The following is a 144,179-nucleotide window of genomic DNA, read 5'->3' on the forward strand; positions in this document are numbered from 1 at the left end:
TCATGCTCTAACGGAGCCTGCTGTTATTTTTGTATTTCTGTGCCACTTGTTTTGCTGCCTTGCAGGTCTCGTTGGGGGGAGTTGATGAGTGTCTGGGACTATCTGGCCAGTTCTTCCAGAGGCTATTAAATCAGCTCTTTCAGTGTGCCCTCGCCCTTCTTCCCTCCTAATCGATGGCACCATGTTTTTTTTAGTTGGCATAGGGCCAAGATAGTTTTGGTTTTATACTTTATGATACCCTACCAACTCCATTTGACATTAATCTTTCAGCTGAAAAACTGAAAATACTGATTTACACATACCATAACTCTTGGTATATTGTTTTGCAAGTTTTTTTTTCAGTTTTGTAAAAACATTTAAAAAAAAAATTCTCCTTTTAATTTTTCTTTCCCATTTTTGTCACAGCTTTTGAGTTGGGTTGTGACACCATCAAGCCCTCAAGCAGCTCCGCATCTGAAACTGTCATGCTACCGGGATCAGTATAGCCACATGGGCTCCACAATATCAAGGAAAACTATTGTCATTTCACACAGTCTGCTGCTGCACCCAGAAATGTAAACTAAAACTATTACACAATAATGAAGCCATGCATACACTATGGGCTGACATATCAGTGAGTTATCTGGGTTCGAGCTCATCTCAGATGGACAGAAAGTCAGTGGACTCTTCCAAGAGCATGGCTTCATGGACAGTGTGTGCGCTTCCTTTTCTAATTAAAAATGTATGATACATTATTGGGAGGAGAGTCAAACTAGGACAACCACGGGCTGTTGAGCAGCTGAAATCCTGTTTGAAGCAAGTAAGTACACAGATTGCTCTGAAAACTGAAAAAATAGTATCTTGAATTCCCCCAAACATTTAAAAATATAAAAAGGCAGGCTGATGTAACACAATGATAAACCTATGTTGTGTTGCTGGCTTGAAATTTTAAATTTGTTTATCCTTTATAAATATGGTGGAGTTCGGTGTCAGTAAAGACACTGAAAATCAAATCCATTTGTATTTTTCTTACTGTACATGTTCTATGCTTAAAGACTAGGGCCAGACCTTAACAATTCCAGCAAGATTTGAGAACCTGGAACGTCTTGAAACACGCATGCTCATACAGTTTAGTGTCATCTTCTAACTCATAATGAAAAGATAAAGACAGAGATAGAAACGTGTGAAGTCGTGATAAGCCAGCTTCACTTCTCACAGCCGGCACAGGCAAACACAGCCAACTATTCTTTTCTCTGCCAGCCTTTTGTGCTCCTTTTAACTATAACCTTTTATGCCAGTGACTGGAAAGACAATGATTTGGATACTCTTTAAAAATAGACCCTATTAAAGAGTACTAAAAATCTTTTTCAGTTATAATCACATAACTAATCTGTTGTAGTAATCTCCAGTTGGAAATTGTAAAATTCTTTCAGATCATTAACTCCACAACCCATGCTGCCCCGGTCACTTTGCTGGCACTGAATTCTATCCTATCCACGTATGATAAGATTATCCAAATTAGGAAACCATCTGGTGGTCAGTGCTGTGTTGCTGATTCCAAAAATACCAAAGGAAAAAACATATCAGTTAGTTTAAATAAAAAGATGGAATGTTTTCTAACTAAAGTATGGCCAATGTATTATGTGTTTGACATTAAAGTAGTGCTTTGGGAGCTCAATTGCAATCAATATCTGCAAGTCAGTAAGAGAGAAGCCAACTGCTTAAGTGTTCAAATAGTCTGATTGCAGTCCCTGGTGACCGGTGCTGTCAGTAATGAGATATAATAAGTGCAACCCTGGGAGACTTCTATTCACATAATGCCTGGGGAGACAGGAGTTGAGATGGCATTTGAAATCTAATTGGAGATACTTTTGTACTGTATAAAAGGCAGGGGGTGGGGTGGGGGAGGGGTGCACTTGGCACTATTGCCATGTGTGACACAATGAAGTGTAATATCGCTATTTATAGCAGTCACGGTATTTTAGTGTTTCAGATATAAGTCATCACTGTGGCACAATAAAAGCAGCTGGTTGAAAACAAGTAAGTATTTGTCATGAGAAGCGGCACCCGTTGGAAGGCTTCAGACAGTCTGAATAATTTTACTCTTAATGTATGCCTCCCTTGTGAGCTGTCACCTTAACGTGGTGGGGGAGTTTGCGTGCTCCAATGAGTCTGGAAGCTATTTTGCCCACGGCTTTAAGCCCCTGGTAGGGTCACCCAAGGCAAACAGATCCTAGATGAGGGACCAGACAAAGAACAACTCACAAGATCCTCATGATGGAATATAAATTTGGATGGTGTTGTTCCTTGCCCGGATGCGGGTCACCGGGGCCTCCCCCTGGAGTCAGGCCCGGGGGTGGGGCCCAGCAGCGAGTGCCTGGTGGCCGGGCCTGTGCCGATGGGGCTCGTTCGGGCACAGCCCAAACACACGACGTGGGTCCCCCTTCCAACGGGCTCACCACCCGTTTTTGAATGGAACACATCTTCCGTTCTGAGTTAAACTAACCTGGGTGCCTTTTATTTTTGAGGTGGTCATTGCAATAGTTTCTAATCACTTTTTAATTAAGTAATATTCCCTGGGTGTAATTCCTAGGGTGGCTTTGTTGGTTTTTTAACTTTGACCCACCTCACTGGAGTAGCTGGGCTCGCTGCAGAAGCATTGTCAGTTCAACGTTCCAGCAGAAACTTAAATGGGTCATAAAAAATGTAAACAACAAATGCTGACTATTTTCAAATGATTAAAAAGTATGTAATTGTGTATTGTGCATTTATTTCCTTACAGCAGTATATTCTGTATTTTCTGTATGCAATGTTTGGGGAAATATAAATATGTTTTTAAATACTCAACCAAAGGATAATGCATTGTGAACTTAGATACAACTATAGTCTTCTCTTAAGTCAAATATATTTTTATAGGATTAAACATGTTCAGGCTGAAATTACATGCTACATTTAAATGATCTTAGAACATGTTTGTATCATACAGTACCAGTCAATGCTAAAGAATAGAGAAAAATAGTTGAGAAAACTCAAAGATGATGTTTCCAAGTTCTCAGCACACACTCACATTTATGTATAGTATTTAACATTTACATTTAGATTTAGACCAAATATTTAGATTTAGATATACTATTTGATTTTAAGATTTGGGTTGCCAAATGTAAAAATGTACTTAAGTAGTTATAGCTTACAATTTCCTCATATTTAGCTCTTTTTCCTCACATTTAAGATGAAAATTAACCTAAAATGTAATAATGTATAGAGCTGAAATATAAAGCGTATATCTAAATGTTAAATCTCATTTAGATGTTAGAGTTAACATTTAGATGGACGCTTTATATTTCAGCTTTAAGTTAAGTAAGGCTTTGCGTTCATTTTCATCTCAAATGTGAGGAAAATGTGCTAAATATGAATAAATTGAGATAAATGTTAAAAATCTGTTTTTTTTTAAACAACATTTTTACATTTGGCTCCCCGTAAAAACATGTCCTCTGATGTTCACTGTCACTGCGTAGAGGATCTCTCTTCTCTTAAGCCCACAGCAACTCACTTTGCATTTCCACCTGGCTATAGACGCTATAGCACATTGCAAAGCTGAAGTTCACTTCCAATCAATTTATACATACCGTCCTCTGTTGAGTTACGAGCAGACACAGCTCAGATGTTGCATCTCCAGCAGCATTTCTATAACCAGCCTTTTTATTTTAACCATGGCTCCGTTTTTTTTTCCTTTTCTAGGAGCCTTGCTCGCAGCATTTATATTCATAGCATGTATATACGCACAACTGTCACATACCTGATTTGAATGTATCTCAGTGGGAATGAAAGCCCAGAAAGTACTTTAGTTCTACTCTGTGGGATGGACTGAGTGCACGTTTGGGGCTTGTGGCTGTGGGGGAGGCAGAGCTGCTCAGAATGGTGAGACTGGAGGTGGTGACTCACAAGATTAGGCGATGTCAGCGATCAGCCTGAGCATTAAGAGTCCCACTCCAGATGAAGAATTATCCAAAGAGAGCATAAATCGGTTGTCCAAAGGCCTTGACATCCAATTAACTCACAGACAAAGTCATGAGTGCCCAGGCTTTGGACATCTTTATTTTGATTCTATTTATTTATTTATTTTTCTTCTAAGCTAAGGTCATGCTGCTACACAGCAAGCCTGTCATTTTTACAGCATGCCATGCTCCAGTTTTTCAAAAACACCTCCTGTGAGAGCAAATTTATACTTTATATTCTGCTGTCGTACAGCATGCATTAACCAAATTTTGCATCTAAGATTACCTGAAAAAGCATTATTTCCTGAATTTGCAAAGCACGCAAAATAGAAAAAACCAGCCCTAAAAAGAATGACAATAACAAAGCATGAATTTTCATATCCTTAATGCTTCAATTTATGCAGGGGAGATACGTTTGTGTGAACACTTCCAAGACAGCAAGGCTCAGCTCGCTTTATGAATGCATTGTCCACTTTTTCTTTATTTTAAGTGGACTGAGGTCATAGCACTGTTTAGAAACCTTGATTCAGAAAATGACCCTTGACAGAGATTTATTTTTTTCTGAGTAGTGCACTTTGCATGAGGACTATTTAATACAATAATGCATGTTTGGCAAATGCAAACGTTTGCTTAAGAGGAGGTACACAGATCCTTGAGAGTGCCGTCTGGCAGGATTTCATATCTAAAATGCATCTCTTGGTGGAAATACCATCCAACAGTCTCCACTGATCATATAGTGTGACATCTACAAAATGAGATGCTTTATATGAGAGCACTGCGAATGCCATTATTCCCAACAAATCCGCACTTTAAGATCTGATGTTTTGTCCCGCTCAGTGCCACAGAACAGATAGCACTGTCCTTGGTTATCACATCATATTTTCTCTTTCATACATCACAAATGGTGAAACGCCACATCACATCATTTAGACAGCCCACTCAAGCATTTATAAACCTATTCATACCAGCTGCTTGCAACATACAGCATTCTCTGCAAGCCTTGAATTTACTACAGTGCTCTGGCCCATTGGCGCCACGCTCCCATTCAGTCATTGTTATTTCTATGACTTACAGAACATCCCCTTGGACAGTCAGTTGCCTCAACATCAATAGCTGGAAATAACAGTAATGCCACTGTTGACTGGACAAGATGAGCCGCTGGTCTGGTAAGCTTTGTCGTGACATGATTTTACATGACTGGTGTAAAATAAAAATAGAAAATACCGATCTTTAGTTTATTTAATCTGCATCTGCATTTCAACGTATAGATAAGTGGGTTGAGATGTTCTTCACTCACTGGCATTTACATCAGTCTACAGTAAAACATTAAAGACTAAGAATCAGCATCACTTCTTGCAGTTTTGTGAGACCAATAGAAAGGCAAACTGGTATTTAACTACAATGCATTTTTACTTTTGCAGGTGTTTGGATCATATTGTTTATGTGGTCAGTGTTACAACTGATGGTATAAAAACCGCATATATATATACACACACATGTGTATTGTAAAGACAAAAGAAAGGCTAGCCTGTTTTCATTCCCAGGGCCACAATTACAATGTTCAGTCAAAACTCTTTTGGATGGCAAGAGCGAACACAGCTAACATCATCCTGGACTGTTAGTTATTAGAAGCAAAGGCCTCAGGGGGTATTGGATGTGAAGTGGGGAAAAGTCACAGGACTTATATAAGCTTGCACAGGACTTGGTAACATGAAATGCTAGATTGAAATATCCACGGGACAGCTCTTTTCTTACACTTCATAATCTTGTTTTTTATTTAACTTTGTGTGCTTTGTGTGTGTGTTGTTGCTCTAGGGCCTGGTTATGGTATCTGTCTGTGTTGTTCTCAGCCCCCACAGGTATTCTTTTCAACACTGACAGATGGACATGCAGTCCTCCAAAAAGCTAACAGCACAGAGGCTTCAGAGATTACTGTAGGCATTGATCGAATGTTGATTGGCTGAAAGTTAGCTAAAGGTGGTGTGGTGGTGGTGGTGGGGGGTGGGGGGGTGGGGGGGGGGGGCACCCATAAACCAATAAACCAATTTAATAACTAAAGAGGACGACGAGCCTAAGAACGCTAAAAAGCAAATAAGCGCAGGTGATTAGCGTAGACAACAGCTGGATTGAACAAACTTATGTTATTTTAACACCGATTCCCTTCATCACAAATAAGATCAGCAGGCTTCTGTCCTTTCCAAATGAGAGCACCAACAAGAGCATCAACACAACCAAGAGCAGCCCACAACTCAAATTGTTCCACATATTTATAAATGATGAATGAAAAATGATGATGATAAATTATAAATGATGAACCAACTCCTTGCATATGAAAATCTGCTTTTGTGCCTTTAATAAAAGTAGGTGACCTTGCTGAACTCAACAATTCTAGGCTGATCTCCAAGTTGTCTGTTCTTGTTAACGTTTTTCAATCCCTTGTCAGTGAACAACTGAAAGCATTTCTGTCAATCAATAATAAGTTAGCAGACTTTAAAATCAGGCTTTAGAGAGGACACAATATGATAACTGCAGCTATAAAAGAAATAAATGATAATATTGAATTTTTTCAGAACAAGCAGCATTGTACAGCCCCTTATTATCAATACATTTAAGGCTTTTGACATCGTAGATCAATGAATAATAAAGCAAAAAGACTTAGTCGATCATATGATTGGATGGTTTGAGAATTATCTGTCTTGCAAATCTCAGTGTGTGAAGGTATTGAAGGTAAGACATTCCGACCCTATCTTGATTGAAACATCTTGCATACTAATTTTCACTTTTATCCTGATGAAACAGTGATTTACCACTCTACCCCCACACCTTGCACTTTCTGTCTTGCATACTTATTGTGAATTAAAACTTCTCAATGCCAAAAGAACCAAAGTCACGATGCTCTCAAACTGAAAAACTAAACCTCAGAATTCTTTTTCTAAAATGTATTATTTTTCAATGCTGTGAGATTGCGTCTCAGTACAAATACCTTGGAATTATAATCGGTAATCTATTGTCTTTTGTGCCTCATATATAGCAACTTATGCAAACACTTTTATGTCTATGGTAGATGATGGAGATGTTGTCTATGTGCATGGATCTTTGCAATATTTGCCTCTCCTATGGGTCGCTGAAGTTCATCACAAACCTTAAAAACTCTTACTCATCTTTGTACATTGTATGCTCAGGTTGGGTTGTCTGATTCGTTGTACTTCTGTATTTTCTAAAACTACTACATTTATAAATAGAAAGCTATTTTTGGAATGACTACACCCTGTTTTCTGAGCTATGTCACTCAAAAACATATAGGTTATTGTCTTTTCTCTCAAGACTAATTCCTTCAAACCATCCTTGAAGCCTGTGCTGAACTGGGAAAAGGTGCATTTGAATAATAATTTAAAGTTTCTTTTGGCTGTATGTTCTTTAGTTTTCATGTATACTTTTTGTTTTTGTCTCTGTAGCTTATTCATACTATAGAAGCATTTTGTATGCATATTGTTAGGTATAAATTCTGTGTATGCTGTTGTATAATAACTTATAGAGCTGCTGCCTGTCTGACTTGGTCAGGACACACTTGAAAAAGAGATTTCAAGAGTTAAATTTTCCTGGTAAAATAAATGTAATGAAATATATTTCATGCTACCCCCGAGTGGCAGCAGAATACCATGACATTGAGACATGATTTGAGAAACATCAAGACAGGCAGCGTGCAAAAGTATGTGTGGGCCCTTACTTTCTGTTTGGTCAGGTACAGCAACTAACTAGTTAGGTTTATCTTGGTAGGTTGAAGAGTCTAGCATTGGAAAAGACTGTGGTTGGATTATAAATGGACCACTTCATAAAATTGACCTGTTGTATTTGATAATGAGGTGGAAATACACAATTTTACTATGCGTAACAGCATTTCACAGTTTGCAGAAGCCTGTATGATGTCAGGTTTGTCAGTCTTACCAGTCCGCAAGGGTCTACTGGGTCCCTTTTAAGATCAACCGCATGCAGCCCAAGTATATGTAATTGTGCCTTGTACACCGGCAATGCATGCACCTAGGTACCTCAATTACCTCAATTTAGAAAAAACACATGCCAGACTAGAAGAAGATATGGATGCTTGTTTGGGGGAGACAGTTTTGGGGAGACCAATTACAAGTCCATGCATGGGAAGCATGGGCATGTAGTGGACCGTAATGGAGTATCTATCAGTTTGCTCAGCTCATGCTGAAGGCTACAATAAGAGTTGCTCTACCATGCCAGGGGATCCTGACAAAGTCCTAATATTTGTATCTATCAAAGTTAGGACTGTCTGAATTGTTGTGATACATTATGAGAAATGCATTTATTTTAATTCATGAAGACTTTCAAAACAGTCAATGGTAATAACTCTTCACTGTTAAAATCTGTAGACTATCCAACTTCCAACGCTCAATACAGGTCCAAAGGTCCAAATTTTTGAAAAACGTTTTTGGAACTTTCAGCACAGAATTTGCTTTCTGCGAAAACAAATATGTCAACACAACAACCATTCCACGAATGGTTCAAGATATGGCAAATTAAAAGTAAAAACTATTGGAAAAAAACCGTCAGCTCACTTTGGTACATTCTAAGATCTCAGAGCAAAGACACACAGATGCTGTTGCTTGGAGGCTTGGAGGAAAAAAAAAGAAATGCCAACAAAATTGGCACTGTATGTTTTCCTTGAGTTAAAAAAAACAACAAAAAAAACATCTTGTTTCTGATGGAAATGTCATCCAAAGTGTATCTAAAATACTGTGGCAGGCAGTCATGTAGAATATATATGTTCTACAGTGAGGGAAAGTTCAAACAGTGCCAAAGGTCGTTCTAACAAGTCTGTAAGCCAGTTGGATGACTTCAGACAGTATGCTTATTATGCTCTCTCTGCAGCTACGGCTGCACATCAGAATTTAATTCATATAATTTATGTAGTTTTGTAAAAAATTTTATTGCAGGGAGTTTCATTACCTTTAGACATCATGATTTGTTCACTCGGAGTGTGAAAACCAATAAACTAAACTGTGTGAACTGTGAGTTTTTTTGTGAAATCTTCTTTCTTGTGAAATTAGAAAGACCATGTCACCAATAATAAAGTGGACCTGCTCTTGAATTAAATTGCAATGTGGTCTTTGTTGCATAAGGGACTAAAGGTCAGTGTACATGAATTTTAACCTTTTGTTATTATCCTCATTTTCATCATTCCATCAATAAAGACGAGCAGTCTAAGACTGCAATTTTTCACACAGCTGAATGAAATTTCTTTAATCCAGATTGACCTAAAAAGTTTATTACAATACTTTCCAACTTACTAAATTGGGTTGTTCCCTAAGGCTGCTAACATTTTCGTGCAAATCCATCTTTTTTGGCTATTAGATAGAGCATTTAAATATCTTGATGATCCATCGATGTCTGTGGGGACAATAAAGGTTTGTAGAGAAATAATCTACTGTTGATACCCTAAATTTTCCACAACATGACCTCAGGTTGCAGTTTTTACTTTTTAGTGGCATACTGTTTCTGAGGTATTGCCAGAAACTTCTGTCAGATGAGAATGTCTCTGGGGGAGCCACCTTTGTAACCCCGAGGTCCTTTGAGAGCGGCTGATTTGCTGTGTTCTCCAGGCTCAAGTCAAAATGAGATTGTCCTCCTGAGATTGTTGCTCCTAAACTTTTGAACACTCTCCCAATAGACCTAACATCTGTGGAAACTGTCAGCTTCTTTCAGAAGCGGCTCAAGATCCACTTGTTCCACTTGGCAACCGTGACTCAGGCACAGACAGCATCTTCTTGCGGCTGTTGATGTTTTTCTGACTCTTTACCCGAACCGACACTTTGTGTGTCCTTATACATAAACGAAAACAAATGGGATCTTAAATGGTATGAAATTGTGTACTTTTTCTTTATTTAGAATGACAGAGATAATGGTTATCATGATTTTCCCCACACAGCATGCACTTGTTTATTGTCTAATAAATCTGGCAGATTGCATCTCTGAATTTTCCAAGGTAACGCAATCGAGCCAACTTGTCACACATAGTTGCAATATACCTTGTGGATAGAGAGTAAACTTGTTGAGAGTTTTGGCAGAGGAGATCAAGGCAGGATCGGTGTGGCAATCTGCCACAAAGTCTCTGCTAATTTTCTTGCAGGCTGATGCCTCAGGGGTAGAACAACATTTGCAAAGCCTTCCCCGGAAGTGTGACCTTGTGCTGTGGCCTAATACTTAGGCAGGAAAGGCTAAACAGGTTTTGCATACCAATAGAGCTGTCTCCTTGTTTTCAGTCCGGCAGGGTGCCTCATAATAGCAGGCTGCAGGAGCTCGAAAGATACCTCCCTCCAACTTCCCCTCTGTTTACTTTGTCCTGAACACCTGCTGTCTCTCAGCCTGTAAATTAGAGGGTGCAACACAGGAGCAGTGTACTGTATTTGAGGGAGTGCGGCACACAAGGATTAATTGCCAGCACAGTTCTAAAAGCCTTCCTCCTCTCTACCATCTCTCATCAGACACTCCACAGCTCCTGCTTATAGAGCCATGCAAGCACCATAATACCCCTGCAAGCCATATCCCCACGAGTAAATGAGGATACATACTTTGGTAACCAGTTTTTCTGCCTCCATTATTTATATATTTATCTATCAGCTGGACATCTGTTGGTGTACTTCAGAAATAAGTCAATGGACAGAAGTGGATGCACACAGAAAAATACTCCACTGAGATGGCTCTTTGGACTGACTTCACCCCCAGCTTGACCTCAGCTTTTCCACCACTTATTTCAAATACAATGTGAGTTTTTACAAACAAAAAAACAAGTGTGCCCTAGGTTCTGCAGCCACTGATTCAGATATGTGGATGTCACCTGGGTCAGCATGGACACCCAAGCAGGAGAGACCTTCACTGAACGTGTTAACTCAGTGGACAGCAGCATCAAGTTCACAAGGGAGGATGTGAAAGAAAACAAGCTGCATGTGCAGAACAATGCAGTGCTCACTGAAGAGAAGAGAAGTCCATATTCCCTCAAATAGAGGTTGTAGCCTTTGTTTACTTCAACAGCTTAAATCACCAGGCCTGTATCAGAAATATAGGCAGGCCATTATTTCTGATTCTCATTGTCATTAAAATGAATTTTCATATTTATTTTCACAATGCCTTAATTTAATGTCTCAAAACATATGCCACCATATCGTATGCAACAGCTAATAGGACTGATCCAAAGTGGTTTAGGATGGCAACTTTGACAAACCCTTTATCCAGCATGTTTAAAACAGAATGACCATTTAATTGATTGGATCAGATAAAAGTGTCAAAGTTTTATGTTAACCTCAGTTCCTATTTCAGGGAAATACACCATATGTCGACTTGAAACCAACACACACAAACCAGTATCTGCTCCTCAGCGTGCACTGTCCATCAGAACAGAGGGGTTATTAGAACTTTACATCACCATCAGGCTGCACTATGAAGCAAGTTCAATACCGCCAGACTCTCTTTGTGTTAGCTGGCTCAACAAAAACCTAAAACTCCAAACAGAGATAACAGGTAAAGGTGCCTCTGAACCTTTTCTGTTAACTCAGGCTTTCTTTCTCAGGCTCAGTGCGCACTCACATAAAAGGGGCCATTTGATGTGAAAGATGTATCAAACGATGCATTAGATACACCATCTTATAAAAAGGCACAGTTATTGCACACCAAGTAACACGGTGTGTAATTAGTACACGGTTTTGTAGTTTTGCTTGTCATTTCATGCTGTATACAGTCAGGATGACACCCTGTCATACAGTTTTACCCCATAACCAACCATTTTGGGTTATTTTAATGGTGTAAAATGTCACACTATAATCCTTAAAGTGCCTGAAGTGGTTTGCTATGAATACACGTTTCCCTGAGATCATGTTAAATGCACAGAAAACCTAATCCTTCTTATTAAGTTTCAGACCAAATCAAAGTGAAATAATTCTTATTAACTGAATATTCTTGATAGACTTGTTTTTTTTAGACAGTCAGATCCAATATTAGCTGTACAGGATTTACTTTTTGGCAAACTGGAACAAGATGTAAACACATAAAGCTAATTCTGACTAAGCAGTGAATCTTGACACCTCTCATCATTTGAACGGCTGCTATCAATTTACTGAAAAAGCCACACGTTGAAAAAAACTTTCTGGGTGCAAAGAAAAGAGTAAACAAACCGGTTACTCTTTTCTTAACCTTTGGTTCCACACAACTCATGACACACATTAATAATCCACCATCTATTTAGTTGCATTCATCTGGGGTCCCAGGTGCACAATAGCTGCTGATTGGATGGTGCCAATTAAAACCTACATGGCTCACAGTGTGGAGGATCATAGTTGTACTCCACATAGTCTATTTGAGTTCTGTTTTTTTTCCTTTTACTCAAAATAATGAAATTAATCTCTGAAATCTCACTTAAGATTCTTCCCCAATAAGGAGTGGTGTCTGAGGGAGAAAAAAGGGATTCATTTCACTCTTTAGATTGTTTTAGCTGTAGATATTCTGATGTGTCACAGCAGGGAAAGCAAGAATAATGAATAGAATTTCCAGCTTGCAATATAGATAAATATCAGAGGAGGCTGGTCCCCATAGGCAGGCGAAGTTGTTTCCTGCCTACTTTTAAGAGGCTTCTCATCTCATTACCATTCAGAAAATCTTTCCCTCCATTTTGAAATTCAGTAAAATACTTAAGCAGTGACACCTGAAGACTGCAAAGTGTGTGAATACCAAATGTGGCCAGAAAAATGCTAATTATTATCTGTCGAAACATAAAATGATGATCCAAAGTCCAATGTCAACTTCCCTTTCCTGTCAACAAATAGAACACAGAAATGACAGCTGAGTTGACCCAGTGAAACATTTTCCAGTTTCATCATGGACTTGTTAATGGAGAAAATTCATTTGAGATAGGCGTGGCAACACCCTGCAGGGGACTTAATGGAGAGATCTGTTGTGCTAGTCGGGGGCTGAATTCCGAGAGACCTGTAGAATCCAACTTTTTTCATATACATGTCGTCCTCCTCAAAGTTTGCACGTTGGTGATATGTTTATACAGGCAGATATGACCAAGAATCACAATCGAAGACTATACAACATCTTGTGGTCCTTAGAACAAATTAGTTATCTTTCAGGGATTTCTGTTGCAGCCTGCGTCCTGCAACTTCTATCCCAGTCCTGGGAATTTCATTCAAATTCCTTGATTTGATGTCATGAGTAAGTTCAACCCTAAAAACACAAAGCTCAAATTTACTGAACATAGTCATCCTTTTACACAAATCCAGCCTCTCTGTCTGAACACTTTTATTTTTACTATCGTGTCTGTTTCCATTCCCTTCAAACCTGCTAATTTCTTCAGTCCCGTTCTCCTAAATACATCAAACAAGCATTTGGTTTGGTCATACTTTCCAATTCTTCCGCATTAAACTTTATGCTTCAATACCAGCGCTCACAGCTTGGATAGAATTCTGCAACCAGGACACTGGCTAAAACATTTTTCTTAGTCACATATCTCTCCAGATTAGCTTTGAAATGACATACTGAACTTTTCATGGCTTGGCAATGGATCTTTTCTGTGAACTTGTGACCCCCTCCTGTCCCAAAAGCCCTCCAGGGTGTGGTCCTCTAAGTCTTTTTGCTGCCACAGGTTAAAGTCGAGGGGTGATAGACTGTCGAGATCAATACTTTTAGAATCCAGTCTGCTGGCACAGTGTTAAACTGACCCAGACAACAAATTTTTAATAGATCTGTCTTTCTGCCTAATGGCTGTTTTGTTGTTGAACAATAGTGTCTGGTGATGTTATCACTCCTGAATGTTCCTGATAGTCTTTTAATTGCCTTGTTATTTTGTCTGAAGATGTTTTCACTTCTTTTGTGCAACATGTGTTCTTATAGCACTTTGAAATTGTATTTAATTTCCTTTGCTTCGTGCTCAAAAGGTAAACCCTGTTGTTATTGTTATTATTGAATAGTCTGTTTATCATCGTAGTTCTTAAAGTCAGCGTCCTTAACAATGCAAAAAATCAAGTGCAACATCATACAGATACTCCTGCTACAGCAATTTTGAATAGCTGGTTGAGGGAAATGGAATTTAGATTATCCGTCACAGCTTGCTTAACTTTGATAATAAACAGCCTATTGAAAAATATAAATTCTTTTATTCAGATGAACAAAGAAGAAAAGATGGAGCCGCATCAGTCTGCATTTGCTTATATTAAATTTGATGAAGGGATTGTTTGGAGTAGGCAGCATTATTACCTCTTCTGCCTGTTAAGTCTGCATCTTTTTGTGGCTCGCACATCGCATCTGTTTGTCACCTCTCAGTATGTGCAGAGTCACTCAAGCTGAAAATGTGTTGCAAGACTAATAATTTACGGAATACGAGTTATTCTAATGCATGCCAGAGTTAGCAACATAATGCCTGAACACTGGGCTGATGGTGCAGCGTGCATGACAAATGCAAAAATGATTAGAAAAGGCAGTCCCCAGAGCATTACACAGTCCTAATGAAGATGCATAGTTAGGGTGGGAGAAAAAAAAACAACAAAAAATTAGGCTTGACCGTGTTTAACAGGTCGTTTAAATGATGTGATGAAAAGAATTGCTTTAATATGGACAGTCAGTTCTAGTGTCTAATGTCATTTGTCGGGTCATGGCCACATATTAGCGAGACTTAACGTCCTGAAAATATTAACCCCGTCACTGCTTTGAATTTGATCCCAGCATCTCACTCTGTTTATCAAGCAATGACAGAGGCATGCTCAAGCTGCGAAACAATCAAACTTGTATGCAAAGTCTATGAAATGTCCGTCTTAAGGTAGAAAAAATTATTCTTATTGACATTTTAGAGAGATTTTAAATGCATGCTTTTCAAACAACACCAGACATATGTGCAGAAATGTAATACCAAACAATTAGGGTAGCACATATCCCCCTACAATAACTAACTGTCTGACCAAATGGGAAAAAAGGTCACCTCCTGGATTTAAATAGGTAAATAGGTAAGAAGCTTTCATTGGAAAACTACTGCAGTGATTAATTTGTTTCAGCAGGCAGCGAGTCATTTAACCCTAAGTGATGCAGTGAGAAGGTTCTGATTCCTTGAACAACCATGTCAAAAGACACATTGTGGAAAATATTTTTCTCTGTTTCAATTTATTAGTCCATATAAAGCATACAAATCACAAAGGACATTTCTAAAACTATTGAAATTTGGTTAAGAACTATCCCAACGCCTCATTAAAACCAGGGGGGATAGTGCTGAAACCATCATCTTTAAAGAAGAAATGTGAGGAAATTGTGGAAGATTGGTTGAGAGTACGAGACATCCTTTTCATACATGGACTGGCCACCACAGTGTCCAGGCCTTAACCCCATTCAGAATCTGTAGGATAGACTGGAGAGGACTTGACACTGTGATCCCATCATGAATTCAAAATCTTGAAAAAAAAAAACGAATGCAACTATGGTCGGAAAAAAATGTTGTGACATTGCATGAGCTTGTTGAAGTGACAGTGAGGCTACAGTAAATACATGCCATACCATAGTGAGGCCTCAACTACACCACTTTGGATATTTTTTTAACCAGAATTTTCCTCTTTATTTGAAAAAATATGTCTGTCCAGATTGAGAACGCAGGAATTCCCACAGATGCTGAAATAATCATGACAGGTCAGTGGGTGGCGATAACTTCTACATAAACGACACATCTAAATAAAAGGAATCTTATGTGTTTTTGTGAACAGACGATAAAGTAGAGCTGCTGCTCAACGGGATATCACCATATGGGTTAAGCAAACATAGCCAAAACAATAACATTGCTGTTATGGTTTCCAATTCATGCTTGTTAGAGAAAGCTATAAGTAGACTGAGACGCATGAAACCCTCATTTGTTTTGTTCACGTGGGTTTTTAAAAAGTTTTGGAAAGGTTTTCTTTCCTTAAACACTTTCAGTTTTTCTGAATGAAAATTCCATTTGCATTTGAGGTGCAAACACGAGAGAAAAAGTTTGTTTTGCAAAAACCCTTCTTGCTGTGGACAGAGCCATATCTATTACATTCTGAAAGGCATGCTCATTATTATCCGCTCAGATATGAAGGGGTGAAACAGCTCTTCAAACACCATCCCAACACATAGTCAAATTATCTCAAGTGTCACGGTCCATATTAAACTTTAAACTGTTGGCATGGATCGGTGGATTACATTGTCTAAACAGTGCTCCTGCTGGACAAAGACGTAATCTTATCAATGTTTGGATTGAAAACCAAATAAGCCAAAGGAAAAGTATTTATCTAAACTGAGCACAGTGCAGAAAGACATATTTCACCTTTATCTCTGCTCCTCAAAAGGTAACAATGCGTCATTCTCAACTACTATAATTGTAACATTTCTGAAATATGTTGCTGTGGCTTTTTTTTAAAAGTATTGCACACGATCTTCATAAAAAAACCTTTAATTTTTCTTTCTAGGAGGGTTAAAATAACAGCATAATGCTAAAACAACTTTGGTACGTTGCTATCTACATTTCTATGGCTTCTCTGTCATTGCTGTACACCTAAACTAAGGCATAATCATCATTGACTTCCAAATAATACAAATAAAAGATGATAAAGAGTGATGATTTTAACACTCTTTTATTTTGTTTTTATTCCAAACTTGCAATGTTCTTGCAATCTAACCAAGCATTTTAATGTCATGGTCATGAGAGGCTGGGATAGTGTCATACTGCACAGGGCCAAATGGAGCCTTTCAGAAGGCTGATAATGAGACCTGACAGAGGCAAACTTCAGCCCCACAAGGTCTTCTCATGTTGAATTATTTACAAATGAAAAGAAATAAGTCAATAGGTTTCCAATGTAGCTGCAAATCTCTTCTTTTTCCCTCTATAGAGCCCTATCTCATGTTTTTGGCACACAGAACCTTTAGCAACATTTTAAAATCATACTAATAAAAATCAAACATGTTTTTCTACTTGGGAGTTATTTGTATGCAGAGATCTGAGACAATAATAAAAAACTACTGTGCTTGGACAATGTCAGAACATTTTCAAGACTGCATAAATATACATGAGTGTCCTATAACTAAGAGAATATGGATGCTGATGATGCTCTTTTCCCCCTCTGGTAATGCTAACAAGATATTAGGATATATTGTGTACAGATATATTATAGTATTTACTTCATTCTGCTTTGATCAAGCGAGCATATCCAGTTTATTCAAACAAAGTCGGCACACGGCTTCAGCTAAGGTCAAGTGAAGGAATAAAAGTTTCTGAAAGACTTAGAAACTGCAGGAAAATACATTTGTACAACTGGAAACTGTTTCCCAAGACTGTGAGTTCTCATGCATCCCATCAGTGATGAAAGCCTCCAATGCACTTGAGATTAACCATGTTAAAAAAAAATAAAAAAATCAGCATTGTGTATTTCAAAGTGCCATATTTAATTCTGCAATGTTTGTTATGTACACTTTTGTTTCAAATGTACCCAGTTTCTGTTTCGATTGAAGAGGGCTTCTGCCTGTTCAGTTTTTCACTTTCCTGTGGCATGTTAAAATGTGAATGTAAAGTCACAAAGGCCAAAATCTACTCTCAAGGGAGAAAACACTTATTCTGAACTGACAGAAAGAACTGTTGTGTTGTCCAACCCTTTTAGTTATTATTCTTATCATCTGCCTGAATAGTGCATAGTTGGAGATGCTACGCTACATCAAAGCTACTTAAAATGAACAGTTGCTTCACAGTTGGTCATTATTCCCTTGCTACTGCTGCTTCTTCGAACTCAAAGATTTCTTAGCCATGAGCCAAATGCTATGTTGTTGGCTGCAAAAGAAAGCACAAGTATTCATGTAGTTCTGCTGTCTGTGGAAGTGAGGACCCAGTGGATTAGTTCATTTGTACAATCCAAAACACTTAAGAAAAGTCATAGCAAGTCCTAGCGGCTAATGCAGTTGAATTTACCGCTGCGACATGATGCCTTTTCAGTGTGGTATTCTGCCATTTCAGACAGGATTGGAGACTGGATCCCACTTCTTATCTGATAGGACAATAACTGCAACCAATTCTATTATGATCCATTGAACTCCAGTCTAACATAAATGGATGGAAAGTGTTGTTCATTCCCATTCCTCTCTAAGTTTCAAATTTTATTTGACCTAATTTTGAGGAGTTTGGGCTGCTTCTCTGTAAATTGTGTGAGGGGCATAGGCGCAGATGGCACTGGAGACAGGGAGGACATGACACCCCCAGATTCATAGTGACCCTGATCTGTCCCCCCATCCTGTCCGTACATCGACATCATCCCCCCAGTTCAAAAATATATTTGCAAATGATCTCATCGTTCTTCTCTGTTCCTGGTAAAAAACAAACACACCTCATATCTTGCTGAGATCATTTTGCGAATTCTGTTAACATTACTCTCCCTAGCATCATTTTGGCAATATTTTTTCCACTAAAAGTTCAGCTGAATTGATTTTCAATGTGCTTTGTAAGGAGTTCTGTAAGACTAGGGCATAAAAGCTAAAATGCAGATTTTATCTGTGTTAACAACTGCTTTCCTTACCCAAATAATATCTGCAAACAAAGGTGTATATGGACCAGAGTTAAAAAAAGAAAAAAGATGTAATTTTCCCATCTAGATCTCCATGTTATGCAGATTTGTCAAACTTTAATCAATCCTTTGCAGGCTGGTTCTCCACGTGACTTATTTAACTTGACAAATTCAAATGCGCTGCATTCTATGACTCTACATCTCGTCAGACTGAATGTTATCACTGTGGGGACAAGTGGGAAATTTTTCACTTTTGTCTTTGAATTATAAATGGAGATATGTGCTGCAGATTTTATCTACAGCACATGTGAGGAATCTGAGCATTAATTAATTCAACAGCCCTGTCTCTTTACTTGGTTCCTTAATTACGAGTGAATAAAACAATGCCCACTGTGAATTATGTCTAATCAGAGGAATAGATTTCACCAATTAAAGTGCCCTCCAGTCAGGAGGTGAGAGCAAAAATATGTCACAGACTTCCGCGTAAATCCAAGTATTGATTTGAGTACAGAGGCAGGGTGATTGAATGAATATACAATGGCTCTCTCTGTACATTTTTAATGTCTGCGCCTGTACACAGACAGCAGCCACTGGGAATAGTGGAGTGATAAGGCAGACTGCCTACATGCTGTATATTGCTGTATAGGTCGAAACAGTTGTTGCACTTTTACTCTATTGTTTGTATTTTATTCTCTTTTTTTTGTGACAACATTTTAATGAGAGACCTTGGATGACGGGTATACATTTGCAATGAAAACAATGTTTAGTTGTTTGAACAGCAGGCAATAAAATTAATTTTTTTCAAATGTCTTGGGTTAGAAGTAAATATAGGAATGAAGAGTAGTTATTAATTTCTTTTTTTTAACTAAGTGAATTTAAAAATAAACGTCAGAGACCTTCCTTGTAACTGAAGAATAGAAAACAAGTGAACAAATATCTGAGTTTAAAGTTGTTCTATAGTTTCAAAAATATGCACTTATATTTTGCATTTAACAACAGATTAAACTATAACTGCATTCAGTTTTGTAGGCCATGATCTGATTATCGAAGTACCTTGAGATGACATTTGTTGTGATTTGGCGCTATATGAATAAACTGAATTGAATTGAATTGATCCCAAAATAAAAGAGCTGCAGTTTGGTCTGGGTTCTTTTGAAGATTGTTTCTTTTCATTGCCGTCTAAGTCTCACCTGAGAACATGGAACATGAACATTTGTTCACTTCTCGAATGCATAGCTGTAAATTGTGAGATGGTAATGCATCCCATGTGTGTTGTTTGCTGTCTGACAGCATACATGTGATGTGAATCATGACATGTGACAGCCCAGTCTCGCCAGAAACTGGGAAACAGAAATTTGCTAGTCTAATAGGTGGCGATTTCACAGTCCAGGCTTAAGAATTTTGAGACGACAAGTTTTGTCAAACAGTTGTTTTGGTGAAATCAGCGAGTATTAAACCAGTGACCAGTGGCAACAGCTGACATCAATATGTTGCGCACCAACATTGTCACATCTTGAAATTGGTCAAAACATGGCTAGCTGTATCACAACAGAGGACGGAAGGAGGAAAATTGAGGTATTTTGCAATTCTTTTAACCATTTTACCCATATTTTACATTCTGTCATGAGATTGCATTGTGTATGGATACAAGTCGATATATAACCTAGTAGCTATAACCATGAAGACCTTTGTAACTGTCCAACCATATATTTTGTACAACATGTAGGACCTAACCATGTACAGCTAATTCTAGCCAGTTCTGATGAGTGCAAGAGAAAAGAAGGGAATTGCAAGTGGAAGGGAAGTAGAAAAGTACAATGATAGCTGAAACAATTTCATGATGCGTCCTGAAGCAGCAACCTCTTGCACAAGGGTGTGCAGAGCGTCATGCAGGTCCCTGGATGAGTGCTTCCCGCCAAGCCCTCATTCCTCCTTATAACCATTAGTGGCTGAGTAAACACTAGCAAGGGATGGAAAACAGAGAGACGCCAGACAGCAACACACTGACAAATCAAAACTTATTCTGTATCTGTGTAGGGAACCAAGCAAAGAAAATATATAACATTTTTAGCCTTGTGTGTTTGTGCTGTGGACCAATGTAGCTATTTCACATTTTGTCATGAGCTCTGGCTGATGTTGTTCAGAGCAGAGGTGTGGTGGTTAGCACCGTCGCCTCACAGCGAGAGGTTCAACTCCCTGCTGGGGCCTTTCCATGGGGAGTTTGCATGTTCTCTCCGTGTATGCGTGGGTTCTCTCCGGGTGCTCCAGCTTAACTGCCACTGTCCAAAAACATGCATGTTAGGTAATTCTAAAATTGTCCTTAGGAGTGAGTGTGAGCGTGGTTATTTGTCTTGTTTGTCTCTGTGTGGCCCTGTGATGGACTGGCGACCTGTCCACGGTGTACCCCGCCTCTCGCCTGATGACTGCTGGGATAGGCTCCAGACCCCCCGAGACCTGACCGACGCATTAAGCGGGTATAGAAAATGGATAGATGTTTCTTACAAGTCATTACATGTCCAATAATTAACGTGCAACAACATTAAAATAAATACGATTTAAATTGTATTTATTTGGGAAGTCTTGTTGTTCACAGAGACCTGAGAACAAATTAAAGTAACCTACACACATACACAAAAAATTAAATCACTTGATGAGACACACACACTAAATAAAACAGACACCTATTAAATTATAAGACAATTAATCTAAGTCTCTAAGAGGAATTAATGAGTCGAAGCTACAATGCCATCATTGGTTAGCTACTGTTAGTAACACTAGGAACCAGTCTTCCCTCAGTTAACGTTTACTACAATGACTCTTAAAAGCTACTAAGACCTGTGATCTGTAATATGTCAATAATTAGCTCCAAACATCCAGCCTCCTCTTCCAACTCACAGTGGTAAATCCCACAGCTTCCCCGTGTATGTTCAGAATTGACATTGAGGGAAAACACTGAATGAATGGATAATAAAGAAGATTAAAAGGTAGCAGTTTTTATCTTAGCTAAATTTTCAATCCACAGGAAGACCTGATGGTGAACATACTTTATTACATGTTTCAAGGCAGTTTAACTTACACACAAATACAACTTGTGAGTGTTTTAGTATAACACTGTCCGTATACACTTCTGCTGTCTCTGAGCATGTTATCTAAAGTAAGTGGAGTATATATCGGGAAACTAACTGAACCTAGGATGGACCTATGGAGGAAACCGCAGAGATGACCTGAACTCTTCAACAACATCAGATAAAGTGTGTGAAGCTTTGAAAAGCAGCCTAAAGCAGTGGCACTGATGCCAGCCCAGAGTGTAGGAGTGAATGATCATCTGTGTCAAAACCTGCACTAAGATCTAGGGGAACTAAAACAGGATTTTCCACCTTAGTTACCAGAAGCAAGTCATTCATCACCTTGAGCAGAGCTGTCTCGCTGCTATAAGGTGCAAGAAAGGCAGATTGTAATTTCTTTAGAGACTATTACTGCTCAAAAAATGATTAATCAGTGACTGTTTTCCAAAAGAATATGGTGCAGCAATGTGCGTTTGGAGATTATTCAGTGGGTATTTAAGAAATAATGTCCAAGATCTCTATGGAGACTGAGCAGATGTTACAAAAAATAAAAATAAGGTATAAATCATTTGAAATCCAGACTGTGTAGTGATAATTCACCAGTCTTAAACTTGATCAGTTACAAAAGCCATTATGGTATTTCATGAGAGGGTGAGAGGAGACGGTCATGTGTGAAAGAAAGAAAAGAAATTACACCTTTTTTCTTCACCAAACCTTAAAATTATGTAAAGAAAAAACTAAGACAAAATGTAGAATCAGTGTGTGCAAAACTAAATACACCCCATGATTCAACTGCTTGTAGAACCATCTTTAGCAGCAATAAGTTAAAGTTAATCATTTTCTGTATGATGTTATCAGTCTCTCACATCGTGGAGGAATGTTGGTCCACTCTTCTTTACAATGTAGCTTCAGTTCATTGCAGCATGTGTTTCTGCACAGCTCTCTTAAGGTCCCACCACAGCATTTCAGTCAGGTTGAGGTCTGGACTTTGACTGGACCTTTGCAACACCTTGATTCTTTCTTTTTCAGACATTCTGTTGTAGAGTTGCTGCTGTGTTTGGGATCATTGTCCTGCTGATGAATGAGTTTCAGCTGAGCTTTATCTGTCAGACAGATGGCCTCACATCTGACTCTAGAATACTTTGGTATACAGAGGAGTTCATGGTGGACTCAATGACTGTAAGGTGCCCAGCTCCTGTAGCTGCAGAACAAGCCCACATCATCAGCCCTCCACCACCGTGCTTGACAGTTGGTGTGAGGTGTTTGTGCTGATATGCTGTGTTTGGTTTTCTCCAAACGTGCTGCTGTGCATTATGACCAAACATCTCCACTTTGGTCTCATCTGTTCCTGAAGACTTGTGGTTTGTTCAGATGTAACTTTACAAACCTAAGCTGTGCTGCCATGTTCTTTTTAGAGAGAAGAGATTTTCTCCTGCAACCCTTCCAAACCAGCCATACTTGTTCAGTCTTTTTCTAACTGTGCTGTCATGAACTTTAACATTTATCATGCTAACTGAGGCCTTTAGAGTCTGAGATGTAGCTCAGACTCACTGATGTTTTCCACTTGTGAATAATCTTTCTCACTGTAGAATCATTTGATCACCAACAATTGCTTCTCTAAGATCATCGCTAAAGTCTTTCCTCCTTGGCATTTTTAAATGACACTGTAATATGTCATGTTGTTCAGTAAAGGTTGTATTTACCTAATCTAAGACCTTGTAATGACTAGATTATTATTATTATTATTATTACATTTACGTTTGCTGTTACAACCTTAGAATTTAAAGATAACTGTAAATGCTATGTAGCCCCTGATAAAATCCCCTAATACCTGCAAATCCAGTATACTAAATGTAGATGAGGTCGCATATGTCCACAGTATGCTGCAAAATAAATTAATTCATGAACAGCGGCAAAAATGGATGTCAAGTTTGCAAAGAATTTTCTTTTTAAAAAAAGCTAAACTGCAATGATTTACTTACTGAAAGTGTGAAAAGAGAGAAAAAAAGATGTGCTTTTCTTTTCTCCCTCTTACAGCATTGTCAGGCTCCATTACAGTGGAAGACAACCTTCTAGCCTCACCTCTTGTAGAATTCTTGCTGCTCTACATCACACTAGTCACCAGCCATGCCTTTTCTATCTAATGCATAATTTGGTGCCTAATTTGACAGTCTTCACTTCAGCCTGTTGTGCCTGCAGCTTTACAGTTAGCAGAATGCGTGCTGTGTGTATCAATAGCTATTTTTATCGGAGTGCCAATCTCTTGCTGAATTAATTGTAAGAAGTGTTTGTTTTTCACTGTCAGAGTCTTGGATCCTTAAATCGGCATTTGCAATGAAATTATTTAAGAGAAAAGTGATGATTTAATTTACTTTTATTATTTAATAACTTTAAACACTATAAGACTTAAAGAGATTGAAAAGCATTTTATGAGCCAGTGCAGTTATTAAATGGGGGATCATCCAACCATTCTATCATAGTCATGAACCAAAATCCTCTTCAGTCATTTTTGTTGACACCCCCTGCCTGTGCAGTCTTAAGAAGTATCCAGTGAAACCTGGGAGACAGTATCTTTTAAAGCTGCCATTGTCTGCAGAACAGACAATGTTATTATATTTTCCTGTAATGAAATCGAACAGCATAGGCCATGCGGTCTCATCTGCAGTCATTGCTTGCACTCCGGAGACAGAGTCCCTGTATACATTTACAGTGTTGAGTGTTTAATCAGCAAACAATGGTTCAATGCTTTGTGGTCTACCACAAGCTGTGCTTCTCACACATCAAGTGGAGAGCTATTAGAGAATACTTGGGGCGAGGCGCAGTGGGGGTTAGTGCCTGAGGACAAAGTCTCTTAGCGCTGCAAGAATTGTGCTGACTGGGGCATTCTGATACACAAACCATGTCTGTATAAAGAACCCGGCGAAGTTCAGGAGTCCTCCGTGAAAAGGGCAGGAAGCCAGGACAAAATAAATATGTTGCTTTGGTTCAGTCAGCATGTCTTGGAACGGTCCCTGTTCGCTGTAATGCTCAGTTTGATCTCAAAAACTTTAGGCATTTCTGGAAGTACACAGTATAGGTGTTTAGTGTAATTATTTCATAATCTGAGATGTCTGCAAGCTCCAAGACTGACTTTTGACTCATACATCTGAGCATTACATATGGCACAAATATGAGTGCAGCCAAGTCACTCAGGCAGCAGTACGATGCAGTAGAGAACAATCTTTAGTGTCTGCAGTTGCCATTTCAGTCGACCTTGAAAATGCTTCTTGTTGAACAGATAATTGGGAGTGTGGAATCCAAAACTATCTCCAAATTTAGTTATACATATTGATCTGTCAACAAACTTTTTACTTTTCTTCTTTTTTTCTCCCACATAATAAAATGTGAAATAGTTTACAAAGTGCGGACATGCCAGTGAGTGTTTTTCACAAAAAGTTATTCATGCCGTCTGTGGGGGGGTATCTACCAGCAGTTCAAAGAGAAAGGTAAGTTTCCTGTCTACAGGTTTTGTAAAGTCTGTGATATACAGATTTCATGTTGTGCTCAGAGAGGGAGGATAGTCTTAGCCTGAACGAAACTTGATATTCAAGCTAAAATTGAGAGTCTGTACTGTCATGATCTGTGTGTTGTGATTTTCTGTCTGGTCTCAGTTTTTCCATTTCCTCCCCTCTTTTCTCAGTTCCCTCCTTTATCAGCTCCACTCCCTTCACCTGTGTTCAGTTATCCTCAGCTGCATTTACTCGCTAATCACTCTCCCCACTGTATTTAGTGTCCTGGTTTGTTCTCAGCATTTGTCAGATCCTCACTGTCCTCATCCTGGCCATAGTTCTAGTTTAAATGGCTTTTGTTGGCATATGATCAGCTGTTCAGATGAATATGATAGATTGCGTTATCAAATAAATGGATATCACCTTTGTCCCAACTTTCCTAGTCCATGGTCTCACAACAGTGATTAGCTGCACTGTCTAGTTAGTGTTCTTCTAAAACTAGGACAGAGAGAGAAAGCTGTTCTCTGTCTGACTCCATAGCAACACTTCCAACTGCTCCCATAGACCTTTCATTTGTTCAAGAAAATGCAGCATGCTTCTCTCATCTCACAGCAATGATCTCAAAAAGATCACATTTTTCTCAAGTTGATAACAAGTACTGTGTGTGTCACAGTAGAGCAATTCATTTTCCCCAAGAGTACCCCAGATTTTTTTTTAATAAAACAACTGCTTACTTGGCCCGCTCATATGAATAGTAAAGGCATTCTCATATGTTGTAGTCTTTTGTGATATGCTCCATTTGATGTACCGTCCAATCTCGTGTAAAAGCCAAATATTGCGTGCACTATGACTCTATCAGTCACTTTCATGGCCATGTCTGAAGGAAGCCGTGAGAAGCATTAACATAAAAGTGACAAACGCCTAAATGAGTGACTGACATCACTTTAACAGATTGATGAAATCATTAATGTTACGTATGACTTGTCTGATAAAGGCTTGATATATTTAAATCTATGCAAAATAGCCTTTATATCATACGTTATCATCCTGTAAATGTTTATTTGCAGTTCATTTACTGGTGTCAAATAAGATTTTACAAAGAACCACGTTACAGATAAAATATTAACATAATTATTCCACTGAATTTAAATAATTGCTTTGAAAGTCTGTAAATTAGACTAACTCAGCAATTATTAATCACATAAAAGCCCTGATTTTAAATAAGTTCCATACGTCTCCCATCTTTAGAGTTAGAGTCTCCCTGATATCTCTGTATAGATCTTTATATAGCAGGTCTCCTTGATACGTCGTCTCTGGATCGTTAAAGCTGCACTCTTAAAAACAGCGAAGGGACTGCCATTTTTGAACACGTAACCCAGTTGTTCTTAATAAATCTCATGAATAATAATGAATGATAATCCAAAACACTTGATTCCCAGTCTGCTACTGTAAATGCAGCTGCCTCTCTCCATAAAATCCTACAACTAATTAAAGAAAATTGTAATAAAAGTTTAAAATACTGTGTTTGTACTTCAGCAACCTTAGCAAACAACTTGGACATTTATTAGGAATACCTCTGTGTTAGTATCAGACAGCCAACAATAGAGATTAAAAAGTCATTTCCACTGCTGCATAAATGATCACACTTAATTCTAATTTCATTATATGTCTTCACTGAAGACTGGGCTTTTAACACGAGAAACTAAAAGAGCGGTAACTTGAATAGCATCAGATAGTGTCAGATTTACTAACCCCCGCAAATTAGCTCATGGATGCAATCCAAAAGCAGCATTAATGGGAGTAACCATATTGTCAGGTTGCGGTGGTGCGAGGAAGGGAGGACCCAGATGCAGACTTTCAAAAAGCAAAAGGTTTATTCCAACAAAAAAAAGCACAAAGGCAAGAACAAAGGTCGCGGCTGAGCCGGATATCAAAAATACTAAAACTATGACGAAATAAAACAAGACTATGGCATAGAACAAAAACAAGACTATGATTAACAAGACTATGATTTAACTGTGGCTATGAGGCGCAACAGGACTTCATTCATGGAAAGGGTAAGTGAAGTGAGGAATTCGCAATGAGTGAGAGGAACCAGGAAACGATATACCGTGGGGAGGTGATTGGTGATGACGTGCAGCTGTGAAACAGAAAACAGGTGATGAGAGTGAAACTAAGTGGCAGGGAAAGAACATGACAAGAACTGAATCCAAAAACCTGAAAACAAGAATATTGAAACATAAACCGTGACACATATTTGCCAATTACTCACTGATAGTGGTCTATTAAAACAAGTACACCGTTTTGGTCATTCATGACCAAAGCGATCCGCAGTGCAAATGATCAAGTCACAAACCAGTAGAAGTATTGTTATTCGACAGTGATTTGTTTCTTGTTCAACTATAATTGGGCATATAAACACCATAATGACAATGCTTAGGTGTGTTAAATCTACTCTGTTACAAAAACTTAAACCAGCAGTCCGGTTTAACTTGCTTTGGTGAACAGACCTGTAATTCAGTCTTCAGCTGAATTACATTATGATTTAATTTATGATCGGCTCATGGCAATGAGGTGATAGTTAATTCATAAGTACCTAACATGTTATAATCACAAATGTGGGGAAACCATTTTAAACCTACCTAATATTCAGCTACTGCCATAGTCAAGGCTGCACCCATCAGTTTTTGTACTAAGCTGCTAATTCAGTAAATAAAGGTTTGGTAACTTTTGGTAATGTTATATTTCTCAGCAGTTAAAGACAATGCAGCTCGAAATGTGACTGATGATATTTCAGGCAAATCAATGATCATAAGTCGATGTATAAAACAAAAGAGGAACAGCTGCAAAGATGATTTGCAGCAGGTGCTGGGAGGCTCTTATAGTCATATTTTCTGATCTGTCTGGTTTCATGTCTTCTTAAAGCTCATTCTGTGACAGTATTAGAAGAAGTGTAAAAAAACCAGAACAATGCATCTTAAGCCCTTTTTACACTTACAACTGCTGACATTGGGCCAGAAAATGTTTATTCAGCATTTAGTCCCAAAGCAAATTACTCCGCAGCAGTTATAGCTATGCATAGTTTTCAGGTGTAATTGGCATTAGTTTGAAAACAACACGTGTGCACACATGCCCAAGAGTGGGCACAGCTCACTTTTACCAGCCGTAACGTATCTTGGTCCACAGTTCAATTGAAAATTACAAACTAATTATATCAAAACATTGTGATTATCAAAAACTGTGGGAGTGTTTCTCAATACAGAGTGTTCCTCCAGAGCACCGATGACAAAAGCGCAAAAAAATGGCATTAATTAGATTTCCATCAGCTAATTAAGAAAGTAAAGCATCTTAACAGTCAACATGTTCTGATAATATCTTTTCTGTTTTGTTTTTTTTAGGTAAATTACTACAACAGCTGGGGAAATTATCTCACTTCCACCACATAACATATATCTATTTAGGTGATTGTATAAAAAATCTAAAGTGCTCCCTTCCTTTGTTCCCCGTGAAGCCAGACTACCTCACTAGCCAGACATGCTGTGACTTTACATCCTTTGTATCTCCCCCCTGCTTCTGCTGCAGTCTTCATAATTCATGTCTAAGGCCGGTGTCATCTGTGTGACCACTGCACAGATCAGGTACACCCCAAGGCAAAAGAATTCTCTGTCAGAGCATCATGGGCTGCAGGAAGATGGGGCTACAGATACAATATACAACAGTCCTCCCTCACACAGAAATCCCCTGAGATTCAGGAGCTTTGAGTCCTGCGACCCTGTACTGTGGTGGTGGTATATTTATGAAGCAGCAGACACACTGACAGCGACTGAATAATCCAGAGTATTTATGAGTGCGGTGGAAGACCTCCAAAGAAGTAGTGGATAATGAAAGGGGATGCTGATGTTGTGTGAAAACACAGCATAGACGACATTAGATTTATATTAAAGTAATTGAATTCTGTTGAATCAAATGCATATCGAGGTATATCAAAGGAGAAGGTTTGGCTGGTGATAGTAAGGATCTGTCAATTCAATAATGTGTCCTTCCCGGTGAAGGATCTAACTCAATTGAGCAGAGGTTAAAGCCCTTTGATACAATTTGATAATTTTCCGGCAGGAATATTATTGTTCCTGACAGGACTGGAATGTACAACAAAACAATGAGGGGAATAAATGCCTGCTGCTTTACCATGGGGGTAGAAATACAAGTATCTATAATGAGTGGCTAGTCATTTAGAACTGTAGGAGAAAAGCTTCTCCTTGAATTTGAATTCCAACCTGAAATGCATTTGTAGCCTGTCCAAAAGAAAAAAATATCAATGAAAAACATCAAGTGAATGTGAAATTTCAATTCGACAAACATTGTGTGGACAAATGCTCTGATTAGCGCTATAATATATATGCATTTTGACGTTGGAGCCTCCTGGTTCGACATCTTGGAAAACGCAGCATGCCCAGAATATGAAATCAATTGTGGACTTCATTAGAGTCGAGCAAAGATCCCTATCGACACTGCACTGAAAGTGAAATGGATATATTCAACAGCCACACATTCTGTGTTTGCTGGGTGGGAGTAGGAGTAGGAGGAGGAGGAGGAAGGGGGCAACCATAGACAACAGGCCAATAGTGGAGGCAGGTCTTTTAAGTAATAAAATTAGCCGACAGCATATGTGCAACAGGATAGTCTCAGGTGCACTGCTGGTCAGATTTACTGTTGTGAGCTGCCAAAGGATTCCCAGTATTGTAATTCAGGATCCATTAACTTTTACAATATCATTGAATTATCTGTCATTGCTATACATGGAATAGATCAATTTTACAAGGGATAAAAGCAAACACCATCACACTCAGCATTCCCTTAAGTGTAAGATGCCTCCTATAAGGTTTGCTAATTTTCTATATATTCTTACCAATAGCTTCTGGGATATAAACCTATCACAAGTTGCAGTGGTGGGTGGGTTATGAAGGTAGGGGGTGAAGGAAAGGGTGCTGCTGGCACCAGAGTGTGAGCGTCTGTGTGTGTGGGCATGTAAACTTGGCAGAGACATGAGATGAGACAACACACCCACCGATTCTATTGTCTTCTGGAAATTGTACATCGCTGTTCATACTGGGTGGTGTATGTTCCAAGTGCTGCAATGTATTTACCGTCCAGAAGAAGGTTAGCGATGAACATGAAACAGGATATGTTTTTTCTGTACTGGAATGGGTTAAATTTTAATATCTCCTTCAGCAGAGGCTCAAGGTAGGGTTCAATGAATGCTCAGTACTGTGGTGCTTCCTATTCTGTTGATTCTGAAGTAACGGAAAATGTATGATGGACGTTACTCGATGACCATGAATTACAAAGAGCATCCTTTTCTGAAGTTTCCCTAATTCTCAAGGGATTAAGATGTTTTACACTTGGAGTTCTTAACAGGAGTACTTTGCACACAAAGATATCTTATGCTGTAGTTTAACCAGCAAAAAACAGTAAGACACTAATCTTAACCACCGTCTAGTAATGATGCAATGAAGACGGGATAGAAATTGGATGCACACAAGAAGCCACCAATCGCTAAAGTGACCAGACATCCCCGGAAATCGGGGACTGTCCCCTTCAATTTCCGGGGATAGTCCCCGTTTTGGGCGACCTGTCCCCGGTAAAAGCTGTCCCTGAAAATGTCCCAGATTCTGACACTGAATGGGGGGAAATGCGTACAGACTCAAACACCAGTTATTACAGTAGCTATTTAAAGAAGAACTCCGGTATTTTTAAACCTAGACCTTATTTCTGGCATGAAATACGTTTATGTACTCTCTGAGAACAGTTTGGCGAAAGTCGGCGTCCATCAGAAGCTATTATATTCACTCCATATAATGGAGTGAACAGGGCAGGGACGATGCAGCCTCTAAATAAGGCATTATCTGTCTTTATTTCACCAATACTTTAAGAAGAATGAATGAACAAACGTGTACTATTGCTCTGTTAGCTCATAGGTGCTGTTATATGGCTACTTGCAGCTATAGGAGAGCTAACGGAGGGATTTCTACACAGGCACTCTATTGCGCTTTACTCTCAAATTGCGCTTTAATGTTGTCCTGTTCAAATGCATTTTATAGGAATTTGGTATACTTGGCTGAGATGCGGACAAATTTTGCCCCACAATGCTGGGAATGGCTTGGCTCAGGGTCGACTGGCAAAGTCCCAATCGGTCAGCCTCTGTGTTGAGCTCCAGCGCCGACCGCAGCTCTGCGCACAGTTACAGGAGGATTGCCCTCAAGAGCGGCTGATGAGCCAGTCGCCATCATGTGCCAGCAAATTCTCTATGTCTCTGAACACACGCTCTCTTCGAATTGCACCATTTGGAAAGTCTTCTAATACAGCTAAAGCAGCCATTGTTTTTAATAGTATGCATTGCACCACTTTGCGCATGCTTTTATATCTACTCGTGTAATTGCAGACACATGGGGGTGTTAATTGTTTTTCAGTATTAATTGTTAATGTGTCTCAAATGTGCACATCACTCAGTCTGAGGATTAATTGTTTTCACATTTATTTATTATAACAGTTTCCCAACATCACCAGTAAGTGTCACCAAAGAATCAACAGCTGTAGAAAAGTGCATGCACCAACCATGAAGTTGCCGTGAAACACCGCACATTTCATTGTCATTTCGCTCTTGATACATCTGATTGTTGACATGAAAAAGAGTGTACGCCACTTTTTTGTGCATATGCACCCTTTGTACACGAGGCCCCAGGAGAACAAATTTGTCACCATCTAAAACGTCTCAAACCAAAAATTTTGTTAGCTGTTCAAGTGAAAGCTATATTGTGTATTCTTAAAGTCCCGTCACTTCTGCGATAGATATTTAAGAGTGTCTATGATGCGATATGGTGTTGTAACCAGGACCATTGTGGAACGCACTCTTGACCATGTTGCTACACAATTTTAAAAAGTAAACAACTGATGCGAAACTGTAAAAAGTTTTTAAATCCACAAAATTTTGTGATTATATTTGAATGGGGAAAAACAAGCCCCTCTGTTGGTCCCATTTTGCATAGCTTTTAGTTTGAACTAAGCTGTCGGAAAAATTTGTGCTTCTATAAACTATGTGACTATTATCTACTGCAGCTTTTGCCCCCTGTTAATGTGCCCAACTGAATACCCAATGGAGATAATCAGTTTGACAGGCCATTCAAATGTACTCAAACCTCTCACAGAAAGAAGATGCCAACCTTGAGAAACAATGAGAAACGGTGTTAATGATTTCTTAAAACTTAAATAGGTAAAAATAGAATTCAAAAACTATCTTCACCTTTCAAATAGAGTATTACTAAAACAATGGGATGACCACTGCTGTCATAAGAGGTAAGAGATCCCCCCCCAAAGAGTACTATTTACGAAGGACCATAGTATATGCAAGAGATGAAACTGCTTTGTTATCATGTGTTGTCATTCCATAGCTAACGCTATAGCAGTGTTTAGATGTTTTCCTGCTCCAATGCACCTGATTAAAACAAATGGGTCATTATCAGGCCTCTGCAGAGCTTGATGATAAGCTGACCCACTCATCTGAATCAGGCGTGTTAGAGCAGGAAAACATGTATAACATGAAGGGCAACAAGTCCCCAGGGCCAGAAAAGGAAACTGCTGGGCTATAGCTATTTTTATCTATTAGAAAGACCATATTAGCAACAACAACAACACTCCATGCTCCCTTTGGGAATGTTAGTTCAGGGAACTTTCCTTTACAAATTTCTCCAATTTGGAACACTCTGTCAAGTTCCCAACAAAGTCATTATTTCCTCCATGTGTTATGCTGGTAACAAAATCAAGTTGGGCACGTGTTGCAGAAATTTTAATGCTGACGTTATTGTCATTGTAAGCTAGACAGCTATGCTAGCCATCGTAATGTAGTGGTAAGATTGTTCAAATCCCCTGCATGAAAGGTACTACTACCTCCAGTAAGGGTCCTTAGGCAAGGCCCCCTTATCCTACCTATAAGTCGCTTTGGATAAAAGCGTCTGGCTAAATGCATAAACATAATGTCTTGTCATGCTAATTTGTTGGTTTCAAGGTCATATAAAGAATATAATATAAAGGTTGTATAAAGAAACTGAAGAAATCGATGCAAAAACTTTTTACAGAATTTTTAAGCAAGTGAACTTCTTAAATCATGTGAATGAAAATAACATTGGTTACTATGGCAATACTTACCTGTATGCAAACTCATCAGAAAGCTTCCTTTTCTTTCTTCTCTAAACAGTCCAGAGAAACTCAGTAAATTAATGGGTGATCTTGCTTGTCAAATTCTACAGAAAATATACACCTTTGTTTTAATTCCTTGCTACATTCTTCATATTTCTCTTTGACCTAAGTTTTTATTTTATGGTCCCTGTGCTGTGGAATCATATGTATCGAAGCTGAATACCTTGTGCAGCTTATACCAAAAGGAGCAACAGGACAAAAGAAATGCACTCTTGTTTGATTGGACTACGAGTTTTAGTATGGGCTACTTACAAGTGGTAATCTTTGTTCCTGTAATGCTGTAACTGATGAGCATACTTGATGCTACTGTGACTCACTATCACTTCCTGATGTTCAAACTGGTATTACAAGAGGTGGCTGACTAGCATGCTAGCTTCAGAAGATCTCTCTGTTATCAGTGCAGATGTCTTTGGTGTGGCTGTACAAAACAGGCAACCCTGTAAGGATCCAGTTCTTTGTTTTTTTTCCCCTGTGCATTTGATGGAATTTCACCTTCAATGATGTGAGAAGCTCCACAAAATATAAGTTTTTGGCTCCTGGAATATTGATTTTCTAACAAGCAGACCACGAGTTGTGCAACTGAAGGAGACTGTTAATTTGTTTGTTCATGCAGACAGTTGCGGCCATTAATTGTGTTCAAAGAATGTGTGACCTCAAGTGGTTGTGAGATCAACTGCATATGAAGGGTAAAAATTGTGTCCATGACAATATGACCATGTGTAAAAAAAATGTTGCAAAACAAATATATTTCGACATAATTGAAATAATTTTCTAAAAGTATAACAATATCAACAAATGAATTATGTGGAGCAATTGTTAGACTGAAGTCTTGTGTGTCTGAGGACATGGTTGGTAGCAGAGGAGCACCACAGAGAACTGTACTCGCTTTCTTTTCACACCTCAGACTTTCAGTACAACTCAGAGTCCTGTCATCTCCATAAACACTCAGATGACTCTGTGATAGACAAGCAGTTGAGCACAGAGTTGACCACTTAGTGGCATAGTATTGGAACACCTCATCTTGAATGTAGTGGTGGTTTTGGATTTTAGGGGGACCAGAAATAAACCAAACACTGTCTCCATTCTGGGAAAAGAGGTGGAGGACTACAAAAATCTTTGTGTTAATCTGGAGAACAGACTTACTTTACTGGGGCTGTCTACAGGAAGGGACAGAGCAGACTCTACTTCTTGACGAAGCTTATGTCATTTGATGTTTGCTACAAGATCTTGCTTATCTTCGAATAGGCTGTGCTAGAGAGTGAAATTTCTTTGCAGACATCTATTCGTGCAGCAGCATCAGAGTCAGTGGAAAACAAAATTCACAAGTTTCTAAAAAGATAGAAAACACTGCACACCCTGCACACAACATACTGATTAAACAAAACATGTTTAAACATGCTTTATCTCTGTCAGAGGCCTCTTCAGCTCTGCTGCAATAAAAAGGTAAGGAGGTAATTCTTGCCAAATCGCAATAGCCCTAAAATAATTACTATTCATTTGTATTTATTTTTTATATTATTAAAATAAATGTTAATAGTATATTTATTTTCAATATTAGAAACCACAACTAAATAGTTTACCTTTGAGGATTAATACAATATTATTCAGTTAAATTTTTCTCAACCCAATCACTCAAAGATAATCCACTGAATAATTATGTGTATGTTGGAGAGAAATTTAAGATGCAGAATCAGTCAGTGGAACACTTGAGTGTATTGCCTCTATCATGCCGCAGCCATTGTCTGAAGTGTGTGTGAGCAACAACAAGGTATGACTGGGGTCTCGGTGATGGAACCTCTGAGGGGAGGATTAATAGGAGTGGGGGTCTGCTGATGCATGCTCTTGCTTCTTTGGGTCTCCATAATTCACATTGTCAGCCGAAGGGCCGGTGCGGAGCCCCAACACGGAGCTGTCTCTCATCATCACACACAGTCAAGAGCCTGTCAGAACAGATGAAGCCACCAGCTCAGCACTGTCGAGGAACATTGAACCGTAATTCACATTCTCTTGGGCCGACAGGCAGCACTGAATTCAGGTCCTGCCATAAAACGCCAGTGTCTGATCAAGGAAGCCCTGTGTTCAAACCACAGAAGAGCCTTTTTGCTATGATCCAGATTAGTACTGATTGACTCACCCTTGCCTTCCCTTCACATGATATTGGCACCTATTAGGGGTATATTGCTTTCCACAGTGGCTCAGGATGTGCCTATGCTTGAATTTTTACTCCGTAAAGAAAAAAAAAAGACATTTTCTTTACAGCGCATGGCTTATTCAAAGTTTTTCAGATGTATGTGACTTTTGTATCTGCATTTGTCCTGTGCAAATTACATTTAATCTATATCAAAAATAAACTCTGCGGGGTTGTTGTAGATTGAATTAGTGTAATATTATGGAACACCACACAGAATGGCCTTTCGCTACAGCCAAGAGAGGTATTTCAGTTCACCCAACCCTAGTGTGAATCTCATAATTATAAGCTGCAGCAGTTTGATATTTGTTCTGATATGCACATCTTAGTATGTTCATAAAAAAACAAAGCTCACATGTTTTTTCTTAGTGGAAAATAATCCCTGTGTGTATATTCAACAGAGTATTTCAGCAGCATCAGGATACAGAATCCACATCTGTGTGTTGAGTCTTAATTAAGCTATAGTGAGGAGGAGGAGGGGTGGAGATGCTCCAGCACAGGGATTTCTGATGCCCAGTGACAGACCTCAATTATCTTACAAGCCTACATGATTGGCATGCCCTTCTTCAGGAAAGCTCAGGGCAGTACACTTTTCATATATGAACTCTAGAAAAACACTGAGAGACTGATGTTTCACAGAACTACAATGACAAACACAACGAGAACACCAATTACCCAAACTTTGAGAATTTCCAAAGACACTCAGTTGCTGAAAATGAAAATAATGTGCTGACACTTGGAAGATACCTATCAATGTACTCATTAATATTCAAGAATATATACTGTGAAACTGCCCTTGTACAGAAAGGTATTGATTAAACACAGCAGCAATTAAGGAGTGCTAATCACCACACCATCATTGCTTTAATGTGCTGCTGATACAAATGTATAATTCAGATAATTCAAATGCATATTTAATTTGCTCCAGGCTTATGTGCAAGAGAACAAATTATTGGGCAGAAAAAACTGACATATTAACATATGTCAGGCTCTGTTTTTTTGCAAGATGTTCAATTAAATAACTATTTAAATTCTCCATAGATGTTTCTCTAAGCTGACTGTATAAATAACTTCCCATGATGACATGATGACTCATGGTGCTCAAGTGAATCTGTTGCACAGACATTCTTGCATTAACATGTGTTATTAATAATTCATCCTTATTTTTTCTTGCCAAGATGATCTATAAGTATTAGATTTAAATATACAGCACAAATTCCAATAAATGAGAAATTTGCGCTGTGACTTGGATAGTGAAGTACACTTCTACATTAAAGGGAACAAACTATGAACATAGTGTAAGTGACCTAACTGAAAAAGTCAAATATCACACAACCTGTCCAACTGCTTTGAAGTCACCTGTAGGTTGGAAAATATCCCATTCAAGAGCAATTTAGATTTCAAGGTTAGATTACACTCTCAGCTCAGAGTAGAATTGTTCAGCGTCCTCATCTTTAATTCCATCGATCAGCTTCAAGTAATGTTGCATTTGCTGTAGCACTGAAGTGGTAAGCTGAGATCCTTGCTTCTTCTTTTTGCTTTGATGTTAACAGCGAATTCTCACCAGTAATTGCAAAGTTCACTTAATGTAAGGGATAGCCTCTCACTGCAACCAAGTTGTGGAAAATGGAGTTGGACCATCCAACTCCACCCATATGTTCATTATCACCCTGACACATAACCGGGCAAACTGTATGTGGGCAGAGTTGGATTTTATCAGAGTTGGATGTGGATAATCCAAACATGGGTCACAGTCAGACATTCTTGAATTTAACAAAGAAATAAGCAAATGTTTCTCCACTACTACTTTCATGAATACTTGATTCACCAAGTAAACTTTTCTGTGGCATTCTTAAATTTTTCCCAGTCAAAAAATGGAAATTCTGTTTTTCCATTTTTTAAGCAGCATCAATACACTGTACTGGAACGAAAATAAACACGTGGGCATCTGTGAAATTTAGCTGATAGGAGCAACAGTTCTTTACGTTAGCTGCCAAAAACCTGAAATACACAGCAAATGGACCAACAGAGAATCCCGGGGTTTGGGAAGCTATTTTGTGACAAAGGAATTACAAAATTTTGACTGTCTACCTTTGTGACACAGTGTGTGCTTGTGTGAGTCCTGTTTGGTATTTGTGCTAGTAGTAGCTCTCAGGCTGGATACTGTAGTTTCTTTCATAATGCAATAACATGCCTCAAGAGGGATTGAGTTTTATTTGTGTCAAAATATATGTATACATATAAAATAATATACATTTTAAGTATTTTTCTATCTGCTCAGTGTATGCTAGTGTAAGCCCTGTTTGTGCTATTTTGTGCTATGTTGTTGTCATTGTAAGTAAAGGTATAGCATTACGCTGGTTTAAGTAACATTTATCTGATAGATTCCATAAACAGAGCTGTACAAACATGGTTAAAAAAGGTATAGTGGTATTGTGTATGTGCTTTTTTTCCTTTAACCAAAGCATGACGTAGATAGTAAGATTTAAAAATTGTGCAGACTTGTTAAACAAAAGGACATAAAATGATTTCTTTACCTCATAGATGCATAGCTGGAGTCTATAATAGCAGTAATGTGCGATGTTGTGATGTTCAGCTTTCGTGCACTTGACATTGTACTGCAAAGTGTGTGTTTAGCATATTTTTACAGAAACTTGTTATGCAAATTAAGATGTCCCTTATCCAACTGAATCAGATCACTTAAAATGGGACCTTTTGTAATGAGAACCACAAAGCCAATTTGCACGGGACTATACTGGATGTGTTTAGGGTGGCAGCATAAACAAAATACAGAAATCTCAGTTACCTCAGCAACGTCAACTGTGCTGGTATAAACACAAATAGTATTTACAGAACAATTCAGCACTTTTCTTCAGAGACTAATGAAATACATGTGAAGTCTAAAGAGAGAAGAAAGTTCAAAGATTCTATTTCAAACTTTGGAGGAACTCACAAACCTCCAGTTAAGAAGTTTTTTTTTTGTTTTTTTTTTTTCATTCTGTCACCAAATGCTCTCTTCATGGAGATTTGTTGGGTGTCTAAAATTAATTTTCATGTGAAAGCCCTTTGTGCTCACAATTCCTTCACTTTCCTTTAATGTCATGTACTTAAGACTGAATTTGGGGAATATCAGCAAATATACTGTACAAATATTTGGCATATTGGATTCCTCAGGATTGATTAGATTGTTAAATAAACACAATGCTCTCATGCAGTCTAAAATGTTATTGAAACACAGCCTGAATACTTAAGTAGGGCACGGTAACTGTTGTTGTTTTCATATGAATATATGAATATTGAATATATATGTACAGTTTACAGGCAACTGTCAGTGTGTGAAATTACTAGGCAACTAAAATATCTTTACCAAACTCACTTATCTATTCTGAATCAGTTGAACCAGCTTCTCCTCGACAATAACAGCAGCACATAACGGCACCGGTCCTCCACCTCCCTATGACCTGACTCAAAGTGGTGTCCTGAGACCATTAGTGATCCAGCACAAGTCCATCCATCTGCCCCATCAAAAGTCATCTGGCTATAAAATCTCTGAAAATCTGTCCTCAGATTTTTCTTGCTTTAAATGTGACACTTCAGTGTGTGACTCCTCTTTAGTGGTGTCTGTCTTCACCCATTTTGTCCTGAGCCACGTCTCTGAACAGGTGACAGCTTGTGCTTCTGGATTCTCTGGGTAGGCTGCAGTTCTGGAACAGTGACAGTGGAGAATAATGGGCTGCTGGTAACCTAACTATGATGAAGCACTAGCTCCCCTTTTGTCTACAAGCTAACCTTTGTGTAGAAAGGAGAAGATTAAACACATGTCATTTGGTTCTTGTTTTCTTTATTTCATTGACACTATCCAAAATCAGTTGCTGGTTTTCTGTAGGCTGGCTTATATTTGACTTTAAAGGGAAGTTTGTTTGATCATCTAAAAAGGAAATCACCTTTTAGAATGTGTCCTTTGTGGAGGCCATCTTGTGCTGCTATTTAAATATATTAATGCAATTATGGTGCGTATGCTTTGATTGGACAATAAATGGGTGACAGAATGATAGGTAATTAAGTACAAATCCTGACAAATACACAAGTTTATAGTTTATTTTCACCAAGACTATAGCTGATAAACTCACTGAGATGCTGAGTTGGAAAGGTTTTGACACCGTCTTTTGTATTTGTCAATAATTTTGTCAATTCCTTCTCAAGGCTTCCGACCTAATTGGCCAGTTTGAACATTTTGGCCGATGCCTTCATTTACTTCATCAACTTGGGGAGCCAGACCTGCATACCAGGCCTTTATTTGAAATTCTCATTAATATTGATATGACTCAATATGACCTCAAAATTAAATCTGGGATGGTGCCCATAAACACTTGCACCTCTTTTCCACATATCTGTGAGTTTATATGTAAGTGAACCTGAAGTTTATTCAGTCCTATTGGGAGCTTCTTAATCAGGTCAAGTGTGCAAAATACTGCTGACCGTGTTAACCGTCCAGTCAATCCTAAATAATTCAGTTTATTCAAGAATGATACATGGGTTATGTTTCTCTCTTTTTTATTTTTTCCCCCAGCCTAGCTGAGGCAATAAAACTGTCTTATAATTATGCACTTTATGAGGTGCTCACTATTGTAGGCTATGCCCTCCCTCATAACACAGCTATAAATAAACTGAAAATAATGAAATCTAATTCAAGCATTCGCATTTAAATAGTTTGGAGTTGGAAAATAAGCAGAGAAATGAGGATCTAAATATCAAAAGCATGTGACTGTGATTAAAAATTACAGTGCCGACAGATTTAGGGTTCATATTGTAAATTTCTTCTCATGAGAAGACAGTATGAACACGAAATATATCAGTGTCACTGAAAAGCAATTAATGAAAAGTTAAAAAAAAAAAAGTTTTCCAAGCTTTATAAATAATTGTTAAGGTTAATGAGATATTCAACTGTGAAATTATTCATAATATGCTGCAAACTCCGGTTAATAAACTTGCCAAAGTATGTACCATAATAATGTCACAAAATGACTCATCCCTTTAGGTATTACAAGATTTTGGCATCACATGAAGCCATTGCTATTTACAACACCTCCTCAACAATGTTGCTTGTGCCGAGCAAAGATAATGATTATTCTGTCAGTTGCTATGGTTTTGGCTTCTTGTTTCAGGGTTTTTTTTTTTTTTTCTGATGACATTTCTTATGTTTCTTTGAAATTAACCTTCAATCAATGTATTCTGAATTTCTGTAGAGCTTTGCAGTGTATGGGCATCATTTATCTTCAAGGACAGTGTTTGTCTCTTTTTTCCCTCCAAAGTGACGTCTTAATATTATTGGCCTTCTTTTAAAGACCATGTTTGATGCTCTCCCTTTTCCCATTAATAAGTATTTTAGCAAAAATAAATAGATAAGCGGTACTCTGGCATCAAGGGAAGCTTTATATTCATAAAAAAATATATGAAAAAAGCTTGTTTTTGGCACAACATGGTATTCAGATTACTATTCAGCTTGCTATGATGCTGGACAAGACATGGGTAAAAAAAACATTTGAAACTGCAGTTGGAGTTTGTGAACGCTCTTAGCAATGCAAACTTGTCTTTCCAAATGGAGGTTTACAAAATCAGTTACAAATGGTTATTGTGAATGCAGCTGCACTGGGCAGAATTCACAGGAAAAGGAGAGGAGCACTGAGCTCACGTGCTTGCTCTGCTATTTCGACCTCACATCCATGTTGAAGCTCCTTTTCTTTTCTCCTGAATAAAGCAGACAATATTCTACGCTGATTGTAGGTCGTGCTAAAAATGTGGGAAAAAAGAACATTGTTCAGTGCCTGTCCACTAATCAGCCTAAATTGGAGATCATGCTTTTCTAACTTTAACCAATGGGTCAGCTCTTTTATCATAACTGTGAGACAAGTGTATAATTCCACAGTCTGCGTTGCTGTCATTATCACTTGTACAAAACAGAAGAATTCATAGAAAACAGCAGTTAGTCCTTAAGGATGCAGTGCACATACGACTTCATTATTAGTGTGATTATAACTTGAGTGTAAAACTGTAATCAATTTGTCATCAGTTGAAAAATGAATTAAGAGTGAAGGTGTCACTTGGGTAGAGAATGAATGAGTATTATCTGAAACTAAATCATGAGACACTGTATTTACATTTAGCTTAGCTGTCCTTATAAAACTGTTTCAAGCTGAGAAAAGAAATTAAATTGACATTGTTCATTAATTTAAGGTGTTCAGGCTGTGCAATTGGCAGCATCTTTTGAAGTCTGTTTGGGATTTAGTTGCGGCAATGCACTGCTTTGATACAGGAGAAGAATCATCATTAAAGTGTATTATTTGAACTTTGCCATAATTCCTTAAGTTACCTGAGTTGAAATTTATTCATGGTACAGGAACAATTCTTAAGCATTGAAATAATAATCTGTCTTGATAAGGAAGGTGCAGGCACTGGTATAGATTGGCACCATACAATGCTCTGCAATAAAACTGGCAATGTAAATATTAATAAAGGGAGAGATCCACCAAAAGGCTTTTGGACATTTCTATATGTCCAAAGGCATAGAGAGCATATAGATATCAGTTGCTACTGATATAATTTGCAGATATCAGTTGCACCTCTGCATCAGGTCTATATGACAGAACTTTCCTATGTTCAATCCACAAACTATACAATACAGTATAAAATTTGAAGATGCCATTGTCCACAGTACATAATATCATCAAAGGACTCAGAGAATCTGGAGAAATCTATATGAAGACAACTCTCAAGGGTGGACAGCCAAAAATCAATAGTGGATGCCTTCGGGCTCGCAGGCAGCACTGCATTAAAAACAGGTATGATTCTATCATGGAAATCCCTGTATGGACTCAGAAACACTTCCAGAATCATGGTCTGTGAACACAGATCACCAAGCCATCCATCAAAGATGAAGCCATTTGTGAAGGTGATCCAGAAGCGCTGCCATTTTCTCTGGACCAAAGCTCATTTAGGATGGACTGAGGTAAAGTAAAAAACTTTTCTGTGGTCAGACTTATTGAAATTTTAAGTTCTTTTTGGAAATCATGGACACTTTGTCCCCAAGACTAAAGAGGAACGGGACCATGCAGCTTGTTCAGTTCATGGGTTATGAGAGCGCATTAGTGTCTATAGAACTGGCAACTTGCACATCTGGCGTGCTACCGTCAATGCTGAAAGTATATACAGGTTTTAGAGCATCATATGCTGATGTCTTTGTCAGAGATTGGGCTTGTCGGAGAATGATGGTATTGCCTAGTCTTAAAGGGCAGAGTTGTATTGTTTTGAACAAAGTAAACAGTAAGCTCTTTAAGAAATTCTGTCATAGTATTATAGTTTGCATGTTCTCCCCGTGTATGCGTAGGTACTCCGGCTTCCTCCCACTGTCCAAAAACATGCATGTTAGGTTAATTGGTGACTTTAAAAAAAATTGTCCTTCGGAGTGAGTGTGAGCGTATGTGTGGTTGTTTGTCTCGTTTGTCTCTGTGTGGCCCTGTGATGGACTGGCGACCTGTCCAGGCTGTACCCCGCCTCTCGCCCGATGACCGCTGGGATAGGCTCCAGCCCTCCCAACCGACGGATTAAGTGGGTATAGAAAATGGATGGATTATGATATTATAATAGATATTATATTATGTAGATATAATATAAAATATAGTATAAACTAAGTGTAGCCCAAAAGTGACTTCTTTAATGGAGGAACACACATGCAATAGATGCCCGTACATGCAGAATAGACATTGACATTCGTGGGACCAAGTGCACGTAAAAGACATGGAATGGACTTGTTGTTATTTCCACGAAACAAGAAAATTCTGCAGAACATGTTTTCAGAGAAACACTTCCCATCCCTCACACACACACACACACACACACCCACAAAGAGACACAAAATGCCATGAGTAGATGAAGCAGATAATTGCAGAGAACACATGATGTGAGAACAGTTTCTAACAAAGGCAGAGCAAGGACTATTTACATTTTCCTGACAAGGAAAATGTGTCCTTGCAAGCGTAGCATTAATTTTGTATACTGCAACTGCAGAATAACCTCTCGGAGAGTAGGCTGGACGTTAATTCTCCTTTACTATATATTTTTAGTAAAAGAGGTGTGGGATAATCACCTATAGTCTTTCACATATGTAAACAACCATGTTGTCTTCATCAGTCTGTTAAAGCCACAGCATTCCGTCAGTCAGACTTGGATCAGTTTGCACTAATGTTCTTCCTCAGCACTGTTCACACATATTTATTACAGTGAGAGTCACGTTTCCTGCATTATTCACAGTATACACAGGTCAGCCACAACAATAAGACAGGTGCAGTGAATAACACTGCTCATCTTGTTGTAATGCAAAATTCTCCTGGGAAAATATCTAAACATTTTTCAAAACTAGTCACACTCCCCCATAAGGGAGCTATGTCAGTCTAGCAGAGACAAGGAATGATCTAGAGGTTTTAATTTTAACTATGATAATAAACTTTTCTTTTTTTTTATATGGAGCAACAATAGAATCTGAGGCCTGGTCTTTGATCACCTGCTGAGGGGATCATGGAATTAAATTAGTTTTTCAACTACTGTTTACAGATCAAGGATAAAGCTCCATCACTCACAAGATCACATTTACATTTATGGAATAATTCTCCACACTTTTAAAGTTGAGATCAAACGGAAAATTCTGCTTCTGATTTATAGATTTTTTTCTCTTTATAAAGTAATGACAGAAGGTTAAAAAGATTTATCAGCCTTTTATCATCCTACTCTGTTGATTTGCCCTCAACCTGACCTTGAAAACCCTATTTAATCTAATCTAGGTAATCTTTTATAAAATTAAATGCTGTTATTATTAAAGGTTTTACAGTAACCTTGTTTTTCTGATTTGTTTTTTGTTTTTTATGAAAAGAAAAGCTTCATGCCATCTCACTCAGTTAATTTCTTCAGTTTGCCCAGCACAGTCAAAAGCCTCTGCTGTTGGTCACAGAGCAGAGAGAAAATTGGGGTTAAGTGACTATGTCAAGGGCAGTTTGGCAGCATTCATTGGGGGGTGGGGGAAACCCTTCCTCATTCGCTTTTCCACTTTCTCTGCTCAAATCTTTTCTGGTTGGACTAAGATTTGAACTGGGAAACCTACTTGTCTGAGCTGACTCTAACTGGATGAAAAACCTCTGAAATTCCCATGACAACTAGCAATCCATCTTGAGCTCAAACACACTGCTGAAAATGTTACTGGATTTCTTACCTTCAGTCACAGAGGGCATTTTTCGATCATTTCAGTACAACCTCCAGTCATCTGAAAGCACTGCCTCTCACCGGAATGATCAATGACCTACTTCTCTCTTCCACTGGCCCTATGTACTTCATGTAGAACTTGCAAGTAGTTATGAGGTAACCCACAAAAATTTCCAACACAAAGTCACCGTCTCCAGGCCATCTACACTTGAAATGCTGCCTGTTGGATGGAGCTTTGAATTTTGCCTTTAAAGCTCAGTGAGATCTGGGAGATATGAGGGGGTTTGGCTGGAGCCACCTATGAGTCAAAGCTCCCTCGTGAGGTTCCCTTGACCTCACTGCAAGTAAGGGAGGACCTTGTCCCAGTTTGTCCTTCTGCCCTCTTCCTTATATGGTCATCTGTGGTTACGCCAACTCATGTATAAATACAATCCAAAATTTAGATTTGCTTTCCTGGCAGCTGCAATTAATTGGTTTTGCTGAGCAAAACTTTTTTTGGGGACTTTTTTGACCTCTTTTTTAAGTAGAAAGTGCATGTTGCAAAGAGCCAATACCATGGGAATAAAATCACAGAAGAATTGCATACAATGCCCAAAAAAATACATTAGACATGTGAACTTACTGCACAAAATATCAATGTTTTTGAAAATATTATGTGATTTACAAAAATAACAAAAATGAACAATAATATTTACGATGTGCTAAATAGCATCGATGATTGTACATAATGAAAAATGTTTACTGTGGTCAGTGAATTTACCCACCTGTGGCCTCTGGTCCTTTATTCAGACCAACAGAGCCCCTTGTATGCTGTCATGCTATACAATAGAATACAATTTCATTGTAAGTTCTGGGAAATTAATTCTAAATATAAAAGTAGCCTGAGAGAGATATTTTTAATCAAGGTCCCCCAAAGACTACATACACAGCAGCTTAGCATAGCAAGCAGTAACATTTGAGATCAGAATGTAGTTTAGAAAAATTGTGTTATTCCAAGCGACAATTTACTCTCCTTAAATTGTTCCATTGTAAATTGCCTCAAAAAGCTTTACTTTGCTGGTGGCGTCACACAGTCGCCAGACTGATGAATGAAGCTAGTCTCTGATCGCTCCTTTTCATATTGTTCTCTGGGCACACAAGGCCAATACCCCCTCATTAATAAACCTTGGTGATTAATTTCCAAGTCTCCCTCCTGCGTCTCTCCCCTTGTTGTCTGTAAAAAAGGTGCCCTCCTAATTAGCAAACACTGATGGAGCATCTATAATGACCAGGGACAAAGCAGCGCTGCCGCTGAAGAGAAATCTATGAAATCATACTGTGGCAGAAGTCTCCATCTGTATGTCTTGCAGATTATTTCAGACTGTTTTTTCTTACCGTTCATCTGAAATTAAAAGAGATTCTGTGGTGGTTTACAACAAACTATTTTTCCTTGAAATGCTCAGTTTCGCCCACGTCTTTCATTACGTGACATTTAGTGAGACAATAGTCTTGTGATTAGAACCTGACCTGAGCCAAAGACAAACAAGTATATGGGATTTTCTTGTGCAGTTTTGTAAAAACTCCTCTGAAACGTGGTGTCAAGGCGTTCTTTGGTATCTGTAATGCTTGAATGACTCATCTCTGATGTGTTTCTTCATGGTATGAATTAAGAGATAATTATTTTCCAAAGTGATGTTACCAGTTTGTCACATCATTGTGGAGAAATTTTGTTCCACTTTTCTTCACCACATTGCTTCACTTCATCAAGGTTTGTAGACATATTGTTTATGCACAGCTCTCTTAAGGTCTCACCACAGCATTTCAGTCAGGTTGAGGTCTGGACTTTGACTGGACCTTTGCAACACCTTTATTCTTTTCTTTTTCAGGCATTCTGTTGTAGATTTGCTGCTGTGTTTGGATCATTGTCCTGTTGATGACCCTGTTTTAGCCAAGATTTATCTGTCATTTGACTCTAGAATACTTTGGTATACAGAGGAGTTCATAGTGGACTCAATGACTGCAAGATTTCCAGGTCTTGTGGCTGTATAACAAGCTCAAATCAACCATCCATCCAGTTGGTATGAGGTGTTTGTGCTGATCAGTTAATCAAATGCATAACTTTAGCATGAGGCTTTGTATACATGAATATTGTACCCAAATTAAAAACCCTCAACCTGTGTATTACTGAGAAAGAACCTCAGGTCAGAAGTAAAGAAGCATCTTTTCTTCATGGGCACTGTGGCTCTGCAGTGCTAATGATGGGTAAAATGCAGAGCCGAGCAGGCAGTGCAAAGCTGTGCTTTGATGAATCGGGTGATTATATTCTAAAACACTCCTTTGCTCTACAAACTGCTGTGACATAAAGTAATCCTGTTCAGATCTCACCGACTAAAAAGGCCAGCTTGCCAGCGATGTGTGAATCCCACCAGCAGCAGCTTTCTACAGTTCTTGGTGTGGATTAAGGGAGGAGGTGCTTTTAGCTTAATCAAGCATTGCTTAGATGTCGCTTAGCTATGTTTAAGTTAATACATCTAATTTTCTCATTAGATCTCACTTGATATTTGTAAAGTCCTCTCACTGAAGTTCACTGAATTATTCAGCAGCAAGGCCTATAGTCCAGTTTGTACCAAGCATGGCACATGTAGGGATAAAAACTAGGTCATGATGTAGATGTTTCATTATTTTCTTTCCCATAACAACAAGCCCTAACTCTGATTTTGGATATGAAAAGTTAATCTTGTATGTATTAGTTGCAAAATATGTGAAGAAAAGAAACAAAGAAATTGATTCTTTGTAGTGCCCTCCAACAGATCGATCTCAATCACAGTATTTAAACATTTGATATGTATGCTTTGAGGGCAATTTAAAGCTTTATTCCATTTCACATTGTACATAAATTAAGAAAAACATGCAATTTTAGCACTTCTTTTAACCCAACTAAGTTGATCCCCTCTATATTTTTCAAATGTCAAATTTTTGTCATTTTAAATGCATTAATGTGTTCTGTATATTCAGATCACATTTCTGTATAAAAATGTATAAGTATTGAAAAATATAGAAAGTGAATGATTAGACAGGGTTTGAAAGGTATAAAATGAAGGTAAAGGGTTTGAGATTAGCACTGTAATAATATAAACCTATGAGCAAATATTATGCTGTGTATATTTAAATATTCTCTAATACGCACTCAGTACCCTTTGGACACCCTGACTCTTGTGGTGATATTGGATTTTTGGTCATTTTGCTGTGTCTGGATTCCTAGATGTAGCACAGCTATTGGTATATAAGTACATATACATATAGTTTGGTAGAAATAGAAGAAAAAAGTCAATTGCTGGAATAAACATTTTATTAAGTTACAATTTTAGAAAAAAAAAACACCAATTAAACAATGATTAACATGCACATTTTTAGTATACAAGATATTACAGTTACTTTTCAATATGAAAATTAAATTTTACATGTCAGTATCTCACAGAGATCATTGATTAATACACTAGTATTAAAGCCAGAAAACACACTATTGAAAAGCAGTCAGGTTGTCTTTGATGGCTATGTTCAAAAAATATATGCAAGCTATTTACACTGTACCAGGAGCACTCATTTCAAACAGTGATAACCACAGAGGCTAATCTAACTAAAACAATCTCATGGATATAAATATGTTTTTGTTCTGTGACCAATACAGTTTAACCAGTCCAACTAATACCGATAAACTCCTTAACTTTGTTTAGATTTTGGGTTGTAGTATTAATCAAAGTACAAAGCCAAAAACATAATTTTTTTTCTCCTGTGACCATGGACAGAGAAACACCAGGCTCCACTACAACTATGCAAATAATAATAAAAAAAAAAACTGCCACACAGTTACATAATGTCAATCATTTACTTATTAGCCCATCATCTGGTACTCAGGTTACTTCATTTAAAGATATCAACAAAAATAATTACACTACAGAGAAGCAGCTCTGAGGCCTGGCCACACCAGAGAGTAGCACAGTCGCACATATTTATCTGAATGTACTTGAAATACATATGTGAAATGGGCACTTGAAACCAATCAAAAATTGTCCAATGACTTAGCCCCCTGGGGAAATGTTGGCCAGTATTTCCAGGCTTTACATGACTCCATATAAGAGATATCCACTATCTACTTATCTGAAAAAAGAAAAAGTGAATGCAGACACAATTTTAAAAAGCTAAATCTCTTTCCAATGATAGTTGATGGTTCGAGATTTTTTTTAGCTAATGCATATAGCCTTCTTTGCTTTCTACAAGGAATCTACCTGCACGCAACTGAAGCCCGTTCAAATGAGATTGGTCAAAACAAATACAACTCCAGACTGGACTGGAAACCAGAAAAGTTCCACTGGCAAGTTCCTGTCCTTTGTCTATAGACTGATTATTCACAAATATCAGATCTAGAAAATATATGAATAAGGCAAACTAGCTGTAGCGCTAACAGCTATACATGCTAGCCAGTCAAGTAGATGGTAGTGCTAGCTCTCCGATCTTCTTTTACATTTCTTATGACTTCAACTCATTAAAAAGTAAAAAAAAAAAAAAAAAAACTGATTTTCACACTTAATAGTTTGCAATGCTAACATGTCATTAGCTGTTGTGGAAATTGATACATTAAAAGCACAAGGCTATAAAAGCTGCTTGTTTACACCTCTGAAACTCAACTTGTTGGAAACCATGACTCTTCTGAGGCTGCTTATAATTCGACTGATTAGAGAGAAATAAATGCAGACAATGCAACACAGATAATAAGCTACAAGCACGATCAGTTTTGGCCATCGCTTACCGACTAAAACAACAACAGCACAAAAAGAATTTCAACCACATTCAAGACAAAAATGTGATTCCCATGATCAAAGCCAGTCTGAATTGTTGTCAACATTAAATTTCACAGTTTTGGAAACTGGTGTGGTTGGGCTTCTATGCTGTTAGCAAGGAAGATACAGCAATAATACTTAGGAGCACTAAGCTAGGTTTGCTTTGATTTGCAACTCAAAACCAGCTAATCAATTGCAGGTCACTGCTCCAATTAAAAATGACAATCTTTTAATTCACTACAACTATGTTTCTCTGAATCTGAAACGGAAATGAGTAAATGCTGTGAAAAACTGAGCAAATACAATTAGATTTCTAATCAAACCAATATGCAACAAGAAAAAAAAAAGAATGCATTTGAAGTCATCTGATGGGGAGTAAAGTTGTGGAAATAGTGGAGGACATAGTGGAGGACATCTGAAACATCACAGTAACACAACAGAGCAAGTGCATAAGAACATGGCCATCAGTCAGTCAAGCAGCTGAATTGTGACAGCCGCAATAATGGGCCAGGAAAATCGATATCCCATTGACTGGTCTGCAGCAGTCTAATCAACCAGCAATGAGTTTTATGAATCCAGTCAAGGAGCAGATAGGACAGCCTGATTATGCCGGGTGTTTGGACCTTTTATGAGGCCTCTGGGGTCCCGCACACCTGTTCAGACAGTTAAGTGAGGACTTCCAGTCACCTTGCATCAATTCCTTGTGCTTTCATTCGACTCAGGATGCGAGGTTGGGGGGAGTAAAGAGTGCAAAATGCAGACAACAAAAGCCTCTGGCTAACAACCACACACAACCCCATGTTTGGCAAAGGCACAGTAATGTGTAGCAGTTCAGTTGACTGTATCCTTCCACTTAAACATTGCCAGGACCCCAGCAATCACACCTCAGCTCTTATTTGGATGACTCATCCACACGATAAAAGGGCGTGAAAAGTAGCTCCCTCAGCAGAGCAGCAATGTTCTTTTGTTACTGTTCAGTCTGGTATGTGTCCAACAGACGGTGGTGAGGTGAGGGGAGAATGACAACCATGCCTTGTGCTCCATTTCCAGTCAGGGTTCCTTCGCCATGGTATTCTCATCCATTATTCTGATGCCTTAATAGCCCATAAATTATGATACGGATGGAGTCATACATTTATTATGCCACAGATCATAAATACTGGGACCTAAATTTCCATCATATATCGCTATCCATCGGAGCTTTCCCAAAGCTGTCAACCCTTCGGTGCTCCCATGCCCCAATGAAAATTTAATCAACATACCATTTCCAATTAGGGTTTGCTCCTACATTCCAAGCTTCCTCTCCTTCTTAACTGATATTCTTCGGAAAAGACAAGCAAAGCAAACAATATCTCTGCTGCAACACAAATCTTTCTCATTGCTGTTTAAAAAGGAAAGACAGAAAAATGCTGGGGTGAGCTCTGGTGAAGGCACTGTAATCCTGTAGTCCAATGTGCACTGTGACAGCTGGTCATCTGGGGTGTAGACAGCGTACGACTTAGAACACTGATCGTTTTAATTTAGAGATGGAACAGTACTCGTGGGATCTGCTCGACGTAGCCACACCACACATCTATTCTCCTCAATCAAGACTTTTTCACGAGACTGAGAATGCAGAGTGTGATAGGCATTTATTATTCAAGAGGAGCATGAGATAGAGAGCAAAATACCAAGATCTATCAGAGTGTTGTGGAGGGGGCCTAAAGCTCAGGAGCCCGTGGCTCTCGAACAGACAGTATCCTTTCAGGACACAGAGATAAGTGGGTTTCAGGCACAGCTGATCAATTATGCATCAACCATATATTTGACAAAGCCTGGTAAAAATCTTATGACTGCACTGGATGCTTCTATTGGCAAAAGCTGAACAGGATGTTTATGAGTTTATTTCTTCAGGGCAGAAGGATAATTTCAGAAAAATTGAGCTAAGAAATTAAACATACACCAATGATTATATTGTAATTGCTCTGCCTATGAAGATGATTGTGTAAAGATTAAGTTTAACGTTGAGTTACAGCAAGCAGCCTCAGTCATCTACTTTGGTTTGGACTGTTTTTGATAAGTGGATTTTAAGGCAACAGTATCTCCAAAGATACTAAAGAAGAAAAGTCATGAAGACACAGGAACTTCTAAAATGAAAACCTAGAGCACTGCGGCACTTTTAACACTGGGAGAAATACTGAAAGATACCATGAATTTAATTCAACACGTCTTCATCAAAAGGTCAGTTAAAAGAAGTGGCACGGTCCCTTTAGGATATTGACACAGTCCAATCCTACCTACTCTTTCCCAGTCCTGCCACTGAAACTTTCAGTCCACTGGAGGGTCAACATAGAGCAGGCTGAATGAAGGCATGAGGAGGAGTGGGGCTCCACAGGGCGAGGACTGTAGCATCACCAGACGGAGCAGAGCAGTGCGCAGATGAAGACCGCTGAGCAGGAAAACCGGCTGAGGTGGCTTGCTCCGGAGCCCCGAGCGCCCATGCCTGCAACCAAAACCAGCAAAAAAGCTTGTGAAGAAGCAGAAATATTTCTCCCAAGCAAATAAAAAATGTAAATGAATAAATTCGGACATGTCCTCATAAATCAAAAGCCAAGTGTGAATTTTTTTTCCATATCTTCACCACTGGTGCTTTTCAACAGGAGAGCCTATTAAAGTATCCCAAGAAGATAAAGTTGGGATCACATCAAAGAGGAGAGAGGCAAACGGAGCAGCCTCACAATTCTGCTCAGCGGCGAGATGGGAGCACAAAACTGCTTTATATGCTGCGGCCCTGTGCAGCCAGTCAACGAGGAATAATAACCCAATGGCAGAGATGGATGACACCGTGCACGCATTCTTAAAAAGGTCGCTTTCCTTGCACTCCAAATAAGTCTATTACACATGACTGGAAAAAGGATGCAATGAAACTAAATTAAATGTTCCCTTCTCAATGATCAATTCCTTGTTCAGATTTTTATTCGAGGTCAAAAATAAAATGACAGGAAGAAGGAGGGAAAGTAAACTCACTCAATTTGTGGATGTGGATGGGTTCACTGCCCACACCTTCACCGCCCTCACTCATAGCCTTGACCTGAATGAGATAGTTATCATTGGCTGAAAGGCTGAGCTCAGCTGTGGTTTTGTTGGTGAAGATAGTGTTGATTTGATTGTAGCGATGTTTCTTCAGCGTCACCTGAGGTGGGGGAGGAGGATGCAAACAATTAGTGAATGCAAAAAAATTCACAGAAGGATAAATCCGAGCTTTATAAAGAGTAGATACCTACCGAATAGCCAGTCACCTTTGACTCTGTATCCATGGCTACTACAGGATCCCAGTGCAGTGTGAGTGTCGAGCCAGTCATGGTCCATTGTATGTTGAGTGGCGCCCGATCTGGAGCTAGAAATCAGAGGTAAACATATATATATATGGCATGGTGGTCTACTATATTCTGTGGTTGTTTTTCTGAAGGTAAAAACACATATAGAATCATTTAGAGATTCCAGGTTTTATGGAGGCTTCTCATAGAAACTAAAACTAACTACGTATACTAAATAAGCAAATAACTGACCATGAAGCTCAATATACAGCCAACTTTGAGAAAACCTAGATATAGACTAGGTATGGTACGGACAGATTCTAAGATTTCATGTATCAGGACATAATCAAAAGTTGTATTTATGTAAATTTATTACCTGGTTTTGCCCAGATGATTTTTTTTAATAACAAAAAAGCTTCACGTATGACACCATGCTACCATTTATTTTACAAAAACTACACCAAAAATTCCAAAGCAGGGTGTGAAAAACAAAGTCCACCCTTATTTTCATAAGAATGAAGAGGGTAAGTAGAAGCCAGGTGAATATCATCCAGTGTGAGCACCTCTATAAAAGCAGACATTTGACAGTTTGCTGATCTGGAGCATTCAGGTATGTTTTAACACAATGCCAAGGAGGAAAGACAACAGCAATGATCTTAGAGAAGCAATTGTTGCTGCTCATAAATCTGGGCCCATCATTCTACAGTGAAAAAGATTATTCATGAGTGGAAAACATTCAAGACAACGGGTCTTCCCAGGAGTGGACGTCCCAGCCTGTGCAATGCTCAGAGAGACTGCAAAAAAGTATGGCTTGTTTGGAAGGGTTGCAGGAGAAAGCCTCTTCTCACTAACAAGAACATGGCAGCACAGCTTAGGTTTGTAAAGTTGCATCTGGACAAACCACAAGGCTTCTGGAACAATGTCCTTTGGACAGACCAGACCAGAGTGCAGATGTTTGGTCATAATGCACAGCAGCACGTTTGGAGAAAACCAAACACAGCATATCAGCACAAACACCTCACACCAACTGTCAAGCACGGTGGTGGAGGGCTGATGATGTGGGCTTGTTCTGCAGCCACAGGACCTGGGCACCTTGCAGTCATTGAGTCCACCATGAACTCCTCTGTATACCAAAGTATTCTAGAGTCAGATGTGAGGCCATCTGTCTGACAGATAAAGTTTGGCTGAAACTGTACATAAACAAATGCTGCAAACCTCAATGAACTGCAGAGACGGTGTAAACAAGAGTGGACCAACATTCCTTTTGATAACATCATACAGAAAACAATTACTTCAGGTAACTACTGTTAAAGGTAGTTCTACAATTTATTGAATCATGATGTGTTTTTTGCACCCTGCTTCTACATTTTGGCTCAGTTTTTACTAAATAAATAATGACACAGTCATGTGTTGTTGTTGTTGATCTGAGGTTGTATTCATCTTATTTTTTCAACATCCTTTTTCTAACTAATCTTATTTTTATTATGTCCTGGTACATAAAACCTGAAAAATTCCCCTAAAGTAAACAATCTGTGTTTAATGTGCCCACCATGCTGGAGAGTTGGTGTAGCTGAAAACGACTTTAGTTTAATACAGCTCCATTTGCTTGTGTGTGAGTGTGTGTCTGAAAATATTTCTTCAACTTCAAGGGCACCTTAAAACTTTCCAGATTCACTGCAGGTGTAAGGGATTGAGAGCCAGACCTCATCAAAGCTCTATTGTCATTGTCTAGTGTCAGAAGCAGGAATGACACAGCAGAAAGAATGCTACAGCTGTGTCATAGCTCCTCAGGGGATGCACTCACGTGGTTTCTTTGTGGTGTTGTTGATGGGGGCTGACTGCGGTCCGGGGCCAGCGGTATTGAAGGCGGCCACAGAGAGGTAGTACGCTGTGTTTGCTTTCAGCCCCGTGATGTTAACCAGTGTGTAGTTTCCAGTAATGCGCACTTTGCCAACGGTGTCAGGCTTTGTGTCATCTTCCCAGTACACGACCTGGCAAAGAAGGTAGAGGTGGGGGATGGGGACATGTGGCAGTCATGATCATGAAATACTTAAAAAAAAAAAAAAAGGGTTTTTCTTTTTTAGTAACATTTAAATTCATATTCGATTGTGAAATCGGTAATATCACAGATGGGATGAAGGGAGAGATGAATAATGGATTTTTCACAAGGGGACTCTCAATTACTGATGCACATCCTGTCAGCCACCCAGGTCCTCTGAACGGACCATTAGTGGGTCATGTGATAAGTTAGGCAGGAAGGAAAATTCAACCTCAATCTGTCTTTGTCTGAGAAAACTGTGTATTGAGAATGAAGAGGATTTTTTTTCACCTTGCTTTTGGGGTAAATAATTCAATTGTGAAGTCTTCCCTTAGGGATGCTCTTCATCAGCTTTTCATTTCCCCCACGAATCAGTTTTCCCAGTTTGTCCTCACTTAAATCCGAGTGTGCTACAGTTTACAGTGATAGAATCTTTCAAGAGGATCTAATATGGAATTGGATTTGACTTGCAATCCCATCAACATCTAATTCAAGTATAAGTGCCACACCTATGCAGTACACAGCTCTGTTTCCATACTGTTGGTGGCCTATTGAGATTCAGCAGCCTTAATCCACTTCGAGACCTCAATTGGGGAAATGAGCTCTGTTCTGAAAGGACAGTGTGACCAGCACTATGGCAACTGAAGAGTTTTGTGCCAAGGGCCAGAGGTGACAGATATTCAAAGAGCACCGTTGGGACTAAAAAACAGCAAAGCCCTCTTTGCATTTCTGAAAAGATGAGGAATTAGATTTTTCTCTTGTGGTTTGCTGTGGACGTTCAAAAGGTCACTTCATGATATTATTAAAGCGTAAAACAAGGTCTCTGCAGAGACGAGCGAGCTGATATAGTTGAATAACAATATAAGCGAAAGACGAAAGAAAACTAATAAAAGAACAACCAAAGGATGGTTTTGAAATGACAAACTGCTGGAAAATGCTCAGTTATCGTGTTATTTAGAGAGAAAAAAAAAAAAAAAAAACAGAATGACTTTACAGTGAGTCATACCTCATATCCAAGCACTCTTTCAGGAATGTCAGGGAGAGCATCCCACATCACTTCAATTTGTGCTGCAGACAAACTTCTAGCCCCGACCCTCTTCGGAGCCACACTGGGGACTGCAGAAATAGAGCAGAAATGCGGTGAGAATCCCACACACTCATCCAATACCATCACACACGCTAATAGCAATGCGAGGTAAGGCACAAAACAGACCTATAGTTTCACTGAGAAGCTATTTCCCCTGTTCTCTTTTAATGGGATCTGTGACTGACATAAGGGAAGACTATCTGCCCAGTAAATTCAATTAACAGGATACCTCCCTGACAGCGCCGTGTGGTAAGTGTCTGCTAGGATTTCCTCTAATCTACCAGCACGATAACTAATATCAAGTTGACATTCCCTGCTTTGAGAGGGGAGGAAAATAACAGCACTAAAAAAAGAAAAAAAGAAAAACTCATCTCTATTCAAGGTCATAGTTGTAAGGAGAGAGATTATAGCATATTTCTGCCTCTGTGAAGTCTATACCTTCTTCTGCTGAGTACACAATGGCGATAGAGCTGAAAGGCCCCTCCCCTCGGTTGTTATAGGCTCCTACTTTGACGTCAAAAGGCGAGAAGGGTGGGAGGGTGTCGTTTCGGAAGATGTAACGCGCCACACCGGGCGTGGAGATAACCGCTCGAGTCCACGTGACTGTACCCACAGGCCTGAAGGCGATGATGTAGCCAAAGCCCTCTCCATTCTGCAGTTCCTCAGGCACAGGCTGGGAGCAAAACACAAAACTATAGTGATATTAAAACGCATACAGACAGAGAAACAGACAGGCCCGTCTCTGCACTGCATACTGACTGAGGCTTCTGTGAAGCAGACACAGCCCCTTTTATCTGCCATAACCGCCCAGAAGTCTCCACAATCCCCTTTTACCTTATCTTTTCCTCTTGCAAGGTTTTGGTAATTTTATCTAAAGTGCAATACCCTTCAAAGGAAGTACTCTGTCGCTGCTTTAGGGGAAAAAAATGGCACTTGGTAGCTGAGCCAGACGAGGGGTGTCTCCTTCTAATGTAGGTCATAAAATTCCTCCGCTCAATTCTGCACAATTAAGCAAAACCATTACTCTGCAACGGAGAGAACAGTAAAATGTGACAGATGACTTACCTCCCATGTTATCACTAATTCAGACTTTGTGCCGCCTCCACCTCCAACATCAGTGGGAGCTGTATCAGGAACTGAGAGGTAAAGCCCAGAGGGGGAGCAATTAGAACTCTGTTTACAAAGCTCAAGGAAAATCTTCAAACTGTACTTGTAGCCTCATGTCAAGGCTGCCTGCTGCAGATACAGTTCTGCACCCCACACATACCCCACTCTGCAAACATAAACATTTCAGAGAACTGTGAATTACTCACATTGTCCAAATGTCACAGTGCATACCCCCGCAAGTCAGGATTTATAATATTTTACAAGTGACATTTGACTCAGCCCACTCTGTTTCTATTCCCATTCAGCTGTTTGTGCACTGCTGCATGTCGGCAAAAATGGGCACTCATCCACATCCTCATAGTATCCGTTAGTAAGTGGAGCCCTGCTTTAATAACATGCAGTTTGGTCTGATGCAGGAATGAATGACGAATTGAAATACCAGGAATTCTTGCTAAGATTTGTTCCCATTTACTTTCTTTACCAAACGCTCCTACAGCCAACACAGATTATGTAGCTCTGTATTTTTCCCAAATTGAAAGAAAAAGAGTGCAGTGACATAACCATTTCCAAAGTGACAAATACGATGTTTAAGAACAGCAACATATGGAATATTACACTGTCATTATTCTTTTGACGAAAACTAAGCCCAAATGTAGATGCAGTGTGTGAGCACGGTGGTGGAGGGGTGATGATTTAGGCTTCTTTTGCAGCTACAGGATCATGACACCTACTGTGTATACCAAAGCAGTCGATATATTGGGTCATGGAACAGGACTATGCTCACAAACATAGCAGCAAAGTCCAGATCTTAACCTGGTTAAAATGCTGTGGTGGGACCTTAAGAAAGCTGTACGTAAACAAACACCCACAAACTACTGAAGTAATGTTGTAAAGAGGAGTGAGCCAGAATTCTTCCACAAAAATGTGAGAGACAGATAACGTCATACTGAAAACGATTACTTCAAGTTATTGCTGCTAAGGTGGTTCTACGAGATGTTGATGGGGTGTACTTACTTTTTTCACACAATGCTTCTACATTCTGTCTGATACGTAATACCTTAAAAAACTGACATTCTCGCATGACCACAAGTTGGGTCAACATAGGAGAGAATTAGGATTTTTGTTGCTTTGTTCCCACATAAACTGACAAAAAAATGAATATCCTGCTCTTTCTTCTTCTTTTTTCTCACCTTGTCAAGAATTACCAAGAATCAATATATTCAATTCCCAGTGAGTAACTATTTTATCTCTATGCATGTGTGCAGTTTTCTTCGTGCTTAGTTTGACATACTGGTGTCCTCTGTTCTGGTCGTGGCTGAGGCTGGACTTGGCTCTCCGAGGCCTACAGCATTACGGGCCACCACCCTGAACTCGTACTCCACCCAGGCGTTCAGACCCACCACTGTGGCTGTCAGCATGTTACCGTTGACCGCCTCCGGCACTGTAAAGTTAGAATTAGAGCATCACACCACAAATTGAATGATAAATAAATAAATACCCTCCCAAGGCCAGACATAAATACTACAAGAACAGCTGTTGTGGGACACCTGTTTCTACAGCCTGCCAGCCCACGGTGAAAGGTGTTCGACCCTGGATGATGTAGCCAGTGATGGGGCTGCCATTGTCCCTTCCGGGAGTCCAGGATAGCTGGGCTGTGCTGTCTGTGATTTCCTCCACTGCGACTTTGTCCGGAGGGCCTGGGGGACCTGCATCAATCAGACAACGAGGACGGTGAACCCGAGGTAATCACCCACTCTAAAACACCTCTCCTCTTCAAACTCTTGACTTCTTCACCTTGTTCCATAGCAAAGCAATTGTAGTCACTTTAATTATGAATTGGCTATGTGGTGTGTTCACACTGTTTGTGTGATGTGCAAAACTACTAAGTGCTGGGTGAAAACAAGGTCACTGGCAGTTGAAAGATAAACCAGATGGGAGCTTTTATTAGAGAGCATATAGGTGTTACATGCGGACTCCACAGTGCTCTGGCTTTACCATGTTGGTGTCAGAACGGGGTGGTTAACTGAGGCTGCTGTGGTGTAGCTCGGAGGTGGAAGGCAGGACCCGGATATATTTATATATATATATATATATATATATAAAAATATAAAAAGGAAAACTTGATTTATTCAGACAAAAAAGCAAAATGAAAAGCAAGACAAGACTGAATCGGATTACAAAAACTTAACTATGTGTATGAAGAAAAAAAAAACTTGACTATGACAAAACTATTCAAGAACACAAACTTGACATGACCAACCTGAATGCAAGAATGACAGTGAAGATCTGAGTGCATGGGGGAACCTGGAAACTAAATACTGAAGGGAGGTGATAAGTGATGGAGTGCAGCTGAGGGGGAAAGCACAGGTGACTTGAGTGAAGCTGATAACCAAGAGAGACTAAGGGAAAACACGGCAAAATTAATGACTTAAGAGACACTTAAAACATGAAAAACCTAAAGTCATAACAGAAAAATCAAGAACTAAAAACATAACAAACTAACAGATGGGACAGTTGGCGCATTGTTCGCTTTGCTGCTTTAGTATTCAAATGCTTTCCAAATTATGTTGCTGAGGTGTAAATTGAACACATTTTATGTGATAAACACTGCCTTCTTAAAGGAGAACTCCGTTTTTTTTAAACCTAGACCTTATTTCTGGCATGAAATATGTTTATCTACTCACCGAGAACAGTTTGGCGAAGGTCGGCGTCCTTCAAAAGCTATTTAGAAAACTTGCGATTGGCATATATATATAACAGACTTAATGGGGCAGGGACGATGCAGCCTCTAAATAAGGCATTATCTGTCTTTATTTCACCAATACTTTAAGAAGAATGAATCAACAAACATGTACTATTGCTCTTTTAGCTCATAGCAGCTGTTTTGTGGCTACTTGCAGCTATAGGAGAGCTAACAGAGGGATTGAGTTTGTTGAGAATCCAACAATCATCAGAATCACCAGAGACAATTTTCAAACATTATTACAGACTCAATGTCCACAAATAAAAAAATCAACACATTACATGGAATAAACGCCATAAAAAAACCCACACACATAGAAGATGTCAGTGTTTCCGGATCATATTCACATCTGGCTTCTTCTGTGCATGACCGAGCTTCAACCTGCATCTGCGGATGTGTTCACGGAGAGCGATTTCTAGAAGTGTTCCAAGCATCCAATGCTGATGTGTCCTTTGCACACAGAGTTGTTTCCAGATTCTCTGACTCTTTTAATGATATCATGTACTGTAGGTAATGGAATATTCAAAGTCTTTTACATTGACGAACAATATTCTGAAATTGCATCAGAATTTCACGATGCGGTTTTTCCGCTGAAAGCTAAACCTCTGGCCATCTTTCCTTCAGAGATACTCTGCTTCTTCAAGGTGCTCTTTTTACACGCAACAACGTTACTGACCTGTTTCTCGCTGACTCGATGCAACAGGTTGCTCCAGCTGTTTCTTTTTATTAGCACTTTCTTTTCCAGGCTTTTGTTGCCCCCCCCCCTCCTTTTTTTGTGACTTATTGCAGCTGTCAAATTCAAGATGAGCTAGTATTTTTCATGAGATAGCAAAAAGTCTAATTTTTGATCCGTTTTTTATGCTATATTATGCTCAAAAATATTGGTGTATGATCATTGCAAATCATTGCACTCAGTTTATTTTTGCATTTCACACAGTTTTTGGGAATTGTGGTTGTATACCAACGTATAGATATCCTGTAGTACCCCTATGTACATTAGATAGCCCAGAAAATAACACATTGTTTATATTATACATTAAATTTCTTCTGCAGTTACAAACATTTGTTTACACTGTACCATCTGAGTCTTTTAAGTAATATTATCATGACATCATTATAAGGAACACGTAGTTTCTGTTGGCTTTCCTGTAATTTGCTTTCAATGTGTAGCGTAAAGTGGAGTTCAGTATGAACAAAGACATCTTTACTCCATTTATACATTTGCTTAACTTGTATAGGAGTATGTTTACTTGGGCATCGATCACACAACATTGCCAATAAATATCTTCATCATCTTCTTCATGTGCTCTGTGATTAAATGCCCCAGATATTTAACCTTATTACGCACACAGAGATTATTGTAAGATAATTTTAACTCAGGTATTTTCAGACATTTCCTCTTTGGTTCTGGAGATCATGACAACACTTTTGCAACATTATATTTGATATCATGTCCACTGCATACACAAAGCTGCAGCGCAAAGGAGCTGCTGGAGGCTAGTGTTAATAATGAGCGCAACATCAGCTGCATACATAATATGGTTCACAAGTGAATGACTAACCATGGACCCAGCTTTACGAGCTGTGTGGGCATGTCATCTATATAAAGATTAAAAAAGAATTAGGGATAAAATCCCTCTTTGTTGCTGAACTCAAATGGGCCTGAAACTCTATTTTCCCAGTTAATTTGCATGTGGACATACCAGTAAGCCAGAATTCTTGTAAAAGATTTGACCCCTATATACCCCTTTAACCCTTTTTTACTTCACTTTACAAACCGTTGTTAACACAATCAAAAGGTTTGGGAGCGTCAATAAAACACAAGACTCTTTACCTCTGTAGTTGGTTACAATTTCTTTAAGGCTTTTTTTGCACAAGTCAGTGCCTTGTTTACCTGTAAAGCCAAACTAGTTATCTATAGAAATCATAAACACATATAATCAATCCAGCAGGATTTTTCTTTATGGATTTCTGACAAGATTATAGCTAAAGCAATGTGTCTGTAATTATCTAAACTACCCACTTTAGCATTTACATCCTTAATACCTGGGACTAATAGAGTAGACGTCATTGTGCTTGATATGAAGCCATGATTCATAAAGCCAGTTAAACAGTTGGCAAGAAGAGGAACTCTTTTCCTAATGATGCACACCAAGCACAAGCCATTGTAGCATAGCTGAACCCATAGTTGCACATGTCACTTTGAATGTGTCATTTTTACATTTCAGTTGCATCTATTCTATGATATAAATAGAAGCTGACAAGACTCTGACTTGGGGAACATCCATTTTTGCTTTCCTATACTGTATTTCTACAGGAAGCCTGAGGGTTTTTTTTTCACACATTTCTCTCAAATGTCTTTCACTTTGAGTACTTCCACACCTCTTCTTCTATTCTGCAGTAAATAAACTGGGTTATTCATGCAATGCCTGACACAAACTGTCTGTTGAAATCAATTGGTTTTCCTACCTTTGACAACCAAAATGGCTGAGGTCGACAGGCTCTCCACATCAGTGTCGATAACGCAGACGTATTTCCCACCATGGTTCAGCTGGATGTTGCGAATCATCAGATCCCCTGATATGCTCTAAAACAGATGGATAACATGGCTAAGTAAGATATGCAGTGTTATTTCATTCAACTTTTAAAAGTTTTTTTTTTTTTTTAAACCATCGCTGAGTCTAAAGGCCATCGATTTTCTCGTCTGTTCAAGCAACAACATGGCAGATGTACGCTGCTCAAATAAAGCTACCGGCTGTCCTTCAGGTGATACAGCATCTCAACCCCCAGCAAGCAGCTACCAGCTCCACACAGGACACACAAAACAAACACAGTCTGGCTAATTGGCAAGGCGATGCTTATTATACTTTAATTACATACACTCAGGCAGATATGGGTGTAAATCCCAATGTAAAGAGAAATATTATCTTACATAAGCAGTGGGCCTGTGGTGCTCACTAAGAGAACAACATTGCAACAAACATTAACTTTATGTTATTCCATACCTTTTTCTGTCAATGAAACAATCAAAGCCAGATCGTGGTTGTTCCTGAATGTTGTTAAAAACAATTAACAAATGCAAACAACGTGTAATTCAATATTAAAAAGGGGCCGTGCTTTCTTAAAAGAGCAGTGCATTTAGTATTAATACTTAAAGTGGGACTGATTGTTAATGTGTTTGGGACTTTTTTCAGCAGTGTTTAAATTTGCATTGGGTACACTTGTACTTTTTATTACTTAGACTATAAAAACTGTGATTCAGTTTTGCCTGTGGTCATGAACAGAAGATGTCACTACTAGAATAGTGGGACCAAATCGTGCACACATGCCTCATTTCCCAATAAAATGAAGAGGTTTTCAAAAAATGCAACAAAAACTTAAACCTGGAATTTGATAACTAATTCAAACCTTCACTTAACAGTCCAAAGTGCTTCCAATGTGTCGGTGTCTTCACCGATCCACTTAATTCTATTTAGAAAATAAACCACTTTTACATTTGATGCCAGCAACACACTTTAAAAAAGTTGTCAAAGACACAAAGAAGGACAGTTAATTCAATCCACATGAAAAAAATACAATCAGCAGATTAATTTGTGACCAATTAGGGTGTCAGGATTGTATATCCAGCAGACTGCTTGGAAAGCAGACTTTCCAAGCAGGGTCATAGCTCACCCCTTTGTGTTAAAATCCATCAGAGAATCATCAATAAATTCCAAGACAATATTTGTCATTGCTTGATTGCAACAAACTTTGGTTTTATAACATCTACAGAGCATAATATTGTAAAAATATTCGGGGAGTCAGAGGAAATATGTGTTTTAATGCCAAGGTCAGAAACCACTGTTGGATACATGAGAAATCATCATGATTAATCATGATCAATATTACCAATTAACCTAGCACGCATGTTTTGGGACGGTGAGCAAACACAGGGAGAAAATGCAAACTCCACACAGAAAGGCTCCAGGAACCCTTTTGCTGTGAGGCGACGGTACTAACCACCACAGCCCTGGTGCATAGTCATATATTGGAGTTTTGGAGACACATATACTTCCATTAAGGGGCCATCTTTTCCTGGGTTATTTCAGTATGAAACTCTGTGCAACGTACAGTAGCGTCTCTTCATAGACAGTACGGAGCATCAAGAAGAGGAGAATCAGACAACAACAAGCTGATGAAATTTTGTATTCATCAAGAATGGACACAGAATTTTCTGAAAACTGCAACAATTAGTAAAAAGTATAAAATAAAAGAATGTGTTGTAACAATGGTTAACATGCCTCTGACAACTTTTCTATGAGCATGTTGCTGCCAACAAATTTGATTTCTATTTTATTTTTTCTAACTACAGTGAAGTTTAAAGTTAGTGTGGACAATAACAATAAGTCATTTCTTTGGACTTGTGGCTGTTAAGTGAATGCCCAAACCCATAAACAACTGACAGATTCCAGGATTTGTTTTATTCAGTTTTTGCATTTTACAAAATGTCCCACCTTTTATGGAAATGAGGTTTTGGACAAATGAGTTCTGCTGCAGGAGGAAATCAGATTTATTAGGGTCAGGGCACAAAGAAAAGATCGCTTTTGAGTATGTGCCATTGTGTGATGAAAATTCTTAATGTGCAGGAAACTTCATCACATCATGACAAGTCTAAAAACTGACATTGTACAGTTTCTAAGCATTGGGTCTGTGTCTTTCGGACAACGAGTGCACCCAGTTTATTATTAGAGCTATTCTGCACAGTGCCGCATGCACTGAACAAGTTTAGACTGCTGTTGTTGTACTTCATGAAAAGGACCTTTGACAGGATCAGTTCACTGACAATGTGAGTCTTCTGGTTGGATTCCGGAAAACAAAACTGTCAAAAAATCCCCATCCTTACCTGTTCAAACAACAAATGTATATCAAGCTAAACACTCACTTCTAAGCTCGTCTGAACAGTCCAAACAATTTAATTTAGTTCTTATTTTGTCTGCCGATCATATCAACCCCCTGAAAGTCACTTCTTGAAGCGGCCTGTCATAAGGGATGTCAGTAAAAAGGAGGATGCTGCATTAGGAGCTAGTCACCCGTGGGCAAGACAGGTAAGACAACAGCCACAGCAGATTTCACCACCCCTTGTGGCTCGTCATCATAGCTCCACCGGGCCGCAACAGGGAAAGAATGCCTCTGGATCTTCATTTCTCTAAGGCACACCTGACAAAGCAGAGCTGAGGCGAATGGGATTTCTATATGGCCATGAGAGGAAAAAAACTGCCTCCACCCCCCCTTTTTTTCCTTCCCCCTTCTTTCATCTGCTTTCCATACACTGGACAGCTTTTTTTACGCTCCACATCTGATTTGCTTTCCAATGTCAACCGCCACCTGGACGACCTGAGAGCCTGCGATGAGTTGCAAAGCCTCCTGTCTTGGCAGGAAGGAAGTGATGAGGCAGATTTGCTTTAATTATGTTAATTAATTCATCAGAAGCTGTTGAGCAGGGGTCTGGTAATCTCTCTGGACAGGGGATGCAGATTCTGTGAAAACTATATCTCATTAAATGCAGTCGCACTGTTCAATGTCACCAGTAATTGCCATTTGCATTCATGAAGATATGAGCTTGGCATGTCCACAACACTGTGAAGGTATTCCAATATGATATCAACCTCTAACACATGACTGGCAGCAATCACGTGACAAACGTTGGATGATAGATGGCGCTACATAATAGTAAAAAGAGTGTTAGTGATAATCTTAAATTGACAAGCTCTGCACAATTAAGTTTGCCCTTCATCAAAAAGGAACAAATATCCAACAAAGACTCATTATTTCAAGGTGTAAGGCTTTCAAACGAACATTTACCGGTGTCAGGCCTGCCCTTGGTGAGTGCCAGTCAGCTCATTACTTAATTATTCCAAGGCTAAAGATTCATAAATAGGTATGCAAATTCAATTATGGTGGTGGGAGATGATAAGAAAATGTTCTCCCTTGAGGTACAAGAATTAGAAGTTGAAGGGATGAAAAGTATAAAGACTTTATTAATGAGGACTCTCAATGAGATTAAAATGGAATTTCACCAATATATTTTTAGAGGTGTAACGCATGGCAGCTCACCCTGTCTATTCAAAAAGTAAGGATCCAGATTATGGGCCTGATAGCACCATTCACAGAAATTTTTAAATATTTGATTTACGGAATATAATCAGCTCCCACTAGCTATCTTTTGATTTTCTGTTCATCTCGAACCACAGAAAAACTTTCAAATGGACAACTTTTAGCATCAATCTCTCCGCTTGGCCATTACTGGTGTCTAAGAAGCCGGGCAGTGGAGCATGCTCCCCACACCACACAGCATCTCCCGATTAATCCCACATGAGCTGGAGAATAACCAAGTTAAAACCTAGCTCAGGAGGACTTACCCCGCCCACTCTTTCAAAGTGATCGCTGTCCCGCTGGAAGTCGATGAGCTGGCCGTTGAATGCCCATGAGAAAGAGACGTCCAGCACTGGATCGCGGGCAATTTGGCAGGGTAACACGATGCTCTCGCCAACAATAATCTCCATGTTAGTGGGCCTCATAGTGATTCTGGTGGGATCTGGCCAGAGAGCAGATGACAGTGCATACATGTTAATATCTCTGCCACCAGCACCTCTAAAACCCTGTGACCCCTGCAGCTGCAATCTCACTACAATTTACAGCTAACTCAATTCACCACCATTAAATCAGCCATGACTGCGTGCTTATACAAGCAGTCAAATTTCAAGCCTGTCCATTAGAAACATTTAATGACATCGAAGGACTTTTTTATTTTATTTTTGCAAGATCAGTTTGGGAGAGAAAGTTTAAAACAGGACTGCAGAGATCAGAACACACACACACTTGTGACTGTGGTGGACTGGAGAACTTGGGGGTATGTTGATGAAAGGTCACAGTAATTAAATGCTATGACATTAAAGATTTTAACTGTGAGTGTACAGAATAGAAGCTAATGCGAATAAGTTAGCTGGCTGCACACACAACAGAAGAAAACAGGTTTTTATACAAAATGTTTTATGTCACAGCCCTCACAAATAATGACCTTTACCTAAATCAAGTGTGATGTTTCTCGTTGTCTAACTGCTGTTTTGTATAATGTGTATTAACAGCCAAATTCATTTGACAACAATCTCGGTTGTGAATATCAATATCATACAAGCAATATAGCATGAAAATAAATTAAATTATCTGAATGCTCTCAGGCCATTTAGCAGAAACAGTAAGAACTGCTAAAAAACTGATAATTTAACCAGAAAGAAATGGTCCGATAACAACTCTACACAGAGGAATACTTGGCATCTACCAAGTGTGCAGGATGGTGTCTATTTATATTGCTATTCCAAGAACAACAATGCAGCCAGCTTGTTACTTTCAGTTGAAACCTAATGTTTGCTTATTACATAAATTGTGTTATTATGTAACTTGATATGTATGTTATGGCAACACTGCCGGCTTTGCACTGATAGCATGTTTGCCAAAATCACTGAATCAGCATTGTTCTTCAGCATTTCTCTCATGTTAAAGTGAAAAAATTGTTTGATATATGGTAGGAACCAAGTGTATTTCTCACTCACTTGCATTGTCAAAGGTACTTGTGTAGCCATTAAGAAAGCACAGAAATGACTGACACAGCTCTGCAGGGGGCTCACTCAGTGATATGAGTGAGGTGTGGTGTTTGCACAGAGCCTAAAAGATACTAAAAGACCAAAGCCATCCCAGCCTCAGCCTGTTCACAATTCTGCCATCTGGCATCCAATACAGAGGCATCTTCTGTCATAGGAGCACACTCAGGAGCAGTGTTTCCTCATGCAGAGGCTAGCTGAATTCACTGTACATACATTTTAATGATAATTACATCAATCTTCATCATTGTGGGTGACATCATTCAAACACACCAGTGTCAAATAAACCAGAAGAGGGAAAACATAAGCTGGAGATAAAAAAAACTGGTAAATTTCCCCAATTAGTTAGAATTTGTGCAAAGCCTATCATTTTCTCCACCCCTGTACTAATTATCCAGTGGCTCCACCATAAAGATTCCTCCTTGCTTCTCCACACAGACAGTCCTTTGACTACTACCGACTGTTTGTTGTAGCTAAAGTAACTACTCATTAGTACATCACACAACCACACTTCAAAAAATACTCACTATCCCTTTCATGATTTGCGTGTGGACATATAAGTAGCACCACAAATGTTTTCTTGAACTTTTTTCTTTATGACCACTGACTTAATGGTAGTCAGCATGAGAAAATCTGTAAACCAGGCCAAAAAAAAAATCGACCAGGTGAAAATCTAAAGTTTAGATTTAGTTTTTCTTTGTTTGATGGGACAAACCTTTGTTTAAAAAATTACCCCAAATGTTGAGAGATAAATCTCCATTGCTATTACTGAAAAATAACACAGTGAGTGTGGGCCTCCCAGTCTCCAGCTGATTAGCTGTGATTAGCTCTTTTTGGCAGCTGTTGATGTAAAAGCAGTACTTACCAGTAACAAGGAGCCTTCCAGTTGTGCTCGCCGTTCCAAACTGATTCTTAGCGATGCATGTGTAGCTAGCTGCATCCCGTTTGGTTACATTGGCAATTTGTAATGTTCCATTTGGAAATAAACTAATCCTGTGGAAAGCAAAAAAGTTCTCTTTTACAATACAATACTCTTTTACAAAGTGGCAAGTAAACAGACTAAATATCCCTGTGTACTCTTAATGCTGTAAGCTAAACATAAGTGCTGCAAAAGAAGAACTGAAAATCCCCAAAAATCAAATATAGATAAATGATTAATGCTTACCAACAAAAATATACTCTATCATCCAGCTGAATAAAGTGAATCTGAAATGTAGCTAACACAGTTCAATGTAGCCTATTATCACCATGGTGGGGCTGATAAAACTATAGTATGTAAGTGACTACAAGACATAATTATGTGAAAATGCTAAATAGTAAATGTGTGGAGTTACAATAACACAGAGAGAGTACGTAAATAACTGAACCATTAGGAAAGCTTCGAGCTTGCTAGCATCAACTCAGTTTGATTTGATAATACTAGCTAGCTGGAAGCTGGTCACACCAAGTGCAGGCATATCTGTGAGTTTTTCTGCTAATGGATTTAAACTTTTGTACTTTTTATATTGCTTAAATGTTTTGCATTAATGTACATTCTGCAACATTCTGTTGGAAAAAAAACACATCCTGGCACAGACATTGATTTATCTTTATAGAAACAGCACTCTGCACAGCAGCAGGCACACCCAGCAACACAGGAAAGAGCCCTACAAAAACAGCTGAGGAAGGGCTTAGAGAACACGACAAAGAGCTTGAGGTGTTCACCAGGCCTCCAAACTCCACATTTACCAAAATGATGGCATCTGATGGCACCTGTGGGAAGCAAGTCCAATCCATAAAGCACCACATCCCACAACAGATCAATCCATATTGTCCCAATACATTCTCCAAGACACCCTCATGTGTACTTTGTCAATCCTTTGACTGGTCAGAACTGTTTTAGTGAGAGTGGAAGGACCTGCTCAATATGAAACAGGTGGTAACAATGTCATAGCTGATCTGTGCACATAAATATTACTTTCCTTTCCAATGTATGGAAGACTGAAACTGCCATCTGAGAAATGGATAAAGGGAAAATAAATTAATGCAATGTGGGAATGCAGGGTTTGTGGGTTTGTATTTTGTGACTTTGGGGTTCGGCTTCCTTGTATTGTTTTTTTCTGCTTTGTTCGATTCTGTTTTCTTGTTTGTGTTCTTAGTATTTTTGAGTTATGGTTTGAATTAGGATTTGTTCTCTTTTTGTATTAGTTTAGTTTTTGTTGTACCTTTTTGTTTCAAGTATATTTTATGATTTGCCCTTAGTTGTTGTCCTTGCTTTTGAAATATCTATCTAATCTAGTCATAGGGTTCTTGCCCTCCCTCTGTTCCATTCTTGTGTGTTTATTTCAGTCCTGGTCTCTGCTGAGTTTCACATGCGCACCTGTAGCTGTCCCCAGTTCCCTAGGTTTGGATTTCCTCAGCCTCCTACAGCTTTTCTACACACCTGTCTCCAGCTTAGTGGTTTCAGCTGCTGTCACTTGTCTCATCAGTCCCTTCTGTATTCAAGCTCCATGGTTCAGCTCTTTATCAGATCCTCGCCATTGCTACTCCCATTCATTCCGGTTTGTTTTCTGTCTTCTAGCAATTCTATGGTTTGTGTGATCTTTTGTTGTTTCATTAGCTTAGTTTCTGCTTTTCCAGCCTGGTTGAACCTTTTGTTTGTTTAATTTAAACCTTCAGGTAAGTTTTCATCTGCCCCCAGTCAGGTGTTCTGCATTTAGGTCTTCAACAAACCCACCAAATCTTAACATTAATTATCAACTGTATTCATTTAGTTTTGTGCTAATACAAAACACAAAACTTTGTCCTTTTAAAAAAAAATGTATGTACTTATTTATTCACTTCTTTTTAATTTCTTTCTTTATCATTTATAGTATAATCATTTCTGTCCTTTCCATTAAAATTTTCTTTCTCAATTTCCCCTAAATTATTCATTTCTGTGTTTCTATTTAATCTGTCAGTGAATTTTTATCTTAATTCTCTATTGTCTACCCTTTGTATTTCCTCCATGGGTTTTTTTTTCTTCCCATGAGCGCTTGTATTACCGTGAGTCCCTCAGCATTTTTCTGTCACCGTTTTTACATGCATCTTTCCTTCATTATGCAAATGAGGGAAGCTGTCTTTCAGAATGCATCATCGGTTCAACTTATCGGCAACTGTGTACAAATTGTCATGATTCCTGAACACTTTTAGTTTTTATACCTTGTCTTGTCACTTCCGGTTTGATTTTGAATGTTAACTTCTCCTCTCGTTTCAGCTAACTTGCCCTTCCTCCCATGTCCTGTGTCTGCGTGTCTCCACCTGTTCCCCTTGGATCCTCATGTGTATATAGTCTTTGTCTTCCCTTGTCTCGTTGCCAGTGTGTTGTACCTAACAGTTTTCATCCAAAGCATTCGAAAACCTCTTGCTTGTTTCTAGTATTCCAGATTCTTGACCATTGCGGTATCTTGTATTTTGACCCCTTGTTTGATCGCTGAAGGCATTTCTCCTTCAGAGTTTTCTTTTGGTAAATGTTTTGTGCAGTTCTCAGCTTAGCTTTGACTAATTTTCATAGTCGATTTTGGTTTCCTCCTTTTGAGTGATTTCTGTTGTAATGTTTCATAGCTCCTCCATTATAGGAGTGGATGCTTGATTTCTGTTCTTTGTTAAATTCTGTAGTTCCTCCAGTAGAAGGAGTTTTCTTTTTTCACCTCTTTAGAGTGTTGTTAAATTTAAGTATCGATCTTTTTATTTTCCTCCTGGAGTGGAGAGATTGTTTCTTTCGATTACGTTTTATACCGGCATCTGTCACTGCTATAGTTATCGTGATCAGAGCCTTGGTAATTTTCATAGCGTTTTTCTCTGTTCGGAGACCTGTTAAGAAAGTTTATATAAATAAACTATCTTATTCTGAAATTGATCCTGTGTCCTGCCGGTTTCTGACCCAAATAACTTGTTAACTCAGCTTCTGTTTGTTCAGTCACTAACTGGCCTGCTGACAGTATGATTGCTCATTGTAGAGTTGCGTAACATGGCTAACTGCTATTGGGATATTGATCTGGCTGAAAGTTAAGCTAGCTGCTAGCACCACTAGCCTTCACCACATTTGGTGAAAAAGGACACCTGTTACACACTCTGAAAGACAGAAATGTGCAAAAAAGGAAACACAAATACACTTGGGGAAATAAACAGGAGGTGAAAAGTAAGAGAGGAAATAATATATATATATATATAATATAAAATAATACATCCATAAATTACACATAAAATGTGCAGTGATTTAATTAAATAAAATACAAAGGAAAATGCAAGAAAACATAATGGAGTAATATGTACAAAGATACAAAAAAATGCATGTATAAATAAATGATTAAGTTTATGAATAAGATTGAAAATTAATTGTCAAAGTAAACCAGTCTGGGTACTATCACAAAAACAAATGAACACAGTTGAAAATTAAAACAGAAATAGAAATGTATTTCTGTAATTAATTATTGCATTACTTAATACTGTATTTAATTTAAATTGCATTTAATGTCATATCAATTATTTTACTGAGCCAATCTATTACAGATTATAACAGTTTCCCTCCGCCATGCCACGGTCTGCTTATATTCATTGCTATGAACCTTCAATATCTGGGCTTCACGTACAGTACGTTAAATGTCAGTTAGTTTGGGAATTTTACCAATTATCTGCAGCTGGAGACGCAGCCTCTCATCTATAGCTTGAGTGCCGTTTGGACATGATGCTTTGCTCATACTATTTTGTTTACATCCTTTACAATAAGCAGCATGGGAGTGATTCAAACAGCATTTCTTGGCTGCTCTTAGATGCCTGTGTTGGAGTTGATTTTTATTTATTCTGCATGAGCTGACTTGCAGCAAGATTTTGTCTCTGTCTAGGATCTGACTGTCTGATTGATTGCTCAAATGTGTCTTTAATTTGCTTTTGGAATTCTCCACCTTTAATTTGTCTTTTGGCATGTTCAATAAAAAATCAGAAAGAGTAGAGTTACAGCCTAAATTAAGCACCATGTTAGGGTGCAGGAAGTGTTGCTTTGTGTTCGATCACTGTCATAATCACGCCGATGTGGACGGTTTCTAGTCTTGTGAGATTTTTCTGCTCTTCAGTTTACAGCAAGGTTTTCATCTCTTCTGTCTTTGCATCAATCATACTCTTGTATCTCCTTTTTGAACATAATAAAGTAGAAAATTATAAGTGCAAAGCCCCAGTTTTACTTTTAAATTCCTTCCACTATCTAAAGTGGATAGACTTTACTTTCATCAGCGATTTTGTTTGCCAATCTTTTATCCTCTTAAATATTTAACACATGGAGTGTTAATACAACCACCTGGCATCTTTGTATCAAGCTATTTCCATATAAAGGTGAATGCGGTATATTAACTACAGTTTGTGTAGTTTTCTTGGTGGGTGCCCTGCTTTCTTTCTCCTCATTAGCCTTTCCTTTTATGCATCTGCACAAATGCCAAATACACCATTGAAACGCGTCGACGCAGGAATGTGAATGAAAGCTGTTGGGAATATGCACTTGGACTTTTATCCTACCTTTCAGTTCTTTGCAGGATCTCATTCCCTTTTTTCCACAGGCTAATTGCTGGGGGCGAGGCCTGAGGCTTGCATTCAAGAGTGACTCCGCTGCCTGAGCGAGCTTTTAGCAAGGACTTTAATGGACTTTTGGAGAAGCTAGGAGCTGAAGCTGTGTGCAAGGAGAGAGAGAAAGGTGACAGATTGAAAAAGAAAAAAAAAAGAAAAGAGAGAAAAAACTGAGCCTTTGCAGGTCAGCAGTGCTGTGCTGAAATAGGCCTTCCTTCAGCTTTCACTAAGAGAAGCATGAGGTCTCAGCACAAAGACCTACGGCCTGAAGGCTATGGCATACTGGTCGCCTCATCCTTCAGCTTCATTGATACATAAACAACATCCACTTCATCATATCTCAAGCCAGCAGCCACTGTCTCCACTCATCATTACGTTTAACTTAGCCATCATTCAGACCCTCAAGTGTCATCATGTGTATCAAGAGAGAATTGAATTTCTCATGGAGCCAGTCAGATAGAAGTCTTCAAAGCTTTGCAAATCAATCAATACCCGGTCTACATGAGAAAGCATGCACGATGCCACAAGGCAATGTGTTCGTAGTATCCAGATCAATATATAAAACGACTGCAAGTAACATGAGACACTCTATCAGATCATTTTTTTTTGCTGGCAGAGCCAATGGTGACATCAAATGAGTGAGCAGACTGATTTTGGGGGAACAATACAGCGGGCTGATTTTTAACTTTGCAGACGATCAAATGCAAGGACAGACAAGCAGTTAAAGCAAAATGAGGGAGGTAATCTTACCTAACACCATTAGTTGGGCGCTGGAATAAATAATGCCATGTTTGTTTTCCGCCACACACTGATACATCCCGGAATCTGACAGGTTTAACGCTGTTATAGAGAGGGCCCCATTTTCGATTTGTACCCGGCCCTGCGGAGGAAAGAGAAACATTTTTGCATATCCATTGCAAGGCCAGACTATTATTTCCAAAGGTGCAGCAGCAATTACTGATGCACCATGAAAGGAGGAGGACAGCAGGGGAGGAGAAATAGGAAAAGAAATCTTGGAGAGCCTGGTGTCACTGCATGTATGTTCAGCTCGGTATAGATGAGGAGGCAGTGTGAAAACTGTGAACTTGCATTTTAGACACAAAAATGAAGCCATGTTGACAAAAGCACAGTCTATTAAATTGTTGTTTAGTTGTTTAACTATGGTGACACGCGGATAATGATGGGTGATTTTTAACCCAATAATCTGGTAAGGGATTAACAATGCTGCACGGGGAATGGAACAATGCTTTCTTAATTATACTCTACTTAATTATACAGTTAATATACCAAATATATATTAGATATTAGACAGATAGAAATATACACTAACTGTGTATTTTGGCATTGTTTGAATTTACACCTGATTGAGACCTAATTCAGAGATATTCTCATTCCAGACCACTCTTTAAGCATCTTTGCCTTGCATTAACCTTTATATCCAGATTCTGAGTAAGAGCTACAGGATGAAAACTCAGAAGTTAATTTTTTTTATGTAAGATTTATACAAAAGATTGCTGTCTATCTGTGCTCACTCTTTCTCAAATTATTTCTCCAAATTTTGTTCCTGCCTCTCTTCCTATATCCGGTTCAGTTGAGCTAATTAGCAGAACTAGCCATGTTACCTCAGCAAGTCATGAAATATTAGTCGATACCAAAACTGAAATGCACGTGATAGACCAGTTCAAAATGTTGCTGCAACAAACTTAGCTAACCAGAGGAAAAATGCTTACACTGTTGACCTAGAAGAGGTATTTGGCCTACTCTGATCTCATGCTTTCAGGTGTGCACCTTTTTGTTGAGTTTTCCTGTGATTATGCTGACAAGCTAACAAATCCTCATACCTCAGCCATCACTTGCTCTCCATTCTTCAGCCAGCTGTAGGACGGTTTAGGCTTTCCACTGGACTTACACTCCCAGAACAGGTGTTCCTCTATGGACAGAGCTGTGTCTGTCATTGTCTGGAGCCAGTGAGGTTTAGCTTGGAATAAATGAAAGGATTATCTATTTAAACATGTGTTTTTATTCGTAGAAATCCTGGACTGGGGGAAAATTGGTATCAAAAATCATAAAAGCTGTAAAAGGATCCTAGTATTTAAATTTGAATTAGCATCAGCATGGAAATTCAACAGTTGGATTATCAACATAACGAAAAATACAGCAGTATTAACTAGAGATCATTTTGAAACCTTTAAATTAATATTAATTCTCAAATTCTACCCTCAGATCCCAGGGCTCAGTTCAAAATTTCATGTATAAACATTGTACTTCACATTCTCTTGATAAATAAAATGGATTCAAGCTGCTGATCTGTTACTTTTATCCTTGCGTGTCCCTTCTTTCATTATCATTCAATTTGGACTGGGTCTCTTACCATGGAATGAAATACGACCCCGTGCCGCATTTTTGCCACGCCGATTTTCTGCCATACATTCATACGTCCCAGCATCCTCCTGCTGTAAATTAGGGATTTCGAGGACGGCATTTGAATTCTTCATTTTGACTTTGCTGGGGAAAGGGACGCCACTGGTTCTCCTCCAGCTTATTTCCGGGACAGGGCTGCAATGGAGGCACAAAAGTTCCCAGGATTGCAACTGTCAGTTGTTGTGATCAAAGTGTGATTAAGTGCAGAAAGAAAGCGGTTGAAGCCAAAGCCTTGTGAAATACTTCTTCTCAGAAATCAAACTGTGATTGCTCAGATTTCAGATGCTTTTAAAGGACCTTTGATTTCTGCTCGCTTGTCTTTATGCGCTGGCACTTGCTCTCCTATGGATTGATGGATCTGAGAATGACTTATGCGTGTGCATCATCAAATCATTCTTTGTCACTCTAATTCATGCAAGAAAGCACTACAGCTTATTTCACACACACAATGACGCTGACTTACTTTCCCAGAGCGAAGCATTCCAGTTTCACAACTGATTCTTTTGCAGCTGGAACCGGATCTGGAAAATGAACTTCTATTTTGGGTTCATATTCACCCATTACTCCTACAACAGGGAGACAATAGATGAGAAGCTTTTTACATCAATGATGAACAGATATTACACTCATACAAGAAAGAGAGCACTGACACAGTAGGAATACTAACAGAAAAGTTTTTAGTTTAGTTTTTTAGGCTTTTTTTATGGGTATGGTGCAAAAGTGACCACTGAAGGGTATAAGGAGGGAGCGAAATCAGAGGTGGGTCATAAAAGATTCAGAGAACACATCAAGGGAAAAGATTGGCTTGGTAGAGATTTATGAATGTGACTTCATTTATGACTTTATTTATATTCACATCACTAGGACGGGTCTTGGACTTATTTTTTAAGATAGCAGCACGCCCTTTACCATTACCAATTACATCCCTGCAGCCTGGGAGCAAGAGCAAGCTTCGGCATTCTGCGCATGCTCTCAGATTAAAAGTCACAACAGACTGTGATGAGGGAGAACATGCCAGAATGTCCTTCAACACATCATTCATACCCTAATTGTATTAATACTTAAGTTAATTTTAATCTACAATGATTTAACAGTAATAGCTCTTTAAAGCTTTATGTGGTGAAAGGGGATTCCAATAGGATCAATGATGTGGTTGAGTTAGTGTAAGAGTGACAAATCAATCGATAAATAATCACAGATTTTATCATTTTCAAGGTTGTCAAAGCCTCCAAAGCCTCCAATGGTTATGTACCATTACTAAACATGCTCAAGGTTAAGGATTTTTTTTCTATAACTTAACTCCACAGCAGTGGTGGCACGCTCTCACGCATTGTACAATTCTGAGGTACATGAACTTGGATACTGTCGCTATGTGCCTCTAATCTGAGGTAAACATTGAACATTTTCTACAATTATCAAACAACTTCAATTACTATTTACTTTTTAGGTGAAAATTTTACACAATGGATTATAACAAACATGAAAAACTCAAAAAATCATAATAGATTAAAAAGAACATTTCCAACATTTTTGGTTTCTGATGCAAAAAGCAGAGTAACCAGATCAAATTTCAGATGTCTTTGAGTTGTTCAAAGCTCCACCACATTGTTTGCTTTAAATGTGTTTCAATAATCCAGTCCCAGTAAATCAATATAAATCTACCAGAGCTTATTTTTTCTCCTTTCTTCTCTGATTAATCATCTAGCAACACCAGATGATTCATGAGTTGTTCCTGTTTACAAAACTATTTTTATTGTAGTTCTAAATCCATCTGCAGGAGTTTCAATTGATACATGATGCTTACATACAGATGGATCTGTGTCAATACTCTACTTATCTCAAGCATAGTAAGAATATGTTATTGGCAGAAAGAAAAATAGTACTTTTAATGAATATTTTAACTACATTTTGCTGCTAATATTTACACATTTCTGAACAGGCATTTCTGAACTACCTTGAGTAAAGGTAAAGAATTCAAATCCACTTATCCACCACTGCTCCACAGTTGCACTTAAAAACAAGAAGCAGGGGCTGATAAATCAATGGTTCTTTTAATTGCGATCTCATTTTAAAAGAGAACAGTTTTCTAATAAATATAGCCCCAGTTTTATTCAAAACTTAAATATGAGCATAAGCCATCAAGATGTTGTCCCAAGTGGAAAGTTAAACCTGCACAACGAGCACGCCGTGGAAATTAATTTAGCTGGAGCCAATAAACAATCATTCTTTCGTTTGAGGCATAAAAAAGAAATGAAAGAGAGTCTTGTGAATAGTTTGTGGATGAATGTAACGGCATATTTAAATATGAAATGTTTTCAGATTTAAATATGGTGGGGTAGCGCTTAAGTTCAGCTGATTATTGTTTTTTTTCCCCTATAGAGCAAAATTTTGTTTAAACTGAAATACAAGACATTGGTCAGGTTTCTGCACTGGTATTTTGTTTAGTAGATATCAGTCTGTTTTAATATGAAAATGGACAGAAAAAGATCTGATGATAGATTGTAGTTGAATCTATATGACTATGTTCACATTTCCAGCCTAGAGTGATCTAAATCTAATTCTTTCTATTGATGTGACTCATATCTGATATTTTCAGGACGGTTGGGACACAGAAATCCAATCGTCAGTTCTGATTCTTTAATCTGATTTGTGTCACTTCAGTATGTGGCCTGAGACAGATGGATGTCTGACACGTAGATGAGCGACATGAGTCAGAACGATCATTGTGGATTTCATGTGGATTTTTGCTTGTACGCATAAGCCTGCAGCAAAACTGTACCACTGCTAGCAATAGCTGCTAAAACAAAGAAAGCTAGCTGCCAATCAATTTTTTCTCACATTGCTGGACAAGTGGTTGATGACCTCTAGAGCTTAATGTGATCCACTTATTTGTTGCGACAGCTTCCATTCCAGAATCACTTGTGTGGCTCAGTGAAATCTTCCTAGTGATCTCACAAATATATATTCCCCAGTGAACATTGTGGAGTCCTTCCACTTCCTGGGCACCATCATCACCCAGGACCTGAAGTGTTCAGCTGATGTTCAGCTCCCTCATCAAAAAAACCCAGCAGAGGATGTACTTCCCTGAGGCAGTTGAAGAAATTCAACCTGCCAAAGGCGATGATGGTGCACTTCTACTCTGCCATGATCAAGTCCATCCTCACCTCCTCCATCACCATCTGGTATGCTGCTGCCACAGCCAGGCTGACTGCAGCGTATCATTCACTCTGCTGAGAAGGTGATTGGCTGCAACCTCCAAAGTCTTCAGGATTTGTACTCCTCCAGGACCCTGAGGTGTGGAGGCAAGATTGCTGCTGATCCCTCACATCCCGGACACAAACGCTTCAACCCACTCCCTTTTGGCAGGAGACCATCAAGACCAAAGCTCACACCCCAAGAACAGTTTCTTCCCCTCTGCAGCTGGCCTCATAAACACGACCAGAGACCCCCACTGACACTGCACCCCCCACCCCAAACCACCCCCACCACCCTCTGCACATTACATTAATGTGTACTATCTCCTCCACGGACTGTCTACACAATACCTGTTCATACTTATTCCATTGTTTCACTTCCACTTTTACCTACTGTTCTTATTCATTGTTTTTTTTTTATTGAATTTTTCGGAAAACAAAGCACCAGCACACCACAACAAATTCCTTGTATGTGTAAACCTACTTGGTAATAAAACTGTTTCTGATTCTGATGATGTTTCCTGTTGTTGTTGATACACATATCTAATGCAAAAAGGCATCTAGTGGAGGTGACTTCACATGAAGGTCAGATGCAAGAAACTTGTAGTTATAACTGTGAACTGTTAAATCTGATCCAATCTGAATCTGAAATGAATTGGAACCAAACAATGTGGCTGCTAATGTGAACATATTCTTATGACACAGCAACATTGGCAAAACAGAGAAAGCTACACCAACCATGAGTAACCTGTAATTATTATTATTGTTTTTAGTTTCATTCATTTTTTTTACCATCACTCCTGAGGACCAGTGGTGTTGGAGAACTGTGAACTTTCTCCCTTGTGACAGTGTTGTTAACCACACAAGTGTAGTTGCCCACATCTGAGGTCTCCACTTTGGCAAAGTACAGACTTCCAGTCTCTTGAGAGACAAATCTTCGGTTGTCTTGTTGGACAAAGTACGGGTATTCGTTGAAGATCCATGCAAATGTCAGCTCTAGAAAAGAGAGGAAAAAACAGCAGTGGTCACTCATCACACCTCTGCTGATTCCACATTTTAGGCAGGCCTGCAGCACATATCATGTCCTTTTCATCTCCTTATTCTGCTGGTTTTCTTAGGAGGAGATACCAAGAATGTAATACCTATCTGTGCAGAAAAAATGAGGGAGCAGAGGAAAGGGAGCGAAACAAACTGGATTACAGCGCGTCAGTGACCCTCCCCTGACGCATGGCCTCCATTCTCTGAGTCCCTGAGAGACTCAGTTTGAGGGTGGCATGAACAAATGAATGGATGGATTGACAGATCAATGGATCATCATAAGAAAAAAGGAACATGCTGTCACTCCTCTTAACAAGGGGCAAGTCTACCATAAAAATGGATAGACCTGTCATGATGAATTACTTTGTCATTTTCAAGAGGTACACGTTACACATTCCTCCATGAGCAAGGAGATGCTCCATGCAATCTCCCATTTCTGGGGTGGGAGGGGTGGGTTGGAGGTGGGGGCCGTGGGAGTGGGGGAGGGATGGGGTATGAGTCAAAAGGTGTATGCAATGACTGTCAGTCACATCCAACATGCCCTGAGGGGAAAGCCATTTGGCTTTGGATAGGATGGCGTGTCCGAGTTGAGGGCAGCGAAGCAGTTACAAAGCCGCTTCTGATTAGGCAAGCAAGATCCACGTAGCTCAGAGTCAGCATAACCCCTGTCTGAACTGTGTGGCTGTAATGAGCAGTGATAGAATTTCACAGAGCAGAGAAATACGATCCAAGAACCTTTATGCACTAGGGAAAAAATAAAAAAGCCCTTTCAATTGAACAAATGTTCTGTTTGAGTACAGAGGCCATGTAATGACGATTATTTGTGGCAACATTTTTTTTTTGGGTGGTGTGATAATACATGGTTTCAGAGGAGAGAAAGCTTCAGCGGAATTCAAAGTCAATCAAGCGTAATGAAAACCTGAAGAAACGCCTCACACTGTAGGTGTCTGATATAGTTCAGTGGAGTGCAAGGTTATGTGGGACATCAATGTTTTTCAAATTCAAGAGAGTAAAAGAAAAATTTGAGCGAAAGGAGAAGGGGAGTCAGTGAGGGAGCCAGCAAAGTGAAGAACTAAGAACTGTATGGTAGGCTTGCAATGCTTTCCTTTCATTCACTTTTGAAAATGTGGTAAAACACAAAAGTGCTACAGTTACAGCACCCAGCCGCGCATAAGCCTGTGTCTGAGAGGAAAGCTGTCAAACTGTATTTCACACAGAGTACTCTGACCCATTATCCCAAAGACCAGCTGTACAATGCACTGCAACAAACTGTTCTCTTGTGAAGGAAATTGGCTGTGCCAGTGTGCAAGCTATTGTATCAAGAGGGTGACAAGCTAGGCAGCAGCTATTGTGCATGTACTCAGTTTTCTGGAGATATGCAGAGTGGTGGGGCTGTGCAGCTTGCAACTTTATCTCCTATTTGTAGTCTTTCATTTATAAAGCACAGTCTCAGCTTCTCACTTGAACAATTAAAGCATTTTTTGGAATATATGGTGCATGAATATAAAGCTATAGCCAGCAGCTCTATGTTCTTTAGCATACAGTCTGTAAGTAGTGTGGAAACAGCATGTGTGAAGATTCCAGCTTTTAGCCTCTCAACCTTTTATCTGCCAACCTTAAGTGGAAAAAAAATGAATGTATTAGGTAAAACATACCACCCTTTATAACACTAAATATTTTACAGAACAAGCTAATCAGTATACTGTGTTAATTAGCTGCTACAGACATGCTGCTATGCAGTGGTTTTGCCACCTTTTGGCCGCACCTAGCTGTTGCCCTGTTTCTAGTCTTTGTGCTAAGCTAAGCTAGGCATCCGCTTACTACAGTCTCATATTTGCAATTGACAAGAAGAGAGTGTATAATTAAATCTTAATCAAAATGAATGAATTGTGTGCCTTCTTAAAGGAGACATAGTATGCCCTTTTTTACAAGTTGACAAATTCTTCTGAAATGTTAAAGAAATGTCTGTGACATGCTTTAATCAAAAGAACACAGAAAGACCTTTTAAAAACATTCATTTAAACCTGACATACTCACTCCACCCTCCTCTCTCTCCTCTTTTGAGATCCGTCCCACTTAATAACCCTTGAAGCACACTATTACCATCTTAAAGAACATAGTAAATAACCTGAGAGCTCACAATAGCACACAGCAAATCAAGCTCAGACTACCACACACGGATAGAGGAAGACTTCGCTGGCAATTTTATTCTAAAATACTCACATTTATCTCCTTTAGTAATGCATTTAAAGGGTCAGCCACCAGGTTTATATTCCAGTCAAAACTCCTTACTAAATTGTAAAACTCTTGGTTATTTGGACTACTTCTCACCAAAATTATAGTTTCAACTTCCAACTTCATAGTGAAAGTAGGTACAATGAATTGAACTAGATGTTTGGTGGAGTTAAAGATGAGAAAGCAACATACAGTATGTATTACTACTCTGAGCTAAGAGTGACATAGAAATCCACAAAATTTAAACTGTTCACTTATAATTTCAGACATAGGGAGGCCTAAACAAAGTACCTGGGTAATTTTTTTTCCTTTTTGTTTTAATCCCCCCAAAATGTTCTGAAGAAAATTGCTGTTAAATTGCTGTTAAAATTGGAAAAATACTCTGAATAAAGAAAATAAAAATGCAAAAACTGAAACTTGTTTACTAGTATTTAGTATAAACTACACTAGGGGATGAATATTCAGAGCACAATGCCTCTGAAAACAGATATATGTACAAAGGGAGTAATCCTTTATTCATGCTGCATTTTGATGTGAGATAATTCCTATGAGTATTGTTCAAACAAGGAATGCACAAAAGCCTGATAAAGCAGACTTACCTCCAGAATGTGGGGGAGGTCCACATAAAAGAACCACTCCTTGGCCCTCACGGACGTTGACAGCACTCCTCACCGTCTGAGTTTTGAAGTTATCAAGATCTGATGAGTCAGACAAAGTTGAAATGGAATTTGACAGCAGCTTTGGAAAAAAAAAAAACTAAATCATCAGCAGCACTGCACTGTGCGCCAGACAGCACAAAAATGTGTTTTTTTTTTTAGTCTATTCACAAGGGTTTCTTTGACAAGGATAGTTTTGAAAATAGGGGACATACATTTTCCCAAACTCCCTTCACTGAACCACCGAGGCATGTTTTTGATGTTACATTTTGAGCACAGGAACTTTAATAGGGCATCATTGATTGCCCTGGGACACCTCCTGACAGCGGCCGATACTTTCAAAGGCATCTGGGGTGCTGATGAAATAGATGGACCTGACTTGGTGACATTTACATGGCAACGCAGCAATAAAGAGATTAGACTGAAATGGGAGAAAACGAGCAGGAGGAGGAAGGAAACGCTATGCGCACACCGAACAAACACAGGGGAGCGTGCATGACAAATGACAGTTTGCAGCGCCAGCAGCAATAAGTAACATCATTATTAAATGTGGTGTAATCTTGCACTTAAAAGCATTAGCTTCCCCATCAATACTCTCAGCACACTCTATCCCCTGCAAATGAATAGGCAGTTGCTGGCAGAAAAGACCAAAACCTGGGATGATAAACCACCCCTGGCTTCATGACTGATGGAGGGAAGCTGCCGCAGTCCGCTCTGCACTCTGTCTGCACCCTCTGGCTAACAGCCTTGAGTAAGCCTTCCAAACACAAACAAAAGAAAGTCAGTGTGACCGATAAGGGAAATTAGGAGAAGGAAGATTATAAGGAGAAGTGGGACAGAGTGCTGCTAAGATTAATGAGCAGTTCTCTATTGACCACAGAGGAATCAAACAGAGCCAAAGAACGGCAGGACCACAAGAGGCCACAGGAGGAGGTGACTGACTTGATATACAGACAGGGGTAACATCCTTCTGATCTCACCACGCTGCCTTAGTGAGTCTATCTCCAAACAACATTTCTGATTCTGAGAAGCTGTGCTGGAGAGTCAAGCCTGGCTGGTTTAAGAAGCTGACATTACAGCAGTTGATAATCATGACAGTAATGCCTTTGAAAACAGCAGGAGGTGAATCAAAGAGCTACTGGCGATTACTTAGTGGACGAGGGAAAGATGACTCCTTCACCCAGATTGTGCAGAGTTGCACAGAGAGGGGTAAAGGTGTAGCTGGGCTCAGTGCTGGAGGGGATACACCTCTCTCTATTGTGGCTTCAGAGCAGAAGAATAATGGGCTTCACTGGAGTGAACTGACCACACACTGTAACTCTGAAAGCTAGAGGCCAAACTCACTATAGCTGCAGTGAGTCCTTCGTAAGCAGAATCAATCTCTGCCATACAAGAATGGCTGGCCCAGAGATTACAGAGAGAGACCATTACAGCTGGAAGATGATTGGGCTGGGCTATGGCGCCGCCATAGAGACACTCCCTGTTATTCTATGTTGTGTCCGACAGAATTCTTAAGCAAAGCTACCTGCTCAAGAGGCACGGCACAGCTCGACCAGTGTATAAAAACATTTAAATGAAAAACTGAGGTTATTTATGACTTGGTTGGGGTAACAGTGTATCCTCCTACATCATTTTTAGTATTCCTGCTGCAAGGAGTTTATGTAAGTAAGCATAATAAAAGGACAGGCTGTAAAGAAGCCAATAGCATAACTCATTTTTTATTTTTATTTTTTTTAAAACAAGCTTTGCTAGTTCCTAACTTCTGTACTCTGTCCTTACTGTATGTCTTAAGTGTGTGTGTGTGTACTGTTATGTGCAAAAGGGTTGAGCCACCCCTCATCTCTTTCTATCTTACTTCCAGGCAGTCAGACTTTCCTGTAATCTTTTACAGTGGTCCTGAGCAATGCTTCTCCAGGCTTTCTGAAGGTCTGTCAAAGTTTTTATTTGGATATTGGCTGCTTTTTAACTCATTTTCAGTCCTGTCCTTGTAACTGACCATTTTTTTAGAGGTATGTGCATTTTTTTTGTTAAGCCACTTTCAACATCTAACTCAAGATATAAGTCAGTGCTGTGACTACATGTAACAGGCACTTTATTACTAATAGCCTGTCAAAAACAAATAATTTGTTCTCATTACTTTAGTTGTATAAATATGAAATGGTATATTTTAACCAAAAAAAGAGAAATTGGCCAAAAAATTGTGAAGAAAGTGGAGGACAAAAGAAAAAGTGTCAGGCCTAAAAAAAACTGTTTATAGTGCATGAGCAGTATCTAAAAGTGATGTCCATAAGAAATAAGACACAGAGAGATCCAGCAGGCCCATAAGTTCACCCATCTACTGTTCACTGAAGCCTCATCACAAACGGTCTCCATGGAAGGGAGGCTGTTAAGAAGCAATTCTTAAGGAACTGAAATGGGGAAAAAAAAGCTGAGCTATGCCAAATGACACAAGAAGTGGACTGAAAATCAGTGGCAACAGATCTTATGGAGGGATGAATCCTCCCCACCGCCCAGACCTCAATATTATTGAAGCAGTGTGGGATCATGTTGACAGAGAACGTAATGAAAGGCAGCCAACATCCTAAGAAACTCTTTGGAATGTCCTACAAGAATGCACCCACTTTCTTGTTTTCTGGGCAATATCTAAAGAAATGAGGGCTGTCTCAAGAAATTTTGCACACTAGTATAACTTAGGTTGTTCTTGTTGTTAAAGTCAGCTGTAAGAGGACATGCTTCTTCTTTTAAAAGCAGCTGAATTTCGAGGGACAAACAAAAGCAAGGGAAGCACGACATCTCCGTCTCGGGACAGTAGCCTCATTACACGTAAAAGCAGAGTATCAGCCTCGCTGATCTCCTCTGCCTCCCACGCCGTGCATTAGGCATGACAATAAATGTCAAGCAGCTCTGCTCTTCATTCGGTCCCCACAAGTGAGATTCATTACGGAGCTATAGGGGTAATGGCAGTCCATCTCATGAGAGGAAGTGAAAGGCTCCCTATCCTTGGGACAAGATCAATAGTTAGCAGGCTTGATCAAGAAAGGAGTGGTGCCTCCACAGTGCTTGTCTGGGAGGTAGGACCCCACTTCACAGCATCACATTTCAGCCTGCCTTTTGTCTTTTAAGTAGCAGGCTGCCTGTCACTGTCTGATCAGTCCAAATTCTGCTGTATATGTTATATTAAAACAAGCAGGTGGTGATTACTGCGTAAAGATTTATCAAGCATTATTTGTGTATGTGTCTGCTTCAAAGTTTGGATCACAAGACCTGGAAGATTACTTGGCAAAGCATGAGTGTATTCGGACCGAGCACAGATGCTGTCAGAGCTGGAACCACTAATGAGAATCAATGGGGTTCAGTGGCAGTCAGAGGCTACCCTCGTGTTTGTTCCATCTGACATTTCACTCGATTACCATCTCCCCTCTTGAAAATCTATTCCCGGGCAATCTTAATGAGAAATCAGATGATAATTTGAAAAAAAACAGAAAAGATCTGAGCCACAAGCAAAATATGCAGGTCATGCAGCAGAGCCATGCCGGGAACGGGTTAGCAACTGTAGCATCACTTACATGCAAACTGGAGGCTGGCTCTGCGGCTGAGGATGGACCCCCACGTGTTGAAAGCCGTGCACTGGTACACACCGGTGTCTTGGTCCTTGTCCAGGTTACTAATGATCAGGCTGCCCCCAGACATGTGACGCCGGTAGTCGCTCCCCAGATCAATGAGTGTTCCGTTTAGTGACCATCTGGAAAAACGCAAACACAATCAGTAGCCGAGCTCCCTGGAGATGAATGCTGGCAGTGTTTCATCACAGACATCGATTTGATGGGTCCACCCATATCATGCTGAGAGGATAAAAGGTGAGTTGTAAGAATAGGGATCTGTATTTTTAACAGAGAAATGTGAACTGCTTTTGCAGCAAGTTAGGAAGTAAAGAAATAAACAAACAAAAAAATGGTTGTCCATGTCGACAGCTACGGTTTCAATAAGCTTGACTCCATTCCAGTACATCAAGTAAGTATTTGTGTTAATTTAGGCAAAATTCCAACACTGAGCATCTATGACTTCCCCTTACTTGTTAGGTGAAGAGGAATTAATTGAATCTCAGCTTTGATTACCGCCGCCAAGTAGGTTTGGTCAGTTAAGTCTGCTAGCAGGATATCTGAAATATAGATTTATTGATGGACATCTTAACTGGAGGGTGTTGAAATTATATGGAAACTAAGGGAATAACTGTGGAAAAACTATGTTTTGTCACATAGTAAGATAGAGCTTTTAAAAGTTTCTTAACATGTGTTTTAAGACAAATGAATAGTGCCCTGAGGAGAAATCCTTTGCAGAAATTGTCACAAATGCGACTTTTGAATGAAATGTCCAATGTCCATTTTCTAATGGAATTCCATTCAATTTGGTGCAGAGTTAAATGTTCTCCTCAGGATTAATTGTATAAATCTGGTCATCTCCTTTTTTACTTTTTAAGTCAAAACTTTCCTTCCTTCAAAATATCTGTATATATTCATCAACATTACTTTACTGAAGGTAAACAGTGCTGTGAAAAAGTGTTGAGCCGCCCAACGTTTCTTTATATTTTACGTCCAAGGAGCCAGATTTTCATGGCTTTTCCAGATCTAAAAACATATATTTTTTTCTCATTTACAGTCCAGTTCTGCACCTGACCATCTTTAAGGCATTCACGTATAAAAAGGCGCCTAACTCAAGGGATGAATCAGTGTTTTACCTGCACATAATGGACACTTGGCCATAAAACTTTTTCAGATTTTATCTGAAAGCACTTTGTTACTGGCTGCCTTTTGTCAAGACACATAATTTGTTCCCATTTCTTAAGTTGCATACATTAGAAATTCCAAAGATAGCACAGTTTTACAGATATAAAGTAGTATTTTTGCACCAGCAATGTGATTCCCAAAGAGCTGTAAGATGAAAACTTAAGAATATCTCAGGATGGTGTGCAGGGATGAATCTTCCCCAGAGCCCAGTCCTCAACTTTAAAAGTTAAAAGAACGGAACAAAAGGCAGCCAACATCCAAAGAAGAGCTTTGGGATGTCCTTCAAGAAGCCTGGAGAACTATTTCTGAAGACTACTTAAAGAAATTACAAGAAAGCTTGTCTAAGAGGGTTCAGACCGTGTTGAAGATTATAGGAGAACAATTATTCCCCTATTCCACCAGTTCACACAGGTCCCTCTCTGTGCCCTGTCTGTAGCACTCTGTGCTCAGGCGGTCAGTTTAAATGTCCCTTTAAATGAAAATGAGCTGCTGCCGGCTGCTGCTCACTCCGGACCCTCTTCCACCCAACTTCCACCCAATGTGTAAAGGACACTTACATTTCCATTGTCTGTCCTTTCCCCACGTGTGGTCGGTATTGATCCCTTTTAAAAAAAGTTTTGTTGCCAGTCCTGTGTTGTAGGGACCCAAGTTGTGTACGCACCCCAAATTAAAAGATTTTAGTGTAGAAGAGCTGGGAAACTGATTTTTGCATAATATATCCCCTTTAAAGGTAATCATATCAAATACTGACTTTCAAAGTTTTTAGAATTCTACAAACTCTGACTTTGCCTGATATACAGTGTTTCTATTTATGATTGTACATGTTTTCATAAGTCGCTGCCCAGATTTACAACTTATAGATACGGGGTGGCTCAAGTACCCAGTATTGTACAAGTTGTCCATAAACATTCCCCCTATAGTTCCACTTCCCTTTCACTTTTGATTGCCATCACATTTGATGCAGCTTTTCCTGTTCTCCTCTGGAATCTATTGTTTACCTCTGGTAATCCCCTGATTTTGGCTCTACACTTCTTTTGGTTAGACATATTTGTTTAGAAAATACAAAACTACTGCCATTCCCATTAGCCTCAGGTGTACTGTGTTAAGCACTAATTAGCACATGTCAGTCTCATTGCCTGACGTTAAAATCAGCAGGGCAATATATTCACCACCACAAGTGTATTGCAGATATAAATATGGATGATAAGCAACAACTGTCATTTATAGCATGCAGATAGGAGCATTTAGCTCTCAGCAGTGTACAATTTCTCAAAATGGCTACAATCAAATCTCACTCTGAAAATGTCACTTTCTGCCACTTTGTCAAGACCTAAGCTATCATTTTTAAACTTAGGGTGGAACTCTTACTTCAGTTTACATTAAACAAGGTAAATAATAGTGAAGCTGTGTGTTAGCTAATGCACTGGGTAAAGGTAGCAAAGCAATGATGATCCACAATCCATTCTTACGCGTAACCAAGTAGTTTTAGTTCCTCAACCAAACCAGTTAGTTGTGATGTCTAAACCTAACCAAACCCCAAGTCAAAAAGTAAGCAAAAACAACAGTATAAAGAAAATGAATTAACACAACTATATGTTTAAAAAAGCTGCACCATGGTGGTCTCAAACTCAAGTCTCGTGTTTAAGGGTCTTGTGACTTTCCTCCACCTCCCTTTTAGTCATCTTTTGAGGACCCTGTTGCTTGTTTACACAGTAAGTAAACAACACAGACTGACATTTGCATATCTCAGAGATGCCCCGGGCTTTGACAGCAGCAGGATTTGACACCCTGGAAATAGTGTTGGTGGTGAGCAGGGCAGTAGATTTTTGGGTCCCATTTGCTTCTTGATTTTTGCTGCACTGCATACTTGAAAAAATCCATACCGTGCCTGTAATCTCTTCTGTTTGTGCAATCTGATGCAGATTCGGATCTAAATGGAAATTTAAAAATGTCTAAATATTTTGTGATATCAACGTTACAAATCTAAAGGACTGAGCAGCCTTGGTAGATTTATGTGTTCTTTTTGTGCTTTCTAATTACTTTTCTGTTTGTGCTTTTGTGTTTCTGACGTATTGCTTTCTGACACCTTCATATTGCATTGTCTACAGATCATTTCCCTAAGAAAGGTCACAAGATACGCAGTCATGCAAGCTTTATTCAGCAAGTGACAGCAATTAATCACAGCTACAGTCAGAAACAAAGCACTGAATAATATTTGAGCTCGACAATAAAAACACTTCATATGTAATTCACTGCAACCAGCCATCTGAGAGTCTGAGAGAGACATATTTGAAGGAGATGAAAAGTTCTACATGATACCTTTAAAAGCAGGCTTTATCTCTTTATCTCAAAACATGAACAAAGATGAGAAACTATGTTTCACATTTCTTATAGAATTTGAGAAGTAAAGCCTAATTTGAATGCCAGGTGTGAGTCTCCCTCTGCAACGGAGCTGCAAATGAAAACTCCAGTCATAAGAGGAAAAATAATCAATATAATTTTTATCCTCCCAGGCAAACTATCAGGCAGTTAGAATGATGCATCATGCAGTCTTGAAGCCAGCCGCGGCTCTCCCCGGTTTCCTGCCTGACAGACTACAAAAGACAAAGCTGTCTTTCATCTTGTATCCTGCATTATTCATCTAACAGTCTGTGCCAGTCACTTAATCTGACTGATTTTGTCACCGTTTCAACAATATTACTTTCAAACACCCTACATCTGCCATGAAAAAGCTTAAGTTTTCCAAGAATATTCATGAAAACACCAACATTTATAACAAAACACTTGAATTCTCTTCTCCTCTGTTTGTGCCAAAGGAAGGATTATTCTGTGTGCAAAAGGGGAGGAGGTTAAATGAAAAAGGATGGGCAGCTAGTAAGACTTTAGCAGCCCAGCATGATTGGATTTAATAGGAGATGAAGGTGTGCAGGCTGGACAGATCACACACCCCTGCAGAGGCAAGCTGGCTGGGTGTAATGGTGCAAACACAATCAGTAAGCCACCAACCCACTCTTCCCAACAGAAACACCTGGACTCACTCTGATATCAGCAGACAGGTTTGCTGTTGTTATGTGATTTGAAGATGTGGAAAGATCAACACGAGCTGTCTTTTTGTCAGACATAAAAAATATGCTGCCTGGCACTTAACATGCATGTCTACAACCCCAATCCCACAAAATACTTGTGACGCTGTGAAAAATTTTTATAAAAACAGAAAGGAATTATTTGGAAATCTCACAAACCTACTTCTTATTCACAAGAGAGAATAAAAAGCGTATACAATGTTAAAAGTGAGACATTTTGCTATTTAATTCAAATGTTTGCTCCTTTTTAATTTGATGGCAGCAAAGGGTCTCAAAAAAAGTTGAGACGGGGGCAACAAAAGCCTGGAAAACAAAGTGGTTTCAAAAAGAATCAGTTGGACGAACAACTAATTAGGTTAACAGGGAACAGACTACAACGGGTGACTGGAAATGAAAAAAAGAGCACCTTAGAGAGGAAGAGTCTTTGAAAGGTAAAGTTGGGCAGAGGTTCAGCAACCTGCAGAATACTATGCAGAATCTAAAAATTGTCAGGCAATGTCAGAATTATGTGCCACAATGGGAAATTGTGAAGACTGAATATCCCATCTACAGTACACGAAATCATCGGAATATTTAGAGAATCTGGAGACAAGGGACATTGTCAAAAGTAAATATTGGATGCTTGTGATATTCAGGCCCTCTGGCGGCACTGCTTTAAAAACCGACATGATTCTGTCATGGGAATCACCGCATGGGTTCAGGAACACTTCCAGAATCATTGACTGTGAACACAGTTTACACAACTGCACAAGTTAAAGCTTGCAAAGAAGAAGCCACATCTCTGGACCAAAGCTAATCTAAAATGCACTAAAAACAAGAAAACTGTTCAGTGAACAAATCAAAGTTAGACTTTTTAAAATTTTATTTGGAAATCATATATACTGCGTCTTCCTTACAAAAGAGGAAAGGGACCATCCAGCTTCTTAGTGTGTTTAGTTGAAAAGTCTGCATCTCTGATGGTATGGGGGTGCATTATTGCCTATGGAACTGGCAACATGAATAACTGGAAAGGTACCATCAATGCTGAAAGGTATATGCAGGTAACATCTGCTGCCATCCAGATGAGATCTTTTTCAAGGACGGCCATATCTCAGCACGGCAATGCTAAAGCACATACTGTATCTACTACAACAGCACGGCTTCATAGTAGAAGACAGGGACTGGCCTGCCTGCTGTCCAGACCTTTCACCAACTGAAAAAATGTGGTTCAACATGAAACACAAGGTACAACAACTAAGCCCCAAAACTGCTGAGCCGCTAGAATCTGATATCAAGAATAGGACCATATTCCTTTTCCAAAGGTTCAACAACTGGTCTCCTCAGTACCCCGAGTTGGAAGAACGTTCATATTTACCTTTGTCCATCCACACAATGTTCACAACACTTTAACCACACCCACTCAAAAGACTGGAAGTCTTTTTACAGCACCTTGAAATACATATTCTTGTTTATTTATAAGATCTCTGAGACTAATGAGGCCAGAAATTGTCACAAGGGGTCACATGGGAGCATTGCAAGTATTACAATAATTTGGATTAGAAAAAAAACAAGTCGGACAATTAAACTAACATCAATTGTTAATGAAACGCAACTAAACAAAAACAATGATAGTAATACTTGTGTTGATAATTAAACTACTAATTATATCAGTTTTTTATAAAACTGAAACCGCATCAGTCATAGAGAATAGTAAGGTAGATAATTAATGTGCGGAGCCTGCCGTCATAGCCCTGAATCAAACACCATTCCGTACGGCGAGGAGCTTACAGTAAGTCGGCCAGAGTCCAGGAGAACAGCTCTGTTTGCTACGCTGTGCTGCAGGCCCACGCCAATCTGAGCATGCTCTGTATGAACTCCTCCTGACCTTGAGGTTCCCATCAATTTTGCATGAGGTTTCCTCATCAAATAGACTGGGGGGGATTGTAGTGCAGCAGCACTGGCTCACCTGGCTTTCCTTTAGGCCAGACACCCACTGAGACTGCAGTGACCACACACACGCACACACACAAATTCAGAGCTTTAGAGTTGATAATGGAAATTCAATGCTGACCAGGGTACTCTCTGCAATTACGTTTAGCAGGTTATCGCTGCTGTGTTTTAATAAATTGATGTTCACTTTGCTTTCTAGCCAAGTGTAACACAATGAATATCTCACAAGCTATCCTTTATCGTTGTGGCTACTTTTGTGCGTGCGTGTGTGTGTGTGTGTGTGTGTGTACATGTTTGGGAATGTGTATTTGTGTGTATAAGCTTATAAAATCCCATGGAATTAGTGAAAAACTGACAGATGTACAGCAAACGTGCAGATACATGCGCACCCAGTCCCACTGATATTTGTCAGAAGGCATGGCACAATTTATTCATTTAATGGTCTGAATATGATGCTTTTGCACTAATTAAAAATCAAGTAAATAAATCCATATCAATCAAATGCCAAGAGAGTAAAATAAGAACTTATATCTACTTCCCAGAACCTCAGAAATGAGGCTTTTTTTCTTTTTTTTTAATTAAGCAAAAGTTAAAACACATTCCATTTTAAACATTTTAGCACCATTATCTGTCTCTATTTTATGATTCGATTCACAACCAAAAAAAACCTTTCTAATCACACCCTTCGTGCTGTCTCCATGTCTCTGTTACCCCGTACTCGATTGCAAACTAAGGCAGTCATACATCTGGCTGAAGTCACATTAGACAATAGCAAAAACAAGCCAGAGCACTTTTTTTATTCCCACTTTCCAATCACTGCTGTGCCCTTGATCCCGTGTTACAGCAGATTCATAGTAAACACAGTGACAGGTGTATTCATAAAGCCGAGCTCTGTGCTCCGGCGCTACGCTGGACTATTTGTCAACCAAGGAACTGTCAGGGCTCCCGTTCGTATGTTCACCGTGTCATCGAGTGGGCGAGGGGAAGGTGGAGCGGAGAGATGAAAAGAGAATCAGTGGGATGAAGCCAGCGAGCTACAGTAACTCATGAGGATTATGAGCATAAAAACAAGCGACACCCTGGCAGTGGCATTTTATCATATCTGCTGCATTTCTGCACTGCAATATTTAAAGCAGCCAGACTGAATTTTTCATGTTGTTTAACGGCCCATTACGGGGAAACTCCATGTCACTGTTAAATATAAGCAATCTGTAATTTTCCCTTTATGACAGAAGAAATTAAATGGGAAGTTTTTATTTTTAGTTTCCATTAACCTTGCCCTTTTCACTTAGTGCTCCCCTGCTTTTTTCCCAGAATGCCAGCATGCATTTTTTCTGCTCTGCTGGGTCTTTTTCTATGATGATTTCTTTTCTTTTTTTTTGTAGGTGTGTGACTGTTGAGCATCCACACAAACAGGGGATTCTAAAGTCTCTGAATCACTTTCCCTGTGATTGACGCTCCAGCTTCAAGACAGTTACAGTTAGTTTGATGATTTACACCCAATTAAAATGAGAAATCAGGTGATTCCATATAATTTGTACCTCTTGTCAGCCACCTGCATGTGAAATAAGTGTTGTGCGCGCACATATTTCGTGCCATGGCGCACCACTGTTATCCAGCAACAGTTCTTAGAAACTCTTCACTATTCATGCCACTCAGAACACCAATGCTGGGTGACATGTTCTCTTTCTAAGAAGAACTTGGATGCTGCTGTTTACTTTGTATTGATCCTCCATCCCGCTGGGAAAATAAAAGCCTGTATTCATTCGTTCCTGGAAAAAAATATAGCCCCAATCTAATGCACTGTTTACTTTTGTTTAAGCAAGCCATCCAGGACCAATTATATTCAGGAAATTAGAGTGACTTTTTTTTTTTTTTTTGATCAAACAATGTATTCTAAATATCTTGACTTTCAGCAGTCATCTCTAGGCGCCAGCTGAGAAGAGAATATCTAAGAGAACTCATGTTGCATTCAGAAATGGACAAATTGTTATATTTTTAGATGGCTTCTTTTGAGTTGTTTTTTCTTTTGCATTTATTTGAAGATAGATGTTCTGTTATACAATAAACCAGTCTACTGTTGCATAAATCCCTTTCAGACGTGCACTCATTTATTTTATTCCTATGCTATGTTACGGCATCTGAATGTGCCGTCATTATGTTTGAATGAGTAAAACCGCTACTCACAACTGTAATCTTTGATCTGACCTGCTAAGGTTGACTACTGCATTGGCATTCAGCTTCTCAGAGGAATTCCCAGCCAGGTCTCATCAGACAACGTGCAATAGGTATGGTTGTCCTCATGTCCAAAATGCTGTCATGTCACAATCCATGGTTTTAAATTGTGAAAAGACTGGGCTGTTGTTCCATACAGGATGACGTCAAAGTCACACGATAGGAATCATGACTATGAGTATTAAAATGTGAAACCAGAAACAATGTGGACTCTCTAAACCTAATCATGTATTTGCAACATCTAAATCTCACCAGAAACTCCAATTAAGGGAAATACAGAGCTGATAATGACATATGATTTGTCTTGTCATTGTGCAAAGCCTTCGATCCCCAGATCAAGCTTCCCAGTTGATGGACAAGGTTGGGGAGAACGATAGTGGAGAATCAATAGTTTCCATTTCCCTAACCATGTACTTTTAATTCTCAACCCTAAATATTCATGGATCAAAGTAGAGTAGAAAAGTAAAGAATAGCGAGTGTTAAATCGGGACATTTTTTGCCCGAGAATCAGCAGAGTAACAGCGTCCACCATCCATCCTCCTCTTTGCACACCGCAGAGAAAAGTGTGCAAAGTCTATAGCAGTGTGTAGCACATGTGTAACCTGTTCTGATACATGTTGTGTGGATACATCAGAATGATGTGTCGAGGAACATTAGTGACTTTTACTGTAACAGACTGATGAGGCTATTAATCGTATTAGAACATGTCTCCTTCGCCTCCTTCCTCTGGGAAAAAAAAGAAAACACCAAAAGAAAAGAAAATTCATCAAGGTAACATGTGAGTAAAAATAGATCATTTAAACAATGTGAAATGTCTTAAATGGATTTCCCTTTGAGACTCCCTGTCAAGGGTAAACATCATCTTTGACCAATTCCCAACTGCTAGGCCCAATTTTCTGCCCTGATATTAAAGCAAATGGATTATATTTTTGTTAATATCTTGGGTAACTGGCAATTAAATTTGCTGCTCTGAACATAATGTCCTCTTGCTTGGCTTAACTAATGAAACAAATACAATTCATTTGCGGGCTATAACGCTGTGCAGAGCTTGCACAGTCTAGTGATAGTCACAGCATGACCACATCCTAAAGGCATTTCACTCAGCCCTGCATGGGACATTTTGAGCTTCTAATTTCAGCGTTCGTGAAATAAATTGCAAGAAATTTACGCTTTCTGTTCTCTCAGCGGGACAAAAAAAGTCCTCTCCTTGCCCGAGGGGGAAACAAGTCAAGGACAATCAGTGTCAGAAAAACTGATGCAACCTAAATAAGGAGCTAAAAAATAAAAGGTCTCGATATTCGAAGTAAAATTATGGGCAAAAATTAAGTGTCTTTAAAAGCATTAAGAAAACTGTCAATCCACAGTGGTGACAGTTTGCCTACTCGAACATCAATTTGTTATTTTAAACCTGGTCTCACGTTCTATTCCATAACTGAGGGCAGTGACTTCAAGCAGTGGAGTGACTGACCTAGAAGAATATTCCCCGATCAGAGACGCTGTATACGAGTTGTTTTTGTGCTAAAAAAAAAGAGAGTGCTCTGAAATACAAAAATTTGTGAGCAAAAGGAGCCCTAAAGTCACACATTATTAGATAACATTTTAACAAACTATTGCTTATTCATACATCCAGTCACATTTGAATTCTTAGTCATATGAGGTTGTGTTTCTGTGACCTGACAAATGTAATTCCAATGATAACTTTTGTTTTGCTCTCCACCTTCTCCCAGACAAATACATCTGGCACATTAGCTGGTGACTGCTATTCAGTACTTGCTAGTCACTAACCTCCCTGCATCTTGTGTTGGGTAAGTTGAATAAGGTTTATTTATGTGAGCTTCATTTTTTTGGACTGAAAAAGAAGTGCAATCAGCTTGACGCAAGGGAAACAAACGCAGTGAAAACGCTGAACATAAAACCAAAACAATGAGCTGGAAAACACCAATCCACTCTGTAACGCTAATGGGATTTGCAGAGTTGGTCATAAATCTCTTTGGGTATGTCACACCAAGCGAACCCTTTCATATTATACGTTGTCATTTGATCCATTGTTCATATAGGATATTGATTGGGGCAGCTCTAATGCGAGAATCCACTCCAACAGTGATAATCTGTGTGTATTTGCGGTTGTAACATTACGTCAGAGCCCGAGGAAAAGCTACAGATCATCCTGACAACACCAGCATTTCCCACGACTGCATTAACATCATAAAGCGCTGAAAGACAAAACCTGTAAAACAACACAAGTGAACAACAGAGGTCTATAAGTTGTGGGAGAACTAATGCAGGGCATGGTTTCTCCTTCATCCTTGGGATGGCTCAGGTTGCACAACAAGTATAATGATACTCCCCGCTGCTGTGCCTGAACCGTGTTTTCAGCGCAGACGCATTATCGGAAATGTAAGCACTGAACAGAATGTCACTCACAAGGTTACTGCCTCTTTACTCTGCTCTGCTCGCTGAGCACCTGCATGGTGCTGACCAAGCTCCGAAACACAATCTACCACAAAAAGAAAAGAAAAAAAAAAAACTGCCACCTGCCATTTTCAGACAAGCTCCCTGCACTGCCAGGGAGTAGCCGGAGATATATCAAAGGATCTGTGGTGCAAATGAGTGGCTGGAATCTCCAATTCTCTACTAATGATTTTTTAAGCCGTCCATCAATTTATAAATCATCTTCTCTAGCAGGCACAGTGATTTAAATATTTTCATTATCAAAGTTAACCTCAATCATCTTTAGTTGTGGGTATATTCATCAAGCACAGTTGACTCTGACTTCACATCATAGCTCAGTCTCAAGAAAGATAAGCTTTTTTCAATTAGAGATGGGTGCTGAATTAAGCAGTTGCTCTTTGAAGCCTGTCTTTTTGTTGGATGATGCCTTATTTCTCTCTCAACCATTTTTGACCAGAAAAACATTTTTTTTTTTTTTAAACTAATCAACAGCAGCGCTACCGGCTGCCTTTTTGATTATCATGGAAGCAGCGATGAAGCAGTCGAGCAGCGATGACACAAATCAGCAGCACTGGATTTTCACAGAGTAGGTATATGGCTGAGGTTGACACTATGGTGCGGTAATTTACCTGTACTGCGGCAGAGGGCTCCCCGCTGCCTCGCACGGGATGGTTGCCTGGTGGTCCGGGGAGTTGATCGGTAAAATGAGGTCACTTGGCTCCGTCCTCCATCTTGGCCCTTGAAATATGACATCTTCTGTACAGGCTGGGAAAGAGGGGGAGAAAGTCTTTAGCTGTACAAGCAAGAAAATTTGTCTCTTTGATCTGAAGAGAAAATACTGGAAAAATGAGGCAAAAGTGAAGACCCTATAAAGAACAAATAGTTAATCTTACACAAGTACCGGAACACTAAGTCCATATTACTTTTTCACTGTACTGTACACAATATATTGCCTCCTACTCTCAAAAACAGTTTAGCTTTTTGTAAAGTGTAAGGAATACATTAGGATGCTGCTCAGGCTGTAGTGTCTTCATTATTTGCACATCTTGCTGAGGAAAGTAAATTTCCCTTACCCTTGTACAGCATTAACATCTAATGCTAACACTTGCTTGTAAGACACAACAAAAACAAAGACTATGCCACACATGAGCATTTAGTGCAACATCTGATTTCTCTCTCTACTTAAAAAGAGTTTTAAGATGTAACTAAATAGAAATATAGTAAAACTGTCAAATCCTGCAATGATTACTGTGTAAATGCCCCACATAGCTGGCCGAGTGGCACAACATACAGAGGTGTTCAGTGTTAATTATCTGTCTCGGACACAATATAATGATAACAGCAGTTGAGGACTTAAGTTGAGCGCTCAGCAGAAGTCAGCTACTAATATAGACAGCCAGTCTTACATATTTTCTCAGTAATTAATGATTCCTTGTAGGTGACAGGGTTTATAGATACAGTAGAGTGATCTATTCTAAGAATATCTATGTCTTACTACACATGTACCAGCTAATTGGGGCCATAAGGATGCACTCATCTGCCAGCAGCCTAAAATGAAAAGATGTGGAACAACAATCTGGTACTAAATCAAAGCATAGTCAACAGACGGCCAAAGTAGGACTAATTAATATCCTACTGCTAACAGATTGCAGCATGTGGCCAGCAGTTCTACATGTGGTTTGAACTGGATATAATCGTTGAGCGATAGGACAGTCATTCACAGCTGCTGTAGAGGTTTTTTTTAGAATGGAGAAATTAGAATTTGCTTCAAGATAACCTTAAATCAAATGAATAAATGTTTATTTTGTGAAGTTGTCCCAGAATGAAATGCTTCTTCGCATGTTGATAATCACCGTTTTGAGCTGTAGTGATATTCGAGGCGCTGCCATTACACGTTCACAACCCTGGATCTGAAGTAGCACCCACAGGCAGAGACAAAGGCCCCGTTAAAAAACACTTGTCCGCTAGGAAGGTGAGACTGCTCGGATCTCACTCCCTTGGGCCCAGTGCGTGAATTACCCATGAGCCAATTTGAATAACATTCACTGGGAGCTACAATGTCATTTGAACAAGGGTTGACATTCTGGTAAAATGTCTGTGCTTCTCGTGCTACAATCCCAGGTGGCTGCCCAAGGGCAGAATGAGGCATGGTGGCAAGTAGATTGTGCTAAAATGCGAAGCTGAACTCAATGCATAGATCCTGATAATGATCTGGACAGACCATAAACAGGTATAGGACGGGACTCTCGGTTGCCCCTGACCATGTACTGTAAAGCAGGACGCTGGGGAATGGTGAAGGGCAGAAAAAGGGATTACTGTAGGTGCATATAATGACTGCATCTTAATCAATGTAACCTTTATAGCCAGGACTATTTTCTGAGGTTATAAACAATTGTTCTGACTGTGTCACCTCAGTTTATGGAAATGCTAAGAATGCTAAGAATGAGACACATGTTTACTCTGCAACACAAAAGAAGAAAAAATGTATATTCAGCTTAACAAACATACTTTGAAAACACACTTTAAGGAGAAACATTGTAGTGAAATCAACCGTGACAAGAAGCTGTAGAGTAGTGAGACTGACATATGTGCTAAAATGTCTTACCTGCAAGGCATCCAGTGATTGATAGCAGAACAATTTGTTTCCATGGTAACATCATCTTTAGTTGCCAGGAGCTAATAAAACACTCATCCAATTGCTTCTGAATGGAATGCTCTCCCTTGAATTGAAGAACTTAATCTAAGGAGAAAGTAATTATGGATTTGATTAAAATGTGACATTTTGATCCAAACACGACAAGCATTCAACGGCAAAAAAAACATGATTAGAGCATCAGTAAGTTACATAATTGGTTCTTATTATTTCTGAGTTACTTTGAGTTAGGATAAAGTGAATCTTGAGGAACTGAGAGACAATGAGTGGAAAAAAAGCTGCAGATAGAAAGTTGAGGTTCTGAGCCGGCGGTGAGATTTTCAGGTGACAAAGAAGAAGAAACAGCTGCTGAATGGGTATGTTTTCGTTCACTGTGCATCATGCCACCTAACAAGCTCATTGCTGCATTTCTTTAAAAAGAAATGGGAAAGAAAATGATTAACCTAAAATAAATTGTTATATATATATATATTTATGTTTGACTGTCACTTTGACTATCAATATGAGTTGGCAGACAGTGCACCAACACAAAAATGCTACTTTTTACCTTAACAACGGGTTTGATGCCCAACTAAACTGACTTTTATAAATGGCATATAAAATCTGATTTGACTAAATGAAAATGGAATACAACAGGGCCACATACTAAAACAGTAAAAATTGAAAAGCTGACTAAATACATTGTAAAGGTACACTGTAAATGTACAGAAATGTGTCATCCCATACTGCAGTTACCAATGAACATTTCTGATCTACTCAGCATGTGACAGCAGCCCTCTATGATTCGGACCAAACCATTAACATCTTTGCTGGGCAGCATATCGCATATCGACTGGGGAAAGAGTTAGCTAGCATCAAACTAAAACAGGAGGAATATCCTGAAAACAGGCAATTCAAATGAAAATGTATGTATTTACATTTTGAGCTTCATCAAGTTAGAAAGTATCTATTTAGGCCTCAGAGTGGGAAGGTGTGTAATCTCACAATTTCACTGTGATGATAGGACTTAAAGTGCTATGTATACTTACAAGAGTTATGCTAGCTGCTACTTATAAAACTGTCTAAAGCACAGAAGTCCTGAAAGCTGATCCGAAGTGTTGGTGTGTGTGTGAGCACAAAAAAGTTTGCAAAGATTTTCCATCCAGCATCCTCGTAAAATGAAATCCTCGTAAATTCTCTAGAAGATTAACAGGTGAGACAATATCCAAATGTAGCAGCTAATTTTTGGGAGGAATTTACTGCAAGTGACTGTGTTACCAGTTACTGTGATGGTACTGATGGTACAGTTTTTTTTTATGCTGACTGTATGTTGCTCTCCGATCACTCAATAATACTGTGGATATGTTCAGATACATGTTGTACTGATAATAGAACCAAAAAAAAAGCTTAATCCTTCACCTTAAACCTGTTGTTAATAAAAGATTTTTGCATCACATGCTTCCTTTTTTGCATCACAGCCTTCCGCTCATCCCCTCCCTTCTGTTTCATGCTGCGAGATCTCCAGCAGAAAATCTCCTGCTGTGAAATACATGTGTGAACAGCAACTGGCGGGAAATTTTTGGACCAAACTGTTCACACATTCACCAGAAAAAATTCTGGTGCTCATGTGTGAAAATGGCTTAACTGACAGTGAAATTCAGTGCTGTAACTATTTATGTAAAAGTCAAACAACTATCTAACTTGAGTAGAGAGAAAAAAAAAGAATGTGCAGCAAACACATTATACTCTGACATTCATAATGTGCTCTACTACCCTGACCCACTGCAGGCTCTACTGCTCTTTCAGTATTGGACTGTTGTTTTTCTCTAAAGCAAAATCGAAAATACTGGCAACCTTGGGCGAATGCATAATCGTGACTCCATCTGTAATACTGAATGGGAAAAAACTATATATAAATAGGGCAGTTTGCTGACAGTGTTATTGCCTTGGAGAAATGTTTATACAACAATCACATGGAACAGCAAAGAATCTACAACATAAATCATGCTACATTAGTGTTTGTGAATTATACTTTTTTTTTTTTTGATTTGATGGTTGGTACAAACTAGAAGCTATATAGTCTTTTATTTTTCCCCTACAAGTAGAACAGAACAGTGAATATGTATACAAGGTGGCTCGAGCTCAAAGCTGCACAAAGAAAAAAAAGTAACAAGTAATTCCACGTTGATGTGATGCCATTCAAGGGCTGTGATGCAAAAGAACAAAGTTTGAGCCCCATTCAGCCCACTGCTGTCCAAGGACTTAACCCTTTTTTCATTTTGCTTTCCACTGCAGTTGGTTGGGGTTGTTGTTTAAAAACACATGGTTAGGCTTGAATATTACTAAATGTATGGTTACAGATTGGCATCATGTCGCCTGAACGCTGCCCAATACAAAATAATGGTCAAAGTTATTTGAAGATATGGACAAATGTACTTATTACATGTTTTTTTGTGAGAATGGGCTGGCATATCTACTATGTGCAGTTTTTTTATTGACCAGATCTAAAAAGTCAGGAAAGTCAGTCATATAATTTTTTATTTATGTTGTTGTATCTATTGCCAACAAATGGTCGGCATTCCTCAGAACTTGCAAATATACCATTTCAAATAGGGTTATATGAAAACAATGAAATCATTGGCAGTTACTTCCATGACAAATAATCGTCAAGTAAAATGTCATTATTGTGACAGCCCTAGTCATGTCTACACTCTTATTCTGATTCAGCCTTTATTCATTTCTGTTGCCTGCTAGTATGAAAGGGAGCTGTAGTGGTTTAGTTCTAAAACCAGTGACCAATGACTGAAAGGACATTGAATCTTTTCTTATGTGGAGATGTGGAGGCCTCTAACAGTGCGGTTCAGTGGCACAGGGGGGGCTTTGCTTGAGCTGTGACCTACATCACAGTAAAAGGAAACTGATATGCCTCTCAGGATTAAGAATTCAACCCAGCCCCTCATCCTTACAACACAACCCTGTTGTGTGGATTAGCCCAAGGCTATCTTTGGAATTCGTCAATGAGACCTACATACTAACCACTCACTTGTGTCACCAAGTTGTAACTATATAACTAGTTTGTAGCTGCAGTTGGATGTTAAAGGCACGGCTGTGTTGTTCCTATAGGGTTGTGTGCAGCACAGTAGAATCTGTAGTGAGGGGAAATCATGCCATTTGCTTGATCAAAACTTAATAGCCAGTGTTGGCCCAGCTCAACTGTCCTGGTGCCAGTAATTGTTCCTCATCTTGTATAATTGCGGGTACGGCCAGATTCAGAGTGGATTTCCTGGTGTCTTTCAAAATTTAGGGGGCGTTTTGCCGCTCTAAAAACCCATCACATTGGATTACACGGTCTGAGACTCTACAGAAGGAAAAAGGAAAAATGCGTGCAGCATTTTTCAGTTTGAGTGTAATACAGTATTCCAGAAGAATCCAGAAGATCCAACCTTTTCATCCCAAAACACAATTTCTACAAGTTACAAGTTTATGAAAGAATTTTTTTTTGATAGTTTATGGTACACTGTGCCTCTGCTGATATGATGCATGCTAGTCCCGGAGCATGCCTTTATTCTTCAGTTTCTAGAACCGAGAACAAAATTTTCTAATTTTGAGCTTTGAGTTTGTAAATCAAGACCATCTCAATAAAGGGTGAATATGAGATGTTTTTTTTCCCAAATGTGAAAATGGATTTCACTTTGAAAGTACCAATTTTTTGTGTTTATCACTGAGGATCTTTGGTTCACATACGGTTTCTTTTTTAAACCAAAACTGAAACACCTCTACCCTACAAAAAGCTGTACCAGACTCAAAGCTCTCAGAGGTGAGAATCGCCTCAAGTTTTATCAAATTTGAGATAAGAAGCATACAATATTCTGGACACAGAAAACAATAAAATTACTCCTTCCCTCTGAGAATTGTAGCAACGAAGGTACTGTGGGATTTTTTTCGGGATTTTTTTCCTCCCTCTTCAGCTTTCTCAGCTGAAATGATGAGCCAAAGATTGCTCTGCCAAATGTAATGAGGCATCACACTTTCACCTCCACAGAAGCTAAACCTAATGGAAGTCATTGGCTAAACGCATTCCAGAGTAAATGAGATGACTTCTTGGTTAGCGGGGCTGTTGTTTGGTGCATAATTGATAGGAGAGGTGGTTAAAGGCAACCCCCCCCCCCCCTTTGAGGGCAGCATAATTGCAAAAAGAATCTAATAAGGTAGGGAGGGAAGGAGACTTTCGATCAAAGAGGTGCGCATGCTCAAGGTCTGCAATCAGATCACCTACAGTACGAAGAAAAATTGACCCGGGAGAGCTACATACTATATAGGAGATCATGCAAGGAAAAAAAAATAATTCTGTCCAATTTGGATCACCGGTGACACAATGGGCATGAATTCACATCAGCATATGATGCACTCATCCTCATATTATTATTGTCTGTGTCTCTATCTGCTGCCATCTCCATCCAATCATTCAGATGGCAAACATGGGAGACTCCACCTGATCAAGTGATGCCTCCTAATATACTCCGATGTACTGACACATGTTTGTCTCTTTGTCAGGGGGCCAAAAAATGTTAAATAAATGCTGCATTATTGTGTTTCTTAAATTAAACTGCAGCAAAACATCTACGGTGAAATAACAAAGAATAAGCAAACGAGTGATTATTGGGTATTGGTTATGAGAAAATGTGTGTGAGAAATGCATCCCATGGTAAATAACACATGGTTTGAACCACAAAAGGGATTTTACCTTCCAAACCCAGTCTCAACTGCATAGTAACACTCAGGAAGGAATTGGGTGTTTTCTTCGGTTTTATTCCGAGCAGACTGCAGAGCTTAGAAAATAGGTAAGGCCACTTCACACCTGTGATTGACACCTCAATAAGACAGCGCGGTTAGATGAGTGGCGAAGGTCGGGTTGGAATGCAGGGCAGCCATGCAGCAATAACTGTAAGAAGGAGAGTGAAAAGCAGGGACTTGATAGCTCTCCTCAGAATGGGATTTTTCACACACAAACAGAAATCAGAACACACACCCCCCCCCCCCCCCCCCCCCCCCCCCCCCCCCTAATCTGATTACCACTGTAGAACTAAACATCTGGGTCTGGGAGGGACACTGTGCAGGCGTACAGCTGTGCATTTCCATGCGAGAAATCTCCGAATCCCTGGAAGTCAGCAGGACGCCCCCTGTGACTCCCATCAACGTTAAACACGGCTGCATCTCTCAGCTGATACCCGACGAAGGGGCAGGAGAGTAAGTGCACTTAAAAGGCAGGGAAGCAGCGATCCATCTCTCAAACCCCATCATCAGACAGTCACATCCCCAGCCCCCCCATCCCCACGGCTGATACAACCGCAAAACACATGATATGGAGGTCAAAAAGGAGAAGAAGGAAACACTTAGGCAGCCTCTTTACATTCATTCTTCGATCCCATTCAATTCATTTCGCAGCCTTTCGGGAAAAATAAACTGACTGTAGAGTGTAATTGCCTCTCTGGTTCAATCAAAAGGGCTTTTGAAAGAAAATGGTGCAACAGTACAAACTCATCCCAACACTGCCATGCTGAATATTGCCTGCATTAGAGAATAACTTGCTGCATGACATCAAAGACATGCTTCACCTCTCATTGGGCTACTGCTTGTTATACTCAAAATATGTGCAAAGGCTCTATAAATAAACATGAATAGAAAAGTGGAGAACGATTGCAATCCCCTCTGAATGGGAGGATACTTTGAAGATGTAGCCCGCTGCATTTTCCTCGCACTCCTCCATCCGTCTGGGTGGGCAAAAAAAGGGAACACTTGTGTGCAGACCACTGGTGGCCAAATATTTGGTTTAGCAGAATAAAGAGAAGTTGAGCTGAGCTGTTAAAGTAATCACTTTAATTGCTATCCCCCTTGGGCTTCCACTATCATTACACTGTTAAATTCTAAGGACACAGTATCGGATTATTGTACTGTTAGAGAACACGGGCAATTTTTTAAAAAATCACAAAATAGACATTTAAGAAAGAAAAAAATCCACATGAGCTCACTTTGTTTTCGAAGCAGAGGCTCAAACGAGTTGCTCGTACAAGTTCGAGAGAAAGCTTTTCTTGAGGCAGACAGTCCTGATGCTGTTTCTCTATGTTAATGAGTAGAGCAGCACCATATGCACTTTGTCCTATTTGAGGGAAATGAGCCCCAACAGTGAGAATCCCAGAAGGACCATTCAAACCATTTGAGGTTCGTCGAGAAACGCAACCGTCAGCATCACGCATGTGTGACCACTATCAGTACGCACACTCTGGCTCATGCCCACCCTTGCAAATTTAGGTTAAACGTTTTTTTAAAACATCTCAGCAGAGAAATAAGGCTTTTTATGGAAGTTTCATTTTGTTCTGTGTCGCGATGAGTTGCGCTGGGTGCTATTTTCCTGCAAAGCAAAGGCAGCAAACTTAGCAGATGCAACACAATTAGGTGAGAAAGCATGCAGCAGTGATCCCTGGCTGAACACTTACTGGTCCTATGATGTAGATTTTTTTCTCTTCATCAACCTGCTTTGATTGTAAGTCCAGTATCCGTTAGATGTGTTGCTTCACTCACATTTCTTTTACCGCAACTCTTCTCTCAGGACTCCCACCCCCCAAAAAAGGGAAAGAAAAGAAAAGAAAAAGATAGGTGCTCTCTGCTCCAACAGTGGTTGCGCTCTGCCCTTAATTCTGCTCACTCAGTCTTTTAGGACGGGACTAAAAGTAAGCTCTGCCTCGGTTTATTCCACAATCAAAAGTGAATTTGCCGGCTGAGGTCTCGATGAGCGCGGCGCCGGGGTGTTCCTCGAGCTCCTCGTGTTGCGTACACTCCACGAGATGCTGCCTGGAAGCGAAGAGGACAGCGGTGCTACTGAGCGGATACTCACATCGCGCGCATCCTCGGGCTCTGCTCTCTTTGTGCGCAGGAAGAAGCGCCCACTGGTGACGCGTGAAACAGAGAGAGAGAGAGAGCGAGAGAGAGAGAGAGAGATGGAGAAAAAAACACCCATCGTGCACACACATACTATAATGCGCCACCAGCCTATGGGCACCCGCTATTTCACCGCTACAGTGAGTACACATCTGATCCCTGGAAATTTATCGTCATGTCGATATGATCCAAAAGGAGAAAATATATGAGAGACACGCGCTGTTTGGTTATAAAAAGATAAACAAAGGCTGAGAATGGGTAAAACAGTCTTATCAAATCACCCCATCTTTGACATTAAGTCAGTGTCAACGGATTTTTGTGGTAAATCCGTGCAGTGACATTGCATAAATTAAGCTGACCGCTTAGGGAAAAGTGATGCAGAACAGGTTTTTAGCATGTTCTGAAGGCCACGTTGTTAATTTATTTATCTGCTCATTTATTTAGTTATCTATTCATCGTCAAATCCCCATTAAAATGTGTGAGGATTTCGTCTTGGAACCCTGCACTGAGAAGAAGGCAGCAGCTGTGAACTCCATGTGTGGTGGAGGATCACAGGGGAAAGTGTTGTAAAGCCGTTTGGTTGAGAAACACCATTTCACCTCATGTTAGTGTCATTGTTTTAAATGATGCAACCATTCGCAATCTGAGAGAGGTTTTGATTATTTTTTTCCAAATTATTTTTACCTCCTCACAGCACTTCGTAGTGTTGCTGCTGCAGAATTCAATTGCATGCTTATTAAAAACGCACGATCCATCAGGTAGTTATTTTCCTATGGGCTGCATACCTTGGCAAGATTCTTGTTATGGTAAGTCCATGCACATAGACATAATTTGTTTATCAGTATTTATAGTCATATTCCTTTTTTTTTCTTTTTTTTGTAAGTGGGGATGTGTGAAGTACCTTACTTGAGTAGCCAGTGTCTTGTCAGTTCTCAGTTTGGAGAAGCAGATAATTGTGACTGTTGAGCTAAGCTAACAGCTACCCAAAAAGCGGAGAAGAAGAACATCTAAGTCGACATCTGATAAACTGGTTCAAATCCCAGCAGGGGATGGTCATACATCTCCATGTAAGCTTGGGTTCTCTCCAGGTATTACGGCTTCTTTCTGCCTAAAAACATGCATTTTAGGTTCATTGGTGACTCTAAATTGTCCCTAGGTGTGAGTGTGAGCATGGATGGCTGTTTGTCGTTATGTGGCCCTGTGATGGACTGGCTACCCGAGCTCCGACTATTAGTTGTGTCATTTGGTCAATGTCATTCTCTTGTAGCCTACTTGCTCTTTGTAGTTTGTAGCTTGGCTTGGCCATTAGAGATCCTTGATAAATCTCCAAATTGAGAGTGCTCTGACTGCTGTCTACTACTAGTAAAACCTTGACTAGCCTACTCTTTAGTAGCCTTGACACATACAAATAGACACAAACACACACACACAAAAGAAAAGAAAAAAATCCCTAGAAAGCTGCGCTAACAAACACTTACATAACTAGAAGAGTTCAACTGATCATGCGTGTTGGGATGGGAGTCAAAGTGTAGTGACACACACACTGTAAATACATTAAATGTCACAAGAAAGTCAAAATTATCGTTAGTCCAACCAAAACCAGACTTTTCAAATGATGATCGAATCACTCCTGTACACTCAAGTAACTCCTCATATCAATAATTTTTAATTCTGCTGTGAAAAAAAACAGTAAACTTGTCAAGTCACTGCCGAAAGCATTTCCCAACTCGCTCTTCACTTATAGAATCTAGATTTTTATCACCACGGTGTCATCAGATTAAATCACCAATCACTTCACTTAAATACAAAGTCTGTAAATTTGGATTCACACAAGTGATGATCTTCCACAGGAAAGTCTGAAGTGGCAGCATGTGGCAGTCTTCTTCCAAATATGCTCCCACAAATTCACTGTGCCAATGGTGTTGGAGTAACAGAAAAATTGGATTGAAAACCAACCCAGCACTACGTGCTATTTTGCACAAGCTGGGAAACTCTACTTCTTTATAGACTGAAAAATGGGATATCTTCTGTTTTTGTTTGGATTTTTTTTCTTCTGAGACTGTGCTCATGACTGTTCTTCTTTTTGAAAAGCAAACAATGACAAATCCTGCACTTTTTAGGACAAACATACCCAATACTGCTCCTTAAAAATGAGGTCTCTCTCCCCCTGCAGGAAAAAAAACATTTCCTCTGTTGTTCTGTCAGCGTCAGAGAAGCAGCAGCTGCACCTGCAAACTGCTTGCACATACACTGTTGTCCTTGTAATGTCTTAGAAATCTATGGACTATGTAAGAGACAGCCACTAACTTTTTTCTCTAAGTGATCATTATACAAGAAAATATCTGACGTGGGAGCTAAGCTAACAGCTACTTGGAACAGGGCCACCAGAAGAGCACGTTTTTGGCATCTAAAACAATACAAACCTCAAAGCTGTCATTGTGGTTTTAGCGAAGGTTATATTTTGAATAATCTTATATTTTATGTCAAAACCTTCTATAAAAAGAACTATATTTAATACATGTAAGTAATCTGAAGCATTTTGACCCACCCCACACTACTGTTGTGCCACTGTGGGTCCAGCCTGGACATATAAGGGGCCAAAGTCAGCAGAGTAGAGCTCACAAATCATTCTGCAGCAGAGCCCTGTCACTGTTGGAGCATACATGCTTCAATATGGGGTATTGGAAAAGATTCCTCTTTTGAGAGTCATCTTCAATAACTTTTTCCAAAGTCATTATACTTTTCTACTCCCTCTGACTTGTAGCTCTTTAATTTTTACTATGCTGTCACGTGAATGGTTAGGGTTAATTTACATGGTTAGGTTGACTTGCTAAAAAAATATATCAGATTTTAGACCTGAGATTTTTTTTTCTTGGAACTGTTTAGTGGACAAACATATCCATTACATGTTTTCCGGTGAGAATGGACCGTTTCTTTAAAGGCAAATCATGGTGTGAAAATCCGCTCGGGCACAATGGCCTGTGTGACACCAAGTTCGTAATCTTCACCAGTTCCCAAAGGTCCACTGTGTCCCTCCTTGAGCAACTGTGTGCAGCCCAAATATTTGTTGCCACTTGGACTCAACACAAAGACATGCATTTGCCTGGATGAATGTTTACTCAGAGACACAATGGACCAGATGAAGAATACAAGGAGTAGAAGAAGAATATGGAGAGTTGTTTGAGGAGAGACTGCAGGAGAGCCCCTGTTTGTACCACACCCCTGCAAAGTACGTTTGACTGGTTACTACATGAATGGGAACATTCAGCCCAGCAGACCCAAACAGGTATTATGTGAAGGACTGGATTGGACTTTCTTTTGGTAACAATTACAGTAATAATTACTGTGAACTTACAACATTAAAGTTAGAAGTGCTGTGCGTCTCGAGATAACAAAGACAGACCATCAACAGGCTGCGGAAACAAGGGTCTTTTGAAAAGAAGATTAAGAATGGATCAATCAAAACTTTGGTGCATTCTAAGAAACAAAAAACTTGATAAGATAAAAACAAATTTTAAAAAAGTTCAAGACATTGAAAGAAGACAACAATAGTGGATGATCACGAGATCCTTCCCATGTTAAAGAAGACTCCTTCACATGATCCAGACAAGTGAATAACACTCCTCAGGAGGTAGCATTTCATTATCTAAGTGTGCCAAAGAGAGTACAATGCTTTCCATGTTTGCATGTTCGAACCTATTGGGACTGTGCAGAACTTTTACGGTATGCATTCATAATTAAGACATTTATAGCAGAAAGCATAGACCACACCTGTCCAGTAAACAGTGTGTGATCAAAAACATTAGAGCTGCTGAAAAAGAGGGTTCTTCATGTTAATGCAACAATAGAGGAGTTTGTGAACCTTGAAATAATGTGCTTAAGACTTGTTTTGAAGTTAACCCTAACCCTGAAACTGCCCTAAAGTGTTGAGGGGCTGGGATACCACAGTTCACGACTTAGGTTTCCTGCCCCACACTACAACATTTCCCTTTTTTGGTCTTTTGATGGTGACTTTCTGCAATGTTGACAAATTCATGTGGATGGCTGCACACTTGCAGGGTTCAAACTGAGACTTTTCTTTTTTGTTTAAGACAGTGGTGCATTACATCCCACAACTGTAGGGGGGAGCCAAAAAGCAAAGAAAATGGAAAACTCTCTAGTGTTCCTTTAGTCTCTAGTGTTGCTTTAAAGTACTATTTATAGATAGATAGGTCCATGTATAGATTGTTCACTTCATCCCATATTCTTTACATAACTATCCAACAATTTCTGTGTTTTACTGTATATGGTAGAAACTAGGTTTAATGAAAAAGAAGTTCTTCTTAAAATCACTCTCAGTATGTTGTCAATATACTGTTCTTGAAAAATGAGCAGAAGAAAATGGACCAGAATATCACTACTGATACTGATAAACACCTAATATTGATTACAATGTATTTGTCATTGGATATTACAGCTATTTTGATGTAGGTTAACAACACAGATTAAGCATTGTAATTGTAACTGAAACTATTGTATTGTCAATAACTGTGAAGGTACACTGTTTTTTAAAGTGGCCATCTTATTTTCAGAACACTTCACTGCCATCCCAGCTATTGTCTTTTGAACTTAGGGAGATGCACAATCATCAAAAAAATATGGAAAAGAGAACAGAAAAGATGGAAAGCAGTCAACATTCACCCTCATTTTTAACCAACTGTCACTCATCACACAAAATACATTTCCCTGTCGCTGCACGGAAAATTGCTCTTACTTTGATCTGGAGCAATACAATTGATAGACTTAAATATTAAAATGATGGATATTTGAATATTTAATGTTTCTGGTCACAGGAGAACACCAACGGAGACTGATGGAAAGTACAGAGGAGGTGAAACTCCATTAATTAAGGTCATTTGGTGTCTTATTGGTTGAAGAGTGGTGTGGAGGAGGGGCGGGTGGTGTTTGGGAAAATGACAGATCAAGGTCAGCAGAGATATGAGGCTGTCGCATTCACTGACACTGCACATAATCCACCCTCATCTACAGGTAAACCAAGTAGGGAAATGAATGATGAGACCATTCTGCATTCACAAGCAGAAGAAGGAGCAGAGGCACATGAGAGCCCACTGGAGTGCCTGTACATTAACCAGGTGTTTTGAAATTATTTCTAGCTAAATCTTCAGTCTGATTTCCACATGAAAGACATCTTTGGTACTGTGATAAGATTTAGACATTAACAACGGAGTGGCTTTGCTTAGAAAAACATCATAACTTGCTTAAAACCCAACACTTGCATAATGCCCACTGCTTACAAAACTCCATCTTTGGTTTTCTGTGTGCAGAGCCATGTCCCTTCTGCAAGAGGCACAAAATATGTTGCAAACAGGAAAGAAACCTTGTGCTTAGTGTTATAAAAAAAGGAAAAGATTTGTACAACCAACACGTCTGCTTCCAATTTCATGTCAAAATGGCTGCTGTGAAAATGGTCTATTTATTTTCAGATAGCGTTTTAAGTACTGTCATGACAATTGGTACACAATGTCTCAAAAGCCGACAGCCAATATTTAATACCAAATACAATTTAATGCTTTTGAAAACTGTTGGAGATGAGCAGATAGCCTGCATAATGTCTGAACTAAAATCCATGGTTGGCAAATATGACAGATATGTCTTAAAAATTATAAGAAATAATACACTGAATCTCAAACTCCTCAAACTCGGTGCTGCTTCGGAGCACTTTTACAGCTAAATGTACTGCATGTCTAAGACTGCATGAAAACAAGCAAAACATACACATGAAAGCAAATATATGTACCTCATTTCCATTGAAGATGGGAATATTTCTAAAATGCAACAAAAATATAAATCTGTAATTCTTCAGTTTGTTTGAGCATTTTTTAAATAGATACAACTACAAAGGAGACGATCTGATTGACCAAATTTCCCTCTATTCAGGAAATTTAAACAAATCTGGAATTTGATGCTCATAACTATAATATGAAAAAAAAGAAGGAAAACTGAAACAGGCAAAACTAGACTGGACCATTTATAGAATATAGAAGTACAAGTAACACTGTTCTGAAACTCAGCAGATTAAATGATGGCAGGTGAGGGTGTCAGGATTGGGTATAAAAGCTGCATTCATCACAGGTATGTGCTTCGTTTCTACATATGTGTGAGTTCGTATGTGAGTCAACCAAGTATATTTATTTCTATGGGAAAAACCTCATTAAAGAGGTGCAAATGTCTTCCATTTTTATCCCTTCCAGGAAATTCCCTTAAGTACGTTAACATATTTTAATTTTTGTGGTGGATTTTGGAGAGAAGTCGCACCATGTGCCAGAAAGTTGGATGAATGAAAAAGCAAAGAGGCTAAGAGACTGTAAGCATGACAAACTGAACTGTGTGTTTGTTCTTGAATGCCCTGCCTGCAGACTACATCTATCTCCTATTGCAAATGTATGGTGTGATTTATAAAGGGATGATCATCCACATAAAAATCTATTTCTAACTGCTGAGCTGCTGAATTCTTGCAATCAGCAAGACAGGACACAGACACACATTCTTCTAGCAAAACTACAACTGTTTTTATTCTCAGCTCCCAGCTGATTAAAACGTGTGATCATAAGGAAGGCCTTGTAACACAAGGGTAAACGGACCTGTCTCCCAAATTTCTTGAGTGTGTTGCTGGCTTCAGATTTCAAATAAGATTTTATCATCTAAATACAATGAATTTCATCAGTGAACACACTGGAACTCACTCACTAGCACCCATGTCCGTTATGGGTGAACAGATAACAGATTACGTTTTTTTTGTGATATTTCAGAGTTTCATATTAAATGTCATGTCTTCCTCACACTGAATTTTACAATTATTTTTCATAGCCATTCAAAATAGGACCATAATGTCTCATGATGTAAATTATACATATGCAATTTTTAGTAACTTGATCATAATTAGTTGTTTGCATGACTTCTCCCAGCATTGGAATTGATTTTTCTCTCAAGGTATGCAAAAAATAAAGATAGAATCTGAACCTGAGCCATGCATACTGTATGTACCGTATATGCATGAGTAACGGGATGCTTTTTTTTAATTGACCCAGAGAGCTGTAATGTGTATGAGGTACTGTAGGCAGCAACCAGAAATACTCCTCATCGCACAGCACCAAGCTCTCCATGGGTAAATACTCTGTGCATGTGTATTGTAGCCGATACTTGCCAGCAAAAATCTGCAGTTGATGATAACGTGAAGAAATTGTTACTTTACAGGGAACATATTTTTAAACTGCTTCAACTGAGAACTCCACAGATGAGGATTTACTAAGGCACTATATGTTTCTAATAAACATAAAATCTGTAATGTCAATAGGGACACAACACGTGAGGGAGGGGTTCCTTGTGTTTGCATAAACATATGCAAATCAGTTCCTTTAAAAGAGGTCACGAGGAAAAAAGAAAACACAACATTGAGTCCCGTGATTTTCAGCTCATCTGATCCTCCAGAGAAGGAGTGCTCAGTGGGAGTGAGAGGGGAAAAAAAGGGTCTAATTAAGGACGGTTCACGCTATTTTCCACTTTCCCCATTCATTTAATACTCAAGACTAAACTTCAGGAGCAGAGAAGTTGGAGGCAAGTAGAAAAGAAAGAGAAAGGTGAAAGATAAAATTCACCTGAAGGTGAAGCCATTTTAAACTCCGGGCTTGGCAGCACGCAGTCTGTCGCTTTCATTGTTGCGGCTGCCAGTTCTCTAAAGTTGGAGGTATAACAACATGTGATGGTGACAATAACACAGTTTTATTGGTTATAACTTCAGTTCTGAGCTGCGAAGCAAAAGAGAAGAAAGAAAAAAGTAAATTGGGAAAGGGGACCAAGTGTAAAAGCCCAAAGAAAAATAAATCAACAAAATGTACAGTCCAGTGTGCTAGTACCGTATTTGGACAGTTAGAGGTTTTGTTCTCCAGGCTCTTGTGTTTCACTGGAATGACTTTTAAGTATATAACTTTAAAGGAACATATGCTGACTGAAAATTATGTGAGCCAAGCAAAACAAAAAAAAGTGCAATACGCAGGCAGCTGTGTACAAAAGTTTTGTCAAAGGTGATACAATATATTCTCCAGGTGAGGGGAACAAAAACACCAATCTTCAATGCTAATGACCAATTAAAAAGATCAAACAGTATTTATGGCATATACAAACGTTTATAAAAAGAAAAAGACTTATGAGACTCATATTGGACATAATGACACATACACCTGATGTGAGCCGGTTGAGGTTATCCAAGCAATGAATCAAGATGCCTTCCAGAAGTCCAGGGTAGGTATGTCGAACATGTTCCACCTGGAGAAGGCACTGGAAGAGCTGGAGGACGTGGCTGTGTTGAGGGAGGTCAGGGGATCTCAGACTGTTGCCCCCGTCACTCTGTCCTGGATGGACTAAAGGAATGATTAGATGGACTTATTATCAGTGGAAGTAAAATAAGCTTAAATATAGCCAACACAGAGTGAGTGGAACTTGGTCACAGCCAGTAGTGCTCTAGGTTAAGTCTCGGTTCCTCTGAGCCAAGATGACACATTAAAACACTGTGTGGTGTTTCTTGTGTCACTGACTGCCACACAACCCCAGTGTAGCCAAATTATATATCGCCGGCACACAAGGCACCAACAATATATATTTATAGCGGACACACGTAGCGTGATGTGATAAGATATAAGGATTTATCCGAAAGTTCTCACTATCTGAATAAGCCTTATTTAACCTCGTTTTAGGGCACCACCTTCAATCGAAGGAAAAAGACAGAATCTTACGATTCTGGTATGTTAAATTAATAATCAATGATTAATTAATAACTAATAAATTCCAGTCTCATATTGTCGCTACTCGTGAATTCTCGTTTTGTTGGACTCACATGTGCGTAAAGAACACATACACAAAAGCCGGTTGATTTTATATATGTATATATATATGAACCATTCATTACAATGATATGACCAAAGACATGAACCTTAAGACTACAGGAGAAATGCTTTGAATATGGATGATTATATAAGAAACACTTAGTGAATTGAAAAGAACTAAGGGGAGGGGATGGATGGATACCGGAATCATTCAAATAGTCGAGCTTTGTTACTATTTGAATTTAAAGGCTATCAACTTGGGTTAGTTTATCATTTTAACAGCAAATTCTCTCGACACCCACCGCATACCGTCTGAAATGTAAGAACAGGGCAGATCTTACGGTCAGGTCAGCTCCGAACCACAGGTCATCGCCAGCGGGTCCCACTGGGTCTCTCTCGGTTCCGCGTCTCGCGGCCTTCGTTGTGGTTGACTTTCAGGGACTGGATCGGTCGCTTTCCTGCGCTGGAGAAGAAGCCTTTCTTCTGATAGCTTGAAGACGAGCAGGTGGGGTGTCTGAATTCACCACAAATAATGATAAAACTGTCCAAGGGTCGAGTTGGTTTTGGTTGCTGCCCAACTCTGATGAGGTGAACTTAAATTCACCAAAGATTGACAAAAAGGTTGACAAGCCTAACGCTGGCTCCTTTTTCTGATCAAAACAATAGGTGAGGATGCTGCAGCAGCAGAGTTTAAAACGTGCTATAGAGAGGAGACGGATGACGGACGAACAAAAACGCAAAATGTATCTTTCTACTACATTCTTCCCTTTCTGTCTTTGTTCGGACCTTCTTCTTCCATCTCATCTTCCTCTCCTGCCATTTTCAAAGACTCTCCGCCAGACTCTCATTCCATCAGTTAGAGCTCTCTGCTCTTCATCTTCTCTACTGATCTGGACCTTCAATATACTCTTTCAATATTCCGTCCATGTTCTATTGAAGAACCTATGCGAACTGGGCAATAACTCTGACTTTTCCTCGCGGGTTCCAGAGTTTGATTCGCGGAGGCGGGGCATGACGTAGGCCTACGCTACACTTTCAGCCAATGGTATGCCTGAAACTGTTGTGACGTCTGCCTGGGCGTATTTTGTAAGGCGACCTGCAAGGAGGTTTGCCTCAAAGCTATTCGACTCCTGCATTCCTCCGTCTCATAAACATTTGTTCAGAGGATTCTAAAACACCATAACTTGGTAAGATATAAAGGGAAAGATATAGCATAAACTTAGGATATAAAGACATAAAAACAACATAACATAACATAACATGATGGTTATGAGTCTCAAAATTCAGATGGATATCTGTAAAGTTATGAAGTATGAATAACGAACCAACCAATGTTATTTGTGTTATAGTTGTTGTTATCTGTGTTAAACACAGAATACAATAAGAAACAGCTGAAGCATTGGTTAATAGTTGCATTATTTCATATAAATGTCACATGTCATATGCAAGTTGTTGACTTAATTTTGGATTTAACTATTCAGGACTACGGACCACTCGGGGGCAATGTAGCTCCATAAGCTGATTAGTAATTTTCCAAAATAATAATATCTTCCGTATCGTTCCACGTACGATCATGAAAAAGATATTAAAATGCAGCTTGTGATATCACTGAGAACATGAAAGAACTTGTACAAAGATACAAAGCACATTTAATACAGTTTCAAGATTCAGCTAAAAAGTGATTCTGGGCGAGATCCTTTTGAGAGGTCCATGCAGCGACTGTCTCTGGCTTGAGTCAGAGTCAGGGCCAACTGTCACCATTGTTTACTTTGAACTATATATGGTCGGAGGGGTCCTGTTCTGGTTTGCCCCAATACTCTCCTGAGAGGTTCCTTTGTTTGTTCAGCTTAGTTAGCACTAAGCTATTAATGCATTTATCTAAATTTATGGCACAGGTCTGTGGAAAGAGGGGCTGAGAAAACTTCCCCAAAAATGCTTTTGTGGGCAAAGGTGGTTGTAAATTTCTCTTCTTTGATGTAGAATCCCCCATCTGGTATTTCCACACTGACCATCCCCACAAAAGAATGTTGCAGTCATTTAAAATCTTAAGTTTGTATTAAATTCCACACTTGAGTTCGCTACACCAGCATTAGAATATATCCTTTCAAACTCAATGAGAAAAATGCACCACCCCTCCCACTGCAGCTCTTTTGCAGTCATATGGTTTTTCTTTGCCTTTACTGAGCAGATGAGCAGTTTTATGTGACTCCCAGGTCTCCCAGATCTGAATTTGGCTACCACATTTTAATCTCACTTCCCTACCTCAGTGACAGTTAAGCCAAAGAAAACTCCAAACCAGAAGCACTTTGATATCTTTTTATAGCCCACTCTACTTCGCAGGCATTAATTAGTGTCATTTCTGATCCTCAGTCAGCTGCTTCGAGGCGCTTGTGGTTATTGAGTGTCAAGGTTCTGAGAGTCAGAAGAATTATTTTCAGTTGACAATTTCAAATTTCAAACCAACCAGTCCCTAGGGACAAAGGTACAGACATACCAAGCCCAGTGTCACCAGAAAATGTGTAGTACATACTTTTGTCCTTGTTGAAATCAGAGGAGTGTCACAATCCAAGGTAAGAAACTGTGAGATGACAGCGCTTCTGTTGACGGGTGTTTTGTGTCATGTAGCACTGCGTTACATGACAGGAGAATGAGAATAATGAGAATAAAATGAGCAGTCTGTGAGAAGTCAGTGACACTGTTTTCTGACAGTTTTCTAACCCTTACCACATATTTGGCAACATGTAAACCTAACTATGTACATCAATTCCAACCATAACTGTTTACTTTTAGATTTCGAATCAAGCCATTTTTAGGTGGGAATATAGAAACGTTAGTAAAGAACTGTGCATGGCAGGATTTAAACTTTCAATCTCTTGCTTGAGAGTCAATACTTTAGTACTGCTCACCAAGCCCTTCCTGCCATTTTACTCAGGAACTCTTGTCATAGTCAACAGTGTCGTCTGTTGACATCAATATGTTACCAGCATCAATGTCCTTACGTTTGCGATTGGAGTGAAAACCATCGGTACTGTTGAAGGCGCTGTATCGCAGTAGAGAAGTGGGAAAGGGAAATTGTAAATTTTTTTAGGCTTTATTGTATTCCTGTCGGATTAGAAAGGCAGTCAAACAAGGACTTTTTGGACTTTGCAACTTATAATTACTTATGTTACAATGTAACACTCCCGTAAGATTCCTATCCAGTTCTATTTCCTACTTATGCCCTAAGCAGTGGTAGCGCAATGACATCTAGGATTGTCATTCAGATTGAAGTACGAAGTTTGAGAGAATAAGTACTTAATTTTTTATTTTTACGCATAAAATTTTTTTAAAGCCAATTCAGCCTTGAGATGAGGGTCCATCCTGCAGCACAGGCAGGTCGTAACAGTTTCTGCAAATGAGACTAAAACAAATTTTCATTTCAGTTGCCACTTTGAGTTAATGAGAGTCATGAAAAGATGAACCAAGTGTGCTTAAACAGTGCTTAAACCGCAGAACAGCTTTGATGCAGGTGTCTGTTGCAACATTTATTGGATTAGATCTGTGCTCTATGCCCTGGAAGCATGACTTTTAACATCATGATTCACTCGTGTTATTCTCTGCCATGAACCTACAACTCACTTTGAAAGAGTCATTAAGTTCCTAATCTATAGATGTTGTTTTTAGGAAGGAATAAATTCAATTTACCCAAATCCCAGACCTGTTGTCCCATTTTCACTGACCGTCCACTTCTCTCCACTGCAGGAAGAAAACCTTAAGCATGGATTCAGAAATAAATATAACGCTGAAAAAATGTAAAACATGCTTCTCTTATGGAAGATATTTTAGGCGACCAGCTACTCTTTACTTTTGTCTTACAGTGTTGCTTTGATAATACTGTTGATAGATTAATTAAAATGTTTCTGTCACATAACAGTGCGCTTCATTAACAGATAACACTCACAAGGCTTTGAGCACAGAGCAGCTTTATTTTGCTCTTCTCACTTTACCTACTTGGCTTATGGTAGTTTTCAGGATGCTATGGAAATGCTGTCGAAAATTTGGATAGTAGTTTGCAAGTGTTAACATTAACCACAAACGTCATTTAAAACCAGGACGAACAGGAAGGACACTGCATATCGACAAGTCCGAAAGACATACAAGAGGAATGGTAAATTGTTAGTTAATCAATGGCACATAGTTTATCCATGACCATACTTTTGTCATGGTTGTGCATGCTTATAAACAGAAAAATAATTATGTGTAACTCTTATAGTGTAAAGTACAATTATATTGCCAATTTAACTTTTTGAAATAATAATTCTCTGTGAATCTGTTCTGAGATACCATCAACCAGAGACTTTGGAACTTTTTCGCCGTTCTGTAATGATAAATATATTAACAATACAACATAATATAGAAATACTATACAGAGTGTTATGAACATATTATATTGTATGAATGTCGCATTATTAACAGCTTCCTTAAGTAACATCACATAGATACCCCTAATTTTGACTCTCTGAGACATGGACTCTTCTGTTGGATCTGACTATGGCTAAAGTACATAGATAAGTGACACCCAACACCCTGTCACCAGTTTACAGTTTATGTTTGCCTGAACTACTTTTGATTGGGACCATCTTCTTCAAACCAGGACCAACGAACAAGATCTTCCATTTTGGAGCTGCTCTGACCCAGATATCAAGCCTTCACGCATTAGTCCTTATCAAAGTTACTCACATCCTCTATCCCACATTTTTCAAGCTTTTAACTCATCAACCCAAACAGTAAATGTTGACTTGCTGTCATTCACCCCTTGACACATGCCTTATAATGAGAAATAATCAGTGTTATTAACTTTACTTGTGTAGATAACTGTCAACTAAACTCTGTTGCGCTGAAGTAAACTCATAGAGTTGAGACTTTGTACTGTAGTGGCTTGAAAAATCTTGTTGATCCAATTGTGGTTTCATTGGGTTGGTGGAGTGGCTTTCTGTAGGTCGCCCAATTGGTTTGTGGCTACTACACACTATGCTTGAGATCTCCCGTGTCCTCTTTGTGCCTTATCCCTCTGGGTCTGAAAGCTCCATAGAGAGGACACGACTTAGAAAATTATAAAGAGGATATTTATCTTAATTTTGGGTTTCTTCAGGGACCCATTTTAGAGGGAGAACAGTTTTTTTGGGTATTATAAACATCGTGACTGCTAGCATCTATGAAAGTGTTTCCACTTCTTGCTGATCACAAGCCTTGATCAACTTTGAAGAACCTGGGTACCAAGCTGACCTAATAAAGCGAGAAGGGCATGGGGATGGCACATCGGCTTTCTCCTGGGAGAACTTAGGCGGCAGTCCAAACCACTGTGCCAAAATTGTTTACGATGTTGCTGCTTTTTTTCTGCTCCCTAAAGCATAGTAAGTGTTTCTTGACATCTGTTTGGGGAATTCTGTACATAGAATACATGCAGTTAGGTCGACTTTCTGAAAAAGAAAACATTTTTTGCTTTAACAGACTATCCCTTTTTAAGCTCACAAGAGTACCCCCCTGATATCTGATGTTTAATATTTCAGTAATGTATTCAACTCTCTCGTGTTTTCTTATGTTGATGATGTTAAGCATGTGTACCTTGTCTAAACACAACCATGAGGCTCTACTGAAACGCAGTACTTTAGAAGTCGTGCTGGGGGACTTTTTGCTTTGTAACAATTTCAAATTTTTTTTATGACGCCAGGCTGCACCTTCATATATGTCATTTAGAGACAACTTTACCAAATTACATGAACACGAGGCATAGGCACAGCAGTTACAACAACTAGAAGGGAGGTTAGGAAGGCAGAACGGGAGGGGAACATTTACAAAAGGTTTTATGCACAGCTGGAAAAAATGCTGAAGAATAAATACATATAAAGAATATTTAAGTTAGTGTAAAGAAATGAGATGCCTATCATGTGTTACTAAAAATAACACATCAGATATATTGTAAGCTCCTGGATGTTTCCATGGCAGAATGTTTGGCCTGCATTACTGACAGATTTCAGGGTATCTGGGTCAATGCTGTCCTATCACAGCCTTACTGGCTCTCCCCCTGGGTTACACTCCTTCCACATGCTTCCATAATTTAATATTTAGATAAACATTTCATCCCTTTTGTACAAGTTTTCTTTCCTGCACTCCCACATTGATTAATGAAATTTTCCTGAGCCTGATGGTGTCTTTCATTTCAACTGTTAGAGGCAGACAGAGGAACTTGAAAATATACAATACCGTATGTTTGCTACTGTGTGAAAGTCTATAAAGAGCATGATGGCGGTCAGGAAAGCTGATTCTGCAACCCATGGATGTCAATGGATGCCACTTTAGGTGTTAATACAGTACTGAATGCACCTTTTCGATAGCTTCATTTCAAGTGATGTAGGTATACAGCTTCCATCATTTAGGTATTTCATGTTTATGAGCGATGAACTTGGTTTTATTCCTTTCTGGTAAATGATGGCTTTTATACTCTCTTGCACCGCAAGCTAGATTTCTTTTGCAGGCTTTCAAGACTGAGGCGAAGTGAATTGAAACTTAAATCTGTCATCTTGTCATATGTTAATGACACAGTCTCATACAGGGAATGACAGAATATGTAAAAGAAAGATAAAAACACCTTCAATTGCATGTTTACATCCATGAATGGCACGGAAGAGCAGAGGCCTCTCAGGGAGAAATATAAATAGTGCATGAAGTCGAGAGCCCCTCAGCCATCACACATGGCCTTTTCTGCAGATGTTGATATGACGATATTTGTAGATGTACTGTAAGCAATTATGATAGCGAACCAATGATGGTATTCATCTACATTCGCCAGGAAGGAAGGATCACGAGGACACTAATTAGTATGATTCACTCCACTGCCGAGCACAATTACCATCTGGGTTTTCACATCGGAGCGAGACTGCAATCGACTGCTACAGATGCTTTTCTTTACCTGCATAAGTTTGAATGTCGAGCCTGACCTATGAAGATGTTCCCATTGTTCCGTCATGTGTGCTCCTGCCAAGCTGGGGCCTTTGTTCCTTGGCAACATGCCACTCCACAAACCACTGCCAGCGGAACTGTGTCATTCTCCCGCTTGGTTTGGTTTGTAGACATGGAACACAGAGAATAATCTATTCCATTTGATAGCTTTCTGGCAGGAATCTGAGTGGCTGTCACGGCAACTTAAGAACAGATTTGCTGTCAAAACTGAAATATTATGTATATCACCACCCATCAAGTAAGGCACATGCCCCCCCCCCAGGGTCTCACTGCTCTCTCTGGGCGGAGAATATATTTTTTTTCTGTGATCTCTGCTCAGCTCGGTTATGAAGCTTCAGCAAAAAAGTTTGAAAACAAGAATCCCAGGAGTTTATTGTACCCAGTGCACCTCTCCACTGCTCAGAGGAAGAGCACACAGCCTTGAAAGACAGTTGCAATTGAATGATCTTATTTTTAAATCTATCCATTCATTTTCTATACCTGCTTAACTGAATTCAGGGTCAGGTCAGGGGGTGGAGTCTATCTCAGCTGCCAATGGGCAAGAGGTGGGGTACACTCAGGACAGGTTGTCTGTCTATCACAGGGCCACACAGAGACAAACGAGACAAACCATGCATGATCACACTCACTCCTAGGCTCAATCTAGAATCGTCAATCAACTTAACCTGTTTTAGGACAGTGAGAGGATGGGAGAATTAAAATACTGGTGTCTGACTATGAAAAGAGGAACCATTAGTGAAGGTCAGTACAACTTTTTCCTGTAGCAAGAGTGATCTCAGCAAAACTCAGCCAAGACAATAAAGCACAACATGACATAAAGGGGTAGTATAACTACAACCCCAATTCCAAAAAAGTTGGGATGCTTTGTCAATTGTACATATCAAATGTTAAAATGTTACCATTTTGTGATAAATGTTAGTTTATCTTGGATTTGAAGGCAGCAATGTCTCAAAAAAGTTGGGACAGGTCCATGTTTTACACTGTGTATTATCTCCTCTTCTATTATTGTTCCAGGACTTTTGGGAGAGGAATGTTTTGTGTGCTAAATGTTCTCAATTGGTGAAAGGTCTGGACTGCAGGCAGGCCAGTCCAGCAACCAGACTCTTCTACTACAAAGCCATGCTGTTGTAATATGAGCAGTATGCGGTTTAGCATCGTCTTCCTGATATATACAAGAATGTATCATCTGACTGGGAGCATATGTTACCTGAATATAATTTTCAGCATTGATGGTGCCTTTTCACATATACATGTTGCCAGTTCCATAGGCACTAATAAACCACCATACAATCTGTTAGGCAGCCTTTTCGAGTGTTGGTCCTTCTCTTTAGTCTAGAGGAATATTATTCTGAAATTGCTTCAGAGTTTGAAGTTTTTGCAGACCGCTGAATATCTTTACTTCCTAGAGACTCCACTTCTCTGAGTTGCTCTTTTGATACCCAGTCATGGTACTAACCTATTGTCAATTAACGCACTTAATTGTAACCTGTTTCTCCAGGTTTTTCTACCTACCCACCACTAACTTTTCCAACCTTTTGTTCTTCAGATCCCAACTTTTTTTAAAAATGTGTTCAAGATTAGTTCATATTTCTCATTAAATAGTGAAATGTTTCACTTTCAACATACATTTTTTATTTTAAAAAATATCACTGTAACAAAGATATTCATTTATGATATTGCAAATGATTGTCTTACATTTTTGTTTACATTTTACACAGCATGCTAAAATTTTTTGGAACTGGGGTTGTAATCATTTCTTGTGCAACTGGGCTTTCAGGTATGTAGAGAAGTAGAAACCTTTTAATATTTTTTTTAATTACTCTTAGCAACATATCCCACAGGATCAGCAGTAAACTTTAGCATTGCTTTCCTGACCGCTCCTCCAGTTAAGTCCACCATCAGCCCATAACAAAGGTGGAGATGATAACAATCAGAACAACATTAATCTTCATAACAGTAGGCAATTGGAATAGCTGACTGCACAGAAAACAGCACATTTGTCAGTTAAGAAACCACACGAAAGATCCGAGGCAGAGCTGTGCTGGCTTAGCAGTAATTACGAAAGTAACACTGTTCAATTATGCAGTTAAAAAGGTTGTCTGACAGTGGTAGGAGAAAAAAAGGAAAACAACAACAGGAGTCAAACTCAGTCACAAAAGTATCTTCAATAATCAACCACATTGTTCTACGAGGATATCAGCACATTTGGCTGGTGTGTACAGTTTTGGAACCCTGTGGCTGATTGAGCATCCATCCTGTACGACTCTATTAGCTTCCGCTCCTGGCAGTTTCTGAGGTTATATGTTTCCAGGAAAATATAAGTGTCTCTGGAGACATTTTGGCCTCCTCAGTAAGCAATGTGAGCATGCTCTCACTTTTGTGCTCTCAAGTGAAGAGACATGTTTGTTTAGTCCTTTGTCCTTGTTGCTGCTTCCTCTCTATGTGCAACATCACTCCATTGTAGTGTTGTAATAATAACTTGTCATTCTTGGCTGTTAAATCAAGGCCTCAATACAAGAGATATGCATGCTGGGATATTTCTTGTAAAACCCAGTTGCATCGCTCTTCCGATCACTCAGCATCTAAAGCTGTTTCAGACTTACTTCCTGACTTTCTCACTGAGCCTGCCTCCAACAGAGCTGTGAAACAACTCCAAACCCTTCACAATAACGCGCTGCATCTTTTGTAGTTGACATGCCTGGAGACAGAAAACTGTATCTTTTGATAAAGGCTGCCAGTTTAAAAAAAAACGCCTCAACTTAATCCCTGAATGAATGTTTTTCCATGCCATTATAAGGCTCAGGCTCTGAGCTGAATGAGAAATCCAGAGAAAATAAATTCTTGACGAGTGAAAACGACCACATAGACGAGAGGGGGGAAAAATCTGTCAGTCAGTCAAGAATTACAGTCACAGTTGATGCACTCAAAAAACGCTGCCTGTCAGAGAAAATTATTCAGAGAAGAATCAGCCAGCTACAGCTATCATCGAGCTGGTTGGTGGTTAAATCTAGTGAGGAAGTGATCCATAAACGGACCTCTGACCAAACTGTGAGTGCTGCAGCTATATAAACTATAGAATAGCTATGGGAGGATGATAAAGTTACAGAGTATATATATCGGTATATGGTATAGACATATATACATATATATATGCATGTATATACGGTGCTCTCCAAAAGCCTTGAGCCACCCTTCATTTCATTCTATGTGTAAAAGTGCAGTGCGATTTATTGAAATTGAAATTTATTGAAATAATTTTAACAAGCTTGAAAGTCAATATTTTGTATGACTCCATTTTTCACAGTCAAATCTTGTAGAAAAATGTGAAATAGTTAGATAACAGAAAAGCATACAGTTGTGCAGACAAAGACAAAATATTTTTTGCAATACTATCCAGCACCACTAGCAAAGTCATGTACACTATATTGCCAAAAATATTCGCTCATTTGCCCTTACACCCATATGAATTTAAGTGACATTCCATTCTTAATCCATTGGGTTTAATATGACATTGGCCCACCCTTTGCAGCTATAACGGCTTCAACTCTTCTGGGCAAGGTTTCCACAAGGAGTGTTTATGGGTATTCTTGACCATTCATCCAGAAGCGCTTTTGTGAGGTCAGACACGGATGTCACTCTAATTCACCCTAAAGGTGTTCTATCGGGTTGAGGTCAGGACTCTGTGCTGGCCAGTCAAGTTCTTCCACACCAAACTCGCTCATCCATGTCTTTATGGACCTTGCTTTGTGCACTGGTGCGCAGTCACGTTGGAACAGGAAGGGGCCATCCCCAAACTGTTTCTACAAAGTTGGGAGCATAAAATTGTCCAAAATCTCTTGGTATGCTGAAGTATTCAGAGTTCCTTTCACTGGAAATAAGGGGCCAAGCCCCACACCATAATCCCCCCTCCACCTAACTTTACACATGGCACAATACAGTCAGACAAGTACCGTTCTCCTGGCAAACACCAAACCCAGACTCGTTCATCAGATTGCCAGATGGAGAACCGTGATTTGTCACTCCAGAGAACGTGTCTCCACTTCACTAGAGTCCAGTGCCAGCGTGCTTTACAACACTGCATTCGACGCTTTGCATTGCACTTGGTGATGTATGGCTTGGATGCAGCTGCTTGGCCATGGAAACCCATCCCATGAAGCTCTCTACGCACTGTTCTTGAGCTAATCTGAAGGCCACATGAAGTTTGGAGGTCTGTAGCGATTGACTCTGCAGAAAGTTGGTGACCTCTGCACACTATGCACCTCAACATCTGCTGACCCCGCTCTGTCATTTTACTTGGCCTACCACTTCGTTGCTGTCGTTCCCAGTCACTTCCACTTTGTTATAATACCACTGACAGTTGACAGTTGAATATTTAGTAGTGAGGATATTTCCCGACTGGACTTGTTGCACAGGTGGCATCTTATCACGGTACCACGCTGGAATTCACTGAGCTCCTGAGAGCCACCCATTCTTTCACAAATGTTTGTAGAGCAGTTTGCATGCCTTGGTGATTGAATTTATACACCTGTGGCCATGGAAATGATTGGAAAACCTGAATGTAATTATTTGTGTGGGTGAGTGAACACTTTTGGCAATAAAGTGTATTTATATAGTTTATTATTATTATTTATAGTTTATATAGACTTGTTTAAAGCACATGAGAGGGTAGGACTCAGCAGCCAGTAATCAAGGAATAGGATATTTTGATGTCTATTTTAATGCAATCATGTTAAGCTTTACCACCTATTTTTTAAATACCTAACCTTAACCATGTACTTCTTAATACATACCATAAACCGTCTCATGTTTAATACCTCATCTAAACCACGTGGTCGGTCATTTGGGGAGAAAAGAAAACAGCAACTGAGAGTGCAGTTACATGAAGGTCAACTTTTCATTTCAAAATTACTCATTCATTAGAAGTCAGAACCGGCTTTTACCTTGCCTATCCCACTTGTCAGTCACTTGTCAGTCAAATGTGTAGAACTCTTTGTAGAACTTCTGGCTGACAGATAATTTTTCTGTTAGTTTCACACAGCTGATTTTTAACAGGTGAATGATAACAAGTATGCAGACAAGATCACCACTATTTGAAATACTTGTGACTATAAGAGTAATTATTAATTGTTACAGGCCGGGGAAAAAACATTCTGCTCACCTCAGGGCTGTTTTTATAAGTAAGGACTTATCAAGCTTGTTTAATAATGAGGATATCCCCATAGCTGCTTCTACTGCTCGGACCGCTGTGGTGAAGAGGGAGTTGAGTCGGAAGGTGAAGCTTTCAATGTACAGGTCCATCTTTATTTCAACCCTCACATATGGTCATGAGAACTGGGTAGTGACAGAGAGAACTAGATCGCGGACACAAGCAGCTGAAATGGGTTTCCTTTAGCTGGTGGCTGGGCTCAGCCTTAGACGTAGGGTGTGGAGTTCAGTCAAACCAGAGGGAACTCAGTTTAGAGTCGATGCTCCTCTGCATCGTTGGGGCATCTGGCTAGGATGCCTCCTGGTTGCCTCCCTTTGGTGGTTTTCCAGGCAAGTCCTACTGGGAAGAGGCCCCGGTGCAGGGATTATATGTCCCCCCTGGCCTGGGAATGCCTCAGGATCCACCAGGAGGAGCTATAAAGTGTCATTGGGGAGGGGCATGTCTGGGTTTCCCTCCTGGACCTGTTGCCTCCGCAACCCGACCTCGGATAAGCGTATGAAAATGGATGGATGGATGCTCCTGCTGTCTTCCCAACTACACCACTAAAAAGCAGTATCTGAGACACACTGATGCTGATGTAAATAAGATGACTTACAGGCTGGATGACACTTACAGTCTCATTGTTTGCACTCACATTAGAAGTGGGGAAACAATTTAGCAATTTAGGACTACTTTAGGTGTTTTCTTTCTTCCCTCCATCTTAAATTAGTCAATATATTATTTAAAAGTTTTGTGGATGAAGGTTTCTACGAAGATTTTTCAGTCTCTTCATTTATAAAACACTTGGACTACATTGGCAGGTGGCCAGGAATAGTAACTGCGGTCACCTTCCTGCAGAGGTAATATACCACAGGCACCATAAACACTTTTGCTTACTAATCTCCATTTTTGAACAAATGAAGATAAATGATGCAGTTTACCTAATCACTTTAAAATAACCTAATATATCATCAAATTATATGTCAAGATCACATATAAATTCAAGCATCTTTGTAATCTTTAGCCACTGTAGTTGATGAAATGTAAAAGCTATGCCCTTTTACCACATGTCCAATGTCCAATGAGAAAAATAACTGTTAAGTTTATGGTCTTACTTTTTAATATTGGGCATATTTTAAGTTAGAGAATGTGTAAGTCTAAGTAACCCTTCATTATGTGACACCAGGTTCTTGTGCCTTGAGCAACACTGAGATCCGGGGTTATAAAGATATCATAGTCTTAGATTTATCTTTTCAATTCATTAAGATTTACAGACTGGCGAAGGGAGAATATTGTGCATTTGGTAATAAATCCTTCCCCTGGATACTGCTTTCATTCTGCTGAAAAGAACTGTGATGCTGCATTGGCTGCTTGCAAAGCCTCAGCACCTTACCCAAAGACTAAAACATTCATCCTGTCTGAAAGATGTCAACATCTGAGCAGTGCATCATTAGTTGAGCAGAGAGGAGGTGGATAAGACTTATCATCAATGCACCATTACCCTTTAATGAACCGGTGCTACATTTTCTAGACAAAACGCTACTGAACCTCCCTGTGATGGGGGCGGCCTCCCTCCTCCTAAGCTGCCCTTGTCAACAAGAATTTTGTCAAACATTGCATCAGCAACAGAGTTCATTACAAATTTTTTTATATGAAAAGAAAATGGAACTGAATTTATATATGGTTTATTGGGTAGTATGCATAAAATGTTCTTGTTCCGTGAAAAGGAGAAAAGAAAAAAAAAAGATTTTGTGATTTACAGCACGCTCCATGCTGGGCTGTGCTTATCAACAGAGGTGTTCTGTCAACACAGACGTGTTGGAATAGTTTTTATTGGTGTTGATGAGGTACTCTTTTGTACATGAAACAAGCCCTTGCGTCAGATGCAGTGGGACAGCTTGACTCATGGTTTCCATGTTGAAGCAGAACCTGAACTCTGCTAGAAATGGACCTCTGAGTTTTTATATGTTAGTTAATAGACATTTGCTTTTGAGAAAATACCTGTAAGCTGGCAATAAAGTTTATCAAGCTATAACGTTTTTTTCTGTAATGCATCTTTTTTTTTTTAATCGGTGGTTGTAAGTGTGTTTCACGAAGACCAAGCCAATGGAAAATAAAACATTCTTTGTTTTAATTTGTGCAAGGAAGTATTTTATTGATTTTTCTTTTTCTCAGTTCTTTAACCCAAAACTGTCAGCCAAATCTGATTGATTCTGGAGCACAATTAAGACGCTGTACATTAATAGAAATTCATAGGGTTATTAAACTTTTTTAAGAAATATACTTACAAAAAAAATCGAGCAGGATTCCCCAAAGCAACTCAGTTAGCAAGGAGAAGATATATAAGAAAGGATGCATATTAAATTAGTTCAGTCATTCGAAATGAAAAGTCATGAATGCGGTGTGCATATATTGGGATTTTGTTTCTATATTTATTCTGTGGAAAGTGTATACAGCCGCATTAGGTTGAGCATAGTGCTCTTTTTGTCTGGTGCAGATTCCCTCAGTAGCCACAGTGCAGTGGATAAGCTGTGGCTGATTCCAGTCTCTGTGAATGAGTAGATATGAAGGTGAGTCTCATATCTCCAGCCTGACAGGCTCAACACACCCCTGCCACCCGGGAATCCAGACCAATCATTTCAGATAGCACACAACCAGCATTTCCCGTCATACTCTCAGACACGCACACACACACACACACACACACACATTCAACCACTTGGAGAGACCCGGCACTCGCCTTTTTATTTAAATGCGATAAATATTTAATTTGTGAACGTGTTGTGAAAGATCACAAGAGCATGCACAAAGGACCCTCTGCTGAATATGCAACGCTCTGATAAATATTTCAATACTCCATTTCCCCAACCCCCGGTTGACTCACCAGGAACCTGGAGCTGATCCTGGCGAGAATTAAACATGTTCTCCTTGCAATATTTATTCTGTAAAAACAGACGGTGTCTTGCTGATTTGATGATTTCGAAAGGTTAGTGTGACTGGGCTTGATCTTTCTCCTGTTTTAAACTTCTGACTTTAATGACATAATATATCTTCCCAACTCTGTTTTGTGGGTTTTATAGCACACAACTATTGACACCAATAATACACCCTCCAAAATAATGTAACCATACTGTCACTCACACTATGAAGAGTATCACACACATTGTAAACTCTGCCTCTCACCCACATGGGTTTCTTTAGCCTTCTGAATAAAGAGTTGAACTTCTAACTTAAGTTTTAAGGTCATGCTTGTATTTTTCATGCTTTTGTTCTATGTTGAGCAATGAGGTCTCACAGCAAAATGTGAAATAGCCATGTATTCATTCTATGGATGACTTTTTTTATTTTTTCATGCAAAAGCACATGACAATAACTCAAAAGTGTTGCATGTTGACTGTGGTGTCACATTTAATACATTTGGAGGTCAGAAGGGTTGGAGGATGGCGCTGCACACCCGTTTGACAAGTGTAAGAGTCAAGATCTCCAATCTTACTACATTTGTGCCTCCAAGTTAAGGCCCACACACTTTCGTCCGATATTGTTGCTCTTTAAAAGAAAAAAGTCACATTAAGTCAACAACGTGTACACAGTGAATGTAAAGTTTTCATCCATTCAATTATTTTTGAGAGATGTTCAATCCCAAAAGGTCACCGTACACACAAACGTCATTATCCAAAATGGCATCTGACAAACTGATTCACATTTCCCTGCACAAAGCACTTTATGACAAAACATGCAAGGAATACAGAGACGCAGAATTTAAAGACAGCTTGTAGCAGGTTACTGCGGAACAGCTTGGAATTGGTAATGGTAGACAGGCCACTTATCACAAAGTAAGGTATGCACAAAAGATTAGACAGTAGGGATTTTACTTAAGGAAGCCAACTGATAGCTATTTATTTATCTTGTTTAATATAAGAACAGTTGAAGCCTTAAAGAAAATGTGGCACAATCTGCAAGACGCATATGTCCGAGAGGAACAGGGCAGGAGTGGACAGGATGCTAGCCTTTTATAATGAATGTACAGACAGATCAAATGTATCCTACTCAGTGTGCAAGCTTTCTGTGCTTAATAATTTTCGTCGGATTCTGTTGAAAAAAAAAATGCAACCAAAAATGACAGATTTGCTGTGCAAAGGCCTTTACTCTACTTTGAAACATTGTGATTCAGACCCTGTTTCCTTGAAATTCCATTCGCTGCTTCATTGATCTTTTACTCACAACAACCTTCTAAGTTCAGTTTCAGAATTAAAAGTGAGATGGTTTGGTCAGAAAAACATCATTGCTTGCTTAAAAAGTGACCCTGTAATCACGTACTGCATAAAGAAATATCCTTTTCCAGGATTATTGGCTGGTTTGTCCTGTCCCTTCTGCTGGGCTGAACTCACAAATCAGATGTCCTATCGAAATACATTTCTCTGAAAGTCATGATTTAATGCTAAAAAAAATATATAAACTGCAATCCATCGTCAAAAGAGCTTTCTTTGAAATGACTATTTCACATTTTTCTGTGAGACGAAGCCGTTACAGCTGTGGTTGCATTTGAATCAATTTATGATTAACTCCCTTATTAAATAGTACATTTCTGAACAGTAACATGAAGCAAATTTGTATTTTATTAGCTGGGGACACAGTAGAATATATTTTTTTGTACAATGATCATTTTCTGGCTATTTTTCAGAAAACAATGATTGTTTTCTGAAATTATCACTAGGTCATTTTCTTACCCTCACCAAGTAATGCTGTTGCTTTAACCCAACCAGGAAGTGACATCATTGTGTTCGTAAAGTGTTGTATTATTATGAACATAGATTAGAAGTGGAAACAGATGCTATAATATGTTGTTTGAATGCATCTCATGAATGTGCAAATGCTTGATAGCGCTGCAGGTTATGGTGCCATCCAACTCCTGCCTCGTTCCGTGGCTTCTTCGTGGTCATTGCATCCTCCTACTTGTACGAGACGTCATCCTACATCTGCTCTGATGTGGAAATGCTCATGTGAGAGATATTTCCCTCGCTTGGGACCTTACTTTACAAGATGCCATTCAGAGTACGAACAAATGATCAATCAGACTGTACCAACTGGAACTCGCTGCTACCTCAACACATAGCAGCGAGTCTGCCATAAAGCACCCATTTCAACAGCACTGTGCGCCCTCAGAGGTTCTGTGCCTTTGTTCATGGCATTACTAGAGGGACAAATTATTATAAGCAAGGGTGTTTTGGTTGTTGTAGCAGGTTGGGGAACAAGATAGTTTTTAACAGCCCACTTTTTTTATATAGGTCATATTCATGTAAATGTGATGCATGCAGAATTGCTTCGCTGTTGATAAACAAACTAAAGTTGCATTTTATTGAATTTATGCAACCTTAAACTTCAATCCATCCATCCATTTTCTGTACGCGCTTAATCCGTTGGTCGGGTCACGGGGGGGCTGGAGCCTATCCCAGCGGTCATCGGGCGAGAGGCGGGGTACATCCTGGACAGGTCACCAGTCCATCACAGGGCCACACAGAGACAAAGCCATCTTAGCCATCTTTGTACCAGTTTTACATTTCTTTGCTCCACAGGGAATCTAATGAAACTACTTAGGCCTTGCAAACAACATAAACCAGGATTTCACCTCTCCATCTAGAGATTCATTTTATTTTCTGAGACAAAACAAAGGCGTGGTAAATAAAGCAGACCAGTGAAACAGCTTCAAGAGCCATCCCCACTTTCACACCTCGCACCTGTTCTTATTAGATTTATATTAAAAAGAAAAAAAAGAGAGGAAACACCCAGCAATATTCATTTTGGTGAGGTGGAAAGTCTCATACCAGCCTGGTGTGGCGCTCCTACTTGTATGAGACAAATTCATCAATAAAGCAATTGTTTAAGATCCCAGTGGGTTCCAGCAATGGCTGTAAAATTTATGAGCAGCAGTACAAACAGACAGTGGATGGATCGAAAAGGGTCCCGGAGGCTGCCGGAAGAGAGTCCTTAGCAATAACAGCACAATCAATCACATGCAGCACATGTCACATCCAACCCCAGGCTCCCCAGCAGCACACTCAAAACATATTCCCACATTCACATGATCGTAGGTCTGTCATCATATTTTACAGCTGGAGAGGCTGGTTTGATATGTGCGAGAGCATACAGCCCTGCAATCTTCATATGCTAAAACCACTTTCCCCTCAGTGTCCAAGCTATCTGCGTGGGGGTTACTGAAAGAAAAGGCTGTTACATAATTATACTTTGTGTGACAGCTTGGCGGAGCTGTGTATGTGTTCTGTGTGTTTAGCTTTTTTTTAAATGCATGTATCCTTCTATTTTTTGAAGTCTTAATCATTTTACTGTGTTATGTTGTCTTTTTTTTCTGTCAAATTAAATAGATATCGGGGTTATGAGGCTGAGGGCAGGGTGTCTGCAAACAATCACACTGCTTGAAATTGAGATGAAATTAAGAAAGCTATAATGATTTTAATTGCGAATACAACCCCTGAACCCCCTTGAAATAGATATTTTTGGAGACACAGTATCAACTCTGTATCAACTGTGAGCCAACAACATGTAGTCTGATTTGAACAATATGTCATAATAATTTGAAATGATAATGAATCTTTTTTCCATCATTTCCATATAAAGTAACAAGTCTGGAAGGGTCAGAATTGGGACCGCATCGTGTTTATTGGCATGCCTCAGGTGTAATCAGTACGTTTACATGGACAGCTGAAGAACAGTTATAGCTCATTTAGGCCATTGAATTGGACTGCTGTCCTTTTACAGCAGTCCAATTAAATGCAAAGCATGAGAGGGAATCGATATGTAGAACAAAGTATGTCAGACTTTGCCACAAGAGGTGACAATATGTTCCCTTTTGGCTTGTTAGTATTCAGTTTTTTGGGTTGCCTTGTTTCATCATGGACCAAGACAACTGAAAAAAGGGAGCAAATTGGTAATAAGTTGATTGGTGAATTGGACAGCTGCATGCTATATGTATGTTTTAGTATCATTATTGTTTTAAAAATAAGAAACACATTGTCTCTTGGGTTCTTCTGTAGATTTTGGATCGTAGTCATGGACTGTAATTGCGAAGTATACACATAGGCCAGTTTCACTCCAATTGACCAACAAACTATCATTACCAGGTTGTTACATATTGAAGCTCTGTGAAGATCCCTTTGCATCAGTTTTCCATGCCAAGGTCAAATCTTTAGCATCAATTTCTGACACATAATCAACAGCTCCACAGGCATATATTGCCCGTTATCCCTCAGCCGTCGTAAGTGACAAATAGGCTTCATCAATATCACACAGCAGCAGAAAGACATCGGAAGAGGAGGTTTTTTTTTTTTTTTTCTGTAGGCTTTTAGGTTTTCAAATTACATGGTTAAGTTTAGCTTTTGAAGATCTCTGTGCTCAGAATTAAAACATTAAAAGCAATACTAACAGAATTAGGTAAAAAATATATATATACAATACATATAAAAAACACTTGTCTCCTCTGCAGTTGAGATATATGGCTTATACGTTGGATTTTGGTATAATTCCACTTTGTATCACAAGATAGTGCCGAGTGTGCCCAAGAGCCAACAGAAGAAAAGGATTAAGCAGTAGCAAATGAACATGAGTTTAACAGAGCATCAAGAAGTGTTGCCATCTTGGTGGATTTGTTGCCATATTTAGCTGGCACTTTTCCCACCACGCAGTGACCTCAGTTTTTTCATTTTTAAACCACAACTGACAAGTCTAATCACTTTTAGCACAAACGTTAGCTACTTTGTAAAGACAAAAACTGCCAATATTGCTCTTTGAGGACAAGCTCTAGTTGTCTGCTGTGTGGGAACGGTGTGGTCTATTGAGTGAGGAATATCAGGCCGACTTGTTCACGTTAACACAGCCACAGTGACCCCAGCACAACACAGACAGGGCTGAGACGCAGCTGCTGCACAGCTGAAGACGTCTGAGACATTCTGCCATTTTCAACTTTGTTTCTGAAGTATCACTGTTCATGTACACACAGCTGAAATCATGGCACAGAGATTGCCTTCAGTTAAGAGGATGGAGGTTATGTAACATTTCTTTGAGCATAGCCCTGCATTGCAATACTTTCAAATGGACCATGTCCCAGTACTGCTCTTGTTTTTCCCTCTGACAACAAAACAGAAAAATATGTGAATGAGAAAAGTTTTATTGGGAAAGTAGCTGTACTGAGGTACAGTATGTATGAACAGAGAGAGTGGGAGAGAAGCAAACAGATGTCAAGGGCTAGAAAAAAGTATGAAACCACAAAATGGAAATGCTGGCTGTAACTGAAAAGTTCACTGAAAGGAAATTAACAAGCAGGAGAAAAACTGGAGGACGCCATCGCAAGTGCTACACGAAAGTCTGCTTTTCAGATGTTAGATTTTTCTATAAAAATATATTAGGATATCAAATTTGTGCAAGCAACTGCTTTGGGTTAATGACCATTTCCAAACACTACAGAGAAAAATTTAAATTTCATGATAATTTAGTATGAAGAAATACCATTTTGTTGTATATGTTTGTATACACACTTAAAACACTGCCCCTTGTGGTAATAACTAAACGACAAACGACATGCATTCAAAGCCGACACAACAGGCTAATGACCAAAAGTGATGAGTAGGAAATGAGAACCAGTTGAATTGAACATTTATATGCAGGAGTCTCTCCATTCTAAACCGCATAACTTACATATGTAAGTTCAAATCAGAGAATAGATCTTAATAGATCTGGTTTCTGTCAAATGTAATCATTTTTTTATTTCTAGCGTCATGGAAACGCACAGCGATACTCTTTTGGCATTGTTGACAGTTTTTCAAACATTTGTCGGGTTGTCAAACATTAGTCATTCTTTCCTAGGCCTTTCTCTGAAGAAATCTGCATTTGTATTGCTCAACACTGCTCAACACATTCATGACCTTACATGATATTTGACGGATTAAAAAATGTTTGCTGAGTTTTTTTCCTACTTATGCATGATATAATAAAATACATTTTTCAAAATAAAAATACCAATATAAAATAATACTACCTGTATCAGTTTAAGTTTTTTAAAGTATTGCTTAGGCTTTTACTCTGATTATAAGTGCTTTGTCTTTGGTGATAGATGTCACTGATGTCATGTGTGTGCTGTCCAGTGAGGGAAAGTTTTGTTGATATAAAAGGCACGACTCTTTAATAATTTGGAGGCCTTCTGAAAGGTGGGCTTATCTTTTAAACACAGTATTACAAGCTCTACGGAATCTCACAAAAAAATGCAGTGCGCGAATGACTAAAACTGAAGTGTGGAACTTTTGTCTTCCTCCTGTGGCATAAAAGAACAAACACTACCGATGCATGCTAATAAAGTATGTCTTCCAAACCAAAGGATGACAGTTGCTCTGTAATGCTATATTACACTGGCCCTGGAGAGCCTGTGGTCATAAAAGTACAAAGAATGTCTGCAGTAAGAAGACAATAATGTCTCTATTATTTGGGTAAAATACATATAATGTTTATACAGCCTATGCCAAATATGCCTACCTCATGACTGCCTACCTCATGACTGCCTCATGAACATTGAGTTCCTTTATAAGCAGCTGCATCAAAAACTTTCCTAAAATACTTGAGAGGGTTTTTTGTTTTTTTTTTCCATCACAGGCTCCACCATCCTCCAAACTTCTGCGGCATACTGTGTCTCCATGGCAATGGTTGCTTCTTTCTTCCCCTTTGGCTTCTTTGACGTAAAATGCATCCCATCGAATTTCAAACATCTCAAAACATTTCAAGCATGTCGAACAAACAATGTCAGGCCGGGCAAAACATATATGACAACATATACTGTGAGATTTAAAAGGATTCACCTGTTGTTGATAGATTAAAATCCTTGGCGAGGGCAGGATTGTAACAAGTTAATTTTGGTCTTTTTCTTCTCCGCCGTCTTACAGTTTGTCCAGATGGTTTCTCCTCCGCTGTACCTAAAAGCATGCTACTTTTTTTATATTGTGTTAAAGTTGCATGCTTTTAAATACTTCAAACCCACAGCTTTAAACCCACTCAAATCTGCCAATAAAATCATTTCCCTTTACTAGTAGTAGTGAGATTACACTTACTGCTCTGGATTATAATGTGTTCCGGGCAGGTAAGGCACGTACCAAAACCTCCCAGGGGACAATTCTGCAACTACAGCATGAGGGGAAGGGAGTTACACTGTGTTACACATATGTGTTGCACATCATTCTATATTGCTTGGTTATCAACAATTAACAGGTACCATGCACCTGTGGACCATGATTGTAATTCTTATGCTGCTACAAATATTTGTACCTTTCTGCATATTTCTAGATAGAAGCGGTTCAGAAGTACTTTCGCAGATATTGGGATATCCTTTTTTTCCTCGTATTTTCTGTATGTCTGGTTCTGTATGCACTCCCATGACACTGCTATTTTCCCCCTCTCTAATCCTGTAGCCCCATACTTTCAAACGTTCAAGGTTGCTAGCTAATCTACAACAGAATGGCTGAAAAAGAATCATGGTGCTGCAATGAAGCAGTGGAGATCCATGTCATGTGTTGTTACCCAAATTTTAAGGCATTTTTTCTTATATTATGTTCTGATAAGTGAAACTTTCAAATTGAAAAGGGGTGTACTTTCTTTTTTATGACTATAGCCACATAGTGAGCTAGCAAACAGCCTTTATGCGAAGTTGTATAATTTGTACATTGGGTAGCACAGTGTATTTTCTCTTATTCTTATGAAGACTTCAATAAAATGGGATTTAATCCCTGTTATATTGATAATTGTGTTTATTAGCTATTTGTGCTCTTCATCTCCCCACCTTTTCCTTGGGCATGCCTATATCGCTTGTTGCTTTCACTCAATGTTTGCCTGTATGCTGTATCTGTCTTTACATGTGCACAAAACTAATAGAGTAGGGGCTCCATCTTCAAAGCGTTACGGCATAGTGTCAGTATTGGACAAAATATTTTACTATATGGCTCTGGTTTAATGTCTTCTGTTAAACTGTTTATCAAATTAGATGAAGAAATTATATAATATTTCAACAAATCTACAGGACAGTCATATTAGAATCTTGATAAATAGATGACGGCATCGGCATCGTTTCCAATAATCTTAGTTTAAACAGCCAACAGGTCACTCAATTCAAGATGGTTACAAGGCAGAAATACACCAGTTATGATCTCTGACAGGCTTTAATCATATCTACTCATGTCCACAACTCCACAGTGCGCTTGTCTCATGTCTCAAGTCTCCCAGTTCACAATTTTCGTGCTTGGAGAGGCAGACAGAGGGCAGATTCGCCTCTGGCTTGCTTAAAGCAAGAGCCAAGAATCTGCTCATTTTCTTCCTGTATATGGAGTAGTGTGACCCCACAGAGATTGGCAAGCATGGACAGCAACCACAACCTAAAGAGCAGGGGCCAGATCTATGCACATGAATTTACACTTAAAGGTGAAACTGAAGTTCTGAAGTTATGGCCGGATAAAAAGGAAATCAGATTTGGGTAGTGCTGGTTTACTTTGTTTGTTGGAGTTGCTGAAGAGCTGTCTTTCTTTTTGCACCCCAGAAAAGGTAAAAAGTCATAAGCAATAAACATAAAAAAGAATAGAATTCAAATTCTAGTTAAGCATGTGCAACTGAAACCCTATTTCAAAAAATGAACATGCTGCCACTCTATTATATCTCACACCAATCATAGGAGCATTCATCAGTGTTCTTCAGATGGGGATTTGAAAATCCGGTGCACTCATGCAATGTAAATACTTCACCTCTGACTACAGAAGAACTCAGCCCCTGTGCATTCGATTTACTCATATCCTCACATGCCGCGCTGCGTTATGAAGGAAGATTTATGTCAGAATTTGAATACCATTGACTCAAAAGCACATTTAAATGAAAAAAAAAAATGCCTGCCTCAATATGACTCACGGGCATCTCACAAACTTGTTTTTGTCGTGGGATTTTTAAATATCATACCCACATGAAACTCCAGATAAAGATCTCGAAGCCTCCTTACTTGTGATCAAATGTTGGTTTGTCGTTTTCAGTGTTGTCGCTCTTTCTGCCGTTTTTATCACAAGATGATTCTTAGATATAAATCACAGGCTGCTTTATTGCTGTTACCAAGTAATACACAGCGTGGCTCACCAAAGGGAGTACCCATGTCTTTAATTTATACGTATACAGTATAAATTACAGACTGGAATCTTACAAACAGCAAGGTACAGACAGAGATGGTTAAAAAGCAAGCTTGCACGAGGAATTTCTTGCTATATATTTACATATTTGGTGTGGAAAACTTACCCCTTCTTTGATTCTTTTTCAAACGGTATCAGATAACATGAGCAAATCAATTTCCTGGCAGCACACTCTACACTAGGAAGCTGTGGTGAGTCTGAGCCATTGTTGTACAGTACAGATGAATTCTTTTTACTATATTCCAATGGTGGGGACTGAACTTCACTGAGACTCGGAAAGTAATATGTACACAGTAAACTGCCTATTTCACCTACTACTGACCCAGAAAAATGAGAAGCTTCTATTTTCCTTAATTGTCGTTATGGAAGGAAATTCTTAACTGCATATACATATAAACTGCATATACACGGGCTATAAGTTGTAATATTTGCCTTATTATTGTCCAGACTCCTTTTAATGACCATCTAGAGGCATTTGCTACCATAATCACCTACAGGTGTTTTCATTACGGTTGTCTTTCCCTCAATGTACAGACAAAGCAGCTAACTGGAAACCAGTTAATTCTCAAAATAGTTTCCAATTAACAGAGGTTTGGTCAAGTCTCATCAAAAAGTGGGGGTGTGTGCGGCTGGTTCTATGCTTGATTATGCAACGGTGAACATTCTAACTGAACATTTACGTGCAAACATGTACAAAGTGCTGCTAACAAGGGTAGCGGTGACAAGATTTTGTTGGCGTTGACATTTTGTTGAGACCAAGACCATTTGTAAATTGGAATTTGGCACTGAAACCCAGCTTTTTTGAAACTGCCTTCCTTGATTTACTTCAATTGTAACATTTATGTGGGAACTGGAAAACAAGGGTTTTTTGCTTGCAACTTCAGATTGTGTGTCGTTAATCCTTGGTCTCAACAGGAGACGCCAACATGATGTACGCCAGTGCGTAAGAAAATGTTCTGTGTGTTCTGTAAAAACTTCCCCACATATTCATTTAGTTTGAACACAACCTACTCTCTTTCACTGACCGGCTGCCATCTCTGAACTATTTCAATTACAAATGAGAAATCTGTGGACCAAATCATTTACATTTAGTACATTTTATACTGCGCATGATATTCAAATATCATCTAGCAAACTCAGTGCCATTAATTTAGCATTAATTTAATTTTAAGATGATTCAAATTACCCTCAGGAAATTTCAGAGTCAGGGGAACAGAGAGGGCAAATACTTTTGGTAAAATGCTTTGGTCAGAAGAGTTCTTTTAAGTTGGATCCATGTGCAGAGCATCTGCTTCCTAATCGTATCGACAAAGGGCCCAGGGCTCCCAGGCTGGAAAAGGGGCTCACCTAGAGTGTAAAAAGAATGTCTGTCATTGTGGAGACAGACACAGAGCGCTGCACTTGTTCTTCATTTCCATGAAACAAGTCAACACCTGAAAGCTGCAGGCCTTGACTGAATAAAAAGAGAGAGCTGGCTTTGAAATCATTCAGTTTCAGCTTTACATGAAAGCTTTGTTCTGTCCATAGCAATACAAAAACGTAGAAATACAATATCTATCTGCCAAGGACACAAAATACAAAATTTCAGAACTGCATTGTCTGTGGGGCCTAAAGCTTTACACCTTCACTGACACTGATTTGAGAAGACGTGTGAAGTTTAAAGTTTACTGCAACTTTTCGCCGTTATGTGGGTAGTCAGCAAATTTTCCTCTTTTAAATATGAAAAAGCTCTTTGTCCATCTATGCTTTTAAAAGCATTACAGCCTCCAAACAAAAGCGCTCATGAAAAATTGATTGCCCGGTGGGAATAACAACACTTCAAACTTTGGAGAAAAAAAAATAAAAATCTGCAAAATAACCAGCATGTATACTCATATTATAAACAGACGCTTCACCTCATCTGGATATCGGATAGAAAATTACACCTGAATATAAACTGTTCCTCTTTCTCCAGTATCATACAATAGAGCCATTCAGTTAACAATAATCTGCCACTCTGCAGCATGTTGGGGGAAGTTTCCTCTAGAGGAAAAAAAAGTCCTTAATACAATTCAATCAAAACGTACTCTGAGTGATGATTTAGCTGAAATAAATAATTAGAGGTGGGATTTGCAGCTCTCTATTCCAATTAGTCAATTCATCTCTAAAAATAGTTTTGCTTAGTTGAAATGCCATGGATGTGATTTCACAGTGACTGTCTCCAAAGGTCACTCTAAAGGTTTCTCTCTTCTCTTGTCTTATCTTCTCCTCCCTTCTAGTAATTTCCCACTATCTCACAAATGTTCTCATTTTCAAGTGACACGTACCCTTCCATGAAGGATGCTACTGTAGGATTCTGGTACTACATCTACAGCAGTGTTACCAGTGAATATTTAAAGCAGCCCACACACCAACAATGCTGTCTGTTTAAGTACAGCATATATACGTAAATCCCCATATGGCTCAGTGTGAAGAGGCAGTGTGAAGGTGCTGACAGGTAACAGTAAAAAGAAAAATATATATCGGAAGTTTCATGGGAAAGATGCAAAAACCACAGCACACAGAGCAGATTTCAAGTTCTAACTGAAGAAAAAGTGGCTTATCTTCCCTTTCATTAACACCTGACAGCATCTATCCCCTCCTTAAAAAGAAACATCCTCTGGTATAGAAATGAAGAGTGAGGGCTTGTGGTACCTATCCTGACCTAAACCATTTTCAAAGCCATTTCTTTTCAAACATAAGTTTACAATTGGACCCTGAGAGCTTCTAGCAGTCTCCTGCTATTGTCACACCATCAGAGTAGCACTGGGGATTACATGGTTTGGCTGGCTCAAATGGTTGCTCAGAGAAACAATTATCTGATTGTGTCTTGAGGCAAAAGGATAAAAGGGTGTTCAGGCTCCACTGCTCCTTGGGGGCCTGTTGTAAATCGTACAGTAAGCAAGGTTCACCAAGGAGGCAATGTACAAATGCAAAAGAGTCTGAATATAATCGATAAACACTGTGAGAATGACCAGTAATTTGCTGCAGAAAGCTGTCTGGCTTTAAGGAGGGAATTGGGTAAGGTAATCCTTTCTCACAGTGCAAAACCAGTGAATTTCCTTTTGACAAAAAGATTTTTTATTTCCTAAAATGTAATGTCATGATTATGCTCTTAGGTTAACTTTAGGATGTTGTCCTGCCATTGAAAGCAGATCACTTCAGTTGTTCACTTATAGGAGTTTCATGAACAGATTTTAACCAACTCTGGTGATTCCTGTTAACCTTTAGCTGATAAAAATCAAAGCTGTTTTGAGAGTCGACTCATAATTCCAGTCTTGTTTCACTTATTGTGACCAAGATTAGCTAACTCCTCACTCCAGTTAGCTGTCTTGGAGGTCATTAGCCTGGGGCTTTGTATAGTTTTTACATAAAGTTTGGTAAACATTGTTCTGTGAATGTACTTACACACATAACACTGTGAAGCATTTGCCTACTTTGTGACTAATTAGTTAATGGGTTATTTAGCAGGATAATGACCAAAAGTCGACATACAATACAAAGCAATGGTTGAAAAGGAAAAGATCGACTCTGTTAAAGTGGCTGTCTATTAGTTTTGATCAAGATCGCAATGAAAAGCTGTGGAGATCTGAGGAAATCTGTCATTGCAAGAAATGCTCCAGCTAACCTAAAATATCCTGGATATACAGGATACCTGCAGACAAGAATCTTCTAGATGTCTACAAAAAACTTATACTGTTGCCAAGGTGCTTACATTCAAGTATGAGTGAAATCTGCCTTTGCCAATCCAAACTATTTGCGGAGTGTGGCTTTACAGCTAATTTGCATGCTCTGTAAGGAACCTCTGAAATAACAAGCTAGCACAAGTCAGAGGAGAAGACAGCACAAACTAGGTGGAGAACGTTAAAGGTACTTGTTGTGTTTTGCTCTTGCTGTGAAAATTGAAACCTTACATGTTCCGTTGCAGGCTGTGAGAGCACAAAATCTGATTCTGTTAGCCTTTATGTCTTACTCAACAATGTTGAATTGCATAAGAAGGGCATTCAGTTTGGCCCCAAAACAGGTATGTTTTGCCAGTAAGCAAATTATAATGCCTGCCATCATTCCAATCCTTTATCCACCAGAGCCTGTGAACACAAGTGGACAAGTCCGTTAATTGGTGGGTTTATGTTTTTTTCTTAATGCATTTTCACTCTGTCTCTCTTTTGTTTTCAGTTCCTGATCTCAGGCAGTGAGTCTCTAGGTACATGTGGCTTTGCC

General features: G+C 39.2%; 1 protein-coding gene across 2 annotated transcripts; it reads right to left on the minus strand.

Moving 5' to 3' along the window:
* Positions 1–48,135: 48,135 nt before the first annotated feature.
* cntn3b (contactin 3b) lies at positions 48,136–106,616 on the minus strand. 2 transcript variants are annotated; one of them, XM_072382857.1, is made up of 23 exons: positions 106,224–106,616; positions 99,703–99,837; positions 97,727–97,862; positions 86,182–86,357; positions 82,559–82,657; positions 79,479–79,682; positions 75,956–76,058; positions 75,443–75,627; positions 74,913–75,049; positions 73,822–73,951; positions 73,024–73,174; positions 68,363–68,490; positions 66,259–66,434; positions 62,330–62,447; positions 58,665–58,823; positions 58,409–58,558; positions 57,076–57,146; positions 56,449–56,683; positions 55,930–56,039; positions 54,690–54,876; positions 52,853–52,965; positions 52,596–52,761; positions 48,136–52,071 (listed from the first exon to the last, which is right to left on the minus strand). In XM_072382857.1, the coding sequence occupies exons 2-23, from the start codon at positions 99,755–99,757 to the stop codon at positions 51,980–51,982; spliced, it is 3,081 nt and encodes a 1,026-aa protein (XP_072238958.1). In that variant the 5' UTR covers positions 99,758–99,837; positions 106,224–106,616; the 3' UTR covers positions 48,136–51,979. The 2 variants fall into 2 exon arrangements, with proteins under 2 accessions (XP_072238958.1, XP_072238959.1); XM_072382858.1 differs by lacking the exon at positions 106,224–106,616 and adding an exon at positions 104,474–104,636.
* Between the last annotated feature and the right edge of the window lie 37,563 nt (positions 106,617–144,179).

The sequence above is a fragment of the Leuresthes tenuis genome, unplaced genomic scaffold (genome assembly GCF_036924035.1).
Source record: "Leuresthes tenuis unplaced genomic scaffold, fLeuTen1.0.hap1 SCAF_3, whole genome shotgun sequence".
Lineage (NCBI taxonomy): Eukaryota > Metazoa > Chordata > Actinopteri > Atheriniformes > Atherinopsidae > Leuresthes > Leuresthes tenuis.

Bases quoted from the DNA above. Each gene is read 5' to 3' on its own strand.
- cntn3b (XM_072382857.1), bottom strand. From the start codon at position 99,757: ATGATGTTACCATGGAAACAAATTGTTCTGCTATCAATCACTGGATGC. The intron at 86,358-97,726 runs GTAAATTACCGC...GCGTTTTTCCAG, and splicing joins AGCCCTCTGCCGCAGTACAG to ATGGTCACTAAACGGAACAC. The intron at 62,448-66,258 runs GTAAGTCCTCCT...CATCTGTTTTAG, and splicing joins ACTTTGAAAGAGTGGGCGGG to AGCATATCAGGGGATCTGAT.